The following is a 120,275-nucleotide window of genomic DNA, read 5'->3' on the forward strand; positions in this document are numbered from 1 at the left end:
AGGATAGATCATATGATAGGCTTTAAAACAAGTTTTCGGCCAGGTGCTGTGGCTCACGCCTGTAATCCCAGCACTGTGGGAGGCCAAGGCAGGTGGATCACCTGGGGCCAGGAGTTTGAGACCAGCCTGGCCAACATGGTGAAACCCCATCTCTACTAAAAATACAAATGTCAGCCAGGTGTGGTGGCAGGCATCTGTAATCCCAGCTACTCAGGAGGCTGAGGCAGGAACATCGCTTGAACCCAGGAGGTGGAGGTTGCAGTGAGCCGAGATCATGCCACTGCATGCACTCCAGCCTGGGCGAGTAAGACTACGTCTCAAAAAAAAAAAAAAACAAGTTTTCATAAACATAAAAAGATTGAAGTCATTCAAAGTATGCCCTTCAATCACAATAGAATTGAATTCAAAATCAGTAACAGAATCTTGAAAAATCCTTCACAATATCTGGAAATTAGATACCACATTTCTAAATAACTCAGGATCAAAGAAGAAATTGCATGTAAAATTAAAGAATATTTTGTACTGAATGAAAATGAAAAGACAACATATGAAAATTTATGGGATGCAGCTAAACAAAAAGTTGCCGCTTTAAACATGTATATTAAAAGTTGTATTCACTGTTCAGGAAGTTAATTATTACAAAGTGGAAAATGGTTTATTGTATGCACAAATTTTAGACTTTGTTGGTTTAATATTGGAATCTCCTCATCAAAAGTTTTTAAGTCTTTAAATACATAGCCATACATTATATATATATATATGCATGTATGTAAGTGCATATTGTAACATGCTTTATTTAGAAAAGATCTTGTAGATAATCACTACCATGTATTGAGGTTCTGATACAGTTTGAATGTATGTCCCTACCAAATCTCACATTGAATTTCAATTCCCAATGTTGGAGGTAGGGCCTGGTGGGAGGCCTTTGGATTATAGGGGTGGATCCCTCATGAATGGCTTGGGCCATCCCCTTGGTGATAAGCGAGCTCTAACTCTGAGTTCACACAAGATGTGGTCATTTAAAAGTGGGTGTCGCCTCCCCTCTTTCTTTCTTGCTCCTTCTCTGCCATGTGAAGTGCCTGCTCCACCTTCACCTTCCACCATGATTGGAAGCTTCTTCCGGCCTCCCCAGAAGCATATGCGGGTGCTGTACTTCCTATACAGCCTACAGAACCATGAGCCAATTAAACATCTTTTCTTATAAATTACCCAGTCTCAGGTATTTCTTTATAGTAATGCAAGAATTGGCTAACACAGGTTCTATCCACTTGTGGGACACTGGGCTAAGCACTTTATATATACAATTTCATGTAATATTCACAATCCTATAAAGTATTATTAAGAAAAAATAAGGTTTAGAAAGTCTATAACTTATCTGTATTAAAATGTCAAATACACAGCAGAGCTGGATTCAAACCCAGGTCTCTTGGAAGACAAAGCCAGTGCTCTTCTGTCCTAACCACCTCCCTTCCAGATATCAGAGATCTTGTCTTAATTCTCAAACCTCTACATATATGTTTTTCTTCAGCCATGAAGACTAAGATGAGAAATCGCCATTTCTTATCTTTGCAGACCTCTGTTATAGTCTTGCAAATCCCTGTACATTCTTGCTTTGCCAGTTTTTCATTTCTCAACATGCCTAGCCTTGGTTTACTTTTGGTTACTACAAAATGGATTGTTTGCCTGCCCTACAAAGTATTTGCTACATCATATATCTCCGCTTTTACTCCTTCTATTGAGATTTTTGTGTGTCATTTCTAGGTATCTAAATCAGTATGCCTGAATTTGATGTGAACCCCTGGCAGTCAGGTACTGTCTAAAATAGAGGTGCACGTTAGTTTGAAAAACAGTGGAGATATTCTGATTTGGTAGGGAAGACTGAGTGTAAATAGTTGTAACTAGCAATATTGATCAGGCACAAAAATATGGAACTGAGAAACATCCTGTTAATGTCAGTTGGGAAGATACAGTGATTTATGGAGTGCCTGGAAATCACAAGCTCATGTATGTGATAGCTTCCAAATGGCTAGTATATATATTTTAAAAAGATAAAACTTACCTTTGGTGAGAATGACTGCATATCAAATAGCTGAAACCATGGATTTTATTTTATTTTATTTTTTAGTAAGTGGAAATAGAGATGGCAACAAAACTTGCTTCATAATGTCTCCCCAGGCTAGTCCTCTTTGGCTAGAAAAATGGATTTTGGAAGGATTTTGGATATCTTCTCTCCAGGTCTCTTATCTTACAGATAAAATGGAAGCCCAGCGATAGAGTATTTTATTTACCCCTGAATTTTCTGCACCAAGCAACGTAGCTGGCTTGTAAGAGGTGCCCCAGGAAGTGTGTGGAGGATGACTTGTCAAAGAGTACCCAGTTGGGATCTAGAATGAAAAACCAAGTCTCGGATTTTTTAGGCTGGTGTTAGACCTTCACCCGAAGAGATACGCATGTCTGTTATGGAAATAAAATTATTTCTAGAACCCAGAAAAACCTTTAGCCAATGTGAATGCAGAAGGGAGAATTACTTCAGTACACAGAACAGGGACTCTGGGGATTTTCCACTTGAGTGTTCACGTGGGGTTTTAAATTCCTGAGAGAGCACAAGAGAAGCTGCCACCAACATGTGGCCCTTATTGAGACACAGAGGGTCTCCTTCGTCCTCCTTTTCTTGTGCCGGATGACCTAAAACGAGGTCTCTGAATAGCTCTTCTCTCCAGCCACTCGGGCCCCTGATTTTTCTCTGCCATTTCTTTTGAAAATAGTCACTTTCTAAGGGTGACGGTTCCTGAAATAGACACCCAGGAGGAGGCATGGAGCTGGGCGGCATCACATCCTCGGTTGCTGTCTCTCCTTCTCTTCGCTGCTCCAGTGTTCTTTCTTCCCACTGGCTCGGCTTGCTATTCCTGGCTACACCCAAGGCTGGACTAGTCTGCGTTTCTACGGCTTATCTCCACCTGAGTGTGTTCAGTTCCTCCCCTTTCTCACCTTTGAGTATCTGTCTCTGCATTCCCTGATCATCTTTCTTTGACATACCTGACCTCCAAAGGTCTCTCAGGTTATTTAAGGGTTGAGCCAAAATGCAAAGGGAGTTAGATGGCTGTTTGGGTGAAATCCCAGATGGTATGGGGTGAAAGGAAGGAATGTGGAGGAAGATGCTTCCTCACAGAATTCACTTATCAAGCCCAGTCTGAGGGTCCTGAGCAGCTACCCCGTGCTCTCACTGCCTCTGGGCTGCAGAGTGGGAGTTGGTCTGCACACAGGATACCTTGCCTGTGCCCACTGAAATTCCCTTGGCTGGTGTGTCTGGGTCACTCTTAGCTGAAGAAACAGCACCAGTGACTAGTGGGAACTCCATAAACTTTGCTTAATTGTGTTGTTCGCTCTTGAAAGTGGAGGACTCTGACAGTTTTGATGAGTGTACCACGACTGGCCAGTTTTCTGAGCCTTGTGGAAACAGCTGTGATTAGTTGTCAATAGAAATAATGTAGCAACGTTCATTTTTATCTAAATGAAAATAAAGAGCAGAAGTGGTGAGGAATAGAAAGGGCAAGATAGAAATGTGTTAATAGGAGCAAGGGAATGGAGACAGTTCTGGGCAGGAAAAGGAAGAGATCATTAGATGGGACAATTAGAGCAACGCCCAGTAGACTAAAATGCTTGAGATGAGGTGTATCAGCGGCAGAGAACACATAACAGAGCTGCGTTCCACGGGGACAAAAAGCCATCACTGTGCTCTTCATCGACAGCTCTCATCCGTACAGAAAACATCCCTGAATGCCAGTGTCTGTATGTAGAGTAGCAATGTTGGCAAACTCTGAAATATCTTTAGCTAAGTGCCTCCAAAGGTATAAGATGGGACACAAACACAAGGACAGCTTTTTCTATGCAAAAACGTGAAGTCACCAAAAAATGTGCCAGGAACGTGAGTGATCAGCACAAAACCATGGGACCATCCAGGATGATCTGAATGCAGGGGTTTGACTGTGGAGACTTTAACAGCACAAAGCCTTAGGTTCTGGGTGGCCTTAATGGCAGGCACCCATAACCCCTTTCTTGGGATTTTGGAGGAACCCAGTGATTTTGTGAAATCACTGGGCTAGAGGGTGAGGGGAGGGTGGGCGGAGGTGAGCAAGGATGAAACCATCATGTCTCCCCACCTCACCCCCACTGCACACCTTGGGTTACCCCTCAGAGCTCCCCACAGCAAATTCAGCTCATCCCCTCTGCAGCCTAACCTGACAGAGCAGGGATAAGAACAGAGTAAATCAAAACATGTGACCTTCTGAGCAGGTTCTGGGAAGCATATGCCCCGTCTTCTCCAACCACTCCAACAGGAAAAGGGCCGCTTGCTCACTGAAGGCTTCTGTGACCCGAACCATTAGCAGAAAAACAAAACACAAATGCCGTGGTGGGAGAGGCGTGGGCTTGAATCCCATCTACCCCAGTTACTGGTGGAGCAAATGTGAAGCCTCACACTTTCTCGGTCCTGGGTTTCCTCATTTATAAAATGCAATTAATCAATAATCCCATCTATCTCACAAATCAGACGATCAATGAAAAATCTGTCCAGCAAAGCACAGGAGTGCTGGAGGGGAGGGTCAGGGAGACAAGACAAGGTTTGCCTCTGGTTCTTTCTCCTGTGCGTCCCAGCACCATGGCGATTCACTCCCACCCTTTGCCCTGGGACCACCTGGCTGTGCAGGAACGAACCTCATTGAAGAGCCTTGACAGGGTTTCTATTTTTATTCCTCCCCAGATCCTTCTTCTCCAGGGCAACCACACACACAATGCCATTTTGCAATTTATTTTCATTTTGTGGAGGAGAGCCTTCTCTCCTCTTCCTGGCTCAGCTTCTATGGCTTGGCCCTATTAGTCTTGGATGGCCCGGGGCTGTTTTGGCCTCAGAGCTGGCATGGCCTTGTTATGCCAGCTGGGGAAGGACAACACACCTGTGAGTGTGCTCGGCTGGGTCTGGGAGGTGACTGGGCAAGGGTCCTAATTACTTGAGGGTGACACAGGCCTGCCAGCATGACTTCATCCATTTACTTTCGCCAGGCTCTCTGAGCTCCGCAGAGACATGCTGCGTGTTTGTGCAGCTGCCCAGCCCTGTGGGAACGGCCTCTCCTACCTGTGGATCACCCCTCCTGGCCTCCAGGTGGACATGTGTACTCAGACTGCGGCCACTCTCCCATATCTGCCTCACAGAACATTCACACGGCTGTCTTTCCTTCTTAATGTTTGTAATAGGTGTTGTTTTAAACAAACAAACAAAAAAACCCTGAAAAACAGATGGACTGTGGTTTCCAGACTTCACGTCTCCAAGAACAAGATAGAAACCAGGCCTCAGCCCATCTGACTCTGTGGGACCTGAGTCCACACTTCCCAAATTGGCAGAGTCCTCACCAGAGATGGAAATGGCGAGGCAGCCAACTAGGGGAGGGTCACAGCTTCCTGCCAGAAGCGTGCCTCCCGCCGCCACAACTGTCACTGAGGCGGGAGGACTTGAGGCGGAGGCTGACTAAACCTCATGTGCTGTCTCCTGCACAGAAGATGCTGAGCCGCCGTCTGGAATCAGCTCTTGGGCTTGTTTTTCCAGGGGTGGTGACAGGAAGTGCTGAGTCAGCCATGGTCTCTATCCCCATATCCTTTGGAACCCACACAGTGCTTTAGAATTGGGGGTTCAGTCGTCTGGGACTTGGGAACACGCTTTTCTCTGTGCAAAACGGTCCTGCTAAGGGCTGAATCTACAACCCAAGCCCCGTCACCTCCCTCGGAGGAAAAGGATGAAGTGTTCCCGGTGGGCCGGTCAGCTAAACGTGACACAGAGTAACGTGCCAACATAGAACTGGGGATGGAACCCAAGAGACCAAGCTCTGCTTCCTCATCACATCCAAACAAGAGATCTGGGTAGAAAGTAAGTCGTGTGACCACAAGAAAAAATATTTGGAGAAAACATAATGAATATTAGTCATGGACATTTTCATCATAAGTAGAACTGCTCAGAGTAGCACAGGGTTGCCAGGGGCCCAGCTCGTCTGGAATCACTTTGAGGAGCACTCTCCACGTGGGTGCATGAAGTCTGCAGGAGAGCATGTTCTTGGGCATGGGCCCCTGACCCAGGGGTCCCCAAAGTGTGTTCCATGGACTACTTGTGTTGGAAATCATTTTTATGAGGAAAGGTTCCATGGTCAAATAAGATTGAAAAATACTTCATTCTCCACTTACCGATTCACAATGTACATTAAAGACTCAGAACTTATGCTTAAGAAAAATTTTGACTTAAAATGTGTTAATGTTTTTAAACTCAGTTTAATCCTGTTTCTTAAACATTTGATGATGGAACGCTAATTTTGCAAAATACCTATGGAACACATTTTGGGGAAAGATGCTTATGAATGGGAGATGTTACAGGATGCCTCCAAGTTATAATATCTTCTCTTAAAGCTGGGAAGGTAGCAGGAATCATGAGCTCTGTTCATTGAAATGCATGAGTGATTCGCACGCTCAGGGCTGGGTTTGCAGGCCTCTCTTGCATATGAGAAATTTGATGTTACTAAAGCTGTAAGAAGAATTGTTACAGAGAAGGGAATCATTGCCTTTAAAAATTAACTTTCTCATATTGATGGTAGAACGTTTGGGACTACAAAATAATTTAATAGTGCTCTGAGACTACAAGGTTAATCCCATTCACCGGTTTTCTGTGAGGATCCGTTATGCTGGAACGGCCACCTGGAAGGTCTGGATGGAGATATGATTTTAAACATCTGAGAGTCAAGGACCTTGTCTTGGATTGTTCCCCACAGTAACACAACTTGGGTATCCACTAGGCACTTGGTTCTGCATTTACTGAATGGAATCCATAGGGCTCAGTTTTACATACAGTCTTGGAATATAATGTGTAGTCCTTAGTCCGGGTCATTGCTGACTTATTTTTCACATTCAGGGTTTTCGGTGTACAAAAATTTATGACTTGAGGTTTGGAAAAGCTTAGTCAAAGCCCTGACTCCTCTGTAGTGTCCCCCCAGGCGCCTCAGTCCTGGACTCACTTGCAAAGATTTCCTACTCAACTCTTCACACGGTTTTCTTGTAGACACTGATCCTGCCAGCACAGGTCTCAGCATTCTTGCTTCACCTGTTGTTATTCTTTTGATAATTCATCATGTGACCACTTTCTATCCAATTGTTCCGGGTTTTTTTCTCTTGGCCACATTTTGCTACGTTCATAGTCACCTGCAGCCCAGGATGGACCTCCAGACCAGCTTCAAAACTCTGATAAAACATTCTGCCTCCTGGTAATTACACTTGAAAATGGTTCCCAGTTTAGTCTTAGAATTCATGAAGTCTGTTCCAGGGCAGGAAATGTAGACTAACCCTTCTTTTTCCTCCCTCAACCCACTAACCTATTTAATGCCTGCTATAGATTTGCTTTCAAAGGAGAACCAGGTGAAAGGGGAATGCAGAAGACCACTGAGTTCTGTGGGTGTTTCCATTTCTCATTCTTGAAAAATTTACCAAGTAAGAAAACATTCCTCTAGAACCATCCCTGCTGACCCTTCTGGGACACTTCTGGGGTTTGAAAGCAAATCAATGATGCCCGAGGTCAGAGAAGTTCTAGCTTCAAAGGAAAAATGTTCTGCGTCTGTGCATTCGCTGGCTAGTGTTGCCTCTCTGGTTACTTCTGAGTGATTCTTACATACAGAAAGAGACAGAGGATGCCCAGCAGTTACTCCTCCAAGTCACCCCCACACATGATTGTAATTACGGTATAATCACCAGCTGTCTCTGGGGAATGAGTGCTTGACTGTGGCTTTTTCATTACAGCCTCTTCCTTGAGGATAGGTACCACTGGATGGCACAGTGATTTGAAGTAACTCAAGTAACTCAGTAAAAGCCATTTCACTCAATCTGCATTTACACGATGTTAAAAAAAAGAAGCGATAACTCCATTAACCATTTTGTCTACACAATGTCAATTATTTGGCTGGTTTTCTTCCTCCTGAAATTTCTAACTGGTCCACGCAGTGGAGACGCAATCATAAACTGCAGGGGTTGGTCTGCACTTTACGTGAGAATTGTCCCTGCATTCATTTCTTGGATGAAAGTTTTACAAAATGACGTTTGTCCAGTGTGCAGAAATGTCTCTAGGCATTGCTTTCCAAGGGCTAAGCTGGGATGGGTTTAGGTGGTGCTTAAAAGCAATCACCCAAAAGGAACTCTGCAGAAACCACAAAATAATTTGCAAGGCACATAGAAAAACAGTTGTTTCAAATGTGCCCTCGGCACTCATACACATTTGCACAGCTTGGGAAGTTTTGCCTCTTCCATGATGAACTCCATATGTCTCTGCTTGGCTTTCTTTTTTGCAGGGACCGCTTTGTTCCCTGGACCCATCCTCTCTTCCTTTGTTTGCCCTGCCTTCCACTGCAGATCACTCACGTGCACTGACTATCTGGATGGCACCTGGAAAAACAAACAAACCTGCCCAGAAATAACGCGGTAATGGTGAAGCAAGGGGAAGTGAGCCTCATGCTGGGCTAGGAGGGCACAGGGGGATTTCTCAGTTTCTGAAAGCCGGTGATGGATGTGTGGCTCTAAAACTCCTAATTTAGAAACAAACAGGAAATGTAACCCTGAGGTTCACACCTTCTTGTTAAAATCTTCTGTTCTGCTGCTACTTCCAATTTCAACATTGCCATGGGGGAGGAGAGTGTGAGCAAGATTTTAAAATAATTTTGTAATCGACCACCTGGCTTTCATAACAATATCTGGCCCTGGACTTTATGTTAGACTGTAGGCAACACTTTTAACCTGGGAGGTATCTACTTGGAAGGCAATTAAAATAGGTGTTAGCTGGAGCCGCCTGGAAATGAGTTCTGACTCACTTTTTGATGGCGGTCGTTGCAGTCGAGAAATATTTTGCAACACTGCTTCATTGGATCTGAGAGCCCGCTAGGTTTGATGCTGAAGAAGTGGTTTGGATATACACAGATTATAATAGCAACTACCTTAGAAAACTTTAATGCTTATTACATTCCAAACACATAGTCTGATACCATTTTTTAAAACCCAACTCATGTGGAAGTTACTATTATCATCTTTATTTAGCTGCAAGGAACCTAAGGCTTCCAACAATGGAGTAATCAGCCCCAGGTTATGCTGCTGCAAAGTTGCAGAGCAGCCACTTGACCCCAGGCGGAGTCCCACCCAAAGCGCAGTCACTTACTGCCTCTTGGGATGCATAGAAGGCAGGGTGGAGAACTAGGCCATCCCAGAAGCTCTTAATTTGGGATGGTGCGGTGTGGTGGGAGAGGCAGAGGGGAGCCCAGACACTGCGTTAATGGGCTTGGGGCACAGTTCTATTTGTTAAGGTAAAGACTGGGTGAACTATAGTGATTCTGAAAGGAGTTAGCCAGCTTGCTTTAGGCAGAGAGTAAGGGAAGGGCCCCCAGAGAGCCTCTGACCTATGTTTTGTGCAGATAAGGGAACTTGCACAGGGGGCTTACCTAAACATGCAGCCAACTAAGGGCCCACACGTGCACTGGGGGAATGGGATGGAGCCACCGGGAATTCATACATTATACAAATAGGAAACTCAGCCCTGTCAGCTTGTGTGTAAAAGCCCTTGTATTCAGCTGTGAAGGGGGCAACCAGGAACCTACTTTCAGGACCCTTCTCTTTGCTAAGAGCTTTCCTTTCACTGAATAAAGTCTATTCCCCTCACTCTTCAAGTGTCTGAATGCCTAATTTTTCCTGGTAGTGAGACAAGAACCTGGATCTAGCTGAGTTAAGGAGAAAAAGAATCCTGCATCAATTCTGATGAGGGTCTGAAGGGTTGTTGTGATTGGGGAAAAAAAAGTCTACAAAGTGCCCATAAAATAATGGCTATTACATGGATTTTTAAAATTCCATTTATGGAACTGCAGGTGCTGGAAATATTCAAGCCATTTTTCTGCCCTTTCACTCTTCTCCAAATCATTTCTAATCAAGATAGAAATTAGCTTTCATGTTATTTAGGGTTCAGTTTACTAAGTTCTTTTTTCCAGTGAGGGTAATGTTCTTTACATGTGAACATGGTAACTTCTACTAGGACAATTCCCTTCTGAATATTTGTGGGGGTTAATATTGAGTATTCATGGGGCAATCATGATTATGATTATAAAGATAATGATAATTTCCACTTATTATTATGTGCTAAGCTCTTTTATGTGCTTTTTCAATTAACTCTAAAATAATCCTGTGCGTATTATTTTCCCTATTTAACAGATTAGCCATGTTACCCACGGTCTCCAAGCAGCTGATGTCTAGCTTTTCTTGGTCACAGGTTACTGATGCATATGCTAAATCTGTGGATATCACGACATCGTCCCCCTTCTCTACTGTAGATAGCAGGGTGTTTTTGCCAGCATCCCCTAGCACAGCATCTGCTGCCCGCAGGAAGTTTTTGGACCTCTGGGTTCTCATCATGGGCTGTCAGTCTTGGTCTCTGGGTGTCCTTAGCTCCCTCTGCTCCATGTTCTCCATAAAACAGCTCCTGGAATGTCCCACATATTTCCTGCCTACTGCGACTGCTTGTCCAGGAACTCTCAAAAGCATGTCCACACATAGGAGGCAGGAAAAACCATCAGATACCACAGTACATGTCCTTAACTAGTTTCACTCCAAGGTCAGGCTTGTAAAAGTTAAATAATTTTGACCAGTAACTTGAAATTCAAGGCATTTTTATAGCAAAACATTCTATAGAGTAGAATCAAATATTTACGTACATTTAAAAAATAAAATAGTCTTTCGAGACTAGTCTTTCGAGAGTAGGCTGTATCCGCAGACACCAAGGATAGCCATGTGCTCACGTGCTCACTGAGAAGTTCTTGACTGTGATGTTTATTAACACACGTTTCCAGCAGTTGTGCAGGACTTAGCGTGAAGAATAAAGAGCATCTCTAAGCCCCGCCTAATAGGAGCTGCCAATGTCATAGGCAGCTTATGTTTTACAGGGAGCACCTAAATCAAGGCTAATCTACGGGCATGTGTATTAATTTGCTCTGCTACCGTAACAAAATACTGCAGACTGGGTGGCCTAAGCAACAGAAATTGATTTCCTTAGAGTTCTGGAGGCTGGAGGTCAAAGATGAGGGTGCTGGCAGGGCTGGTTTCCTCTGAGGCCCTCTGGCTTACAGACGGCCACCTCCTTCAGTGTCTGCACGTGGTCTTCCCCTCTGTGCCTGTATCCTGGTGTCTCTTCACGTGTCCAAGTTTCCTCTTTTTATGAGGACACCAGTCAGAATGGATCAGGGCCCAAACCAACAGCCACATTTTAACTTCATTTCCTCTTTAAAGGCCCTATCTCCAAGTATAGTCACATTCTGGGGTCCTGGGGGTTAGGAATCAAATCTACGAATTCTGGGGAAGACGATTCAGCCCTAATAGCATCTAAGACAGCTTCCCCATTCCTCAAGTGTGCTCTGAAGGAAGAGCAGGAGCCTGCTGGTCACACAGCAGGGTGAGGGTGAGGGTGAGGGTGAGGAGGGGGTTGCAGTGGAGAAGGGGCCGTTCCTGACAGCAGGAGCAGTGCCGTTGGGAGGCGCAAGACCATCATGTGTGGGAGGAAGCTCAAAACTCCACGTGCTCCTGGAGCCCATTGGCAGGGAGAGGTGGAAAGTGGCAGGAGGTGAAACAGGAGCCATGGTCAAGATCACACCCGGCAGGGCACTGAGCACCGAGCTGGGAGCCGAGAGTGCGTCCTGCGGACAGAGGCAGCAGAGGCCTTCAAGAAGACAGTGCTATGGTCAGACCTGCATGCTGGAAAGGTGATCCTGGAGACTTGGTGAAGCAGGTGTCGGAAAGAGCAAGGCTGGGGACAGGGAGACCTGTTAGAGAATGGACAGAAGTCCAAAAATGGATAAGGCTCAGTAGTTCAACTGAAACCATGGCCCTTCAGATCTAAAGTAGTCTCCTTCCAGAGTAAGCAATCCCCACTTCCTTCATGCACAAAGAGAATCATACTAGCGAATATTTCTTGCAAACTTAGTGTGGGCCAGGCCATGATCTAAGTCCTTTACCTATATGAACTTGTTTATTCTTCTCTGTGATTATTGCCTCATTTACAGATAAGAAAATCAAGGAACACGAGATTAAAGGGCCTCTCTAAGGTCATAAAACTAATGAGGGGAAAGCCAGGGCATAACTCAGGTAGTCTGACTCTATCCACAGGCAATCACTACGCCTGTGGACTGTCCCTGCTGAACAAACGAGAACCATCTTCCACATACCTGCTCAGCCAGAAGCTGTGACAATCTTTCCACATTGCCCATCTCCAGGAAATGCAGCTTCTTCCCAAGGAACCCTGAGGTTTTGCAATGGATGTCATTAGATAGACTGAGCAACCTAGTTGTAGTCCTCCTCCCACTCACATTCCATTTTCCCTGGAAAAAGCTCATCGTCAGTTGCTGTGTATTGGATGCCCTCAGTGTGCTGAGCTCTGGAGGTGAGGGGTAGATAAGCTGTTTGTTTTCTGTCTTAAGGAGCTCACAGTCTAGATGGGGGAGTGCATAGAGAGGCCAGCGACCCCTGCAGAGGGATGAGAAGCAAGTCTGGAATCCTCTGTAATAGAAAGCTGTATTCAGGGGAACCGTGTTTGGGGGTAAGAAAGGAAAGTCCTTTCTTTTTTGAAGGGATTTCCATCACATGCTTTCAAGACAGCATTACAGGGAGATCACGGTGAACGTGAGGGTGCAATCCTCATAGAACTCATTGCTGGGAAGATGTGGCCAGTGATGAGTTCCATGAGGATTGAACCCTCACACGGATGAGGCACATGGAAATGTCTCAGGAATATGCCCACACGACAGAGGATAGAGGACTTCATTCATTCATTCATTCATTCATTCATTCATTCATTCATTCCACAAGCATTATTGATGGCCTACCCTGTGCCTGGCAGTGTACTAAGCAGTGCATGAATATCAAATGGAACCATGCTCCAGGAATTCACTCCCATACCCCTGCAGTGGAGATGCCTGTTGTCACCAAATAGCAGAGAATTCTTCATCTGTGTCTGATCCTTAGTACCTGCTCAGAAGACAGAGACCTTTTAACAGAATTGGGTTTCCTTTTTCTCCCCACTCTGTCACTGAGTCTTCTTACCATAAGAAACAAATTCTCAAGCTGGCCACAGAGATTAGGGGTGGCACTAACATGCTGCCTTGTTACATTTGAACGGCATTGAGAGGCAAGCAAATCAATGGTGCCCTCCTCTGAAACAAAATCAACTTTAGAGACCTTAAGAGTTCATTGTTACAATGATTTACTTAGAATCTTCCATCATTACCATCATCACCCAAAGCCCTAATTGAGGGGTTAATTTCTGGGACTTTTATATTCATCATTGCCTGGAGAAAGTTTTCCTCTTCTATGTGTTTACAATCTGAGGGAGACGAAACTGAGGCAGATAGATGCCAAACGGAAATAGACACAACAAAATAGAAAACACAGGACAAATACAACTAGATGAGAGTAAATATTGCTTTTGTATACCCTTTGTATAGTATGTTGTATCACATTTTACAGACAGAATTTTTTTCCCCATAGACAGAGAGCCATCGTTGTATCCTAGACTCCTGGATTTGCAGAGATTCAAAGTCCCCGTGGAAGTGTGGTGTGACCGGGGATGTACCCCTGTGGAAAGGTTAGAACGTGTGAAGGCTTCCGGACCTTTGTTGAGGACTTATGAGAAGGTGGGAAGGGAGTAGGGAGGGCTGTCGGCCTCTCTTCCTCTGGAAGGATAGCCCCTTCTGAGGCAGCGGGCTGCAGCTGTCACTTTGCAAAGTCCCTTCAGTCCCCTGTCCTTCGAATTGGCAATTTCATGTGTACCTTTTGCAACGGAGACAGTTAACTGACCTCACTTCCCATGCTCTGCCTTGGTGGGAAGGGATGGTTAGGAACAACTGATTCACACATCCCCAGAGGGAAGGAGGTACAGAGAAAAGCTTGCCCCAGCCAACTATTCAGATGTCCACAAAGCAAAACATGCAGATATTTGGAAATAGCTAAATAATCAGTGGACTTGATCCAGTTTTAATTCTCATGCAACAAGTGCCTTTTGCACCAAGCACATCATGCTTATATTTAGTGTCAGGAAGACTTGGCCACAGCTAAGTCTTGGCTCTGTGTGTTTGCACGTGCATGCGTGTGCACGTGTATGGGTGTGTATGTGTGAGTGCATGAGTATGCATGTGAATATATGTGTGTATATGAGGCAGTATGAGTGGATATATGTGGGTTCGTGTGTATTATGTGAGAGTATATGTGAGCATGTGTGTTTGTGTAAGTATGTGAGTATGTGTATGTATGTGAATTTGTCGATATGGTGTAGGTATGTGTGAGTATGTGTGCCACTGCATGTGGGAATGTATGTGTATATGAGTTTATGTGTGAGTGGATGCCAGTGAGTGTATGTGAATGCACCAGTTTGTGAATGTGAGTGTAGGCATGTGTGAGAGTTTGTGTGTGTGTGTGTGTGTGTGTGTGTCCATGCATGCTCAAACATGTGCCTGCGTCTGAAGTCTCTTGCAGAACAGGAACCTTGATTCCAGCTGGTGACATGGGCAGCATTTCCTGAAATTGCTTCTGACTCACAAGCACTCTAAGACCAGCAAAAATCATACAAAACAATTAAAATATGCAGAAACTTGGGTTTGCTTTCCTTTGGTTAGTTTACATAAGGGAGTTGTTACTGGAGAAGAAATTTATCTGAAGGTTTCCGGAACACAGCAGAGGCACAGCCTCTGTCCTGACTTGGTGTGACCTCTGCCCCCTTCCTTGCTGGGCTGTATGGGGCCGTGTATGTCAGCTGCAGTCATAACCAATTTCACTCAGAGTTCCAGGTTGCAGAGCTATCTGCCTGACCTTATTGTGGTTTTCATGCCACAGCATGCGTGTCTAATGGAAACCACGCTGGGCTGGAAGTCAGGAGTGTTCCTGTGTTCTTGGGTAGATCAACTAAGCTGTCCAAGCCTTAGTGTACTCCTGGGTCAACTTGGGATCAGCAGCTTGGGCCTGCTTGCCTCAGGACTGATGAAGAAAGAAGAGAGGAGGGTAAGAGGACAATGAAAGAAGCACTAGCCCTAGTATTTGGTGTTTAGCTTTTGAACCTAACCAGTAAAGTCAAGGGGCTCTACAGGTCAGCTCCTATGGTCTCTGATGTCCGGTAGAAATTTCCTTCAGTTTCTATGGCTCCTTGCCCTGTAGTCACCTGTAAAGGGAGAGAGAAAGGGAGCATCCTCTCATTTATTCACTGTCCCCATTCATCAATTTAAAAATAACCCTTAATGTTCCACTCTCCCTAAGTAAAATCTGATTTTCCAAATCCCTGAACTTCTGTCTTTGCACATTTGCTCCTGCCCTAGCCTTCTGCTCTTCTGCAGGGACTAGCTTGTCTCACATACATCTGAGGCTGGCTGCCACCACCTGGCCTTGAGAAGCAAGCAGCAGCACCTCCCCCCAGGACCCAAGGACAGGAACATGTGGTCCTGACCCCAGCTGGATGCCCCTCGCGACTCCACCCCACAGTCTCAGAAGTTTTCTCATTGGAAGGGAGAGGGAGGCCTGGATCGCAGTCAGATCTGAGCAGAGAGGAATTCTTCTGTGAATGCCAATTCAGACTTTCTTTACCCAAAGGGCACACAATGTGAACATAGATAATCTCTTTGGAAGTTTAGATCAAATAAATAAGAGTCACGTATAAAAGCTGTTCTCTTGTGTCTGTGATGAGAGCCACAGAATTCCATTGTCACTTCGACGATTCTTTCTTTGTATCTTGACCATGGCCCTCCTGCCTTGGAAATCCTTTCACCTATAAATAAATATGCACGAGGCACCTCTTTGTGCCAGCTGGTAAGTTGAGTATTGCAGGATACGGGGCTGTCCTCATGGGGTTTCAGTGCAACATGAAGGAAAGATGTTAAACCAGAACTACAGTAAAACACAATGTGTTGCAAAAGGAGGTGTGCAGGTGGCTTTGAGTATAGAGCACAGGAATTTAAACTTCTCTAGGGTCAGCGAAACCACCCATGGAAAGATAACTTGAAGCTGAAATTTGTAAGGCTTGGGAGGTCAGCTCCAAGATGCATTCTCAGAAGAGTGCCTGGCACAGGAAACTCTCCTGAAATATTTGTTGCAGGAATAACAGAGGAGTCAACAAAAGGGGATGATTTTGTGGAGAATATTCCAGGCCAAGGAAATTTCACATCTGATGTTTATGTGGCCTGCTCAACTCAGCAAAAGCAGCCCTCATGGCTGCAGTAGAGAGATCAAGAGAGATCAAAGGGAGAACTCCTAGGAGACAAAGATGGAGAGGGAGGCAGAGACCAGACTGCAGAGGACTTCAAACTTCATTTTGCAGTTTGGGCTTATTCTGGGGTCATGAGGAGCAAATACAAGCTTTAACGCACTGTGATGCTCAGATAGGTGCTATACACATTAAACGGGGCCTTCTCAAACTGTGATGTGCGATTGAACCACTTCGGCATCTTGTTGAAACATGGACTCTTGATTCAGTAGTTGGGGCCTGGGAATCTGTACCAGTTCTGAGGAGGCCAATGCCACCGGTTTCAGGGACTACACTTTGAGCCAAAAAAGCACAAAATCTTGCAAAAATCCTGACTTTCTGGTCCCATAACAGTCCATATCTCCTCATCATCATGAATCTGTAAAGTTCTGTTGTTTGTTTTGGTACATAGGATAATTAATCCTCAGAACTGGAATAAGTCTTAAATTCAAGGCATTTAATCTAAGGAAATGGAGCCTCTGGCTGGGTAAACCACCGCCTATGTTGTCCCCATTTATTCATGGCAGCCATGGGTCTGGACCCCAGGTTTCCCTGAACATCAGCTCAGGATTCTTTCTGTTGTGTGAACCTACTTCCCTTTTCCACATGACCTTTCCTCCACTGTGTCTCATCAGGATATGGGTGGAGGCGGCTGTGCCTAGAAACAGGCGACTGGCCCATACTGGAGAGGATTCTGGACGCCATCCGAGTCCTGGAGGATTCACTGCAGTGCTCTGTGGCCTTGGAGCAAGGCCAGCTCAGAAAGTTTCCCAAGCCCAAATTAGCCACAGCCTGAGATCCACTCATGGTAACTATATTATGGTCTTTCTCTTTTCTGGGTTGTAATGAGTTCTGGTAGTTTGGCCACCGGATGGTGTCCTCTGGGTACCCAGAGTGATTAGTCAATTCTCCTAGTCGCCATGGTTGTCCCTAGGAAAATCCGCAGTCATGGGGAGCCACCTGTGTGGAACATGGTAGGGGACATGAAAGATTCCTCCACCTAAAAATATCACTTGCTTGCTTGTCATGTGGCCCACGGTTCCACCACTGGTTATTCACTCTTTCAGTTAGCACTGCCTCATCTTCTATGTCTTTTTAACAAAAATCTGAGAAGGTAAACTGTTAAGTCATCAACATCCATCAGTTCTTTCGCTGACCAGGGAAGGTGTCTTGGCTAAAGAAGGCCCCCGACGTGGGGGTGAGGAATAGAGAAAAGCAGGAAAAGGAGAAGCAGGAGACACCACAGACAGAACTCACTCCCTTCACTCCCTTGCCCGGGGCCAGCTCTGATTTTGACCTCCAGATGCTTCCTACTTTCTCTGGCTCCTAATCAAAGTTGGTGGTGATGTAAGGAACTGGAGTAACACCAGATTCCAGACTCTGGGTGGAGTTTACAGTAACGATATGAGTAATACCTGAAGCTTGCATGTGCCTCTCTGTCGCGCAGTCAGTAGGAATTGCTTAAAAATCAGGTGTGCCTCTTCTAGGGTGGGACAGGAATGAGCTTAATACACAAAGTATAGGATTTTTGAACAGGACAGAAATGAATGACACACTTTGGTAAAGAGACGCCCACCACAGGCCTTTGAAATGGTGCCCTGCTGCTGTCAAAACAGCATCTCACGTTGTCTTAACTGTATCTTAACAACTACCATGTCAGGAAGGAAGAAAAATATTCTCCTCACAGCATAAAGATCACTGAGAAACTTGTCAAAAATGCACATTTCTGAGCTCCAAACTGGGGATTCTCATGCATTGGGTTTGGGGTGTGGCCTTGGAATCTGAACCTTTTTATGGAGGGAGTGGGTGAGCCACATTTTGAAAAGCACTGATTCCTTCATAATAGAGTTTTGGTCTATGATAGGGTGGAAACTGAGACTTATTCCCGTCAGTGTCCTTCTCAGTGCTTAGCCTAGTGCTTTGCACATATTTTGTTCTTTACAAATGTTGGCAAAAGTTTAATGGTCAGGGAAATATTCACAGAAGTAGCATCTGAACAGGGTCTCTAAATGAGAAAAGGCCTGGGGTGGAAGGCATTCCAGAAGGAAGAAATATCAAAAGCAAAGGCATGGACGTGGGGTTCTTCCAGATAGGAGAGCCTTATTCTTTGATGGAGCACAGAGTCTGTAGCAGGAAGAAGGAAGAGATGTGATCACAAAAACACATTAAGATCATGCTGTGCAGTACCTTGAACATAGAGATTTGTGCAGTCCAGAAGCAATGGGGACATGCTGAATATCCATGGCTCTGTGTGTTGAGGGTACAAGGAAGGCTGGGATTAATTTACAAACTATGAAACCACCTTCTTAATGCCAGAGCAAAGCCATTTGGGAGGCGTTTGTGTAGGCTCCAAGCATCTCCAAAGCCTGGGCATTTCCTAGGTTGTAATTGGCAGCCAATGCCCAGGAGAATCTCTAATTCCGCACTCCCAGGTCTCCTTTGCCACCTGCATGGTACTGGGCTGGAAATTTTCATCTCCAGCCCATCTTCTTTAAAAGAGTTCATGGCTCCAGGCCTGCCCAAGCCCTCCACCCCACCTGGATGTACCATAAGCACCTTGACACTTACATGCCCCAGTGTAGACCGGTATTTTTCTCCAAACCTCTTCTATTCCTACCCTGGTTTGTGGTATCTGCCTACTCACCTAAATCAGAAACCGTCAGTTATGTTTCACTCACCTTTCACCCTCGTGCATCTGAACAAACAGCCTCAGGATTCTATTTCTCAGATTTGTCCCTTTCCTACCTCTAGGAGGTTTGTGACAGAAATTATAATGTTTGCTTTTCTTTTTCATATTTCCATGTACATGATTTCTCCCAATTTAGCCAGCTATAGTGTCTATATCCAAACTGGTGATAGGAAGGAAGTTCTATTATTATAACAGAAAAATGGAGAAAAAGGGATCAATATCCACAATTTAACTACCAAAATAGGATTGCTGAGTTCCTAATAAGATTAGTCTACAAAGAAATTTTTCCTTAAATTTGTTAAAATACCAATAACATATCAAGAGCCAGGTTGGCTTTATTGAGGTGTAATTGACAAACAAAATTGTGTATCTTTAAGGTATACAACTTCATGTTTATACACACACACACACACCCCGAAATGATCACAACAATCAAACTAACACATTCCTTAGCTTACAGTTAACTATTTTTTCTTTTCTTTTCTTTTTTTTTTTTTTTATGGTGAGAGCATGTAAGATGTACCCTCTTGGTAAAATCCCAAGTATATAATACAGTATTATTAACTACAGTCACTATGCTGTGCACTGAGTCTCCAGAACTTCTTCATCTTCAGTAAGCAAAACTTTGTACCCTTTGACCAACATCTCCCCATTTCCCCTCCTTCCAGCCCTGGCAACCACCGTTCTATTCTCTGTTTCTATGAGTTTGACTTTTTTAGATTTCACATGTACGTGAAGTCATGCGGGGTTTGTCTTTCTGTGCCTGGCTTGTTTCACTTAGGACAGTGTCCTCCCGGTTCTTCCATTCTTCCATGCTGTTGCCAATGGCAGGATCTCCTTCTTTTTAATGCTGGGTAAGAGCCCACCCCTGGGTGTACATGCAGAGAAAATGAGGATCTTAAGAGATAGCACCAGTCCCATGTTTGTTGCCTTATTTGCAATAGTCAAGATATGGAGACAACCTAAATCTCTGCCAACAAATGAACGGAAAAAGAAAGTTTGGTCTATAGAAGCATATTTAATTTACTGTAAGTCAAGTCTGGAGAGATTTCAGGATCCATATCCTAATGGAAGTCCTCAAACCCCGAGAGGAGAGAAGGCCCAACTCTGTGGTCCAGTGAGGAGTGAAATAGAAAGGGGGACTGTGACCCATGAGTCCTGCCTTCCTCCCACGGGGCTGAAGCCCAGAGGGTAGTGGTGCTAGAGCCACCCAGGGAGGCGCGCAAAGCACAGAGGGTTGGGGGAGCTGGGCAAGCCTCATCAGAACCCAGGGGTCAGCTGCATGGATGGCCGTGAGCTAGCAGGGGACAGCATGGCAGCATTGCTCCTGAGCCGTCCTCACTCCTGTGGGACATGGGGTGATCTGGGACCCCCTGCATGCCACGGGGGCACAGGGTCAGCAAAAATGGACCACGGCTGAAAGGGATCAGCCGTGGCCACAGGGCTTAAGGCAGGCTGGTCAAATGGAGAACTCTCTGAGCGGAATGGGTGATGGGCAGTGCAGCCGGTCACCATGAAAGGCAGCTGTGTGCCTTGGGACCAGAGAACCCACAGCTCAGAATCAGATCTGCCAGCACTGACCCAAAAGCACCATGAGGCCATGAGGCTTCCCGCACCGTCCCCACTCCCACATCCCTAAACACCTTCTTGGGAGATGCAAAGCCTTGAAGAGGAAACCTGGAGAGCTGCACCCTGGCCTGAAAGACCCAGTTACCCCAGGGAGCCTGCTGGAACCAGAGGAGACCAAAATGCCCTTCGTTATAACGTGGTGTTATTTAGCAATAATAGCAATAAAGAATTGATACATACTACAGCCTGAAAAACTTTGAAAACAGGAAGTCAAAGAAGCCAGTCACACATACAGAAAACACATTGTGTGAGTCCATTTATATGAAATGTCCAGAACAGGCAATTTATAGAGACAGGAAATAGACAAATGGCTGCCTTGGTATGGGGGAGGGGAAGGTGGAGGGAGTGGCTGCTATGGGTACAGGTTTCTTGTTTCAGGGATAAAAACGTTCTCAAATTGATGGTGGTGATGATTGCACAACTCTGAATATATGAAAAAACCATGGAGTTGTACGCCTTCCTCAATAGGTCAGTTGTATGATATGTAAATTATATCTCAATAAAACTGTTATTTAAAAAAAATGTCATTAATTGACAGTTTATATGTTTTCCCCATCCCCACTGCTTAGATGGGAGAGAACTTGTGAGGAAGATGAGATCAAGAATATCCGAACGTGTGGTATTTAATTTCTAATTCTGCAGCGATTGCTCCATGCTGACTCTCTTCAGTTTATTGTTTGGTTGGATAGTAAAGATGACTGGGAGAAACATCCTTTGAAATCATTTTGTTTGCATTAACACTGTTGCTGAGGATATCATTACTTTATACATATCCTCTCTGCGAGGTCTCTCAAGATAAATTTGTTTTGGCTTTAGGTTCAGCAATAGTTGTTCCTCTGAACAACTGGTTTACTTTTATCTTCTAAACATTGTGATGTGTGTGAAGGATTCTTCCCTGTTGGTGTTGACTGCTAGAGAGCCGAGAGCCAAATCTGTGATCCCTTCCTTGTCATTATGCAGACATACACAAATGCACACACACACACGCATACACACACATGTACGCACACAGACAGACATACATAAACACACAAACAACGTAATGTGCTAATCTCACTCCTGGCTCCACTTATGTCCCCACCCTTGTTTTCTCTTTGCCTTCTACTTCTAATTAAAAAAAAATATTGCGCTACCCCATACCTATTTACATAAAAATTCTTTCTTGGAACAAGCAGCACATTAATCCAGCCTCCAGAGCATCTCTTGAATGTGTACCCTCCCCTTTTTGCTAGAGCTTTCCTGCATCTTGCTTGGATTGTTGTCGACAGGCTCCCAAGTGTGCTTCCAGACCCTTGTCTTATGTCTCCATACATTCATCCTCCACATCTCTGCTAAAAAGATCTTTTAAAACTTGTCTCTGTTTGTATACCTTAGTGTCACTCCCTTGCTTTTAAAATGCATCTCCAGTTTCTTGGATGAGCACAAGGGCTTCTTCCTCACCCGGGCTGGCCTCTCTCTCCTCTACTAGTCCCTGGACGGCACCAAGCCCCTTGCTGCTCCTTGCCGCCTTCTCCTGGCTCTGGGACGTAGTTCCTCTCTGCGTGGATGTCTGCGTCCTCCTTGCTGTCGCTGATGCCCTACCTCTGTGCACCTGCTCCCGCTCTGTGCTCCCAGCATCCCATGGGATGGCTTCCACTTCACTGGGATTCCCGGGCCTGTCACCGCTGTAGCTGATGGCTCTTTAGGGCAGGAATGTTGCTCTATTCTTTTGTGTGTCACTGGTCCTTTGTGTGTTTGCTTTGTAGCAATGACTGTTGAATTATTTTGTATATGTTCAAGTTGGTGGCTTATAAATGATATTGCTTTTTCTTCCCCTTCCCTAAATTATAAATAATCTCCCCAGTGCTGAAATCAAACAAAGAATGAGACAGAAGATCAACATTGTTGCTGATAGCATTAGAGACTGCAGGATGGATGAGTGGCTTTACTCTAAGACCACATGTTGGCATGTATCAGGGACAGTATGGATTTACAGAATACCTCTATTTACCCAGAATCACTTCCTCACACTCCTCAAGGACAGAGATTTTCCTCCAGACTCAGCCTGCAAGGTGGGCCTTGGGTCTGACCCAGTGTGCTCAGCCCATGGAAGCTGGAGCCGGGTGGAACACAGCGGCTCTGTGGGCAGACAGGTGCTTAGAGAGAGAGAACCATGGATGCAGTTCTATTCTCAATTCAGCCATCAGGTCACTCCTCCACAAGGTTGGGAAAGAGATGAGCAGAAGTTACTCTTCTGAATACATTCAGAGGCAGGAGTTTCTATTCTATGGATGAGAGAGGGAGTATGTAAGTCAGGATCCTGTAAGAAAGAGAAAGCATTTCTTGCTGATGTGAACAGAAATGAATATTGGGATATACTGAGCATTACTGTTAATCCTGTTGGGTGGAAAATGGCATGATGGTTATGTTAAAAACAGTCCTTATCAGTTAGAAAGGCACATGCACACTGAGATATTTATGGGTGAAATAATATGACATCTTGTGCTTACTTTAAAGTATTTCAGCAAAAACAAAACAAACAAAAAGTGCCCAAAAACAAACAAACAAAAACAAAACAAAACAAAAAACAAGAAACCAAACCAAACCAAAGAAACAAAACAAGAAAAGAAACAAAAACAAGAAACCAAACAGGTGAGGAGAGGGACAAAAAACAGGTCAAACAATTGGCAAAATATGAATTGTGGAATGGGGTGACAGATACACAGGAGTTCATTATTCTGTTCCTTTTGATTTTCTGTATGTTTGGAATTTTCCATAATACAATTTTATATAAAGGGATTTGGGGCAGCTTAGGGAATCTCTGAGTTGTCAACAAAGCTGGGCTGGAAGGTAAGGCAGCAGGAATGACACCCCAAATCACCCACAGAACGAAAGGCATGACGGCCCCCCAGTGCTCACAGCAACCAAGCTGGCCAGAGTGAATGATAGACGCCACTCTAGATCTGCTACCAACTCCGTGTCCAGAAACCAGACATTATGGTCACCCCTGTCCTCCTACAGCCAGAATGGACTTGCTGCAGTCTCTCTCCTTTGGATGGCCAGCTTCTGGAACAAAGCCTTGAGCAGCTGTTTCTGACTGGCTGAGCCTGCGTTATGATGCCCTAGTTCCATGCCCTGGGCTGGGGACACAGCACCTGGCAGGCAGGAGGTGGGCTGTGCCTCAAAACAGTGAGAGATTCCACCAAGTTAGGAAGCGATTAAGATTTTAACAGAAGAGTAAATACCCACTGCAAGGAGAAAATATTTCTTCCAGCACTTTGAAGTGTGATAAAAAAAATTTTATTATGTTTTCATTGTAGCACCTACAGCTATTAACACTTGTACAGTTCTTTGCAGTTTGCAAATGTTTTCACATACATTCTCACCTAATTCTAAGAATATTATGTCTATAGTTTACAGGATGTTCCAAAATTTATACCTCACAACAACTTTATGAGTCAGAACTATTCCCACATTATAGACAAGAAAATTGTGGGGAAGAGAGGCAAAGTGACTCCCCAAAATTCCCAGAGCTTTTAAGAGGTGGCCTCAAAAGACAAACCCAGATCAGGCTGTGTCACGTCCCCGGGACATCACCAAACTCTTAGTAATGACTTGCAGTGAAATTGTTAGCATTTATTCTAACAATCAAGAACCAAAAATTCATAGATTTCTGTCTCCCTTTGATAATTTTTCTAGAGCTGCAAATTTATATCTTATACTCTCAGGCAATACAGATTACCCAATTCAAGTTAATTGTGGGTGAGGTGTTGGCTCCAATAGAAGGCCGGTGAGTTAATTGTAAAAAAATGTGAAGTATGGAATAGGTTTCCAGGCAATTAAGCCTGAAAAGTGAGTTGGTGATACAGGACACTGCTGAGCCCCAAATATTAAAGAAAATCAACCTAGATGATTGCCTGGGACTCACTACAGCCTCCCCAAAAAGTGTTTCTGCAAGGGCACCGGGAAAAGGGATGGAGATCTGCAAAGTGTCAGAGAGGAGTTGCCGCTCTGGATGCAAATAACTGGCCTCAGCACATTCCAAGGGAGAAAGTGGAAAAAAGGAAAAGTGTGACGCTATGTCAAAAGAAGGCATCGGCCCAGCAAGCTCTCCCCTGCTGCTTAATACAGGAAATATCTCCCAAACATCTCCACTAATCCTCCACCAATACAATGAGAAATGAGCACCTCTGGCAGCCAAGCAGTTATTAAGCTAGAACAAAAAAATATTCCGCCCATAGCAACAGAGCCAAAGATAACAGCAGGGAATAGCGAAGCTGCAGAGAAAGGGCAGATACAAAACATTCAATCTTGGGAGTCCCCCAAAGCAACTGACGTGTGAGTAAAAGAAAAGGCCTCATTTTGCCCAAGAAGCTCAGCGGTGGATTGTAAATGTCAGGACTCGGTGTTTAGCCATGGCCATGCTGAACTCAGCTGCATGAACTAGAGTCATAGGTTGTAGGAATGACAGGCAGTCTTGAAATTGGGCAGCACTTTGAGGCTTTTTGAGCTGGTCACTGGCCTGTTGATGAAACATACATACAAGGCAGGAGAATACCAAAACTGCATTCCACATTTGCGACACAGAGATTCTTGAACACTGTTCATGGGTAAAGACTTCAGGGGTAGAGGGAGATTTGCTTTCCAGTCAATATTTTTCCAAAATTCTTTCTTTCTTAGTAAAGTGCCCACTCTCCCAGTGTTTTTTCTAGTTCTCTGTCCACGCTGGGAGGGAGCTCTTCCTAGGCATACAATCTCTCAGCATTACCTTGTAGCTACTAATTGTCTTCATTCAAGAGGAGCAATTTCATCTGCCATTTAAGAAAGAGGTGGGTTCCTGCCTCAGGCTTTTGTAGGCAGCAGCAGAGGCAGCTGGTGAGAGGTGGAGCTGGGATCCAGACTGAGGGGAAAATGAACTCAAAAATTAACTTTCTATAACCTTTTACTATTTAAAAAATACTTATGTGTTCTTCGAACAAACTCGTTAGAGAGTAATAGAATTTCACTGTTTAAATGACTTTAGCGGTAATCCAACAGGTTTATTTTACAGAAGGGAAATTGAGGCTGGAAGTTTAACATTATTTCTTCAAGATGGGCCTAGACCCATTCTCCTGCCTCTGGGTCAGTGCTTCTTCCATTCACTGCCTCATCCTACCTAGACCCCGCCTTGATCTGGGAAATACGGACACCAGATGGTTTTTATGTTAGAATTCTTTTAGGAAGAAAGTAAAAAGATTCCTTATCTTGGCAAACTCTCCCAAATTTATGGCTTCATTGGCCCGTAGCAAAATTATCCAAGTTCCTTTAATTCATCCTTGCAAAGTTTTAGAATTTTTATTAATATTAATTTTTAAAAATTAACCCACTGTAGTTCTATATGGAAGTGAAATGTCGGCCGTTCACGTTAATTCCAAATCCACCCGCTTCTGTTCCTGTGTGAGCACTCTCCCTGATCACCCCTCTTTTCATCCTCCTCTGAGAGGAATTGTCCATAGGAAGACAAAACTGTAGGCTGGAAAATACAACGTCCTATTCATTGTTGGTTGATTGATATACCACAAATGACCCTTCAAACCCCCTGACTCCATCTACACTCTCCAAATGGAAACCGACCTGCTTTGGCCCCAACATGAAGATCCCACCGGGTCTTCCCTGCACAAACTGGAGAATGTAGGTTGTGGACCATGAGTAAATTACATATTCCCCTTCACCTCACTTTCCTCATCTGTAAAACAGGGGTTAAATAGTACCTCCTTTAAAGGTAATGAGGGGTAAGGGAAGATTTAATGGGACAATCCATTTGAAGGGTCTCAGAAGACTGGCACATAGTAAATGGTAGCTGTCATTATTCCTGCGACTACTGAACTCCAAAAAAAAAAAAAAAAAAAAGGAAAAAAATGGGAACATTAAATTCTTGCAAACAGCCTGGTCCATTCTTACCTTTAAGGACATTGACTTATCTCCAGATTTCAAATTGTTAGGGATAAGTCTATAAACTTTTAATCACTTGCTTTCCCTCAAACTCCAATTTCAACCTTGTGTGCATGGAAAGGGGCCAGCAAGTATGTTGAGAGTATTTCTCTCCCTTTACGTAAACCCTAGGAACGCTCCGATTTCTCCACTCATCTGGATCAATGTGTAGAAACATCTCTTTACCCTTAAGTCTAAGTTTAGCCAAGACTTCCATTAACATTTTTCAAGAGGAAGACACACACACACACACACACACACACACACACACACACACGAACCTGGAAAGAACTGAGCAAAAGTAGTTCAAGCTTCTTAGATTATACTCACCAATTATTGGTTGCCACCGCTCAGAAAGTACCCTGCCCTTACCTTGCAGTCCTTGACACGACCTGCTTAAATGGCAGTCAAAGTCTTATAACCCATGGCAGGCTTGGGCTGGCCCAGCTGCCGAGTGTGGTAGGAATTCTACCCCTCCCGGTGGACTCTTTCCCGAAGCCCTTTCTCCAGCTGGGGGCTGTCATCCGTCATCTCAGACCTGGCCTCCCGAGCCTCCCCTGTCCTGGTCCCTCAGGTGACTAGGACACGTTCTGACTGTCTCTGGGCTTTAGGCTAGCCTCTCCCTTTACCTCTCTCCTGGAGATTTCCATGGTTCCAGTTCTACCTTTGCTGTTGATTCTTTCTTCTCTGCCTGTTTTACTGCTGTGCAGTTTTATTTGGCAGAAGCATGTACATCAGCTGAAGTTAACACAGATTCTACCCTTCTCTACAGTTCCTAATCTTCAGCCATCGTCTTAACATGGCATTTGGGTCTGGCCTTTGTGACAGCCGCTTCTTTCTCTAGGGTTGCCTGTCTTACATCACCTCCTTTCAAACCTTGAGTTCCCATTAGGACCACCCATTGGGTTCTTGTTTCCTGTGACCTAATTTGTTGTGAGCTAATCTGCTGGGAGCTGATTTGCTTAACAGAAGTGATTGATACCTCATTTGTCCAATAACTGTTCAAGCCTTTCTTGCTTCTGTTTTTAGCACTACCCCCTTCCTCAAATTCCCTTTGTTGACTCATTCCTCTAGAGGCTTTAAGGATCTTCCAGAATTCTGACATCAGTTTAGCAGAATCAAACATATTATGCATATACTATATTTTCCACATATAGTAGATGGAAAAAGACACCATTTGCAAGTAAAGAATCACATTTCTTGCAGCTAGGACGCACTTGATTAGACAAGAGAGGTGATTTATTTACTTCTACGGTTGCTGAGGCAATGGATAGGAAATGTCACTGCCTCAGGCAATCCCAGTCAATTTTTGCTTCCAGTTGTAACCAGTTTGCTGAAAGAGAAGTAGGCCAGGCTTCCAATACTGTTCAGGTCATGACATATGTAGAAAGTTATAATTGTATTATGGCCAAAGAGATCCAGATATGTTCACTTCCGAGGCTCTGCCTTCTCCAGACCCCACACAGTTATCCTGAGAGCTGAGGCAATTACTATCTCAGCACATCCTCAACTCATCCTGCTCAGGCCCAGGGCTATGGAAGGACTGCATGAGGTTTCCAATAGAAGTAACTTAATTTTCTGTTTACACCACTGCCCTTCAAACCTTCTCTATGCAATCTCCTTTCTCCACGTCTGGAAGAAGTCCTGGCAGCTCCCTTTTCTTTCCCAGGTATGTTTGGGGATGATCTTATTTTCTATTTAGCTTAAATCAAAATGCAATCTCTTATCCATTTCAAAGCTTCTCCCCTTCCCAACAGTTCAATCCCAACTCAGAAACTTACAGCAGGGAAGACGATGGGCTGTCTTTTGCTCCTTGCCCCTGCCCCCACCTTCCTGCTGTGACCTCCTGGTTGGAGGCCAGGTAGTGAGTGCCAAGGGTTTACTTAGCCATTGCCCTCAATATTTGGGGTTGCTTATGTCTGTGTAGCAGACATCCCAGTGCTGGCTCTCTCTCGCCTGGGGCAGTAGCGCACCCCATTCAGCCTTTCTGCCAGGGTTGCCTCATTTGACCCAAGCTTTGTTATCTTCTGTGCTTACCCCTCAGCCAAAGGGAAAGCTTAGTCATGCTGCTTCACTGGTGGTGGAAATGCCAGTGGGTCCCTCATCCTTCTCACTCCTTGCCTTTCCATCGCAGGCAGCAGGTCTTTCGACTTCTGCCCATGAAGGGAGGTCCCAGTCTTTGAATCTAGAAACACAGGACAAGCTCTTCAAAGGTCACTCCAGGCCCCTGATAGCCATGGGGCTGTGTGTTCCCTGTGCTCAAAGCCCTTCAGCTGACTGAAGGCAATCTCATACATGTATCAGGATCAAGAGGAGAAACTGGGATTATATGAAGTCAGATCACTCACAAGGTTCAGTACTTGTTTGTCTATTTAATTTTTAAGAATTAAAACCAAGCTCTTATTTAAACTATCAACAATACTTATTGGCAGCTGCAATTAATATTCATGGGAGCCTATTATTGAAGACACGGTTCCGTTGCTTCCGACATCACTGCCCAAGTCTGTTTGGAATCTGGAGCAGCACTCCTGGAGATGTTTCAGCCATCCTGGAGTTCAGAGACTCTCCTCACACAAAACTTTTCCCAGAGTCCAGGCTCGGCCTTTTACTACGATTTGTGCCCTGGATTCTGCAGCCTGTCTTATAACACATCATCAGAGTCCCTCAAGATTCTCAAATGATTACATTTCAAATGAGAGAACTTTAATGCCTTCCAGGAAAATGTAGATGTTTTTCTTAGACATACTCAGCAAATCCCATGCAATATATTGAATGATCTGCATGAAAATGTTTGGGCGGACATTTCCTCAGAGGGCAGGCTGCCACATTCCTTTCCCATGAGCACAGCTTTCTAGGTGGCACAGAGAGGTAATGCCCAGTCTTCTGTCTCCTGAGGCTGAGTTTCCTCCCATTGACACCCATAGCTGCTGGGAGCATGTAGAATGGGCACCCAAGATCTCTGAGGCAGAACTGGTGCCAGCGGCCAGGACATTGGAAGAATTACACTTTTACCTTCTCCCTGGATCTCCTGCACTGTGACTGTTTTGAAAATGTTACAGAGCTGGCTGCCCACTATATACAGAGGTGGTAAAAAACAAAGTAAGAAAATAAAAACAACAGAAACCTTTAAAATCACAAACAAAAAATCCAATCACCACCCATTACCCAGATCTGGGGGCAAATTCCTTCACCAGATTTTGTACTGTGAGTGATGTTAGAGCAGAATGTTCTACCAGAGGCTATTAAAAGCTTTGAGAATATCATAGAAATGGAATCATGCAGTATATATCCTCTGAAGACCAGCTTCTTTCATTCAGCATGTCTTTGAGATTCATTTGAATTGTTGTGTGTATCAATACAGCTTGTTCCGTCCTATAGCTGGGTAATATTTCATGGTATCAATGTGTTACAGTCTGTTTTTTCATTTACGTGTTGAAGGACGTTAGGGTTAATTGCAGTTTTTGGCAATTCTGAATACGGCTGCTGTAAACGTTATGTATAAGTATTTGTGTTCACAAATTTTTACTTTTTTTTGTGAAATATTTCTCAACCTTAGCACCATTGATATTTTGGGCAGGATAATTATTTGTTGGCAGGGCTGTGGGATTTGTCCTGTGCATTGTGGAATGTTTAGCAACAACATTAGATGCTTCCCATTTGTGACAAAGAAAAATATTTCCGGACATAGCCCTGGGAGACAAAATTACTTCCTGTTGCAATTCACTCCTCTCAGGTAGGTACCCAGGAGTGGAATTGCTGCTGAGTCACATGATAAGTATATGTTTGATTTTATAAGAAATTTCCAAACTATTTTCCAGAGTGTCTGAACCATTTTGCCTTCCCATCAGCATTGTTGCTCCACATTCTTGTCAGCACTTGGTATTCTCACAATTCTAATAGTTGTGCAGTGATTTCTCATTGTGCTTTTAACTGCATTTCCCTAATGGCTAATGACATTGAACTTCTTTTCGAATGCTTATTTGCCAGCTTTATATCCTCTGGAAAAACGTCTATTCAAATACTTTGCCATTTTTGATTAGATTGTTGATTTTCTTATTGTTGAAGCTTTTTACATATTCTGGATACAAGCCTTTCTTGCATACATGATTTGGAAATATTTTGTCCCAGTGTATAACTTGTCTTTTTAATTTCTTAAGATTGTTTTATGCAGAACAAAGTTTGTGTGTGTGTGTGTGCGCACTCGCATCCATGTGTGTGTGTTTTCTAAGATAACCAGTTTTAGGTTCACATGCATAAAAGGTAATTTTGGACAGGAGATTGGGGTGCAGGATGAATCTCCTCAAAAAGGGAAGCTAACTGAGTCTCCCCTTCAACAATCCAGAGATGCAGAATGTGTCCAGTCTCTCCCCTCCCCATATAGAAGGAAAATATGCACATCAGTGCACACCAATGGTCTGAAAACCCCCAGGAGCCCATGCAGGTGGGAAGTGAGGGGGATAGCGCCTCATCAGTTGGGGAAAGGGAAAAATGAACCTCACAGAAGTCATAATAGGGTAGAAGTAGCAAGGCTGCAGTTTTCCATGAGTATGAGGGCAGGGCAGGCCGGTGGACTGTAGGGCAAGAGGGACTTCGACACTCAAGTGGTAAAAGATGTAATTGTTCTCATAGTGGCGTTGCCCTTTATCATCAAATGTCAGCAAACAGAGCAGGTTGATCTGTCTCCTTCACGACTGTAGTTTCCATCTTGACCTCAGTGGCCCAGGGGCATAATGGCCAGAACGCTCATGAGAGGGCAGACCTTGATGGTCATGGCCTCAGTGACTGGGGACATCATGAGGCTTGGGGTCACAGCATCCCCCATGTCCAGGACCTTCATGAAAAATCTCCACTTTCCCCACTTATGCCACCACCAGTACTTTCATGAAAGAGATGCTTATTGGTGATGATGCCCACTAACTCTAATAATGATCCCACCAGAATTTCTTCATCCATTTAGGGGTCCCACTCCACAGAGACTTCCTCTGGCCCCTCAGAGTGAAGGAGGTAGTAGAGGCTCATTTTCTTTTTGGCCACCACAGTCTTTACAGTATGAACCAGGAATTGGTTCTTGACTCTCCCCCTCAATATTAGGCCACCCTGCATGGGGTCACCTGGGCTATCCCAGAAGGGGTCGTCTTTTGCTGGAGGGATTAGGGGACCCAGAAGATGTGGACCAACTGTCCATCAGGGTCTCCAGAACCTCCGTGGAAACCAGGCGTAGGTCGCCAGTGCCAGGGGGAAAATGTCTTTGGACCTCCCAGGGCCTCCTGATAGGAAACAACGGACTTTTAACCAGGACCTCAGAGGTTAGGTGGCAAGAGCAATCGGTCATCTTATCTGAATAGTCTGGTTGTTTTAGCAGTTATTTTGAGGGTTGACTGTTTGGGCTACCCATGATGAAAGTAAGGCTCTCCTGGACATTGATGCCTCCTTCTTCAGAGCTCAATAAGCCCTTCCAAGTACCTATGCTTCCCAGAAGATTGGCCAAAACAGGAGGCAACTTAGAACTATCTGCCCCATCAGGCCACCTGATTCCTCAGGCTCCAGGGTCTTAACATATGGGTCTTATTCATGGAAACTCCTCATCTAGGAGGATGAGCTCTTAGGCGTTAGGATCAGTTCATGAGGACTAGCCTTGTCCAGGAAGAGTTTCTGAAAAATTCCTTCCTCCCACCTCAGCTTATATGTTTCACTCCTGGCTGTTGCTTCCTGAAGTGACAAGAGGTGATAAGAGCAGACCCAGGGACTAGGGGCACATTCAGGGCACGTTTACCTTCATGTTATCATGATTCAGACACTGGCCCATTTCAAATGCAGGTTGGTCTGACAGTGTCTCTCAGTCCTTGATCTTATTCACATTTCTATGTTCGGTTCCATGCACTTCAGTATATAAATATTGTCTCAGTTTGTTCCTGCCATGTCACAGTTGCCTTCTTCCAGTTTTTATTAATCCATTGGCAAGGATCTTCAGGATTCTCTACTGGCTTTGCATCCAGAGCCCCTGACACCAAAGAAGCTGTACCCAAGAGCTCTGAGACTTCAACAGGTAGTACTGGGGTTAACAATCTTTGTCTGCAGCCTCAGAAGGAGGTGCTTGTCCTGGGAAAGAAATTTTGGCTGTGCTTGGTTCTGTGCATGCTTTTCCTTCAATGGGGCTTGACTTGGCAACTGGGAACTTCTTAATTTTGAATTTGCAGATTCATTCTTCTGCTTAAGTCTGCTGTTGAGGCTCTCTATTACACTTTTCATCTCATTCATTGTATTACTGAGCTCCAGAATTTCTGTTTAGTTGTTTTCTATTCTTTCTCTTTGTTGAAGTTTTCATTTTGTTCATGCATTTTTTTTTTTCTGATTTTGTTGAGTTGTCTATCTGTGTTCTCTTTTAGCTTGCTGAATTTCTTTGAAACTATTATCTTAAATTCTTTGTCAGGCAGTTTGTAGATTTCTATTTCTTTAGAGTTTGTAACTGGAAAATTATTGTATTCCTTTCATGTTATTATATTCTCTTGATTTTTGTGTTCCTTGTAGTCTTGCATCTGTCTGTGCATTTGAAGGAGCAGTCACTTGTCCTAGACATTATAGACTGGCTTTTGTGGGAAAAGACATTCATCTGTGGGTGGGTGTGAAGGCACCAGCTGTGTGAAGCGTGGCAGTTCTGGTTCAGGGGGTGGGTATAGGGTCACCTCCTGCTTTGAGAGGTGCGATAGCATAGACTCTGGTCAGCTTCATCAGCTAAGGTTGGTGTCAGTGAGGCCAAGGCTGTAGGTATTTATAGTGGTGGTGAGGGCTGCTTGGGTACTCAATCATGAAGGGTGCTGTGGTCCTCCTATTCTCCTTCCCCCCACTAGAGGGAAGTCATGGCTGAGGGGATATCTCTTGGTTCCAAGGTCAGGGCATGTGTGCAGTGGTGCTGGGGTGGGGGGGTGGATTCAGCCCTGGGAACATGGGGTAGGGATCAGTGGCACCTCATTCCCTGGAGGGGAGCAGTTATGTGGACTCTGGGCAAATGCATCAGCTGGTTTCACTGTCAGCAAAGAATGCAGAGATCCTTGGTGGCAAAAGCTGTGGGTGTGGGCTGGGCATGGTGGCTCATGCCTGTAATCCCAGCACTTTGGGAGGCTGAGGTGGACAGATCATGAGGTCAGGAGTTTGAGACCAGCCTGGCCAACATAGTGAAATTCCGTCTCTACTAAAAAAAGAATACAAAAATTAGCCAGGCATGGTGATGTGAGCCTGTAGTCCCAGCTACTCGGGAGGCTGAGGCAGGAGGATCACTTGAACCTGGGAGGCAAAGGTTGCAGTGAGCTGAGATTGCATCACTGTACTCCAGCCTGGTGACAAAGCAAGACTCCATCTAGAAAAAAAGAAAAAAACTGTGGGTGTCCACAGTGGTGGTGAGGGTTCTGGGGAAGGCTGCTGGGCACCTCTTGCTCTTCTTTTGCCTCATGGGGAAGGTCATGACTGAAGGAATCTCTTTTGGTTCCGAGCTGTGTTGAACTGGGGGATATGACACAAGTAAAATTTTTCTATGCTTTTTGATGTGGCCATGCTCAGTTTTTGTTTTTTGTTTTTAAATGGAGTCTTGCACTGTCACCAGGGCTGCCATGATCTCAGCTTACTGCAACCTCTGCCTCCCAGGTTCAAGCGATTCTCCTGCCTCAGCCTCTCGAGTAGCTGGGACTACAGGTACCTGCCACCACATTCCAGCTAATTTTTGTATTTTCAGTAGAGATAGGGTTTTACCAGGTTGGCCAGGCTGGTCTCAAACTCCTGATCTCATGATTCGCCTGCCTTGGCCTCCCGAAGTAGTGGGATTACAGGCGTGAGCCACTGCGCCTGGCCCATGCTCAGTTTTTGTACTTCACTGGTTTGCTGTGGCTTTTTGTTGTTATATTCCAGGACTCTCTTAGAGATATTTTAGTGAGTAGGTTGTTGTTTAATCATCGTTTTTATGGGGGCATGAGAGTTGGGACCTTCTACTCTGCCATGTTTCTGACATCATTTTTAGATGTCCTCTTTTGACCCACAAATTACTTGGAAGTCATTTTTACATTTCCAAGTATTTGGAGGTTTTCCTGTTGTCCTTGTATTGCTGATTTCTAGTTAGTTCCATTATGATGTGAGAATATTCTTTGTATGATTTCAGTTCTTTCAAATTTGTTATTTTAAATTTACAATCCATAATAGTGCCTGTCCTGGTGAGTGTTTTATAGGCACTTGAAAATGAATATTCTGCTGTTGCCGGGTGAGTGTTCTATAAATACCAATTAGATTCGGTAGGTTGACTGTGTTTTTCTATTCTTATCTGCTCAATTTATATATCACTGAGAGAGCAGTGCTTATTTTCCTTAACAAGGAACTTACTTCTGCTTCTGCCACCTGCCTGGGATCATTAGCAGTATTGTACTATTTCAATCCAGTATCTCAGTTGAGATGGTTTGAAGCTAAGATCTAATTCCTCCGAAGCCTGTATACTTCTGTTTAGTCGTACTTCTAAGGTTGTGGTGCACCAGTTATTCACTCCTTTTCAACCTCCAGTTTCTTTCTTCTTACACTAATGAGATTGTCAATAGATATTTTGACTGTTTAGACTCAGGAATGGGAAATACTCATAAGGCAAGAGTGCCCACTAGGTAGATCTCACGTTGATTGATCTGTTCTCCCCTGTATAGTGACTGGTAATCCTTCAGCATAATTTTTAGCTCTCCCAGTACCTTCAAGCATACGCTTTTACTTGTTTTTGCTTTCAATTTTCTAGTTGGCCTCAACTAAAGGATTGATCTGTATTATTAAGTCAGGGATCACTATAAGCAAAAATATTGTTTTTAGAATTAAAATAAAATCAGCAAGATCCCATCTCTCCCTTAAAAAAAGAATAATCTCTTGTGGGATACAGAAAAAAGAAACAACATGAAGACTGTTATGATAAAGTTATGAAGAGGATACTATGTGAGCACATATAAAAGAGATTTATCCAGTTTAGGGTATAAAGTCTACATAGAAAGGTATGAGGTATGGCTTTGAAGGACAAAGGAGATTATCTTGATGAATATAGCAAAGAATGTCTGTGAAATGGAGTAGCATGTGCAAGCACATATGGGCAAGAGGAAGCGTGATAGGTTCAGAAACACAGATAGTTTATCCATTTTATTAATTAATTGAGTTAATTAATTGATTCAGTCAGCCAGTTACAATTGAACATCTAGTATGTCAGATAATGTTGGAGATATGAAAATGAATGAAAACAGACAAGAAAGACCAAGATGTACTACTAGGGAATGGATTTACCCTCCTTCCTAGAACAACTAATAAACTGGACAAAATATATAAAGCAATATTTTTTCAGATATTGGAACTATGGCAGCATAGGATAATGATGTCCGAGATAGGGGGAAAAAGGTGAGCTCTATGTTTTCCCCAGATTATTTTTTGAAAAGTTTCTAGACTGTAATGAAGGGAGAAAGGGTGACCCAAGCAAGCCCAGTAACACCCTGATTTAAGAAGAAGAAATTGAGAGTCCGAGGAAACCGCTATGGCTAGAGTTCATGGGATAGAGCACTAAAGAGGAGATAGCTGCTGAGAGCTGACACAGAGAAAGAGATCTGCAGGGATATTCAGTGGTTCTCTCAAGTATTCAGCTGAGAGCTACTCAGCACCTGCATGTGACAAATGTTCTGGTTACTGGGGAAAGCACCACCTGAAAGGAGCAGGGAAACAAAACCTAAGGCACACAGAGAGTGGGGAATAGATCGTGTTCCCACTAACAGAGAAGAAAACTTCATATTATAATTCAAAGGCATAAAAGCACTCAGAACAGTTTTGCTTATTGCCTCACCGGTGTGAAAGAATTGGCCCTAGACTAAAGGCTTGTCTGGTCCTGTGTAATAAAGCTTAAAAGAAATTTTAAGAGGAAAAACTGTCTTCAAGTAACCTATGTCACAAAACAATGCTTCTACTTAAAAAAGTAGAAAATGAGGAGCAAATTTAACTTAAAGTATAAGCAATGAAATAAGGATCAGAGTAGAAATAAAGGAAATATAAAAGAGAAAAACAATAAGAAACTCAGTAAGACAAAGATTTCCTTTTTTGAATAGATCAGTAAAACAGAGAAGACACAAATTAACAGTATCAGGAATGAGAGGGAGTGACATCACCACAGCTTTTATAGATATTGAAAGTATAAAAGGAATTTTTATAAACCACTTGATGCAAATCAATTTGAAAACTTAGATAAAATGGACAAATTACCTTAAAAACAAACTACAAAAGCCCACTCAATAATAAATAGATAACATAAATATTGCCACATCTATTGATGAAATTTAATTTGCAGTTAAAATCCTTTCCAAAATCAAGACACATATGGTTCCTGTGTTGATTTCCATCATATATTAAAGGAAGAAATAATAATTTTGCAAAAACCCATCTAGAAAATTGAAGAGAAAAAACTTTCCAACTCAGTGTGTGAGCCCAAAGACTTTAAAAGAAAAATACTAACCAATATACTTCAAGAATAGAAATTCAAAATACCCTAAAATATTTTTACAAATCAAATTTAAAAATAAATGAAAATATTAATATATTATTACCAAATACTGTTTATATTAGGGTTGCAATATTGGGTTAACATTAAAAAATGAAACAATAAAATTTGCCTTATTAATAAGCAGAAAAAGCTGTATAATCATCTTACTATATGCAGAAAATCACATGAAAAATCTAACATCTATTCCTGGTAAAAATTTCCAGCAAATTAAGAATAGAAGGGAACTTCCTCAACCTGAAAACAGATACCTACAAAAAACCTACAACGAATGTAATTCTTACTGTTGAAAGACTGTATGCTTTCCCCCTAAGATCAGCAATAAAGAATGTCTAATCATACTGTACAGTACTGTACTGAAGGTTCTAGCCAATGCAATAAAACAAACAAAAAGAATTAAAAGGCATTTGGATTTGAAAGGCAGAAGTCAAACTGCCTTAACTCACAGATGACATAATTATATATGTAGAAAATCTTAGATATATGAAGAAAGTGAATAAGCTACAAAATGCTGCTAAAATGAATAAATTAGTTAAGCAAGATTGTGAAATCCAAGATCAGTATATAAAATTAATTATATACCCATATGCTAGCAATAGTCATTGACATTAAATACTGCATTGTGATATTGGGACTTTCCTGGTCTCCAGCCTGATATATGTACATATTTTTTTCTTTCTTCTTTTATCCCCACATCATGTAATGAAAGATATATTGACTTTATATTAGAATGTTTGAATATTGCTAACTTTACATCCTAGTATTTAAGTATTGTTAACTTTATATTATTAAGTTATTAATGTTAGCAAAGTGACATCATTATTTAAGTTATGGAATATTGAGAAGAATAAGCATCACCCCAAAATCTTGCATCTTCTTCTGGGGAAAAGGTTAATGTATTTTCATTTGTATGCAGAATACTTGTATCATGTTAGGTGAATACTTGACATGTTATTGACGTATGTTATTGACATCAGGCCTTCAACTGATGTCATTGTTATTGTATCTACCCCAAATTTATATGTTGAAGACCTAACCCCTAATATGATGGCATTAGGAAATGAGGCCTTTGAGATTAACTGGGCTTAGATAATGTCATGAGGGTGGATCCCCCATGATGAGATTATTGCCTTTATAGAAGGGGAAGAGATACCAGAGTTTTCTCTCTCTGCCACGTGAGGATACAGCAAGAAGGAAGCTGGCTGTTGGCAAGCTAGAAAGAGGGCCCTCACCAGAGTGGGACAGTGCTGGCCTTCTGATCTCAGACTTCCCAGCCTCTAGAGCTGTGAGAAATAAATGTCTCTTTCTTAGTCCACCCAGCCTATGTTTTTTTTGTTATAGCAGCCTGAGCTTACCAAGACACCTGAATAGAACAAAAGACTGACCTCCCATAAGCAAGAATGAATTCTATCAGCAGACAGCCTTTGGACTAGAACCAGACATTGGTTCTCGCCTGGGTCTCTAGCCTACCAGCTCACTCTGCAGATCTTAGACTTGCCAGCCTCCATAATTGCATGAACCAATTTCTCAAAATAAATGTCTCACTCTGTCTCTCTCTCTCTCTGTCAACATCCTATTGGTTTTGGTTCTCTGGAGAACTTTCACTAATGCAGTCACTTTTGAAAACAGTTTGGTGGTTTCTTAAAAAGTTAAACATCTACTCATCACCTGAGCTAGCCATTCCATTTACCTCAGGGAAATAAAGTAAATGTCCACACAAGGACTGTCCATAGATACTTATAGCATCTTGATTTCTAATAGCCCCAAATGGGAAACACCCCAGATATTTATTAATGGGTAAATTGATAAATTGTGGCATATCCATACAGTGGAGCAGTGCTCAGCAATAAAGGGGAAGAACCGTCGATACACACAACAGCATGGAGAATCTCAAGTAATTATACTGGCTGAAAGAAGCCAGGAAAAACAGTGCTCGTGGCCTGATTTATTTTATACGCAATTCTAGAAAATGCAAACTATCTATAGGGTCAGAAGCAGATCAGTTGTTGCCTGGATACGGGAGGAGGGACAGAGGTTACAAAAGAGCATGAGGAAACTTGGAAGTGGTGGATGTGCCTATTATCTCGACTGTGGCAATGCTTTCAAATATGTCAAAGCCCATCCATTTGTACACTTAAATCTGTGCAGTTTATTGTATGTCAATTATACTCAGAAAAGCTGGAAGTGCCCCCAAACAACAATGAAAACAAATCAGACACAGGCCATACCTTCATGGTGTTCACTGTTTAGTGGGATCATTGCTAACATTTACAGAGAGCGTCCTATGTGCCAGGGAGAACACTGCACAGCTCATTTCTTTTAACACATGGGGAGTATTATTATCTCCTTATTGTAGAGGAGGAAAGTGAAGTTAGTGCGTTTAGGCAACTTGCCTTAACTCGCTAACTTCATCTTTCTAACCAGAGATGTGAGTCTCTGACTGCATAGCCATTCTCATATAAAGGTTAGTGTAGGGGGAGAGCAAAGTATGAGGAGGGACAGGAGGGTAAATGAGACTCAGGATGGAAGCCGAGACCTGCATGCCAAGCTCAGGGCCAGATCATCATCTTGCAAGTCCATGGCTTTGTCAAGGGCTACCATCCATCAGTCAGATAAGACAGACTTAGCAAAAGTGAATCAAAAGAAAGGAAGGACAAAAGGATGGAGACAAGAAAAGGATGAAAGAAAGGACAGAGGAAGTGAAAGGAGAAAAGGAAAAGCTAGTCTTATCTTCAGGGACTTTACATAGTAATTTAAGCACAAGACAGCATAATTCTGGCTGCAGGGGACAAGTGGGTAGAGATAGAACAGTCTCAAGGCTCAAGGCCTGGAGGGATGAGGCTGACTGGGTAAGGTTGGTTTGCTGAGCCTTGTCCTCATATATACCTTCTACTTAGCCATTCATCCTCTCCATTTTCCACATGTTCAGGAGAGTGGGGAAAATTCACTCTGATGATGTACTGAGTCAGGAATGGCCTGTAATTCTGAGAGATGATGGGCAGAGTGGGAGTGGGGAAGGGGAAATCAGTCAATGTTCCATGGAGTTTCCCTGGAAATGCTGAATGATACCTTGGGAAGAAAACCTTGTGGCCCTTGTGGTCGTAACACAATGACACACAGATGAGGGATGCTCACCCACAATGGGTAATTCCACAGACCTCAGGCAGAATGACTCACACGGGGGCCAAACAGAGAAAATATCTCCATTATAGTATTTTATGATGGTTACACATTACAAATGTATTTAACTAACTGTAAATGTCATACGATGGCTCCCAAAAGGAATTCTTTGCTTTTAGAAAAATGAATATACTTTTCTGTTTTTCTGAAGAGGTCAAAAGGTAGAATCTGAGTAATCAACTTAAGACAGAATGCTATGGCTTGAATGTGTCCCCCAAAATTCATCTCTTGAAGCCCTGATTGCCAATGTGATGGTATATGGAGAGGGGCCTTTGAGAGGTAATGGGTCATGAGGAAGGGCCCTTATGATGGGACTAGTGCCCTGTAAAGAAGAGACAGCAGATGACTTACTCTCTCCACCATGTAGGGCAAAGAGAGAAGGTGGCCACACGCAAGCCAGGAAGCTCGCCCTCACCAGGAGCCAAATCTGTGCAATCTTGGACTTCCAGTCTCTAGGACTGTGGGAAATAAATGCCGGTTGTTCAAGCCACCCAGTCTGTGGTATTTTATTATGGCAGCCTGAGCTGACTAAGAAACGGAACTACTGCAATTAATTCTTGGAAGAGTGAAAATGGAATAATCTCCAAACATCACAGCCCAACTAAGCTACAGAGAAGACAAAGTGACAAAGGGAGATAAGTGCTCTAGCTGTGACTCTCCAGCTAACGTAACATGTGATTTTAGGCCAGGCTTCCCTTTTCTGGCTCTTACTGTATTCAGCTATAATATAAGTGGTTGGACTTAACTGCCTTGAGCCCCTCTAGTTCCTTCAGACTTCCCTTCTGTTTATTGTTGGGGGAGTTGTTATGAACTATACCTTTACCTAGCCTAAAAGGGCGAATTATATTTGTCCAAAGAGACTGAACAATTAAACTTTGAAAAAAACTTATTTTTCTGATTGATCCATAATTATACATATTTAGGGGGTACACAGTGATGTTTTGATACATACAATATATAGTATGACCAGATCAAGGTATTTAGCACATCCATTATCTCAAATATTTATCATTTCTTTGTGTTGGAAACATTTAATATCCTCCTTCTAGATATTTAAAACTATATATTATTGTTAACTATAATCATCCTACAGTAGGATAGAACACTATAACTTACTTCTCCTATCTAGCTGTAACTTTGTATCCTGTAACAAATATCTTCCTATCCTTATTCCCCTACTTTTCCCAGCCTCTACTATCCTCTGTTCTACTTTTGACACGAAAGTAAGTTCTTTCTTGAAAGTATGTTCTTTCTAAGAAATGTTGTGAGATTAACATTTTCTTGGCTTCCACGTATGAGTGAGAGCATGTGGTGCTTAATTTTGTTCCTGGCTTAATTTCACTTAACATAATGTCCTCTAATTCCATCCACGTTGTGTGAATGACAGGATTTCCTTCTTTTTTTATGGCTGAATAGTATTCCACTGTATATTTCACATATTCTTTATTCATTAATCTGTTGTTGGATACCTAGGTTGCTTCCACGTTTTGGCTATTGTGAACACTGCTGCAATAAACATGGGGGTGCAAATGTCTCTTCAAAATACTGATTTCTTTTCCTTTGGCTAGATTCCCAGTAATGGGATTGCTGGAGTATCTGGTAGTTCTATTTGTAGTTTTTGAGGAACTTCCATATTGTTCTCCACAGGGGCTGTTCTAGTTTACATTTCCATCAGTAATGTATGAGTTCCCTTTTCTCCATATTCTCACCAGCATTTGTTATTTTTTGTCTTTTTGATAATAGCCATCCTAACTGGGGTGAGATGTTACCTCATTGTGGTTTTGGCTTGCATTTCCCTGATGATTAGGGATGTTGAACATTTTTTCATATATTTATTGGCCATCTGTATGTCATCTTTTGAGAAATGTTTGTTCAGATCATTTGTCCATTTTACAATCACATTGTTTTTTGCTGTTGAGGTGTTTGAGTTCCTTGTACATTCTGGATATTAATGCCCTGCTGGATAAATAGTTTGCAAATCTGTAGGTTGGTCTTTTCACTTTGTTGATTGTTTCCTTTGTTATGTAGAAGCTTTATAGCTTTATATAAACACATGTCTTTATTTTTTTGGTTTTGTTGCCTGTGCTTTTGATATCTTATTTGTAAAACTTTTTCTCAGGCCAATGTTTTGAAGTATTTCCCCTATGTTTTCTTCTAGTAATTTTTTAGTTTTGGATCTTACATTTGGGTCTTTAATCCATTTTGAGTTGGTTTTTGTATAGAGGGACAGGTGGGAGTCCAGTTTCAGTCTTCTGCACGTGGATGTCCAGTTTTCCCAGCACCATTGACTGAAGAGATTCTCCTTTCCCAGCGAGTGTTCTTGGCACCACTGCCAAAAATTAGCTGACTGTAGGATATGTGGATTAATTTCTGGGTTCTCTATTCTGTTCCATTGGTCTATGTGCCTATTTTTATCCCAGTACCATGCTGTTTTAGATTCTCTATTTCTAAACAGTTCTCATTTATCTGCAAGCTATGCAATTTCTTAATTTCAATAACAAATTTTCCTAAACTTGGGGCTGACTGCAAGAGGTTTCTGGGGCTTTGGCACAATCATGAGTGGTTAATTGTTAAGTGCCTGGGGGCAGGTTTGGTTGCCAGACAGCCAGTTTTAAGTTTTTAAAGAACTGAAACGTTAGGGCTGGTTCAGCAGCACCTGTATCTCTCTCGTCATTTAGCGCTGCTTGTGGTGAGCTTGTGCCAGCAACAGGTGTTCAGGCTCAACTGTCATCGCAGGTAGGTGGGCAAGACCAATTAGGCAGTGCAGAATCATTAGTGTGTGTAATTATTCCAGCTTCCCTATGAAAGGCTGGCCGTGGGAGAGATAGATGGACAGTAGAGGGGTCTGGCTGTCTGGGTGGGTGGAGGAAGGTGGGAGTGTTTCACGGAATTTCACAGTCCCCTTGGCAAACATAACTTGAGCCATTAGACTGATCTCATCCATCTTGATGTTATTTCCCTCAGCAAGCAATAACCTCAGCTTTCCATGGCCTGTGGTTTCTGTGAGTCGGGAATGAATTCCCTCACTCTGAGTGAAGGTGTCCAACTGGAAACAGAAAAAGAAGAAGTATTTAGCCCATAAAGGCTTTTTGTCATCAGGGAGTGGCCAGAATTTGGAGGAGTCCCATGGATAAAGGTCACTTTGGACACCAGTATAAGCTGGAGGGGCGATGAATCAGTCAGTCAGGCATTCTTATAACCAACACTTATTAAGCATCTGCTGTGTACCAGGCCCTATACTAACTGTTTCATATACTGGAGATGCACAACGGTGGTTCTTGTGTTCCAGGAATTTATATATTAACAAGAAGGATGAAAGCAGAAACTATTAGACTTAATAACATGGATTGCAGGTATTCAACCACCTTGGCTTATTTAAAGAAAACGGCAATTTCTTAAGAGTCAGCCATGTGCTGTGACTTAAATATCAACATGCTTTGGGCATCCAGAGGAAAAAGTGACCAATTTAAATGTTAAGAGAGTTGTGAAAAAGGGTTTACTAAGGAGATGACATTTAACTTTGGCCTTGAAGAGATAATAAGATTTTGAAAATATTTTAAGAAGTGAGTTGAAAAGGAAGGACATTGCATGTATCCCATGAACAGTTATGGAGCATCTCCTCGGTGCAGCATGGCATAATATGCTTGAGAGACAATGTTCGGCCTATATAACTGATAGTCTCTGTCTTCTGGGAATTTACATTCCAAAGAGGGAGGTAGACCCTACGGAATAAATATCCAATTAATCATTTGACTGCAGTTCTGAGAGGTGCTACAAAGAAGCAAAGTCTGCTGTGAGAGAAAATAACTGGGGGCCTGACTTGGTCCGTGTGGCCCGGATAAACCTTAGGTGGATTCTCCAGGATAAGGAGGAATTAACCAGAATAAGATACTAGTCGTAGACAGCATTCCGAACAGAGAAGTTAGCATTTGCAAAGGCCCACCGTAGGCCAAGGAGGCAGCATTTTACCTCTTTGGGATTTTAAGATTCTGAAGAGTATGTTTCTCTCTGATACAATCACATTTCTAGGGCTCTGCCTCTCCCTAAATATACCCTAGGAGACCTGGATTCTAGATGCAGCCAAATCACTAAGTAGGTGATAAGCAAAGATATTTAAGCTAGGAGTCACTAATCATAAAATGACTGAAATAGATCATTCCCACAGCAGCTTATAATGTTGTAGATCTAAAATGGTTTTATAAACAGATGCCTGAGGAAGGATAGCTCCAAGTGCCTAGGCTGGGGCTTGCATTTTATGAAATTCCTATGTTCAGATAAAAATTTTAAGTGGAATTTCTTTTTGTTTCCTAGCTTGACTCAGCAATAGGAAACATTTTCAAGAATGCTTATGGTCATAAACTTTGCTTTGGTCTGGTGATGTTAGTAGTGCTCCTATGTTCTGCTCCATCATTCCTTCCCTTCACCTGCAATCTAATGGTCATCTTAGTTTATTCTTAGACCTCCCAGATGTTCACCACTGCCCCCCTCCAAAAGACCTCCAGAAAAACTTGCTCATTAGAAAAAAACTGAGTTGTTAGACTTACTGCAATATGAAAGAACACCATCTTTTTTTTTTTAAGATGGAGTCTTGCTCTGCATCTCAGGTTGGAGTGCAGTGGTGTGATCTCAGCTTACTGCAACCTCTGCCTTCTGGGTTCAAGCGATTCTCCTGCCTCAGCCTCCTGAGTAGCTGGGATTACAGGCGCCTGCCACCACACCCAGCTAATATTTGTATTTTAAGTAGAGATGGGGTTTCACCATGTTGGTCAGTCTGGTCTCAAACTCCTGACCGCATGATTTTCCCCACCTTGGCCTCCCAAAGTGCTGGGATTATAGGCATGGGCCACTGTGCCCAGTCTGGAAGAATGCCATCTTGACAGAGTGTTGGCAGTATCTCTAAAAGGATAAGTATGTTACAGGGTTTTAGAACTTGGACAGGGGGACGTTAAAATCATGTCCTGAAAGGTAGAGAACGAGTTGAGATTGGGTAGAGTTGATGACATGTTAGCTTTGGGTTAATGAGACCAGTGAGGAGAGATCTTGAGGTATGTCTTACTGAATGAGCTCTTAGTCTTGTTAAGTAAGCTATTTTATTGGTTCGCCATCTTATCTTTCAGGAACAAATATTTTCTGGAGCAAGTCACTACGATTTGTTTTGTCCAGACACAGTCTTGTTTATTGATAAAGAGGAGCATTTATTTAGTCCCAGAACTGTTTAGCATAAGTGTGAGAAAACATGTTGGTTTCATTTCTCACAGGCCAGTCAGCTAAAGGGGACACACGTCTGGTAGAAGGAAAATTATTTAATAAAATGAAAACTGAATAAAAATGAAAGTAAAGTAAAGTAATTAAGGCTGTTGGTTTTTTCCAATCGTTCTAAGATTTTCAGCCTCCTTTTTGGATTCTTGCTGATTCTCCTTAGGCCTTACGCCCAGGAAGCCCTAGGGGAAATGGGCTGAAAACTGTTGGGAGCTCTTACCTGAGTGAGTACCAGAGTCACCCACAGTTGTGGGGCACAGGCACTTTGCAAGTGTCTCCCCTCCCAGACACGTGTGGATCACCTCCGCAGGGCTCAGCATGCTGGTGGAGGAGCTCCCAATGGGCTCCCGATGGAGAAACAGTGCCCAGAGTCTGCTAGCTGAGGTCAAAATGGAGACAGGGCCGGGAGCAGTGGCTCATGCCTGGAGTCCCAGTACTTTGGGCAGCCACTGCTGGAGGATCACTTGTTGCCCAGGATTACCCGGCAATATAGCAAGACCCTGTCTCCACTAAATAAAAACAAAAACCTGAGTGAGACTGGTCTGGGTTGCTGGAGAGGTGAATGGATTTGGGAGGGAAATAAGAGGCTGGACAGCTGGTGCAGCCCGAAAGTCTCTGTGCCTCTTTCACAGATTCTTTGCTTCTTGTAAACCAAAAATAAAATTCTAATCTCCCACCCCCAACCATCTGAATGCCCTCTTTAGCCAGGGCACCCTAAGATTTAACCTGAAAGACTGGTTGAGGCTGTGACGGGAAGTGAGGTTTGGAAACGCCTCATTAAACCTCTCTAGCATTAAAGCGGACCTTCAGTCTGGCAAGCAACATGTATAATCTGTTCTCTCTGAAGCCTGCTACCTGGAGGCTTCATCTACATGACAAAACTGTGGTCTCTATAACCTCTTATCAAAACCCAGACATTCCTTTCTATTGATTCCAGCTCTTTGGATAAACTCTTTCAACTAATTGCCAATCAGAGAAATTTTAAATCTACCTATAACCTGGAAGCCCGCACCCCCACCTTCAAGTTGTCCTACCTTTCTGGACCAAACCAATGTAAGTCTTAAATGTATTTTATTGATGTCTCATGTCTCCCCAAAATGTATAAAATCAAGCTGCACCCCACTCGCATTGGGCACATGTTGTCAGGATCTCCTGATGGCTGTGTCACGGGTCATGACCATTTATATTTGGCTCAGAATAAATCTCTTCAAATATTTTACAGAGTCTGACACTTGTCATCCACACTCTTCTTCATGTCTAGCCACTTGCAGTCTTCAGTGAAGGACTGGATGCCATCACCTTAAAAATGAGGTGGTCGGCCGAGTGTGGTGGCTCACGCCTGTAATCTCAACACTTTGGGAGGCTGAGGCGGGCTGGTCACCTGAAGTTGGGAGTTCAAGACCAGCCTGACCAACATGGAGAAACCCCATTTCTACTAAAAATACAAAATTAGCCAGACATGGAGGTGCATGCTTGTAATCCCAGCTACTTGGGAGGCTTAGGCAGGAGAATCACCTGAACCCAGGAGGCGGAGGTTGCGGTGAGCCGAGATCATGCTATTGCACTCCAGCCTGGGAAACAAGAGTGAAACTCGGTCTCAAAAAAAATAAAAAATAAAAAATAAATAAAAAATAATGAGGTGGTCACCCTCCATGGATAATAGAAATGAGTCTGCAGGTTACAAGACCGTTGTACTCCACAGTCATGCTCTGACTATAAGATCTTCAACTAAAAACAAAATTCCATGGATTGATTGGTTCACTCATTTATTTAACAAATACTTTGCACACCCAAAGCAGCTAGCTGTATACCAGGCTCTGGGAACTTACAGTGAGTAGCACCAGCCGTCCTGCCTCAGGAGGCCTGGTCTAGGGGCTGCGCATAAGGACAAGGACAATGTGGCTTGAGAAGTTTGTTGAAAAGAAGCACGGAGGTCAGAACTCATGGGAACAGCATTTGACACAGACATGGGGCTAATGGGACCAGGGGTGGGAAGAAGCCATATCAGACTATTTATTTCAGAAAAAGTTGGACTTCAGTTTTGAAATCTAACAAGTTCACTGGCATCCTTGTGACAATTGTCTCACTTCTGAATCCAAATTCTTAGCTAAGGCATAAATAGCCTTAGCCTGGGCTTGTCACCAGATGAAGTCCAATACCTTCACCTCCAGTATTTTCTAAGGAAAATATGTCCTTATGTCTCTCTCGGGGGAATCTCCTTCAGGACAGACGTGTTCTAGAGCTGTCCCTGTGGGTGGCACCCAGGTTTTCACAGTGCAAGTAACGCACCCTCGGGAGATTCAGGATGGGTGAGAGGCACACAGTGTTTTCGTAAAGCAGAAGTTGGCTGGGGGAAGAAAAGAGTTCGGAAATGTGAACTACAGAAGCAGGTATATTATGAGGCAGAAGGAATACACATCTAAGTTGAGAATCTGAACATTAATTCCCTTAAAACAGTCAATGCTTGGCTAGTCCCTAGAAAAATGTTCATGGACCCCTATTTAAAGAATATTCATTTTAAAAGAACTCTCATTTGCAAACTTAGCTGGGAAGCACTCCATTCATTCCTTATTTAGAATGCAGGAGTCATCCCTCTTCCAAGTTTAAGGACCTGCCTTCTCTCCTTTTAAAAGAACATACATGTTTAGCCCAAAGAGTGGGCTGGGGTAAAGATGCCAAAGCCCACAGGCTGAATTCCCATTTCTCTCCTCCCACCCTGCGCAGCTTCCCTCACCTGAACTGTGGAGACTTCTAAAGCAGGGGCACCACTCTGCCTCAGGTCAGTCCTTTGGGGAAATTGGTAAGGTTAATTGAGCCTCAGGCTGTTTCCATGACAGCACAACAAATGGTGTGGTTCATAGAATCACAGTTTTGCTACAGCTGAAAGAATTTCAACCTGTCCAACACTTATTTTATAGGTATAGAAACTGAAGCCAGAGACATGGGTGACTGATGTTCCCCACATGTCGCAGCTTGTCATTGGCAGAACTGGGGCTGCGAGACAAGGCTCCTGATTTTCAAAACTGGGGCTGCACCTGCAGAAATGAGTTATTTGACACACAGGGAAAGAACAAATGGGTGGACTGACTGTATTGTTCACTTTTCACCTAACTGCCCCGCTGTTCTTTAGAGAAGCTTGTGATTTCTTCATCTGGGAAACCAGATGACCATGTACATCTCAGGGATTTTCAGAGGAACTGCAGCTGCAGATGACTGAATAACTCTCCTAAGAGTCAGTTTTTCACAACCTTGATCGCCCCTCAAGTGGCCTCAGAGTCCCCAGGATTTCTACTGGACTAGAGCTGGACAAGAGTCTGAAATGCTTCTAATTATTCCAAATTACAGATGCTTCAAAATGAAAACCCTGAGCAAAATCAGCTGCTTCTCTGGAGCTTTTTCATTTAATTTGGACTTAACTGCTCATTCCCCAGTTTGTACCTGCTGTAAATTCCAGAGGATCAGAGCAGGCCAGCCATGACCAATTCCCAATTAAAGACCCCCATCAGCTGCACCTGACTCAGACGTAAAACAGCCCTCCATGATTCTGGGAGAGGCCAATACCTGTTGTCTCAGTCTGCTTATGCTGCTATAGCAAAATACCTTAGACTGGGCAATTTGTAGGTAACATACATTTATTGCTGACAGTTCTGGAGGCGGGAAAGCCCAAGATCAAGGAGCTGGCAGGTTCGGTGTCTGCTTTCATCTCTGCTTCCAAGATGGCACCTTGTTGCTGTGTCCTCACGTGGCCACAAGCAAAAGAGTAAAAGGACTTAGACAGTTTTCCTAGCCCTTTCTTTTTTTGTTTTTTAATTTTTATTTTACTTTAAGTTCCAGCCCATTCATAAGGTCACTAATCCCATTCACAAGGGATCCACCCTCAGGATTTAATCAACTCCTAAAGGCCCCACTCTTAATACTATCACATTGGTGTTCAGGTTTCAGCATGAATTCTGGAGAGGACACGTGCATTCAGACCACAGCCTCTTGTTGAGTGGGACTTCACAATTGGAGAAAAACACATCCCCCTTGCTTGGACATCATCGACTTCCCATTCCTCTGCCTGAAAGGATCCTGAGATGTGCCTACAGACATCAGCATGATGGCTCATCTGAAACAGCCTCCGTGGAGCGTGCAGATGAATCAAATCTAAAGAGCGAGGAAAAAACAGAAATGAGTAATTGGTGAATTTAGGAAGAATGGAGAGTTCATCAGGGTAATCAGAAACAGTTTTAACATCAAAATTAGCAATCTCGTTTCCTGAATCCATGGGTAATGATGTCTCATCATTTTAGAAATGCCTATAATAAATCCTTTAAAAATAAATTCCAGTAACTTTGAAGAAAAATAAGAACCCAAATGAATATGACAATTATCTAGAGTTTAAAAATATTAGGATGAGAAGCAATTTTTAGAAATCATCTGTAAAATGCAGATAATACACATACCAGTTAGAATTTTGGTGAAGATGAAATGTTAGAATGAATGTAACTCACTTAGCCAGAGCCTTGCATATACTATTATTATTTCAGCAAATATGATCTGATCACTTTATGGGCCAAGGAAAGATGTGAGGTCTGGAGAGATTGACTTGTCTGTGGTCAGAAAGCTGCCACTGAACAACCCAAGATTAACATCCTTTAGGGTGATGCCCAGTATGGAATCCTTTCTGCTTTGCACAGTTCCAACACCCAGCAAGTTTACATCAACATATTTTAACTCAACCCCAAAACTCTAGAAAATGCTAAGGAAGATGAGACTTTCTCAAAGACGCCTGGCACATTTCAGTCACTACACATTGTTTAAAGTTGCTGGAGGAATCATGGAAGACTTTGTTTCCACCAGAGCCTTGGGCATTCACATTGGCGAGGGGGCTGCTCAGGAGGGCCTTTGGGAAGGAGAATTGGGAAGAAGGTGGTTAAGGCTTATATGGTAGGTGATGCCGTTCGAAAAGGACGTGATGAAGCCTTCTCTTTTACCCCAAATTTCCAGAAAACTCACCTACAGTGGATATTTACTTTGGCCTCCCTCAGAATCACTGGAGTGTGCTTCATATCAGAATTCTGAGGAGCCGATTAGGGAGAGAATGTGAGTTGGCAAAGCATGGGGTTGGCTGGCCAGGTTTGTCCTACCAGAATCTCCACAAGGGGCTCTTTAATGGAGAGAAGCAGAGGTAGACCATGCAACTCATGCACCTATTAAAACTTTCCTAATAACATATAAGTCCTCTAACTTTTTTTTTAGCTTGGAAAAAAAGCTTTTAAATACATTTTTACTAAGATATTCTATTAAATTCAATCTTTTAAATATGGGTATATCTTTCCCCCTCATATTCATCGGATTTGGCTATTTTTTTATAGCTTTAGATCCTTTCTATTCAAGTTTATGTTTAGCTGCTATTTAAATTTTTTTTTATTCTTGTTTTTCCCTCCTCCCATCCTCCCCGGTACTGTTGTGGATTTTAAAGAACACACTTTGGGGAGGATTGGAAGAAAAGGCTGAGGCTAGAGCTTGCTCAGTCATACTTACCTAATCACAGCCGTTCATCCTTCACAGCATTCCATTCCCTTGTGTGTGTGTGTGTCTGTGTGTGTGTATGTGTGTCTATCTATACATGAAGGCTGAGATATGTCAACTTTTGAAAAAAAGATGGGTAAATTGCATGTATTTACAATTTTGCATTGTGTTTCTTTGTTTTCTAGATGTCAGCTGAGGCCTCTCTGCCTCTCTTGAGATTAGGCAAAATTAGCAAGAATTTCCCACCACTATTGCCAATGGATTTCTGAAGTTCCACTAATATTTCTTTGAATTCATGGGGAGGGGGCAGAGTGAAGCTGTGTTCTTAAGGCCTCTTCTGTGTCCTGGGCTACTTCTTTCCTGCTTGTCACTTTGGCTCCATTTATATCCCATAAAACGCTTATCCATTGTAGAAATTAAAGAAACCAAAATACTCTCACATAAAAAATTAAGGTGAACAGCGAAGACATTTCTACAGCTTTTAGGAGGAGGGAAAAGGGGTATTAAAATGGATGTATGACATAGAAACACAAACAGCCGCACATAGAAGAGTAGGCCTTACCATTCTTCAAATGTGCTTTGGCCACACTGTCGCCAGAACATTCCACTGGTCTTCCTGCCCTGGTACAAACCCTTACTATTTCCTTGGCTCTTCTCTTATCCTTCCTTTTAAAAACAAATGCTGAAAATGTCTCATTTCACGCAGAGCCCCCTCTCCTTTCTCCGGTGTGTTAGCTCTTAGCGAAGGAGCCTTACAAATGTTCTTGCCCAAAATCTCTAACCAAGGGGAATTCTAGGCTGCCCCTGTGAAGGTAGCTGCCTTTTGACTAATATTATTTTTGTGTTTACTTCATGTTTAGTCCACATACTGGCTATTTTGTATAGCTTTAGATGAAAACTATATACTATATATCTATAAAATAGCAGAAAGCATTCGGATTGCGAGTGCTTTTGGATTCAGCATTGTTCCTCTGATTATCTGGTAGGTGTTGTTAACATACTGTCTGTTTTCTCTCTCTAAACCCCCACAGGAAACAGGGTAGGCCTCTTGGGGTGTCTGGCAAACTGGGAAGTGGCAGGATTCAGGTCCACAGAAGTAGAAATGAGGGTTTCCCCACAGGTGATCAAGAAAGGCAAAAGCCCAGTGGCTCATCTGAGCCAATAGCTCTTGCAGAGCACCAGGGATTATGCTGGGGAACCAAGGTTAGTTGAGAAATTCAAAGATCAGGAATAGTGTTTAAAAAGAAACAAAAAAGTGTGCCTGCGTGTGTGTGCGCACGCGTGTGTGTGTGTGTGTGTGTGTTGGGGAAGGGGCTTGGAGGCAAAGCCGAGGATTAGAGGCCAGGCAGAGCTAGAATAGCCTGGAAGGACATAGGAACATCTACAACTTGCCGTTTTAGACAACATGCAAGCAGAGGGCTGCTCCATCCCTCACAGGGACGTACAGGTACTCCTGGGCACCCTTTTGTCCATAGGAAGCCACGGCTCCTGTTCGAGTTTCCTGTTGTCAGGATTCACTGGCATTGTGTTCCTTTCTCAGCATCAGTCACACCTTTATGATTGTTGTTGTTGGGGCAATATTAAATGTTTGGAGACTCCCAAGGGACTTTTACGGGGAGCAAGTTGTATTTTGAAATCTAAGGAGTATACTCTGACTTGAAGACTAGTTGTAAAGGCAGTTTTATACCAGCAGATGTGTCTTGTGATGCCGAATCATTCATCACTATAAAATTTGTAAATTACAGAACTCATTTATTAGTTTCTAGCTGAACCCTTATATTCAGGCATTTCTTAAAAGATTCTCTTGCCTTTGTATTTTAATTAAAGAGTTTCTACATTTTGTTTTTGAAATATTTGTTTTTCTGATTATAAAGGTAACATATGTTCATCTGCATTCAAATAATATAAAAATAGATAACTTAAAAAGTTGAAATTCCTCTATAGTCCTATATCTCTAGAGATGGTTGTAAGCAGTTGGGCATACTTATGTAACTATATCGAAATTTATATTTTATATGTCAATATATTTATATTTATTTAGCAATGTAACTTTATATAAATATGCTCATATAAATATAAATATATTGTCTAAATATATCTATATTAATGTAAATATATATCTATCTTTATAAATCAATCAGTTCTACATGAATTTCTAAACTCAATGATATATATTAGATATCTTCACATTGATGCTGATAGATCTACCTTATTTCATTAGTAGTTGAATATTCCATTGTGTGATAATTTTAACATAAATTAACCATGATTTTATATGCAGTCCATTCTTATTGAATATTTGTATTATATTCAATCCTGCACTAAATATATTTTCACCCATTCATTACGAATTCATGAAGTATTTCCATAGAGAAAATGGAATTGCCAGGTTAACAAGTATACATCTTTAAATTTTTATTTTATTTTATTTATTTGTTTTTTATTTTTGAGACAGGATCTCACTCTGCTGCCTAAGCTGGAGTGCAGTGGCACAATCATGGCTCACTGCAGCCTCAGCCCCCTGGGCTCAAGCAATCCTCCTGCCTCAGCCTCCTAACTAGCTGGGATTTCAGGTGTGCACCACCACACCTGGCTAATTTGTTTATTTTGTGGAGAGCCAGTGTTTTGCTCTGTTGCTCAGGCTGGTCTCAAACTCCTCAGCCCAAGTAATCCTCTCGCCCCAGCCTCCCAAAATGTTGAGATTACAGGCATGAGCCACTGATCCTGGCCCTAAAATTTAAATATGTACTACAAAACTGCTCTACACCAGTGTTACGCCAGTTGATACTCTCATGAAATGATTGTTTCTTCACCTCTGACCAATATGGACTGTTTTTCAACCTTGTAATTGTTTGCCATTGATATCCAAAATGTGGAATGTTTTAAAATTCTTTTTTATTATAATGAAAATAAATATTTTTCATATATTTACCAGTAATTTGTACTTTTATTCTATTAATTTCTTGTTTATGTACTTTGCTTGTGTTTCTACTGGAGTTTCTGTTATTTTTGTATGTATTTGTAAGACTTTTTTCATTATTGTACATATTCGCCCATTCAATCATTTAACAAACATGGAGATTCCATTATAATCCAGATATTGTGGTGATTTCTGGGTATTCAGTGGTGAATAAAATACTCGTTGTCCCTGGCTGTATGTAGGAAGGGACCGACTTAAGGCAAATAAACAAATACATATCTTATTATAAAGTGTGATTTATTCATTCGTTCAATGAATTATCGAATGTCTGCTAAGTGGCGGCATGGCAGAGCACAGGAGCAGTTCTCACCACTGAGTAGTTTACAGTACAATTGTTATGAATTCTACATGATGATTTGAGAGTATTTATTAGGAAGATTGCACCAACTCTGATAATCCAAGAAGGCATCTCTGATAAAATTGTATTTGAGCTGAGAAATGGATGAGAGGCCTCAGGGAGGAAAGAGAGGATGTGAAAAGACCCGTGCCAGAAAGGAGCACAGATACAGCTAAAGAGTAGGAGGAAGGCCAGCAGAGCTGTAGCACAGAAATTAAAGAAGAGAATGACTAAAGGGAAGATTGATCTGTGAATTGGGGCTCGAGCAGGCAGGCCCTCCGGGGCTGTGATAACATTTTAAGAAACACAAGTTGAAAAAACCGCAAATGTCCTAATATTTATGACAAAAACCACAAGTCTGCACACACATTTTGTATTCATATATATGCATATAGATGCATCTGCAGAGCCTGGGATTGGGTGGGCTTGTCAAGGGAGACTTAACTCTTACCTTCTTTTTATTTTTTAAATTTTATTTTAAATTAAATACAGTGTAAACATATAATTGAAAATACATCATTTTAAGGGGAAAATTTTCCATAAGGTTTTAAAAAGGCACCAATCACAGACAATTGAAGGGGCTCCAGATGGGCTTTACGTAGGAGGCTGCATTTTTGCAAGGACTCGAAAGCAAAAATGGGTAGGGGCCAGTCGCGAGCGAGTGTGTGGGGATGGAGATGTCAGGACATTGTCGGGATATGGTGGGTAAGCCAGGATTTAGATGCATGAAGGGATATGGCTGGAGAGGATATGGCTGGAGAGGCAGCTTGAGGAGACCTTGGATTCAAGTTGTTTTTAGTGTATTCCATGAACAAAGAAGAGTTTATTGAAGACTTTTGACCAAGACAGTGACATTGTCATAGTTATGATTTGTGAATTCCAACCTGGCACAGGCATCTGAGATGATGTAAAAAGAAGCAAAACTCTAAATGGGAGAACTAGTGAAAGGTGAATGTAGCAATTTGGCTCAGATTTCCTGATGTCTTGTTCTCCACAGTACCAGTAAAAATAAGAAAGCAAGAGAGACATTTGCAAATGGAGTTTGACAGTGAAGCAAATTTGGAAATAATAATTTTTTTTCTTTATGGAGTAATAAAACAGCCCCTTTGTACCTCGTATATTGATAAGTCCACAGAGCCTGACTGTACCAATCAGCTGATAGAATTTTTCTTAGTCCATTTGGGCTGCTATGACTAAATACCTTATACTGAGTAATTTATATACAATGGATATTTGTTTCTCACAGTTCTAGAGGGTGGGAAGTCTCAGATCAAGGCACTGGCAGATACTTTGTGTATGGTGAGGCCTTATTGTCTGCTTCCAGGATGGTGCCTTCTTGCTGTGTCCTCACGTGGTGGAAGTTGAACAGCAGAAGGGGTGAGCTCACTCCCTCAAGCCCTTTTATAAGGGTACTAATTTTGCTCACGGGGCAGAGCCCCCATGGCCTAATTGAAGTGGTGTCATTGTCTGGGGTAAATACCCAAGATTTGTTGTGTCATGGCCACAGAAAACCGGATGCGGACACACCAGAGTGAGGTTAAGAGTTCAAGTTCAATGCACAAAAGAAAGAGAAGAGCTCTCTGTGGCAGAGGGGGCCCGGAGAAAATGCGTTGCCAGTTCTGCAGTGAGATGCAGAAGGTTTTATAGATGGGCTTGAGGAGGCGGTGTCTGATTTACATGGGACACGAAAGATTGGTTGGACCAGGTGTGCCATTTACATAGTGTGTGAAAACCTGGCCACCCCACTCTAATCTTTTATTATGCCGATGGGTTCTCTACCAGGCCAGTGCCATGTTGCATACTTCTTTACTGTCTGGTGGCAAAGAAAAGGGAAGATGGAGCCTCCATGTTGAACCTACTTGGCTTCCAGGTAGCCCTTTTCTATTGGCACAGTTGTCAGCATCCACCTGTGCAAGCTTCCAGCTTGCTTATCTATGTCTGCAGCTCAATTTTTCAGGCTGCTCTTTGCTAGAAGAGAAATGATTCGGAGGCTGCTTTTTGTTAAAGGGGAAACCTTGCTGAGGATGCATTTGCCCTCACTATCTGGGTAAATAATGTATTTATTGTATCATAATCACCCCCTACACGACCCAACTTTTATGACCATCACTTTGGGATTTAAGTTTCAACATATGAATTTTGAAGGACACATACATTCAAACCATGTCAGAATTGTAAAACCAAGATAATGTGGCCTCAAGTATGGGCCACATTTTAAAATCGCATGTATGTTATATCCACAAGGTCCAGCAGCATTATAGGAAGAAGCAAAGGAATCAAACTACTACATTATTGAAAGCAAGAGGTAGCATTTCATATGCTTAGAGGTTCACCTTAAAACCAAAGCATCATACATAAAGGCATCTGGTTATGCGAGGTGAGGCTGAAGTTCGATTTCACCAGGTCTGCTTCTGGGGCCGTCCATCCACATGAACAGGGTGCCAAAAACCCCAAAAGAAGGCGAGTGAAAAACAACTGGGCAGAGCCTTATCTCCAATCAGTTGTGAAGATGAGACCAAAGAGATCGTTTTCTCTGGATGCCTCTCTACCCTTCCGTAAGATTTAGGTCATCAAAGCCTTAGAGCTCCTTGTAGTGTCTGCTAAGAAATCCTTTGTGTGTGTGTGTGTGTGTGTGTGTGTGTGTGCACCAATGTTAAGAAATACTTATGCGAAAATTGTATAAGGTAGGTCCGTGAGAGATTGTATATCAGTCATTGAATATTTTAAATAGAGGGAATTTAAAGCAGGGAATAGGCTCACAGGGGCTGGATGAGCTGAGAAACCAAATAGGTGTCAAGGAGGTAACCCAGAGATTACAGCAGCAGGAAACCACTATCACTTATGGGGCTGGAGGTAGAAAGAAAAAGGATGGCGCTCTTAGATCCAGAGAAGAGTCACCTCAAAGAAGCTGAAACCACTGCAAACCAGGAGCCAGGGAGGAAACACAGCCTGTGTCAGAGATTCCAGCCAAGGCAGAGAGGAAGGAGGAAGGATACCACCTCCTTCTCTCCTCCTGCCCTCCAGTCTCCTGCCAGTGTCCTCATGGCTGGACCGTCAGAGCCCAGCTGACAAGGGAGTTTGGGAAATATAGGCTGCAGGAGTTGGCCGTGTAATACAGTGAAGATGGGGAACAGGGAAGAAAGGTGAGCTGGCAAACAGCCCCAGTACTGACATGGTATCATTATTTCATCTTGTTTAGCACAGTTTCACTAATTTGAGTTTTCCGTAGATTATTACTCTATCATTTCCTTCATTGTCGGGCTCTTCCTTTCTTTGCTTTTTTTTCCTTCTACTTCTATTCATTTCATAATTTCTTAGCTAATGAGGAAGCAAAATCCTAGTTGTCTGGGATACAGGCTTATTTCTCCGTTTCTAGAGAGAACCACTTTGTGTTAAAGTAGAGAATGGATTAGAGGTAGAAAGGGTGAGAGTGTCCGCTCCATGGAGCCTGCGCTCACCCACTAACTAGGTGTATATTGTATCAGGAAGTGAATGTAGACAATGAACCAGGGCAGGTTAGGAAGGAAAACGGATTACGTAGAGGTGACTCACTAAAAGTTGTTAAGATGAGACTGGCCTTCCCATTGGCTGCTCCTTCTCTAAGTATCAGGTGTCCTGTGCTCTTCTCTACTCTACAGCCTCCTCCACAATCCCACAACAGAAACTCCGTTACCAAACACGCAAGCAAACAGATACAAGCAGTGTCTATGCCTTGAGCAAAGACTACAATCTTTTTATACTGTCCTGTGGGTCTAGTTGAGTAGTCCTCTTCCAGAGGTACTTGCATTTAAAATTTTATCACAAGTTATGCAGTGAAATACCTCTCAAAGCATATCAGCTGCTGGTCTGCTATTCTGCAGGGCAGGCCCTGGTTCTGAAGGAGGTTCTGGGAGGACAGAGTGAGAGGGAGGCTAGGGTGGACTATTGGGGAGCCGAGAGTCAGACAGCCAGGAGAGCTGTGCCGGGTGCTCAGAACACCACATTTGTCATGGTTAATGTTAGGTGTCAACTTGACTGGATTAAGGGGATGCCCAGATAGCTGGTAAAGCATGACTTCTGGTGTGTCTGTGAATGTGATTCCAGTAGAGATGGGCATTTGAATCAGTGGACCAAGTAAGGAAGATCTGTCCCCAACCATTGTGGGTGGGCATCATCCAATCAGCTGAGGGTCCGGATAAAACCGGTGGAGGCAGAAGCCAAATCTTCACTGTCTCTGTCTTGTGAAGCTGGGACACCCTCTTCTTCTCCTATCTTTGGACATCAGAACTCCAGTTCTCTAGCCTCTGGATTCCAGAATTGCGTTAGCAGCCATTTGTGTCCTCAGGCCTTCAACCTGAGAGTAACACCATTGACTACCCTGGTTCTGAGGCCTTGGACTTGAACTCAACCATGCTACAGGACTCCCTGGTTCTTCAGCATGCAGACAGCCTACGGTAGGACTTCTCAGCCTCTATAATCATAAAAGCCAGTCCCCTGATAAATCTTCTATTTATTATCTATCTATCTATCTATCTATCTATCTATCTATCTATCTATCTACCTACTTACCTACCTATCTATCTGATCTATCTGTCTGTCTATCTAATCTATGTATCCTATTGGCACCCTACTCTCTCTGGCCTCTTGGATTATAAGTCACATGTCTTAAGAACTGAAATTCTTGGTGGAGTAGATTTTCTGCATTGGATAAGAAAATGAGGTTAGTAAAGCCCCTTAATGAGATTTACCAGATGCGGTTAGAGGGAGAGTGGTTAGAAACCATACCACTGAAAGCTGCCCAGCTAGCTGAGTCTATCCTGCGGAATCAGGGTGGGCTCAGTGCCAAGGAAGGCAGAGGGAAAGAAGTAAAAGAGACTAAGTGATAAGGTTATATAAATAAAAATAGAAGGGAAAACATTGCCTTATCCAAAAAGAACACACTTACATTTTGATTTTATGTAATATACCTCCTGATCCACAAAGAGAATTCCCTAACCTCCCAATGCTATGTGATACCAGGCAAGACTAATCCCTGAGCCCTGGTCAGAACAGCACTCAGAAAAACATCTGTATGGATTTGCTGGCTTTCCTTAACGGAGGGCCAGCTCAACCCCTTCAGGGCCTTGTGAAGCTAAATTGCTATCAGGCTGTGCGGGGAAATGAAAGAAGGTTCTTCCTCTATTACAAATGGGCTCTGTTCTTCCAGACTAGGGCTGCAGAGTATTGGCTGAGGATAACAGCAGGTTAGGAGTGAGGACTTGGGTACAGAAGATCTTAAACTGGACTCTGCCCTAGAGAGAGAATCCATGAAGAACCAAGGACTTGTCCCACTCTTGGATGCCCCCACAGGAAAATGGCCCGAGCAGTTCTTTTTGCAGACAGTGGATACGCGGGGAGGAGTCAGTGAGGCCAACCCTGTTGTCTTGGTCACAGTTGGGTCAAGAAACAAATTTCGCTCAACAGGGACAACAAGGAAGTAATGATAGACCAATCAAATTATCTCTTGGGAAGTGAGAATGTGTGATGTGCCTGAAGAGGAGGGCCCATCAGGCTTAGACTCTGCTGGAAAAAGGACATCAATGGGTCTTTTTTCCAGCTCCTCGTGCAGCTCCTCCTGGCTTGTCTCCAGCATGGGAAGACTGAATCCTAGTGTGCTGTCCAGATGCTCTGAGGCTTTCTCAGCTGCTCCAGTTCCCCGTGTAGCTGGACAATGACCCTCGGCCCCAGAGCTAATCTGGGCATGAAGTGTTCCTGTGATTCCAAGTCCACTAGTAGGATTTTAAAACATTTTCCACTGGAAGATGATGATTAGCCACTGTCGCTTCTCATGATCACCCTCCCTCCTCCGTGCATATATCCCTAGCTTCTTAATGATCTATAAAGCTTCTAAAATGCCATCTTAGCTTAAACATCTTAAACCTTTTCGGAAATCTAATGACTACAAGGGACTACAGCAGAGTCTCTGTGGAACATTTGAGGTCATCCTCTCCAATCAGTGGCATTTTTCAGAGGACCTGCACCTTCCTGACATGGACCCCCAAAGCTATAGGTACCTGGCCCTGAGTGAGAGGCGGAGCAAGTTTCTCCCTGAGCCTTACATCACCCACCCCCACCCCACCATGGCAGTGAGCAGGAGGGTGTGACAATCTGAGGGCCTAGGTGGTTATCATCTTGACCTAAGTTTCCCTTGATATGACTTAGCTACACGGGCTTTGGAAAAAAATGAAAACAAAAACAAGGCAACCTGGTGAGAAAGCCTGAGACGGGATTGCTTCTCGGCCTTTTGGATAAGTCAGGTGGAGAAAGCCTGTAATGGGAACTGGAACAAGTCACTCTGGGGACTTGTCTGGTGAGGTTCGTCGCTGGCTCCTGTGCGGGTGGACCCTGGAGCTCTGCTCCCTGCCTGCTTAATCCTACTTCCATCACTGAGGAAAACAAACATTTTGGCCATATTTACACAGCATTTGAATCACATTTGAAGTAATAATTCCAGGTCATATGACTAGAAGACTAGTGATAGCAAAGAAACAAGCACAACCAGTAGATTATGGGTGTGGCCATGCAACGGGCTCCTGAAGGTCATTTCATTCACCCCCAAGTCTCTACCTGTCCTAAGATTTCCAGAAAGAGGGAAGGACTGGAAGGAAGCACATTATTTTTAAGTGTCAATTTTTTAAACGGAGAATCTAATTTTCTGGAAGCATTATTGGTTAGACTTTAAAGGAAGGATTTATGTTCCTATGAATTGTGTAGAAAGGAATTTTAATAACAGAGAGGCAGTGTGAGGCAACATGGGCTGAGATCGTAATTCAGGGACGAAAAGGCTTTCCAGGAGGGATTAGCAGGCACTGCAAACTCTCTCTGTCACAAGAAAGCACTTCTATGTGCTGGAGTTCTGCAGTGAATACAGTTACAGGCATTTATTCACACAGTTAATAAATAACCCATTGCTTGCCCTTGCATCAGTAATAACCAAGATCTGAATGCTAGGAATCCATACCTTGCTGGGTGCAATTTGATTATGTGGAGCAGGGTTTCTCCACTTCAGCCTCAGCACTAGTCATATTTTGAGCTGGGTCATCCATTGTTGGGGTGGGAGCAGGGGTGTTGTCTTGTGCACTATCCAATGGTTAGCAGCGTCCCTGGTCACTCTCTAATACCACTGGTACCCCTGCTCTACAGTTGTGAAAACCGAAATGTTTCCCAACATTGCCAAATGTCCCCTCAGGGACAAGTCCCTCTCCTCCCCCCATGTTGAGAACTACTCATGTAGAGGAATGACATCTTTTTCTCCAATGTTCCCCAACAAGTAAGTTAGCTCTTTGGGGAGTTGCAGAGGGGCAGACGACGTCATTCCCAATAATGCTGATCCCCAGCAGGCTAATGGGAGTGGGACGTGCTAACCACGTGCCTGCCTGAGTTAATGATTCCAGTCTGGACAGGAGGAGTGGAAGGTCACTATGGCAGCAGTCAGTTTCACTCCCATCGCAAGCACCTGGGTTTCCCATGAACAGTCCTGATCAAGTGCTGAGTGGGCCAGATCCTGCTGAGGCTGAGGAAATATGAATTCTGGATTCAAAACATTAAAACAACTCATTGGCAACAGGCAGTGGCTAGAACAGAGATGAATAATGACACCACCTCCCTAGAAGAACCCTCTTATTTTTGCAGGAAAGAAAGCTCCGTGTGCCGAAGCAGAAGAATGGAGAAATGTCCACATTTAAAAATGTTCCCCAAACATGTGACATTACCCCCAAGGGCTCTGAACAGAGGCATAGAACATCAAAAACAGACAAACAAATACCTCTTGGCTCTATACAGTGGATGCTTGCTCTACATTTGAAAAAAAAATGTTTCTGTGGTCAGCAACATCTGAGTGCTGTTGGATGAGGTAACCCTGGGGTTGCCATGGAGACACATTTCCTAGTGGTGCCTGCATCATGAAGCTGCATGAAGTTGCTTCTCATCTGCAGCTGAACGCCTCGATATTGAGGGAAAAGAGTCATTTGCAAACCAAGACATACCACAAAGAGAACAAAGCTGTTGCAACAGGGGAACTCCCCAAGCCCTTTCCATCAACAGATCTCAGAGATCAATGTGGACTCAAGGAGACTGATGTGGGGACAGCAGTAGTTTCTGAGTATGCAGCAAAGGTGAGACAGAGGCAGAGTAGAATAGAATATGCGTGAAACAGACATGCGAGTCTCCACCAAGCTAGCAGCCCACATCCAAAGAGGCATCTGCTTTGAGCACCCCTTTTTTGAAGTAGAAGCTGGCCCCTATGGTCTGTCTTGCATTTTGGATTCACAAAAGAGGAAACATTTCTATGGCCACAAATAGACTAGAAAAACACTTTTAAAATCCACATCCTTGTCAACACTTAATATTTTCCATTTTCTTAAATCATAGCCATCCCAGTAGGTATAAAGAGGAATCTCAGGCAGGGCGTGGTGGCTCACGCCTGTAATCCCAGCACTTTGGGAGGCCGAGGCAGGAGGATCATGAGGTCAAGAGATTGAGAACATCCTGGCCAACATGGTGAAACTCTGTCTCTACTAAAAATACAAAAAATTAGCTGGGTGTGGTGGCATGCACCTGTAGTCCCAGTTACTTGGGATGCTGAGGCAGGAGAATTGCTTGAACCTGGGAGGCAGGGGTTGCAGTGAGCCGAGATCATGCCACTGCACTCCAGCCTGGCGACAGACCAAGACTCTATCTCAAAAAAAAAAAAAAAAAAAGAAGAAGAAGAAGAAGAAGAAGAAGAATCTCATTGTGGCTTTTATTTGCATTTTTCTAATGGCCATGAAGTTGAACATTTTTATATGTTTATCACCATTTATACATTTTCTTTGAGGAAATGTCTACACATTCTTTAATTGGGTAGTTTCTTTTTATGTTGTTGAGTTAGGAGTTCTTTATATATTCCTGAATATTAGACACTTACCAGATATATGATTTCCAAATATTTCCTCTCATCCCACAGGTTGTCTTTCATTTTCTTAATAATGTCCTTTAATGCACAAAAGTTTTACATTTTGATGAAATCCAATTTACTTTTTTTTCATTTGTTGCTTGTGTTTTGTTGGCATATCTAAGAATCCATTGCCAAATCCGAGGTCATGAAAATTTACCCCTATATTTTCTTTTAAGGGGTTCATGGTTTTTTACTCTTTAAAAAAATTCAACTTTTATTTTAGATACAGGGGGTGCATGTGCAGGTTTGTTACATGGGTACATTGTACTGCATTCACGGGGTCTGAATTCTGCTAAGGTACATTTCATAAGCGGTCAGGCCGTGGTGCCTAACTCACACATATGCAAGTGGTGACAGGACACTGCGGCATGGGTGTTTCTCACAAGGAGCAATGTTGAGGGGGTCCAAGACAGGTGCATGAACGTTTCTAGAAGAAACTCAGGACACTGCCAGGCCCAGTGGCTTTCTCTCCAAGGATGAACTCACACCCAGGGAAGACTGGAATCAGCCTTCAACAAGTGGTGCCTTATGGTTGATGTGTCTGTTTCCAATAAGCCAAGTTTTACCGTCTGTCAGTGGGCTGACTGCAAAGTTATAAACGTTGATCTCATCAAAAAGAAACATGAGTGGTTGACACATCACGTTGTATCTGTGTCGTTCTGTGCTCTGGCAGCTAGACGAGCCCTCACTTACAGCAGCGGAGGTGACATAAAAGCAGAGTAATCGGATTTTAATTATAATGGGGATTTCTCCACCCCGTGGGGCTCTGGAGGGCAGGACTATTGTGACTTCTGGTTTCCAGGGAAATTTATTTTCCTGCGCCACTGGTGAGATGCACCTCGTAAATGCCTCCCAAAGAAATACTGCAGAATAGATGCTTTCTGGCTCTTAATAACCAGAGTGAGAACTGATAAAATATTTGAAAGCAATGATGACTGAAGATATACATAGACTCTAAAAATAACATTTTTAAGCTCTCAAGACTTTACCAAATCAAAGGATTTGTCTGCAAATACGATGGCTTCGGTCTCCACTCTATGGTATGTCTAGTTGCTAGAAGAGGCAGAGAAGGAAGAGCTCATCTGAAGAACAACTCCTCCCCTGAATGCCCCCTACATTTGAGCCTCTGCCTAACTTTGCTTCCTGGCAAGATATACTTCCATCCCTGGTCTCCCTGTTGCTTTCAAGATTTTATCCCAACCAATGTTCTAGCCAGGGATGCAAGGGAGAGAATCTCCCATCTCTGATGCAGGGAACAGAACTGTCCACAACCTAAGGGGACAGAACCACTCATCACCTGGTGCAGGAGACAGGACTGTCCGTCATCTGAAACAGGGATGGAATCACCCATCACATGAAATGCAACACAATCTTCCATCACTAGATGCAGAGGACAGAACCACCTATCAATCACCTGATGCAGGGGACGGAATCACCAATCACGTGATGCAGAGGACAGACCCATCCACCACCTGATGCAGGGACAAGGCCATTCAAAACCTGAGGATACAGAGAATTACCCTTAAACCTCTGCCTGGATGGGGAAATCCTTAGGACCTGAGGCCGCTCCGGGGACCTATCTTCTCTCTGTGTCTGCTTCTCTCTTTTCATCTGCTCCTTCTCTGCTCTCTGCCAGCTGACCTCCTCACCCTCAGCTCCGATATAGCCAATTTGAACAGGGTTTTGATGCCCTGTCTGTCACTGAACCTCAATGCGCCCTTCACCTTCACCTCTGCTGCTCATGCCTGCATCTCCCAGATTCCTTTTCCCGGCTTACCATTCTCCCAGCTCACCTTTTCAGGACAGGCCATAGTAGGTCTTTGGAAGCCTGTAGACTGGCTACCACAGGTCCTTTGACTGTTGATCAATGGTGGTGGCACTGCAGAAACAGGAGGAACAGGAGGAAACAGGCAGAGCTGCAGGTGGAGCAGGTTCTTTTGGGAAGGCTGTGCCCTTACAAGTGGAGGCCAACCTCTTAGAAGGCCATTGGAGACTATCCAAGTTCTTAAAGACAACACTCCATCTCCTCCATAACTGTGTTCCAACTTACTTTCCCAACCTTCCACTAGCCCAGAGGAAGCATTCGCTGGTCCTTGCAAACCCCTAGGCTATCTTGCCTCTGCGGATTTTCTCTCCATGTATGGGAAATCTGTCACATGTCCCAGCCCTAGCCATCTTTCAAGCCCCTTCCTTTCTGTAAAGCTTTCTCTGATTCTGACTTACTGGAAAAACAACAACAACAACAACAACAACAAAACGCTATACCTATACATCTTTCTCATTCCTCTGAGGTCTCTTTGCATGTGACATTGCATCTCTTCCCGCCAAAAGGTAGACTCTGTTTCTCTATGCTTTGAATCTTGGGCTTGACCATGTGGCTTGTTTTGGCCAATGGACATTAGCAAAGGGGACACAGGCAGGAGCTTAGAAGTGTGTGCTCAGGGCTTGCTCTCTCTCTTGCTGATAGAAATCTTCTTTCATGAGAGGAAACTAGACCAGACTTCTGGAGGATAAGAGGCCGTATACAGAGAGGTCACATCTTTCCCAGTCATCCTAGACGTGTGAATGAGACCATGCTCGATCTTCCAGCCCTACTGAGCCAAACCTGAGCAGAACTGCCCAGCCCATTGCAGAACTGTGAGAAGTAATAAGTAGGTGTTGCTTTAAGCCACTAAATCTTGGAGTGGTCTGTTATGTGGCAAAAACAAACTGATGTGTGCCATTCCTCCCCAGTCCCCATGCTGGAATCTCTCTCCCTTCTGGAACCCCACAGTATTCATCAGTATCTTTCATTAAGTACCTGTCACCTTCTACATTTTCTCATGGTCATTTGTGGAAATACTTAGCATGTATGGGAGAATAAACTTGAGGGCCGAGTGCATTCTCAATTCATTTTTGTATTTTTTGCAAGCTCCAGTCTCACAGCATCTGATTGACCCCTGACACGAAGCAAGCCCCGCAACGTATATGCAGGAATGAGAAGCAATGTGGAACAGTGATTGAGAACACCAGTGTTGGAATTTCTGAGTTAAAACCCCAGTTCTGCTACTTACTAACTGTGTCTTCTTGGGCAAATTATTAAACCATTTTATTTCGCCACAGTTTCCTCATCTCTAAAAAGGGCATAATACTGCAACCTACATCGTGGAATTACTATGAGGATTACTTGAGTTGATGTAAGTTGTTTGTTAAATATGAATAAATGAGAGCCACCTAGTGCTGCCTTTGGCCCACCCAGCATGACGAGGCCACACCGTGGTCCTCTCGGTTCTGTACAGCCACCAAATGTCATCTTGTCTCTCATCTACTGAGTGACAGGATCTACTGGCAACCCAATGAACTGATAATCCAGCATGAAGAGAGATGGACGGACTCTCCCCAGGCTCTTCTCCCTCTAAGGAGCAGAGGGGTATTTATTTAAAAGGCAGCCTTCAGGAGTAGGTGGTAAATGCAGGCCTTTCAAGCCATTAGGACAAGCTGCAGGTGTCTGCTCTATCTTGCATGACTTCAGTGATACTGGGAAGATTATGGTACCTCTCTCTGTCTCCATTCCTTCCTCTGTAAAATAGGGGTAACAATATCTACTTCACAGGACTGGCATGGGGCATAAGTGTGCACGGCTCAATGAAGAACAGCCTTTACTACTCGTTTTCCTCCCCTCTTATCTCAGACACTTGCATATCCACTGCAATGGTCCTGGCTATGTGGTCTTGCCTGAAGGAGACATTAATTAATGCTGGACATCTGCCAAAGACCCCATTATAAATTCACCTAAATTTAGGACAGTCTGGAAATACCTTAATCTCCTGTGACCTTATTTTTGACTTCCGCCTCCCTATATGATGGCCATTTTCACAGCTGTAAAACAGGGCTGTGGCACTTGACCATGTCTCCTCCATCCTGGACTTGCCATGAGCTGCAGACCTGCAGTGAATGTCAATCAGAACATGAAAGAGAGTGGTATTGGAGAACACGGCTGCAGCAGACTCGATCTAACCTTCTAAACATCTTTCCGAACTCTTCATTGCTACGGCTACCACTGCGGTCAAAGCTCCTATCATGTCTTATCCAAACAACTACCACTGATTCCATCTCACTCTAAGATACCTTTGGAAAGCAGAGCCTACAACAAGGGTTTCTGAGCTGGTTGCTTACTGAGGAGCAGCTCCAGGAATCAGAAGTGAGGGGCAGGCAGAGTGGGAAAGGAGGGACAGACAATACTGGGTGTGTAAGTGAGGTCACTGGTTGGGTTCCTAGGGCTTACCTGGGACCTTCTGAGCCTTCACCGTCCCTGCACCTTGCTGAGGGTTGCTCCTGGAAGCATGAATTCCCCTGCACTTCCAGATTGTGCCTATACATGGGCCAACAGAGCTCATGTGATTGGAAGCCCTGGGGAAGAAAGCATTTGAGGCTGGGGTTGTTAGTGTGAGGTGGGGTGAAGCAAATGTGGAAGTTTCCCCCATGGCTGCAGCTGGACTCAAAGGTGAGACTGAGTGGACATGGGCCAGGGCATTGCTCGTCCCTTGCTTTTCTCTGCCCTGGAGCTACGGTGACTGTTTTTTCAAAATGTAAAATGTATCTGTCACATATGCTTTCTCAACTGTCGGGATCCAATTCTAACATGGCCTGGGAGACCCTGACCCACGCTTTGCCCAGCTCTGCCCACCACTCCTGCCTTTTCTCCTCCCACCACTACCTCACTGTCTGCAACTGGGCCATGCTGCTGCTCATCATTTCAACAAAAGTGCTGTTTCTACACCGACCACAGGGCCTCTGCACATGCAACGTCCTCTTTCACTAGCGAAGCCCTGTTTGTTCTTCACTTTTCAGCTCAGGCATCACTTCTACAGAGGAGCCTTTCTAACTCCATCTCTAGGATGGGCCAGGATCCCTTGTAAGCCTCTTTCAGAATCTTCCTTTACACACAAGGAGCTGGTGTCAGCAGCTCCTCCCCTTACCTGGGGTGAAGGGAGGGGAACGGTAGCGGCGACAACAACTCATTTCTCACTGCACACCTCCGGGATCTTTGGCCACTTACACTATGTTCTTGCGTTGCCAACTAAAAATATTAGGTGATTAAAAATTAATCAAACTAATAAGACAAGGCCAAAATTGTTCATGGTTATCTGAGCTTTCTGGTGGCTGTACGCATGAAAGACCCTCCTTCTAGATTGCTGCCTTTTCCAGGTTTCCTCCTCTTCTCCTGTGTCCTCTCATTGCACAGCTGGCATCTCCCTTTCTGTGGCACCTGTGCTATTCTCTTCCTGAGACTGGCTGGGTCCAGGAGAACATACCTTCCTTGTTCTTTGAGTGCATGTCACCCTTTGTCCAAGCCTTGGGGTCTATCACTCCTTAAGGGCTTGCGGGAGAGAGCCTGCAGTAAGTAGTGTTGGGAGGAGACAACTTGCAGGAACCTCTCAAGGAAGCAGATGGAGATGTTTCAGCCACCTGGTTTAATCAGATCACAAAACTTCAGCAATAAATGTGACTTTAAAGCTCTCTGGCAACTATGACCAAAAGAAAGAAAGAAAGAAAGAAAGAAGGAAAGAAAGAAAGAAAGAAAGAAAGAAAGAAAGAAAGAAAGAAAGAAAGAAAGAAAGGAAGGAAGGAAGGAAGGAAGGAAGGAAGAAAGGAAGAAAGGAAGAAAGGAAAGAAGGAAAGAAGGAAAGAAGGAAAGAAGGAAGGAAAGAAAGAAAGAGAAAGAAAGAAAGAAAGGAAGGAAGGAAGGAAGGAAAGAAAGAAAGAGAAAGAAAGAAAGAAAGGAAGGAAGAAAGGAAGGAAGGAAGGAAGGAAGAAAGGAAGAAAGGAAGAAAGAAAGAAAGGAAAGAAGGAAAGAAGGAAGGAAGGAAGGAAGGAAAGAAAGAAAGAGAAAGAAAGAAAGGAGGAAGGAAGGAAGGAAGGAGGAAGGAAGGAAGGAGGGAAGGAGGGAAGGAGGGAAGGAAGGAAGAAGGAAGGAAGGAAGGAAGGAGGAAGGAAGGAAGGAGGAAGGAAGGAAGGAGGAAGGAAGGAAGGAAGGAGGGAAGGAGGGAAGGAAGGAAGGAAGAAGGAAGGAAGGAAGGAGGAAGGAAGGAAGGAAGAAGGAAGGAAGGAAGGAAGGAAGGAGGAAGGAAGGAAGGAAGGAGGAAGGAAGGAAGGAAGGAGGAAGGAAGGAAGGAAGGAGGAAGGAAGGAAGGAAGGAGGAAGGAAGGAAGGAAGGAAGGAAGAAGGAAGGAAGGAAGGAGGAAGGAAGGAAGGAGGAAGGAAGGAAGGAGGGAAGGAAGGGAGGAGGGAAGGAGGGAAGGAGGGAAGGAGGGAAGGAGGGAAGGAGGGAAGGAAGGAGGGAAGGAGGGAAGGAGGGAAGGAGGGAAGGAAGGAAGGAAGGAAGGAGGGAAGGAGGGAAGGAAGGAAGGAGGGAAGGAGGGAAGGAAGGAGGGAAGGAGGGAAGGAAGGAAGGAGGGAAGGAGGGAAGGAAGGAAGGAAGGAGGGAAGGAGGGAAGGAGGGAAGGAGGGAAGGAAGGAAGGAAGGAAGAAGGAAGGAAGGAGGGAAGGAGGGAAGGAAGGAAGGAAGGAGGGAAGGAAGGAAGGAAGGAAGGAGGAAAGGAAGGAAGGAAGGAAGAAGGAAGGAAGGAGGGAAGGAAGGAAGGAAGGAAGGAAGGAAGGAAGGAAGGGCTTCAGGGGAAGTTTTCTGATTTGGAGAAATTACACCCCGGAGTACCTGTTTCGTAGGTTTGGGAGAAGTTGCCAATTTTGAACCTTTCTTTCAAAAGAATCAGCCTGTCCCCCCGAGTCACTTGTTTTTTTTCTTCATTACTCATTCCTGGTTGTAAGCTTTTCCCCCTGGAGACACCTGACTCGTTTCTTTGTCTCCCTCATTCTCTTCTGCCTTGGTGCACCCCCTTATTTCCCTCTTCCATTGCCTTCCTCTGTGTTCCTCCTCCTTTTCTTCTCTCCATTCTCTTTCCTCCCCACCTTCCTTAATGCTCTCCTCTGTCTTTATCTCCAAACCCTTCTCACACACCTCCCACAGGCTTCCTATTCCAGGGGCTTCTGACAATTTGAAAGTCTTGAGAGAACAAAAGAGAACTCAGCTGTCACTAAATATTCCTCCCCGCCTCCCCTCAGTCCCTTTCCCCAAGGGCTTTGGAATAGTTCAGGCCCCAGCTTTCTCCCTTTCTGTAAATGAGCCTCTGCCACATTTTCCTTATAAATAAGAGCCATTCAGAGCAGTTTTCTCTTGAGCTGCTTGGGGGACAGGAAGTGTCCATCCCATCTGCATCCCCCAGCCCACCATGCTGTGCTGTCAGACACCTTCCAGTCACTACACCTGAGGCCCAAAGGCAACCTACGGTTCCTGCCCAGCAAGCCCAGGGTGAATGTGGCATCTCCCACTGCCCTTGCACCCAGCTTCAGCAGCCCTGCCCACCAAGAGCACATGGCTCATGGAGCCTCTGCCAGGGAAATCTGCCTCAGGCTTGGTCAGTGTTTTAGGCAGAGGAGTCACTCCTGAATGCAGTTTAAATGTCTTTGGCAGCAACAGAACATGAAGGTCTTTTAAAGCAAGTCGTCCTCTATCTGTCAGAACAGGGGAGCCAGTTAAGATTTTATTACAGTTTATCTCCAGAGGTGGGGGTGGTGAGGGAGAGCTCAGGAGTTATTTTCCATGTGTGAGATAGACTGTCCTGAGGCTTGCTAAGTTTATAGATCACCAGTTGCCAGAGTTCCTTTTGCTTTTTACCCTGGAGGGGAAAAATAAAAAAATAAAACATCCACTTACAGATCAATTGCATTGTCTGCTGCTCAACAATATATGGGCCTAGAGCAGGAGGCTGTGAGCCAGGCCTCATTACTAAAGATCCCTGCAAAAATGGGTGCAACCAGACAGTCTCTCCCTCCAAACTCCTGACCCAGGATTGCTGTCCATGCAGCTGGAACAATGAGCACTTGTGGGGGTCCTCCCCACATCAGTCTAGGGCCAAAGGATATCAGCTAGGGCCCCGAAAGCAATACAAGGTCTTATACCACTTTTTTATTTTTCTTGCTTGGCTTTCTTTGAAATTTACATCCCAGAAGAATGTCCTGGAACTTGTATAGATAAGGGAGTTCCTTGGGAGAGATGGAAAGGGGAGGAAGAGGAAATGGGAAGAGATTGGCGTGGGTGCAAGGAGGAGGAGGCAATGATCATTTAAAGGAACCATGGAGGATGGAAGTGGGGTGGTGTGCAGAGCTGTGGTGGAGCTCAGCCTCGGAGCTGGGCTCGCCAGGTTTGGACAGGCCCTGGGCTGCAAGCAGGGGATCCCGTACATTTGAGGTCCAGACTTTCAATCCACAGAAGTGTGTGTGTATCGCCCCACTTGATCCCAGCTTGCTTTCCTTCATTCTTTTATTCATTCATCTGAAAGTCCTTATGAGCATTTGCTTTGTGCCTGTTACTGGGGACATGGCAGAGTACAAGACAGGCACGTTTCTTCTCTTGGAGATTTTGACTTGGCATCAGCCTGTTTGCCTCTGTGAGGAAAGACAGTCGGAGCACCCATGAGTCGTTCTACTCTCAGAATCCAGCTCTGCCCATGGTCTGATGAAGGCTGAGCCCCAGAGCTGCCATGTGAGAGGCTGCTTGTCCACAGGCACAACTCCTGCAGGGCACAGCGGAAAGCAAGGAGGCACGCTGCTGGAGAAGGCCGAGCGGCAGTCACCGCCACCCTGCCAAAACCTGCCCTAACATGGAAAAGACCCGGGCAGCCAGCGGCCTCCTGAATTAGGTTGTTTGCCAAAGCAATGCATGTAGCCCGGAGAGAAGCAGGCTGGGACTGCAGGGCATGCTACAGCTATCTTCAAAGATCTGAAGGAGGTCACAGAGCGGGCACGGTGGAGGTATGTATCGCGGCTCCAGAGGACACAGTTTGCAATGCTTGCTGGAGGTTACAGAAAAAGGAATTTGGGCTTAATCTAAGAAAAAATTATATAAAACATAGTAATGAGCTCCCTGTTCTTGGTGACAGACAAGCAGTGTGTGCACCAGCCTGCTAGTGATGGCACAGAAGGGGTGGCTGCACTGCATGAAGCTGGCCCTGCACGGTATCCCACGCTCCTCCCAATCTGAATACTTTATGATTCTGTAAAACACTGAGAAACTTTATTTTTAAAGCCACAAACCACTTATTTTTAATTGGGGTGTTCCTTTCCCATATTGTTATTATATTTTGTGGAGTGGGAAAAAAATGTTTCCAAGGCCCTTCCTTTTTTGCTGCCTCACAGAAGCCAGACCTGGGCACCTTTTCACATGAGTATTTTACCCTAGAAACTCTAGGCAAACAGGGCCCAGTGCCTTATACACTGGAAAATTACACAGCTCTGAGATCCTGAAAAGTGCATAGTGTTATCTCCAGTTTATTGTTCATTCTTAGAAGGTACTCTGACGATTACTTTCCTGTCTTGGTTTGAAGAGGCAGGAATTAAATGCCAGTGAGTGTGTGTAACAAGAACTGTATAACGCTGCCCTTTGGGAAGGGTGCGTGGATCAAAGGGGAAGCTAAAATTACTCAGATCATGTAGGGCTGCACTTTGAGGTTCTCTGGAGCAAGGCTTGTGATGCCTGGGACAGCAGTGCTGGCAACAGCAGGCCTGGTGCCCTGAAGCCCCTGCTTCCTGCCTGTTTCTCTGGAAGTCTGCTGAGCTTCATGGCCACTCTAGAGCACAGCCTTGGAGCCCTGTCCGCACACATGGGTGTGCTGCCTGTCTTGGGTTAGCCACGGCCCATGAAGCTATCTCTGATTCCTGGGCAGCCAGAGGTGGGGGGGCACGGCAGGGTGGGAAACCTCCCAGTCACCAACAGTGACCTTGGTGAGGCGCTGGGGGTGAGTCAGATCCTCCTCACAGACTACACACGGCTGCCACCTCCTGGAACTTGCCATAACCCAGGCAACTCAGATCCTGGGCCTTCACTTGTGATGGCAGGGACAAGGGCACTGCAAAGGAGGGAGGCGGGGGCAACAGCTGGGTGTTACCTGCCTTCTACTCTGGAAACCCAAAGCTGGAGGCTGCTGCAGCTCTGGGCACCCTGCGGGCTTCTGCCAGCCCCGCCTGGCTTCCCTCCTAGAATACAGTGGAATCCTCATGGGTTTATAAAACCAAGCCTGATTTCAGGAAAGGGGGTGTCCTTTGGGTCACCTTTGATTTATCCTGCCCTCCTCATCCACATCATGCCCCATGTTGGTAAAACCATGGCATATTTTACAAGAAGCCCTTTCTCTCTCTCTGAGCCGAGGTGCTGTTACAAGCTGTTCAGAGGCCCCCGTGCCCTAGTATCTCTGACATAGGCAGTTGCTGTGGCAAAAGAGAGGCACCAAACAAAGCCATTGGCCCTCTCTGAAGACTCTTGGTGACTCTAGAGCCAGAAGTAAACAGTGGGATGGACAGATCATCTCCTCCAACTCCTGTCTTCAAAATGCACCCGTGTTTTAATGGCTCCCCAGGGAAGGAGATCCAGTCACCGGTTAACATTCTGCGATGGTGTCTGATAGCGCGCACTAGCTCCAGAATGTTCCTATCCCTCTTGGGCTTTCTTTGTGTGTCTTCATCACTCCGACACTGGTGGTCCTTCAGGCCCTGTTTGCTGCAACCCTGACTGGAGCCTTCACATTTAAGTTCCTAATGAAATCTTCTCTTTGACTTTTGCTCATTTATAACACTTTGTGCTAGCTCTTGGGGTCCCAGAGAAATCAGTTTCTAGACCAAATGCCAAGTGCCATCCCCCAGATATGCAGGTGAGGGTTGTCACTAAAATGCCAAGTGACCTGTTGGCAAGCGGACAGCTGAGGGTGGCCTTGCTGGCTGGGCTAGGCCAAATGGGCTCTGGCAGTTCAATGTGTTTCATTTCTCTGCTGTTTGACCTGGTTCACATTTGGCTGGGGAGATTGCGCCCAGGCAGTGGGCCCAACTCAGCTGTGTCCTCTGGCCTCTGCACAAGATCTTTATCATGAAGCTAGGCGAGGGCTGTATAATCCTTTCTGTAACTTCAGGGTAATGGTCAAGGTAGGAAGGAGCTCTGGCTGACCTGTCTGGAAGAACAGGTTGAGGTTTATAAGGTGGATTTCAGTAGCTGTGGGGGGTTAATGGGTAGGGAAAGGAGAGGGGCTGGCCGATGATGGCCTGGCTGTAGCACTGAAGCCCAAAGACCCAAGGTATACAGAGGTCAAAGCTTCAGGTTGGGCAGGAAATTTGTGCAGGCCAGCATGGAGAGCCTTCTTAAGTCTTGAGGATGGTACATTCCCCAAGGGCAGTGGCCACATCGTAAATGTATTTTCACTCCCTTACAAAACTCAGCACAGTACTTTCACATAGTATACAGACGATGGTCAAGAGCACTGAGTTCCAAGGCCTGCTCTAGGATTTAGCCTTGTGACTAGGGTGAGTTAATTAAATTATCTTCTCTGTGCCTCAGTGGGCTCATCTGTTAAATGGAGATAATAATAGTACTTGCCTTACACGACTGTTACAAGGATTAAATGAGAGGATAAGCAATTACAGCAGTGTCTGGCAAATTTGCTAATCTTCCTAGGCACACAGCGGGTATTGATTGAGTGAATGGCTAGAATTCAGATGGAATTATATTGTAGGAGGACTAAATTCCTAGTTTGAGGCTCTTTATCTCCAGTGCTTAATTTTATCCTGGTATTTGTCACCTATTTTATATGCTAGAGAGTTTTATAATTACTTAAATCATGCCACCAAGACAGCCTGGAAGAAACTAGCACATGTATTGAAATCCCTTCCACCTCAAGGCTGCTTGCTGGGGACAGCCATGCACTGCCGCCATGCTCTCCACACACGTTTAAGCTCAGGGGCTGAAATGTGCAATTCTTTGCTGCTGATGGAGCTACAGCTGCCCGGACAGAGCTAGGTTACACTGTTCAGCCCCATGCTGCAGCTGGTTCCTCTCATGACCAGAGGCCAACATGTATCCCATGGTTTGTTAGGGTCAGGGCAGCCACCTGGGGCCACACACCAGAATGCTGCTCACTTATCTCCTTGGGGATTTGTATTTACCCCTTGGCCTTGCTGGCTCTCTGCTCCGGCCACCTGAGAAAGCTGGCACAAGACAACAGGAAATTGGAAGCTATGTCACAGGTCAGGTGTCCAGGGAAGGGTCTGAAGGTGACCACCCTGGGTGTCATGTGGAGGGAAGGGAGGACACCCTGGCAGGAAAGCCTGGACTCAGCTTGGGCTGTAGCCAACCCCTCTCTCTTCAAAGCACCCACCATAAAAGCTGTAACAGAGCAGAATGGCTGGGCCTCTCTCACCCCTTCCTTTCCCGCACTTGTGCACCGGCCTCATGACTCCCTTGCCAAGTCCCTTGGCTTCCCTCCGCAGTCTGTGGAATCTGAGCAGGATGATCCCTGGCCCAGCTGTTAGGAATCATTTTGAGGATGAAAACAATTAAGCTGGGCAAGAAGCCCACCACCGAATCCTGTCCCCGTTTTTGCACCCTTGCCTTTTGTTCTCCTTCACCCCTTTCCGGGTCACCTTTTCTATCTATCCATGAACCTGCTGAGAACATTCACTGACAGTGTGCTGGCTCTGGAGGCACCCGCCCAACCCTGTGGATTTGGAGATCCTGGGGTGTGGGAGGAAGGGGTAACTGGATTCTGGAAGCATCTCCCCCCACAAGAGGCTGGGCCAGATTCAGCCAAAGTGCCGGCCATCTGTGTAACATTGCTAAGCAGTGTCCTTTCCTGCACTTGTCCTCCCTGCCCTCTGGGCATCAGAACTCTTGGTGCTGAAGTAACAGATGTGCACACTGAGGCATGGCTAAGGAAGGCTGTGAGCCGTTTGTCCATCCACCCCAGGCAGCCCTTCAGGCTCTACAGGCCAGGGAGCTCACTGCTGCATCTGAAGAAGTTCCTCAGATATTTTGAACCCTCCCTGCAAGGGCAGGACTAGCTGAAGGAAGTGCTAGACAGGGCCCTGGGGCTCTGGACTCTAGCCTGCGAGCCAGGCAAGGGGATGACGGCAGCATCTTTGGTCTCTGGTGCTCTACATGGCTCCTGAACTCCTCTGGACAGTGTGTGTGTCCCCTGCCCCCCAGGCCACAGTGTTCTTCCCGCTGCTGTGTCCTGATATCTAGGACCATGCCTGGCACACAGTAGGCTCTCAGCAAGTTTGTCTCACTAAGGCTGGCGATGCCCACTTTCTGCAGCACAGCCAGCTCCTTTCTTCACTTTAAGGCATTGCTAGTCCTTCTTCACCTGGGTTGTTTGCCTTAAGTATCAAAGTCCTAAGCTAAAGAAATGAAATGCGAAGGTGGCTGATTTCAGGCATCGACAAGGGAGAAGGTCTGTCTGGGGAAGGAGGCGACAATGGGAGCTTCCGGAAGACAGAGAATGCCTGTGAGGCTCAGCTCCCCACCTATCCCTAGAACTTCCTCATTATCTCTGTGGCCCCAGGAAAGGGACCCAGAGGCTGGCTCATGCCCAGTGTGAAAGCTGGCAGCAGGAATGCAGGAGGAGCTGGGAAAAGCAGCCTGAAGTGCATTTCTCAGTGCATTTCTCAGTGTATCACCTTACTCTGATCCACCCTGTTGGTGAGGGCGGCTGCCCCGCCCACCTTCACAGCTGCCGGGGTGTGGCTGGGGAGGGGAGCCTGGGCTGTGAGAACAGATGATTTCAATTTAAGCAGCATTTGGGGAGAGTCCTGTTCCACTTGCTCATTTTTCTTAGCACTCCCCCCACCCCTGCCCCGAAACTTGATTCAATCAGTGGTGGATGGGAAAGGCCCGTTTCCATGACAACCCTACCGTGAGAAAGAAAAATCAGCCAGAGAGCAGGCTAGAGTTTTATCTGGAAGAGGGCACTTGGGTGGGTTTAGAAATGGAGGTCCAGCAAACAGTGAGACGGGCTCTCATCCCACGGTGGGACCTCAGACCCTGGAGAAGGCACGGAACATGGGGTACCATCAAGGATGTTTATGCTCAGAGAGACACACCTGCTCGTTGCCTGGTTTCCATTAAACCTGCCTGATCTCTCTGGGCTCCAGGCCTACTGCTTGGGTTTATTTTCATGGCTGATGTAACCCAACCAGACTGATGAGTCTGGATCTTTCCCTTTTTCGTACAGTGCTTCCTGTTTAGTTGAGCGTGTTCAATATTTCTGTGCACATTCATTTCCCATCTGATGTTTCCAAAGAGGACTGTGGTCTCAATTTCATCTTCCAAGGTGAATGCTCTGGAGCCCAAGGACCCAGATGTGTTGATAGAAAGCATGGTGTGGACGTTGTTCACAAAGGTTCAATCCAAAGGGAGGGGATCTTTGGGAAAGATTAAGGGTTTCGGTTCAACCTCTATACCCTTTTAGAGTTGTGGAAGTTGAGTTTCTAAGGAGAAATTATTGGCTGGACTTGGTGTCCTAGCCTGTGTCCAGAATGAGATGTTCAGCAAAGGTGTTTCTAGGAGGCACGTTGCTTTGAAAATGTCCATGTCTGGGCTTGAGGACTCAGGATACATCAACCCCTATCATTCTCTGAGGTTCTCAGTCTGCTGGTTTCCTTGGAGATCCATATGCCAGCCTAGCTCTGAGCCTGGCAGAACTCATGGCCTTGGGTTTGGAAAACTCCCCAAATGTAATCTCCTCCAAGGGTTTTGCCCTTTACTCTGAACTCCGTGGGGCCTTTTAAAGTAGATTGAATCCATATGTTTCTGATTCATTTACACTTAACTCATCAGAACGTTCCCTTTTTTTAAATGAGTGATTTGTTGTCTTAAGATGTCTTTGCAATCTTATTTATAAGAGCTTCTTTCCCCTTTAGAAACAAGATACCATGTCTTGTCAAGGGATGCGTTAGGGGGTGGCTGTGGTAGACACCTTCTAGTTTCAGGTCTGAGTCTCGTTTTGGTTCCTAAGAGGAAATGCACTATTTTTGCACAGCTGCTTGGTTTGAGTGTTAAAAGATTTTGTTTTTGCTCTGAGCATGGGTTTGAGAGCAGATATTTATACTCCTTCTCTTTGGTGGAAACTCAGTAAATGCTGCTTCTGAGTAGCAAAGTAACCTTGGGAAAATTACTTAATCCTTGTGGTCCTCCAGTCTTTCCTCTGTAAACTGGGGATGAAAATACCCCCTACATCACATGGCTGTCATGGTAATAACGTATTTCAAGATGTTATAAAAACATGAGTCATAGAATTAGCTGGGGTTCCTCTAAACAAGCCCATGCATTGCTCTGGCCTTTCCTTCATATGTCATCCCTTGGGTCCACTTTATTCCAATTAATACATCAAGACTCAGCCCAAACATCACATATTCTAAGACCTTCCTTATATATCAGTCTTGATCCCCCAAGAACAGTCCATCAGTCTCTCCTCTGTGTCCGTGCAACATCTTACCCATGTCTCCATCCTCCGACTCATCACTTGTTAGCCATCTGTTTATATAGCCCTATTTTCCCTTTATAAAACTGAGATCTCCTTGAGGGCAGGAAAATTATATTCATCTTGGTATTTCCAAAGACCTGGACAGAGTCTGGCTCATGGAGGGGCTCGATAATAGCTGAAATTAAGAAAAAGAGACAGCAAAGGGAATACAAGGCTATAAATTCTTTTGGGATTCAGGATAAATCCAGTTAACTCCACCTGGATTTGTAAGAAGTGAGGCTAAGGAGAAAGTAATTAGTAAGATTTCTCCTTTTTTCTGTAAGAACTGTTAATGCCAATTAGAGGGCAGCTTCCAAAAACCACCAGTAGCAGCAGCATACTTCTTCACTAACTATATCAGATCCTTTAGTCACGCCCAAGATTTTGAGACAAAACTAGAGATATCCAACCCATAGGGTCATATGTAATAATAAATATCAAAGTCCTACAGTAGAATTCCAAGCTATTTCCTTCTTTAAGGTATATCATATGTAATGGGAAAGAGGAAAGTCGTTTCCTATTTTATGAAGGATTTTATTGTCAACACTGGTCCTCTCTCTCAATCCATAACCTATGAGCATAGCCTTGGAGAAATAAAAAATAGGTCCATATAAATTCAACATTCAGAGTCATTGAATGTTAGATATGTAAAAAGCAAAGTGTGACTGCTAGTCACTGTAGGTCTTGGGGCAACAAAGAAGCATTGAAAAGATCCCTGCCTTTGAGTACTGGTTGTAGATAAAGATGCACAGCCAACTGTAGGGCAAAGAAGATTTTGATAATTGCTAAAACAAAGGAACAAAGCATGGGTACAGAGGACGGAAAAAGTACCTATGACCAGTTTGATCTTGGAAGGCTTCATGGGGGAAAGGTGGTAACATTTGACCTGAACTTTCAAATACAGCTAGAATTTGACAGATGGTAACAGAGAGAGCTTCCAGACAAAAAGAATAACCGCCTGAACATAGTTCATAAGGTGGACATGTGCAGAGCATATTTTATGAACATCAAACAGACCAGGCTGGAGTGTATAGTTACTGGAAGGAACAATGAGAAATTAGGACAGAAAGATAGGCTTAAGCTTGAAGTTAAGGACTTAAGACTATATGCAATGGGGACCACTATTTTTTTATGATGGAATGACTTTATCAGAACTGTGGTATAGAAAGATAATCCATGCCACAATCTAATAATAATAGTCATCCTTTATTGAATACCTGCTATATTCAAGCAACCATTCTAACAGATTTACATGAATTAATTCCTTTCATTGTCATTTCAATCTATGAGGTAGATTATATCTCATTTTACAGATGAGTAAAATGAGGCACAGATAGGCTGGGTGACCTTCCTGAGTCCAAACTGCCAGAAATAAAATTTTTGGCGCAGACCCCATGCCCTTAACACTTAACACTCATAGCAAAGAAGCAGAAAGTAGGCAATTAGAAGCTATTTCAGTATCTAGTAACAAGTTCTGAGGGCTGAATGGAAACAGTGGTTTAGAAATAGAAAGAAAGCAGGTATGAATGACACAGTAGAGGCACTGCCCCCAATTTGCTCTGGAGTGGAGGATAGTGGAGGAGAGCAGAGTCAGAGAAGACTTTGTGGCTTGGGATTTGAACCACAAAAGGCAAAGTAAATTTCAATGGGAAGGTGAAGAGTTCAGTTTTGAACATGTGGAACATAACACACATGTGAAACTATCTTGCAAGACGTTGGAAGTGTGGGCTGCAGAAAGTTTGCAGCTACAGATGTTGAAACATTGTGGGAATCACTGAAGCCAGAGTAGGTCAGGCCATCAGGAGCAGCACAATCTCTTTGATTCCTTGTAACATAAACTCTCACTCATTTTTCTTTTTCTAGTTACTTAAGGTATAAAATTCAGTTGTTGATTTGAGATCTTTCTTTTTTTAAATGTAAATACTTATGGCTACACATTTTTTTTCTTTGCACTGCTTTCATGGCATCCTATAAGTTTTGGTATGTTGTATTTTCATTTTCATTTATCTCAAGGTATTTTCTAATTTCCCTTGTGATTTCGTCTTTAACACATAGGTTGTTTAAGAGTGTGTGTTAAATTTCCACATATTTGTAACTTTCCAGTTTTCCTTCTACTGTTGATTTCTAGTTTTATCTTATTGTGGTTAAAAAAGATACTTTGTGTGACTTCAATAATTTTAAATTTGTTAAGACTTGTTTTGTGGACTAGCACATCCTGAAGAATGTTCCAGGTAACACTTGAGAAAATATGTATCCTGCTGGTGTTGAGTGAAGTGTCCTCTATATGCACGCTAGTTATAATTGGTTTGTAGTTGTTCAAGTTCTCTATTTCCTTATTGATCTTCTGTCTGGTTGTCTTATCAATTTTTGAAAGTAGGGTATTGAAATCTTCTACTACTATTGTAGGCCTGTGTACTTCTCCCTTCAAGTCTGTCAATGTTTGCTTCATATGTTTTGGAACTCTGATATCTGGTGCATACATGTTTATATTTGCTGTATCTTCTTGGTAAATTAACCCTTTGATCAATATATCATAACCTTCTTTGTCTCTTGTAAAGGTTCTAATAGTATGTTGTCTGGTTTTAGTATAGCCACTCTTAACTGTTTTTTGCTGATATTTGCATAGAATACCTTTTACAATCCATTTTCTTTCAACCTATGTGTGTCTTTAGATCTAAAGTGAGTGTCTTATAGGCAGCATATAATTGGATTATGCTTTTTAAAAAATACATTCTAGCAACCTGTGCCTTTTGTTTGGGAAATTTAAGCCATTTGCTTTGAAAGTAATTAGTAATAGGGAAGAACTTTCTTATTCCATTTTGTTATTTTTCTGTAAGTAAGTCTTATAGCTTTTTTGTTCCTTATTTCCTCCATTCATTCTTTGGGTTTAGTTGATTTTCTTGTAGTGACAAGTTTTGGTTTCTTTCTATTTTCCTTTTGTGTATATTCTATACATATTTTCTTGGGGTTACATGGGGATTACAGATAGTATCCTAAAATTATAACATTCTATTGTGAATTGATACAAAATTAACTTCAATTGTATATAAAAACTATACTTCTTTGAAACTACTCCCAATACTTTATGTTATTGAGGTCACAAATTATATATAGTGTACACATTAACATAGGTTTATAGTTATTTGTATGCATTTGTTTTTTAAATCCTACAGAAAATAAAAAGTGGAGTTATAAATCAGAATTACAATGCCAGACTTTACATTTGTCCATATCTTTACTTTTACCAGAGATCTTCATATCTTCTTTGAGTTACTTTATAGCAACCTTTCTATTTGTTTTTTTTTGTTTTGTTTTTTGTTTTTTTTTTTTGAGACGGAGTCTCGCTCTGTCGCCCGGGCTGGAGTGCAGTGGCCGGATCTCAGCTCACTGCAAGCTCCGCCTCCCGAGTTTACGCCATTCTCCTGCCTCAGCCTCCCGAATAGCTGGGACTACAGGCGCCCGCCACCTCGCCCGGCTAGTTTTTTGTATTTTTTTTAGTAGAGACGGGGTTTCACCGTGTTAGCCAGGATGGTCTCGATCTCCTGACCTCATGATCCGCCCGCCTCGGCCTCCCAGAGTGCTGGCATTACAGGCTTGAGCCACCGCTGGCCGCAACCTTTCTATTTGACCTGAAGGACTCACGTTAGCATTTCTTGTAGGGCAGAACTAGAAGTAATGCATTTTCTCAGTTTTTGTTTTGTCTTTATTTCTCCCTCATTTTTGAAGGACAGTTTTGCTAGATACAGTTGTTTGTATGTGTGTGTGTTTGTTTTATTTTGGGATTTTAAATATTGTCCAACTGCCTTCTGGTCTCTAAGGTTCCTGATAAGAAACTAATCTTACTGAGGATCTACCGTATATAGTAACTTTTCTCTTGATCTTTCAAGATTTTGTTTTAGCCTTTCAGCAGTTTGTCTTCAATGTGTCTCAGCATGGGTGCTTTTGGTTTTATCCTACTTGAAATTCATTGAGATTCTCGAATTTGTAGATTCATGTCTTTCCTCAAATTTGGGAAGCTTTCAGCCATTACTTCTTCATGTAAGCTCTCTTACCCTTTCTCTCTTCTCTTTCTGGGACTTCCACAGGCATATATTGATCCTCTTGATAGTATCTCTAAATCCCTTAGGCTCTGTTCACTTCTCTTTATTCTCTTTTCTTTCTGCTCCTCAGACTTGATAATTTCAAATGTCCTATCTTCATGTTTACTGATAGTTTCTTCTACCTGTTCAAGTCTGCTATTGAAACCTTCTAATTCATTTTTCAATTCAGTTTTTATATTTTTCAGCTCCATCATTTCTGTTTGGCTTATTTTATAATTTCTATCTTTTTGTTGATACATTTCTTTTGTTCATACATTGTTTTTCTGATTTTCTTTCTTTCTTTCTTTCTTTTTTTGAGACAGGGTCTGATTCTGTTGCCCATGCTGGGATGCAGTGGCAGGATCATGGCTCACTGAAGCCTTGATTTTCTAGGCTCAAGCAATCCTGCCACTTCAGCCTCCTGAGTAGCTGGAACTACAGACACATGCAACCATGCAGAGCTATTTTTTTTTAACAGAGACAGGGGTGTCACCATATTGTCCAGGCTGAGCTCAAGTGATCCTCCTACCACAGCCTCCCAAAGTGCTGGGATTACAGGCATAAGCCACTGGGCCCAGCCTCCCTTCATTCTTTATCTATGTTTTTCTTTAGCTCTTTGAGCATATTTAAGATCGTTGTTTTAAATTCTTTGTCTTATGTCTGATCCTGTGTTTCCTCAGGGACAGTTTCTGTCTTTTTATTTTATTTCTTTGAATGGGCTATGTTTTCTGATTTTTTGTGTACCTTGTGATGTTTTGTTGAAAATTGAGTGCTTGAAAAAAACAGAACAAAACAAAACAAAACCATAAACTTCTCTCAGTCTTCACAGGCTGGCTTTGTGCCAGGGCCATCCTCATCTAATTAGCCAGGTATGTTCTGAGCCTTTGGATCTGTCTGAGGAGAAAGGTTAAAGTCGTCTCAGGTCTTTTCTGAGCATGCATCTTGCCCAGATGTGCATGGCATTTCTATCACCCCATATACACAGCTGCTTATACATGTCTTAATTCCACAGAGTCTTACCTCAGTTTCTCCTCAGGGACTTAAATGGTCTATTCTACGTTTCCATCTGTCAGCCCAGGTATCTACAAGTCTTAGTCTCTCTGCAGCTTCCCAGATAGTGCTGCTACTTCTCACTGCCTCAGCTCTGAGTTAGGTGCAAGAGACCAATCTTCAGGAAGCCCCCAGGTAAGTTAGGACATTGTGAATAAGGTCCACTCTGCTCCCTCCAATTCAAGTGATGGGATTGAGAACTGCCATCTCCTTCAGACCAAGATGGTGGCATGTCAGAGAAAGGAGGGGAAGGGTGAGTAAAAATGCCACAAAATTTTCTACCATTTTAAATTTTACTTATTTTTGATTGGGCATTTTCTTGACTGCTGTAGACCTTTGACTGTTTTTCATAGCTCATATTAGAATACTTTATCCTGTTTTTGGTTTTTTGTTTGTTTGTTTGGTTTTTGTTGTTGTTGTTGTTGTGTCTCTGTGAGGGAACAAGGCTTGATACTCCCCAGTGTGCCATTTTGCTAATGTCACTCTCCATTACCATTTTTATGACTCCTTCTGGCTGCTGGATACCCTTGACAGACCAAAATGAAGGCAGACAGGAGAGTAAAAAACTATGTCTCTTTTCATGTGCCATAACAGATGAATTTTTCCTATGAACAGTATCTATGCTACTCAGGAATGACAAGCTATAAAGAATGAGCATATATAAACAGAGGCCTTGGAAAGCCCCAACTCTTTAAATCTTAACCACTATTCCAAAACATCAAACAACCCTATCCTTTTATAACCCTAATATGAACTTTGATTTTGCCATGGTTGAGGTGATTTTGCCATGGTTGGTCCCAAAGCATATCTTGTTCTGGATAGGCAGCTGTGAAAATACTGACCTTCTTAGCTTGGGTTCCCCTGAAAGCAAAGTCGTTTATCTGGGAGGTGATTCTAAGTTGCAGAAATGAGGGATGAGAGAATGAGAAACAGAAGAAGAGGAGGCCAACATAAGAAGGTTGCACTGATGCTGCTGCCATGCACATTGAGAGCTCAATTTTGCTGATTTTCCTGAGAAGCATACAGAATCATCAACCCCCAGGAATTGCCCACAGAACAGATGGGAAGCCAGAGTATTTATTGACTGTCAAGGGTGTCCCTTGGGGAAATTAACTCCTTCTCTGATTTTCCTCGGAGCTGCATATGTACCTGGGTCTGTCTCTGAGGTATTATACTGCAGGTGGGACAGTAGTGGAGTCTGCTGGTCAAGGGTGTGTGGTACTCCGTGGCTAAAGCGGTACTCCATGGCAACTGGGGATGCTGATGTGTGTTGGGAGGAGTCAAGATGTCCACAGAATGGCAGTCATGTGACAGCCTCATAAGTATAGATGAGGTGCTCTACCAAACAGAACTCAACAGTGTAAATGTAGAATCTCATCTTTTCTTTTTCTCCTGTTTCCCTTCTCTCTTTTTTCCTTGTCAAATTTCATCTATTTATTAAGAATATTAGTGCCATAATAATATAGAACTGAATTCCATGCTTTTCCAAGTCACTGCAGTTACACAAGTTGGCCCCCCACCACCTTGTTTTCTTAGTTTCTCGGTGACTATTAACCAGAGACATGTATTTCAATCCCAGAGAGCAGTCCTTAGCACATTCTTGGCTTTTCAGGGTAACTTTCTATATGTGGAGGAAGCAAGAACTCAGGGTTTTCCAAAAAGCTGTGGGTTCGAGTGGTTAATCTGCAGTGGTTTGCATTAGCTTACGTGTGGGAAATGCAACACAAAGGAGGTGCCCAGCAACCCTGCACATAACGTGCAACCACTCATTCCGACTCTTTTCCCTGAGGATTTCTTTTGGCTGAACAGCAAGCTCTCTGGGCTCTGCAACTAGAGAACATCTCTAACATAACATAAACGTTGGGCAGCTGCTGGGAGCTGGAGAGGGCTCGGTCTGAACAGCTGTGTGAGGTTTGACCTTGGGGAAAACAACACCAAATCCCACTACCATAGGCTGGTTTCCATTTGGACTTAGTGCAAATGAGGCATAATAACAATTAAACAGATATACTTGGAAGGGAAGGAAATTAAAAAGGCATTTTATGTGGGGTAAGGAGAGTGGGTAAAGAGAAGAAATTTCATGGATGATAGCTGAGAGAAGCTTTTTTGGAACTGACAGAGGTAAAAACTATTACGGGTTGTTAGCTTTATGAGAGTAGGAACTTTCACTTTTACTTTATGTGATTCTGTACTGTTTAAGTACATTTGTTTATTACAAACATGCCCAATTTTCTAACTCATCCCCTTAGAACACAGAGAGACCCACCAATTATAGAAGTGTAGACATGAGAAAGGAGAGGGGTTGAGGGGTGAAGCTGTGTTTTAAGGTAGCCGCAGACACTGATTAGACAGTTTGGGATGCTTCTTTGACTTGGATACTCAGTGGTAAACATCTTGGCTAAAAGATGTCCTGGGAAAGATTATATGAGGACTTGGGGCTTTAAATCTTGGGAGAAGACTTTTGTAAGATCACTTTAAATTCCCTAGGAATTGCTTACAGCACTATCATAAAAGGAACAAAAAAATCCATGTGAAAATATTAATCATAGGAGGCTGGAAAGGCAAAGACATTTGTGGCTGTGGACAATTTCAAATAAATTTTGTTGCCTTCCTTAAGCAATGCCAGCTGTGGGCCTGCTTTTTCAAACCAAGATGAACTGTAAGAGAAGAAAGGGGAGGAAAGGTCCGTCCCCCATAAAGACTGCAAGTGTGTCTGAATTAAGGCAGCTAAATTCTATTATTTTCATGTTCCTCAAATCACTATTGTAGGGTGGGGTTCATAAAGACATAATAAATGTTTGTTCAACTAAATATTTAAATGACCTAAAGTCTATGTGGATTAAGAAAATTAAAATTATGTTCAATTTTCCTATTGAATTTGAATCCTGAGACTTTACTAAGCTTAAAAACCATTGTGTTTTTAAGTGGCTTCTTAAACAAGTTTACCCAAAGGCTTGAGTCATTTGATGAATGTGTTTGCTTTATGGCATAGCTTAGCATGAGCTTTGCTGTCAGATGTGAGTTCTGGCTCCACCATTTACTAGTAATTTGACTGTGGGAAAATGGTTTGGCCTATTTAAAAGCTAAGTTTCTTCAGTTATAAAGTGAGTTTAATAACGGTACCTAATGTATGGAAGTTTGGTGATTAAGTGAGATAATACTTACAGAGTACCTACCTCAGCATTTTTCAGAGACAAAGCACTCAATGTTAATTGTAGTTGGTCACCAACATCTTCCTCCTCTTCTCCCTTATTATCTAGAAGAGGGGTGGGTAAACTGGGGACCCACTGCTAGGTTTTGTAAATAAGTTTTATCGGAACAGCGTCATGTCCATTTGTTTATGTACTTTCTATAGTGGCTTTCATTCTAGAGGGCAGAGTTGAGTACTTGTGATAGAGACCATGTGACCAGCAAAGCCTAAAATATTTACTCTTTGGCCCTTTACAGAAAAAATTTGCTGATCCCTATTCTAGAAGGAAGAAAATCTAGGGATGTGTTTGTACTTTTCCTGAGCTTAAATTACCAGGAACTCATAGCTTTGATTAGAAGAAACTAGACGAAGAGTTTGAATAAACCCTTAAGGCATGGAACATTACGTTTTCTTCATAGATTTTAAAAATATGCTTAGAGGCAGAGATGATCACATGCTAAGAAAGACATGGGGGAATCTTTAAACCTAAACATTCCACCTTAAGAAAAAGAACAGTTAGAATCTTTTGGCTTAATAGAAAAGCCACAGAAGCAAGCAGAGAAATCCTAATGAGTTAGAGGACAATCATTTCCAAAGATTTTGAGTGTGTCTTAAGTTATTTTATTGAAATAAAAATTTATTTTTTCTGAGTTCAGAGGCATAATCTGGAGGTCAGAGAGCACTTATAGCCAGGAAATGTTTGCACATAATAACAGATATGCTATTTGTTCCCAGGAATTTTTTTTCTTTAAACCTCAGAGTCAACACAGTCAAATACAAAGCAAGTGGAATTTCTGCTCTGTAATTCTAAAATTGTCTTTTTAGACTCATAGCAGAGAAAATAATCCGAAAAAAGCCACTTGGAAGAAAGAGTGACTAAAGTTGATGACAACAGATTGGAAAGATAATTAAAAAGCATCAAAAAACCACAACACTTTCAAGATTAGAAAAAACCTGCTCTGGGCAGATGAGCTGGAGAGGGTAAGAAAAGGAGAGGACCTGCCTAAGGAGAAAGGTTGGTATGGCTCAACACGAGGCCAGGGGAACCATAAGGACAAGGTTAGTGATAACATTAGAAGTTGGCTGGCCTCAGGCCACAAGTGCCACCCTACACGGGGGCTTGGCGAGCCACACAAGAGTTGAGTTATAGGGTCCCATCACCCTTTCATGAACACATGACATGTGTCTCTTGGCCTATGGGACTATGTTAGATGATCTTGTCCAGAAGGAATGATAGACGGCCCTCGGTGCCCTTAAACTTAGCTCATCTCTTTTCAAACTACCGCATATAATTCTCACGTTAAGGGCTAAGGGTGTGTGTGCATAAACAGAGAGTGGGACCTGGGCTACTGCAGGGTTGAAGTAAGGTAGAAATAACAGTTCCCAGCCTCCATCCTGGGGCTGGAAGACAGTGCAGGGTTGATGTTAGCTGTGTATATCCCCCAAACCAAGACTGGTGGGATCCACCCTGTGGAACATAGTAATGGTTAAGAGGCTGTTAAGAAATTGATATGCAGAAGGTCCCAAGCATTTCTCATTTGTCCTAAGCTTGTCCTAAGGTGTATAATAGTGATCATGTAAAGCACTGGAAACACTGCTTGCAGGGCAATTGCTCAATGCATGATTGCTAGTTGGTTTTTTTCAGGAAAACAGAACAAATATGTTAGATCTAGATATATACAAGGGGGGATTTACCATGGGAATTGGCTCACACAATTCTGAAGGCTGAGGAGTCCCATGACAGGCTTGTCTGTAGGCTGGAGAACCAGAGAAGCTGGTGGTATGATTCAATCTGAGTCCAAAGGTCAGAGAACCCTGGTGGGGGATGAAAAGAGGAGGTGCTTATATAATTCCTAGAGTTCAAAGGCTCAAGAACTTGGAGTTCTGATATTCAAGGGCAGAGAAAGTGGATGTACCAGCCCCAAAAGAGAGGGAAAACGCACCCTTCCTCTACCATGTTGTTGTCCTCAGTGGATTGGATGATACCTACCCAATACTGGTGAAGGCAGATTTTACTTGCTCCGTCTATTGACTCAAATGCTAATCTCTTCCAGAGACACCCTCACAGACACACTCAGAAATAATGTTTCACCAGCTATCTGGGCATCCCTTAGCTCAGTCAGGCTGACAAATAAATTAACAAACACATTGCTATTATTTTTATGGTTGAAACCAAACTGAAAACTTTGGTTTTTGCTGTTTAGCAAAGAAATTCTATTTGTTTTTTAAAAACAAACAAGCAAAAAGCACCTAACCTGAGAAGTCAGCACAGCCTTCAGATCCTCACCCCTAGAAAGCTCTTGTCTTGGCTGCTCCCTCCTCCTCGCGAGAAATTCCTTATGCAGTACGTGCAGGAACTGCCTGCGTGGGATGATCTGTGAGCTACATGTGGACTACCCCAATCTGCTTTTTGTTCCTAATTCCTGAATGAGCAACTGAAAATTCCCCATGTGATCACTCCCTCTACCAGCTCCGGCTTTCCCAGAAACGCTAGGCTTGCTGTTTTGTACATTTGCAGGATAAAAGAAATGTAAACATTTAAATAATAATGTATTTTTAAAGGCATAATGGGGTTAGTTAGGTAAAACAACCCATCTCACATCATCTGCAGAAGAAATCTAATAAGTTTTGGGGTTCATTGGGGAACCAGAGAATATTCCATTTTATGAGAGGATTAAGTTTTTATTGAATTACGTCTTTATTCAAGGCTCTTTGGTTCATCTACTAAAATAGGGAGTTTAAACTCAGTGATCTTTGGACTAGTAAAATGAAAATCATGATAAGAATCTTTTCATAAATCAGTTCTTTCTTTTGTTTCTTTTTTTTGAGACAGAGTCTTGCTCTGTCACTCAGGCTGGAGTACAGTGGTGTGATCTCGGCTCACTGCAACCTCCTCCCCCTGGGTTCAAGCAATTCTCCTGCCTCAGCCTCCTGAGTGGCTGGGATTACAGGTGTGCACCACCACGCCCAGTTAATTTTTGTATTTTTTTTAGTAGAGTCGGGGTTTCATCATGTTGGTCAGGCTGGTCTCAAACTGCTGACCTTGTGATCTGCCCGCCTCGGCCTCCCAAAGTGCTGGGACTACAGGTGCCTGCCACCACACCCAGCTATATATATATATATATATATATATATATATATATATATATATATATTTGTGTGTGTATATATATATACACAAAATTTGTATTTTTAGTAGAGATGGGGTTTCACTGTGTTAGCCAGGATGGTCTCGATCTCCTGACCTCGTGATCTGCCCGCTTCAGCCTCCCAAAGTGCTAGAATTACAGGCGTGAGCCACCGCGCCCGGTCTATGAATCAGTTCTTTCAACAAAGACTCTACTGGGGCTGAGGGCTGCCAGATATTGGGTGTCCCTGGAGATGAAGCCAGTTGTGTCTATTGGCCTCTTCTCCAAATAGCCAAAGCAAGTGTGCTCAGTGTCCTGGAGTGACCCAAGGGCAGTGGAATGAATAGTAAAAAATGTCTCAGGAAAACTGAGTTCTAGTTATGGTTTTTCCATTAATAGTTGAGGCTCCCAAGCTTCTCTGGGCTTCAATTTTATCATCTGTAAAAATAAAGGCATAAGACTATTGGTGATTTCGAAATACTGATCTCATGTCAGGCTAGTGACTTAAAATCCCTCCAGGAGAGGTTGTTAAAGGTACACATTTCTTAGCACAAATCTGGAAACAACCCAAGTGCCCATGAGTAGGGGAGTGGTTAAAATAAGTCATGGTATACCCAACCATAATTGCCCTTTGAAAACTATGAATTAGATCTGCATGTGCTGATATAGAAAGATCTCTAAGGAATATCGACTGAAAAAAGTAAAGTACAGAGCAATATATATGGCAAAATTCCTCTTGTGTAATGGAAAATGTGCGTGTGTGTGTGTATGTGTGTGTAACTGAAAATGAATATATATTCATATATAAATGCACATATATATATGGCACAAACTTGCTTTCAGTTATTGTTTATGTGGGCATATACATGAAACTGTTAAGAGTGTTTATCTTAATAAAGTCTAACAGCTGTATGGGCAGGGTAGTATTTAAGGTATTGCTAATAACAATAGTAATGTTAATAGCTAAGGGCTGATTCACCCCACCTATTTCTGATGTCTTCTTTTTTTGTACCCGTCAACATTTATCTACTAATGGGTTATAACAAGAAGGGGACTTTGTACTGTGGGGATAATACTGAATGGGCAGTAAGTGGATCTGAGTTTAAATCGTATTCTAGTTGAACATTCTTCTGCAAGTAACTTAACTTCCCTGGATCTCAATGTCCTCATCTTTTAAATGCGGTAATAGAACTGGCAATAAAACGTGGTGGTTCTATTTTAATTTGCAGGTAGTGTTTATAAGTAATCTGGGGAGACACACAGGAACACATACACACACTCAAATACAGAAAAAATGAGTAAAGAGCATTGCTAACTCTCAACAAATACTTTAAAGTTCTTTCTTAACACTATGGGCTATGGAGGAGAAATAACCTTTATCCTTGGGGAATTTTATGATCTTGTAAGGGAGACAAAACAAATTTGTGTGAACCAACTAGAGAACAATATAAAGCCACATATGACAACCTTGGATTAACCTTATTCTTACGGAGCTCCCTTTAAAATATGACTCACCTGAAACTCAAGAAAACCAGACTCAGCAATAAATGTAAAACCCAAGTCCCTCGGTCACATTTGCACTGAAATGTAAAATAAAGGGTTAGACAGGTACAATTTCCTTTGTAGTGATAAGATCCTCTGATTCTATTATATAATCTCCAAAAGCAGGTCCAAATTGAATACTTTTTTTCTCCTGAAACTAGATTCCTCTCTGTTTAGTACAGTCCCCATTTCCAATTTAGGGCTTTGCCAACCCCGTATAACTTCTTTGCACAAAATTCCCCAACATAAGGTCAAGGAGAAGGCCTTACATTATGTCAGCCCCATTATCTGAGCTCGAGAGCCTCCCTTGGCTCCACCCTGTCTGGGCAATGCAGTGGGATTGGACTGGGGGTGGCCAGGTGGCTGTCTGGCCAGCCTGGTCACAAAGACCCCAGTGAGTGTGAGATGAGCACATGACAGGGGCTCTGGGCAGGTCAGACTTGACGCCTAACTTGACCCCACTGACAGTCAGAGTTTGATAAAGACATGATTGAGTTGGAGATTTCTTTCTGACAGTTTAATGGATAGCTATAATTAGGGGCCCGCTCTGAGGGTGTGGAAACACATAGACCCCATTGTAGGGAGGCTAAATGCTACAAAGGTCAAGGCCAAAATATGGTATGAAAGAAACTCAACGTTTTCCAACATGCAGGAGAAGTGAGTCAGTAGTGAAACGCGTTTAACGAGCATGATCAAGCATACCCAGTTCTTTTTGGTTCTTGAGCCTAATGGTTGTCATCAGTGGTGGCTCTCAGAAGCAGAGTTTCAGTCCTTGTGGCTCCAGAGACTAGCACTCTGAAGGTGGAGCTGACGGGATAAACTTCCCACCTGATCTCAGAAAGCAACTGACTTTCTTTTCTTCTGGAACCATCTCCCTGACTAAAAATAATAATGACAACCACAATAACTGAGACATACACATCGAATTTTAATGTTAAATTTGAACAGTATTTGTCAGTTTGTTTATACTTCTTTGTCAAAATAATGATTAATGAAAGTGGCTTTCAGCCCTAGATAGTTTCTGGGACTTCTTAAAAGCCTTTTTCTTAGAATAAAGGAGTCATGATGTGCCAGCCATAATAAGATCCAACTAACAATGATCAAAAAAAAAAAAAAATACAGTGAGTAATGGCAATAATGTTCTCATTAAAGGAAAACAGTTCACAACTTAGACAGAAACAGAGGGAATTAGTGAAACTCCATCCACCGAGGGCTCATAGGCTGCCCTTGGAAATACTCTTACCTGGTCACAGTACTAGTGAATTCATTTCCTGGTTAAGTTGGTAAGGTAGGCATCTTGAAAGACATTCATTAATCGAAGAATCAGATAATCCCAGGGCTGAAAAAGGATTTTGGAGGCCCTAGAGTGCCAAGAGGCTGACCCACCTCTGCCATATGGATTCTGATGAACAGAAGCTCTGACTCCTTTACACTGCCTATCCCAATCTGGGTAGCTGTGAGTATTAACAAACTTGTCCTGATACAGTAGTCTCCCTTATCTGCAGTTTCACTTTCTACAGTTTTAGTTACCTGTGGTTAACCGCAGTCCAGAAATAGTAAATGGCAAATCTCAGAAATACACATAAGTTTTAAATTGCCTGCCCTCCTGAATGGCATGATAAAAATCTCATGCAGTCCTACTCCATCTCACCCAGGACATGAATCATCCTATTGTCTGGCGTATCCATGCTGTCTGTGCTACTCACCCATGAGTCACATAGGAGCCGTCTTGGTTATCAGATTGACTGTCATTTGTTTTGCAGTGCTTGTGTTCAAGTGACCCTTATTTTACTTAACAGTGACTCCAAAGAACAAAAGTGGTGATGCTGGCCATTTGAACACGCCTAAAAGAAGCTGGGAAGTGCTTCTGTTAAGTGAAAAGGTGAGAGCTCTTGACTTAATAAGGAAAGAATAAAAATTACAATATTAAAGTTGCTGAGATCTACAGTGAGAATGAATTTTTTACCGGTGAAATTGTGAAGAAAAAAAAATTCATGTAGTTTTGCTGTTGCACCTCAAACTTTATTATAGGTATGTATATATAGGAAAAAAACATAGTTGGGATTGGTACTATCCTAGGTTTCAGGCATCCATTGGGTGTCTTGGAACATATTCCCTGTGGATAAGTGGGGACTACTGTATTGAGCTAAACTCTGTTTTTTTTCCTACCTCCCACTGATTGGTTCCATTCTATCAATTGGGGTCATATAGAACAGGGCTAAGTCCCTGTTATATATGTAACTAGGACTGGTTATGTAATTTGCAGGGCCCAGTGCAAAATGAGAATGTGGGGCCCATGTTAAAAACTACTAAGAATTTCAAGATGGCAACAGAGCATTAAGCCAAGGGTGGAACCCTTCTAACTGCAGAGCTCTGTGTGGCTTTACAGGTAAGCACACCCAGAAAGTTGGCTGTATAGGGATCAGTGTTAATAGAAGGAAACTTTATTTTTCCTCCACTTTGTGTTATAACTTTTTTCAATTCCTTCTTCCTTCCTGCAGATCCCATGGAATATTCTGGTCTTTTGCAGATATTAAAAGCCCAGTTCAATATTTTATTAAACTCCAAGCTCTCAATCACTACCTTTGCCCTGGCTGGGGCTGGGAAACTTGCAGAGACTTGCCTCTTCTCTTTGTCCTCCTGGCTGGTCTACTTCCCACTCTTCATGTTGCTGTTGGCTCCTTCAGGGCTAGCCAGGGGTAGAAGGAGAAGGGCAGTGGATGGGAAAGGTCTTCCTTATTTGGCAGGCCCAGGTAGGTGCTCTCTGAGTTGAGCACCCAAGTGCTCCTCCTTTCTTTCATGGGTATGTCTCTGGGTTCTTCTAAGCTCCTCCTTTGCAGACTTCCAACTGCAGTTTTCTGGTGCAGGGATGTCTCCTTTGGCTAGAAATTAATGACATTCTCCCAGCCCATGGCTGGTGGTTCACTGCAGTCTCCTTCTGCTGGGGTCATCCACCCTGCACTCCCTAATTCCTGTGGTCCTCTTGGATAGAATTTTCAATCTGCCTCATGCTGGTTTCTTCCTCAGGTTCGCATGTGGACCTTAGGAAATGTGTTTTTGCCCTGCCATTCGCATAGCTCCCTTCAGTCTGCCAGCACAGCTTCTACTCCCTGCCCACAGCCAGAGACTCCCTCCTTCAGATTTTCTTCCAAGTAAGTGTGACTCAGATACTAGTTCCAGAATCTGCCCCAATTCCAAGGAATATATGGCAAGCCTGTTAGAGATTATTTGAAACTCATCTCAGTTGGCCTGAATAGTGGAGGATTAGGAGGGCATTTCAGCATACAACTTTCTTTTCTTTTCTTTTCTTTTTTTTTCAGGCAGAATTTTGCTCTGTTGCCCAAGCTGGAGTGCAATGGTGCAAGCAAGGCTCAGTGCAGCTTCAATCTTCTAGACTCAAGCAGTCTTCCCATCTCAGATCCTGAGTAGCTAGGACCAAAGGCATGTACTACCACACCTGGCTGATTTTTTTTTTTTTTTTTTTTTTGAGAAATGGGGTCTCACTTTGTTGCCCAGGCTACAACTTTCTTTCTGAAGAAAGCTTACCATTTGTTGCTCCTCCCTAATGGATATTTAGTCTTTTCTTATATCATCTGGAGATGAGTGATAGATCAGTGCAAGCGGAACAAATTATTGGTGTTGCCCCTTTCTCTAAATTTGAAGGTAGTCGGCACTTATTGTGCTTAGTGTTAGGGCTTTAGCAGACAGTGAGACAATAAAGAGAAGTCCCACTTGAACATCCTGTTACACAAGTAATGGACTAAGAAACATTTGAGGATAACTACAGCTATGGATTCAATGTTTGTGTCCACCACAAATTCCTGTGTTGAATTCCTAACTTCCAATGTGGCTATGTTTGGAGATAGGGCCTTTATGCAGGTAATTAAGGTTAAATTAGGCCATAAGGGTAGGGACCTGATCTGGTAGAATTTGCACCCTTATTCTTAATTCCCTTTCTCTCTCATGTGCCCTTCTCTCTCCACCATGTGAGGACACAGTGAGAAGGAGGATATCTGCAAGCTAGGAAGAGGGCCCTCAACAGAACTAAACTGGCTGGCACCTGGATCTTGGACTTCCCAACCTTTAGAATTGTGAGAAAGTAAATGTGTGTTGTTAAAGCCAGTCTGTCTATGGCATTTTGTTAGTCAGCCCGGGTTGAGTAAGATGACTACTCTGCACTTTGGTGAGTGTTGCCTTTCTAAATGTGAGCACCTGCCATTCCTTTAATCTTCCCCAGCAGACCAAAATCTCTTTGCTCACCTCTCTGGACAGGCTCTCATTTGTTACATATTGGAGTCACATTTTTCAAAGGAATTGTTCTCTGTGGAGAACAATGAGCATAAGAGAAAATTGTGTTAAGTCACTTCACTCTTGAAAACCCATTTGGTTGTTCTTAAAATGTAAATATAAAATATGAGATTAGTAGGATAAAGAAGGGTTGGATGCACAAACACATAACGAGGATTACTCTCTTGTAAACACAATTTAGATGGTTGTCTTTCTCTTTTGCCGAGGTTGCATGGTAGCATTTGGGTAACGTAAATGCACTTTTGATTCAATGTGACTGTATTTAACTTCAAGGATGGTGCCCGGATCTAAACATGCTATCCCAGGGTGGTCTCCTGAGCAAAAGGAAGAGGACTCTCAACCCCAGGACCCAGAAGCTATAGTTCTCTGAATGAGACTGAAAGTGCAGCGATGCTGGTGGCCTAAATCCATCCTGCTGTCTCATTTGGTATCTCATTTTCTCTATTTTATCCTTACTGTATGCTTTTAAAATGCAGGTACAGAACTCATACTTATATTTTTAATTGTCTTTCTTTCGGATTCTGCCCTTTGATGTATTAAAATATATTTATCAATTTTAAAGTATCTCCTCACATGATGCTTATTAATTGCAAAGGGAAAGACAGTTAACTTTACAGAGGGGAAACCTGACAGCCTTCCCCACAAGCAAATGACCAGCGTAAGACACAGGGGCATCATGTGCCTCTGGATACCATGCACTGAGAAGGACATAACACCACTGTGCGTATTGCTAAAAAGGCACAACCTCCATCGAACCTTGAGAAAACACCAGACACACACCCAGATGGTGGAACATTCTATAAAATAAAATTATATCAATGTCATTAAAGACAAGAAAGACTGAGGACCTAGCTCACAGATTGGAGGAGATTAAGAAGACATACTGATTAAATGCAATGCGGATAAGAAAAAGGCCACTGGTGGGAAAATTGGTGAAATTCAAATAAGGTTTGTAGTTTAGCTAAGAGTATTGTATAAATGATAATTCCCTGGTTTTAATAGTTTTACTAAGGTTTTATAAGATGTGAATGTAAGAGAAAGCTAGGAAAGGTTTTTGCAATTTTTCTTTGAGTCTATCGTCATTACTTTAAACTAGAAGTTTACAAATTGTATTTATTGGGTCTCTCCTCTATGCTATTCTCTGTGCTGCGAGGACAGCAGTAAACAAGACACAAGCTCTGCTCACAGAGGCTCACAGTAGAGTTTGCAGAAGCCCAAGCAGTCATGCACTACTTGTTATGGTGGGTGCATGCACACAGTGCCGCAAAGAGCAAACAGCTGAGTGTGAAAGAAAGTGTGCCACAAATCTGAATGAGAAATAGCCGTTGGCTGGAGAAAACTGGAAGTGACATGGAAACTGAATCCCAAAGATGGATTACAGCTATCCAAATAGACAAATGGCATGTGGAAGAGAGATAGGGGAAGCTGTTCAGGCACAGGGGCAAATTGTGCAAAGGGAGAGCCTGTTGGGGAACTGTAGGAATAGATGTGCGTGCCTCCTCAGTGTGCTGGAGGGCAGGAAGGGTGCGTTTGAAGTCTGTGAGCCTGAACGGGAGCAGGATGCAGGGGCCAGCCCAGGAAGGTCTCCCGAAGGCCTGCTGAAGGCCTGCAAAAGAGCTGGGAACGTGAAGTCATTAAAGGATTCCAAACAGAGATTTGAAATGAGATTTATGATGTAGTGCATGCACTCTGGTCACTGAGTAGCTAATTGACGAGAGCTAGCAGTCAACGGTTCGTCTCTGATTCCAGTCACAGTCCGTGTGGCCAGACAAGGATATTGAGGTCATCCAGATGAGAGGACAGTGGCCTGAGTGGGTGTAGAAATCAGTAAATGCCTCAGTGTCTTTGTGAATTTCACCTCTCTCCTAAGGAGAAAGGAATCAATGTGAATACCTACCATGAGCTGAGTTCTACACTGGACATTTCACTCTCGTCATTCCTTGATGTGCCTATCAAAGCCTGATGTTAGAGTGATAGTCATCTTCATTTTAATTGTAGGTAATTGAGGCTCTATAAGGTTCAGTGGTTGAATCCACTCCCTGTATCACAGAGGGGTGAAGGACAGAGCTGAGATTCAAGTCCAGGTCTGCATGGCTCCAGAGCTCATCCTCTGTTTACTGTAAAATATCACATATAATCTAATATTATACCCATCAGCCTCATGTCATTGGCCAGTTATCATGTGTAAGGTTTACAACTGAGAGAAAATAGTCTCCAGTGGCTCCTGTTTAGGTCAGACAGACTGTAGGCACACACTGAGCAGGAATCTGCCTGCCTGATCCAGCGCTGGGCCTGCACAGTCCCCGTGGCGAGTTCTCACCACAGCAGGCAGAGTTCTGCCCCGTACCCTCCCCGACCCCTCTGTACCCCAGGCTGGCAGGTGAGTGGAGGTGTGAAAGTTTGCTCCGTGCCCTTCACATAGTGTTCCAGTTAGGGATTTATTGAATGATCTTAAGTTATTTCTCATTCAGATTTGTGGCACACTTACTTTCTTTCACACTCAGCTGTGTTTCATGTTCAACTTAGATCCAGGTTCAAACTATTTCACAAGATGGTTTTAGATTATAAACTAAAGAGGCCGAAAAGGCAGGAACATTCAAAACAAATTAGGCCTCAAATTATACAATTTCATAACTAAGTCTGCAAATGTAATCTTGTGTTGCCTCTCCTCTCTGCTCGGGGCCACCGTGATATCTTCCTGGTGTTTTCAAGTGAGGTTCTGGATATTTATTCTGAAGACCATTCGCTCCGACTTCTTATGTCTTACCTCCCTTTGCCCACAAAGAAACCTCTTTCCCCCGGTCACGTAATGTTCCCTCTAAGACTATATCACTTTCCACACCTTTCCATTGCCAACACTTCCAGAGGTCTGTCACATTCTCTCTTCACAGATGTGCCCAACATGGTTCCTACCCCTCCACCTTCCACCCACTTCTAGAAAGAAATACACTTCTCACAGAACACTTCAAGTCCAGGCTTAGGGAAGCCACTTAGCTCCCAGAACCCATGGTAGATACAGTTGCAGGTAATCTGGGTTCTAACGAGCACAGCACAAATTCTTACCAACTTAGTCTTCATGAGCAGATGGGACGCAGTCCTCCTCCTAGCCGAATTGTTAGCAAAAAAATAATAGCAAAGCCTTTGCTTGGGGTCTTTTGGGACCAAACCACTTAATAGAATATCCCAGAGAACATTTTAATCCTTATAATTGAGGTATTTATCATCTAGAAATAGAGCCATTTCTATGTTGCCAGGTACCTTAGGCTATTTGAGCAAGACCTCAATGCTGGGGTGATTGCTATGAATGCTAAGCCAGTCACCTGGGTGAATAGCAAAATAAGATTTTAAACAATAGTCTGGGCAGGTTCTATGCAAAGGAGAAATTTGGCTTAACCCAAAAGAATAGATTTTTAATGGTGGAAACTATGGGTAGCATATTAGCAGCAGGTGAAAAATGTTGTGCGGGAGGCTTCTGCCTTCCAAGCATTCCTGTTTGTCTGCCTGTGATCCAGACCTTCAGAATTTGCTCTCATGTCCAGGTAGTTCGGTGCTGGTGGGAATATCTCAAGTAATGTTTAATATTTAGTAGTGAATAATTTACGCGTAGTTTTCTCAAACTTCCTTTGCTCCTTTGTTTATTCATTCATATAATCAGAAAATTATATGAACCAGAGATTCAAATATGAGATTATTACTTTTAAAGAGTTTACACTGTGTCAGAGAGAAAGACATTTTAGTGGGAAACAGCATACGATTAGTAAGCGCTATTGTTGAGTTATGTAAAAGGCCCCGTGGAACACAGAGATAAGAACCAGTTCTGCTTGAGGATCGTGGAACGCTCTGTGGAGGAGATTGTGTTTAAAGTTGCAGCTGGACACCTTCATTAAGAGGTGAGGTGAGAGGGGTGGCATGGGAGGAGGACATTTCAGGCAGGGGTGGGGTGACCTACCATCCTAGTTTGCTTGGGCCTGAGGGAATTCCTGGGGATCCAAGACTTTCACTGCTAAAACCAAAACAGTTCCCAAACAAACTCAGATGGTCAATCGCCTTAGAGAGGGGGAAATTTATGCTCAGCATGAGAATGGTTTGGCCCTTCCCATTTCTACAATAATGGTCTGTTCTATGTAGGTCAACGTCTCTTTTCTCTTTAGATACCTTTTTTTCTTGCCTAGCAAAAGTTTTACTTATTATGGGTTATTTACAGTAAGAGCTTTAAGATCCACTTTCTATAACACGTCACACCTCATTTGCTCTCCTAAACCAATGCAATGCCTCAATGAGTCCTCAAGCAGAAATGAAGAACTGAGATCTGTTCTTACCTCTTGCTTTTAGCTCCCCTTCTCTCTTTCTTGTGCCTCTTTCTTCTTTCTGCCGACTTCCTTCTCCTTCCCAGTCTCTGTCTCCTTCTCTTTCTTCAGCACCAAGTACCTTCTCTGTTTCTGAGGAAGCAGCAGAGGAGCCTATGTGATCCAGAAAACTTGTTCTTGGGTTCTGGAAGCAGAGATGCAGGAATGGACCAATAAGGCACTAAACAAACCCATTTAGAATCTCAAGAAAGAAATATCTAACAGCATAATCATAACAACAACAATTTGATTTCTTCAGAAGCACTCCAATAGCTTCACTGGCATTAGCTAATTTTGTGCAGTGAGGAGGTGCAATTCCCTCTAGCCTGGCAGATTCTGTTTGGTTATAGTATTTATAGTGGCTCCTTTTCAGAATCTGATTCTCTGCCCCTTTCTCCTAATGAATCTCCATGTTGGTGGAAATACATTTATATCTTCCCTCCTTTAAAAACGGAATATGAGACTAGAGACAGACGGTATCCTACCCCCAATCCTCCAGGTTCACATATGTAACATATCTCTGTATTGTGTATTCAGAGGCGCTTTCCCATCTCTATACCTAACAACCACATGAACAAGTAGAACTCTGGGTTCACAAGGAATAGAACCACACAGAAGTTTAAAAGCTTAAAGCAGAAGTGGGGGTCAACAGAAAAGCCTGCAGGTCCTTGAAAGTGGGGTTGTGAGCGCTGGGCCCATCAAGATGCCCTCAGCACACTGCACACCCAAAGGAAGAGCTCACTCTGTGTGTTGACTTCCTGACTGATGCATGTGCAGTGAGAAAGAATCAAACCAAAGACCAAGGAGTCTTTTATATATATACTTTTTAAAAAAATTATACTTTAAGTTCTAGGGTACATGTGCACAATGTGCAGGTTTGTTACATATGTATACATGTGCCATATTGGTTTCCTGCACCCATTAACTCGTCATTTACATTAGGTATTTCTCCTAATGCTATCCCTCCTCCAGCTCCCCAGCCCCTGACAGGCCCTGGCGTGTGATGTTCCCCACCCTGTGTCCAGGTGTTCTCATTGTTCAATTCCCACCTATGAGTGAGAACATGCGGTGTTTGGTTTTCTGTCCTTGTGATAGTTTGTTCAGAATGACGGTTTCCAACTTCATTCATGTCCCTACAAACGACATGAACTCATCCTTTTTTATGGCTGCATAGAATTCCATGGTGTATATGTGCCACATTTTCTTAATCCAGTCTATCATTGATGGACATTTGGGTTGGTTCCAAGTCTTTGCTATTGTGAATAGTGCCACAATAAACATACGTGTGCATGTGTCTTTATAGTAGCATGATTTATAATCCTTTGGGTATATACCCAGTAATGGGATTGCTGGGTCAAATGGTATTTCTAGTTCTAGATCCCTGAGGAATCGCCACACTGTCTTCCACAATGGTTGAACCAGTTTACAGTCCCACCAACAGTGTAAAAGCATCCCTATTTCTCCACATCCTCCCCATCATCTGTTGTTTCCTGACTTTTTAATGATCACCATTCTAACTGGTGTGAGATGGTATCTCATTGTGGTTTTGATTTGCATTTCTCTGATGACCAGTTATGATGAGCATTTTTTCATGTGTCTGTTGGCTGCATAAATGTCTTCTCTTGAGAAGCGTCTGTTCATACCCTTTGCCCACTTTTTGATGGGGTTGTTTGATTTTTTTTCTTGTAAATTTGTTTAAGTTCTTTGTAGATTCTGGATATTAGCCCTTTGTCAGATGGGTAGATTGCAAAAATTTTCTCCCATTCTGTAGGTTGCCTGTTCACTCTGATGGTAGTTTCTTTTGCTATGCAGAGGCTCTTTAGTTTAGTTAGATCCCATTTGTCAATTTTGGCTTTTGTTGCCATTGCTTTTGGTGTTTTAGTAATGAAATCCTTGTCTATGCCTATGTCCTGAATGGTATTGCCTAGGTTTTCTTCTAGGGTTTTTATGGTTTTAGGTCTAATATTTAAGTCTTTAGTCCATCTTGAATTAATTTTTGCATAAGGTGTAAGGAAGGGATCCAGTTTCAGCTTTCTACTATGGTTAGCCAGTTTTCCCAGCACCATTTATTAAATACGGAATCCTTTCCCCATTTCTTGTTTTTGTCAGGTTTGTCAAAGATCAGATGGCTGTAGATGTGTGGTGTTATTTCTGAGGCCTCTGTTCTGTTCCATTGGTCTATATCTCTGTTTTGGTACCAGTACCATGCTATTTTGGTTATCGTAGCCTTGGAGTATAGTTTGAAGTCAGGTAGCGTGATGCCTCCAGCTTTATTCTTTTCGCTTAGGATTGTCTTGGCAATGCGGGCTCTTTTTTGGTTCCATATGAACTTTAGTTTTTTCCAATTCTGTGAAGAAACTCATTGGTAGCTTGATGGGGTAGTCTAAAAATCACCTTGGGCAGTATGGCTATTTTCATGATATTGACTCTTCCTATCCATGAGCATGGAATGTTCTTCCATTTGTTTGTGTCCTCTTTTATTTCGTTGAGCAGTGGTTTGTAGTTCTCCTTGAAGAGGTCCTTCACATCCCTTGTAAGTTGTATTCCTAGGTATTTTATTCTCTTTGCAGCAATTGTGAATGGGAATTCATTCATGATTTGGCTTTCTGTCTGTTATTGGTGTATAAGAATGCTTGCGATTTTTGCACATTGATTTTGCATCCTGAGACTTTGCTGAAGTTGCTTATCAGCTTAAGGAGATTTTGGCCTGAGATGATGGGGTTTTCTAAATATACAATCGTGACATCTGCAAACAGAGGCAATTTGACTTCTTCTTTTCTTAATTGAATATCCTTTCTTTCTCTTGCCTGATCGCCCTGGCCAGAACTTCCAACACTATGTTGAACAGGAGTGGTGAGAGAGGGCATCCCTGTCTCATGCCAGTTTTCAAAGGGAATGCTTCCAGTTTTTGCCCATTCACTATGATATTGGCTGTGGGTCTGTCATAAATAGCTCTTATTTTGAGATACGTTCCATCAATACCTGGTTTATTGAGAATTTTTAGCATGAAGGGCTGTTGAATTTTGTTGAAGGCCTTTTCTGCATCTATTGAGATAATCATGTAGTTTTTGTCTACCAAAGACCAAGGATTCTAATTCTCCAACAAACAAAAATACAAACTGGGAGAATGTTGTCAGTGGCACTTCCTGCCCTACACTACCCGTTTTTATAATTATTTCCCATGACCCCAGTGTCCTATTGACTCTTCTTAATCCCCAATAGCCCAAAGCTGTGGTGCCCAAACAAAGCTTCTGTTTTCCAGGAAACAGCTGATATTCCCATTGTCGTATTCCTTATTTTTATTCTGTAAGATTGGGAGAGAGAATACAAGTAGGTAAAAGTTACAGGTTCTAGCATCAGACCTGTCCTCCACTCCTGGCTGTTGCTTACTACCTGTGTGACTTGGGCAAATCACTTCTTATCTCGGAGCCCTTTCCTTTATCTGTAGAATGAAGATAGCACAGATTACCTCAAAAGATTGCTGTGCAGTTTAGCTGGAATAAGACTGGAGACATGGGGGTCTTCAGGGACTCAGGCTGACTGAGCAGCCCCGTAACCACTTTTTTGAAGGTTACTGGTTGACTAAGCCAAAAGGAAAAGAGAGCTCTGAAGGATGTCTCATTAGCACTTTAAAGTGAATGGCAGGTTTGCTCATGTCTGATTGGCTAGAACTGGTCACATGGTATCTATCACTCAACCAGGAAGAGTTTGGGAAGTACAATTCTCACAGGTGCCAGGAAGGCACAAAGCTGGGAATATTTAGCAATTAGTACAGCATACAAAGTACCTAGCACCATGACTGGCATGTTCTTTGTGCCACTCCATGCCAGCTGTATTTTAGTTCAGATCTGTTATCTATAAAATGTTGTACATGTATTGTTTAATATATTCAAAAGTGTTAATTGCTGGTAATTGATATATTACATCCTCCCTTTCAGAAGTTCCTACAGCTTAATAGAAAATTCCTGGAGTGACTCAGCTCTCAGTTAGTAACTCAGTGAGTGGAAATATTTGGAGGATTTCCTGAAGGAGGTAGAATTTGAACTGGATTTGGATGTTTGCATAGCATCTCAGTAACAAGCTATCAAGTAGGACTTCTGACCCATGGCACGGAGTGCCTGAGTTCTTTGCTTTGCACATGCAATTTATTTATTTATGATTTGCCCATTTCTTTATTCATTTAGTTATTCATTAAATGTTTACCAAACGTTTATATGTGCCAGGCACTGGAGATATTAGCATGGAAGAAGGCAAAGATGTTTCTCTTTGTGAAGCTTGCATTTTAGTAGGAGAAGACACTAAACCAAAAAAAAAAAAAAAAAAAAAAAAAAAAAAAAGTAAATATAGTAATAGTATAGTAGGTGGTGAAATGGTTACCAGTGAATGAAGCAGAGTAGGGAGTAGACATGCCAGGGTTACAGAGAGTGGGAGGGTGTTGCTATTTTGTTGGGGGTGGTCAGAAAAGCAATTGAAGGGGCAGGCTCTTTGCAAATCTAAGAGGGGAGCATTCAGACAGAGGGACCAGCAAGGGCCACTGCTCTGAGGAGAGAGTCTTCTGGACCTATTTGGGGAAAGAGTGAAATGGTGGAAAGAACAGAAACTAGGAGCTGGGTCATTATCAGAGTTTTAATCTTGGCTCCGTTGTTGATTTGCTGCTGTACTTGGAGCTAGCAATAAATAAATTGGTTGCGAGGATCCACTGGGAGCTAGGCTGCCTGGGTTTGAATCCCAGCTCTGCCCTTTACTAACTGGGTAAGTGGGGTGAGTTACTTCTCTCTCCAAGTTTCAACTCCTCCATCTGTACATGGGGTGGGGATCCTCACACTTCATGCAGTCTTCGGGAGAATTGAGTGAATCCACACAGAGCATTGAAACCAGGCCTTGACGTGCTGTGAGCCATCTCTGATGTTAGCTATTGCTATTAGAGCAAGTTATTTCCCCTCTTTGGGATTTAATATCATCGTCCAGCGATTGTGAGCTTTGGAGACATGGTCTCTTTAGCTTCTCTCAGGAAGTCTGAGGCTAATTTATATGTTATTCTGTGGACCATTTGCTTGTCATTTGCTCTCTCCTCAGGAACTGTGTTTTTTCACAGTCCTCATGCTGGATTTAGCTTCTTTCCAGTGAAGCCGAGCATGGGGTACTTCATTTGTCTTTGCTAGACTTCCACTTCTCTCTGCCTCATTGGTGGGCTTTATTCCTTCCTGGAACTTTGCACATCACTTCAGTACATTTTGTTGATTAAAAACATTCTCTCCACAAACTTCAATACACTGGCAAAGGATCTCTGTAGCTGAAACTTTAAAACATGAAACTGCAGGCTGCTTTCTGTTTGGAGACTGAGCATCTGGGAAAGATGCCATTTGAACTGAGGGTGCACCAAGTCATAGACACTCTTGGATGGCCCTTCCTGCAACATAGTCACAAATGCCAACAAGCATCTTACTGCTCTAGCCACGTGCTGTGGTTGCTAATCATATAAAGTAGTACATTTGAGAACCCATCCTATCCTTGGTCTGAACGTTTGTGTCCCCCCAAAATTTACACATTGAAATCCTAAACACCAAGGTGATGATATTAGGAGGTTGAGCCTTTGGGAGGTGATTTGGTCTTGAGGGTAGAGCCCACATGAATGGGATGAGTGCCCTTATAAAAGGGGCGTAAGGGAGCTTGTTTATCTTTTCTGACATGTGAGGTTACAGTGAGAAGATAGGATCTATGAGGAAACGGGCTATCATTTGACATTGAACCTTGGTCTCCAGATTGTGAGAAAGGTTTTTTTTTTTTTTTTTTCTTATCAGCCACTTGATATGGTATTCTGTTGTGGCAGCTCAGACACAGTCCTGTGTCTTTAGAACTCAGGTACATGGTACGCTCCATCAATGCTCATGACCATTTGGTACTCACGCTGGAGTGTGGGGGTTCAGAATGAACAACTGAGACCAGCCGTGCAGCATCTGTCCTCTTTCTGTGAACAGTGCCATTCTGTATGTGACATGGACTCTTAGCTTTAGACCCTACAGATCACGGTGCCGTGTCTTTCACAGAATGAGTGTGCTCAGTACTAGTGATACTAAGCTGGGCGATAAACCCTGCTAGGCCCCAGAGAGGGCGGCCTGCATGGAGTGGAGAGTGTGTGGCCCAGGTGAAGCAGCCCAGACAGAAGTGCCAGCACCACCATCCCCGAATTGGGTGACCTCAGCCATGCACCTGAGCTCTGGGCCTCATCTTTCCCATCTATACCATGTGGGCATGTAGCTTTGTTTTGACAAATAAATGACAATATATGCTTTCAGAAACTGGCGGCTAGTAATCTTATGTAAAGAATGTGTGTATTTATCTTGCCAAATAAATATATGGTTGCTCTTCAATTTCAGATCATGACAAGTCGATATCATAATGAATTTGGTGTATTTCTTGGTCAGGGAAGAAGGAGAGAGAAAAAACCCAGTGCCTAGTGATGACGCCAAGTCAAGGTAAAACCTGGCCAAGGGTGGACCTGGCTCCAGTGTCTCTTCCAGTTCTCCTTCACCCTGGGGATTACTCATTCATCTCTATGAATGCAGATTTATGGACCTATAAATGAATGTATGTGTTAGGGCCACCATTGCTTGTTGTAACTCCACAAAGCATGTTGATCACAAAACCCATAGAGGGCCATGGAGGCCCAGCCTGCAACCCAGCCCATCTGCTCCCTGCATCCTCATCCACTGCCTTCCTTACCACCACCCACCCACATGCCAGCACTGCCGCGCTGCCTCTGCTCCGGCCGTCGCCTGGCCTACACTGCCTTTTCCTCATCTTTCCCAAGGCGACGCCTAACACCTAAAACTGCCTAGAACCACCAGGAAGGCTTCGCTGGCCCAGCCCTGCCAGCCCGGCTTCCCCAGGCGGGGGGAAGTCCTTCTTCTGGGGGCTGCTGTGTGCACCTCTGTGCCGCCACGTCTCTCCTCACACGGTGACTTTCTGATGATGCGCCTGCCTCCCCTTTCCATTCACCAGGACAGGGCTTTGTCTTTTCATTCCTGAATCCAAAGCTCACCTGCCACCAGAGAGTGTGTGAATTTCCGCTGAGCACACGGAAGGCCTAGGAAGCTGGGGGGGAGGAAGAGTGAATGACTTCCTTCAAGGCCTCCGGGCAAAGCAGCAGAGCAGCGGGAATCGGAGCCGGAGGAGGCTGGCTCCTCACCCAGAGCCCTCCCTTGAGTCAGGTGGCTCTTCTCTCCCATACCCCGCGTCCGGCGCTTGGCTTTGCTCCCCGGAGTGGGTGGCACCGCGTGGCCGCCACAGGCACAGCATCGCCTCTAGGTATCACCCTCCGCACCCAGGGACATCCCCATCCCGGTGTTCACAGCTTTGCCTTTCTTGATGGCTAAAGCAACAGCGCCACCTTCCGGCCTCAAGGCCACGGGTGTGGCCAGACCTGGGAGCCCTTGGGCGCCCTCTTGTGGAATTTCAGAAGTTGGGCTGCAGAAATGACTCCGTTATCCCCAACTGACCACGAGGACCGCTGGGCACTTCCACCTCTGAGGTTTGAGTGGTTCAGTGGGCCTGTGCAGGGAAACCCAGCCTAGAAAGCAAGTCTTTACAGCTACCTTGGCGTAGAAGACCAGGCATGTGAGGTCATAAGTTGTCAGGCACAGGTGACATATCATGATTCTTGGAGACAAAATGTCCAGAAAGCTCCTCTAGGCAGCAAATAAAGAAGTTGTGGAAAGGAACCGTGGAGAAAAGAGAGGTGAAGGGAAAAGAAAGGGAATGTTATTCTGACCCACATGCCTCACTGCTAGGGTTGAAGTCACTAAAAAGGCCATTTAGGAAGAGCAGGCTGGAGTTGACAGCCTTTCCCCAGGAGTCCCCTGGTGTTTCCAGGTCCCCCAGTTTGAAGCACTCAGGAACACACTCAGCCCCTGAATCTTCACTCAGCTCCGTGGTGTTACTGGCAATCGTTGGATGTCCCTGGCTGGGGCTCAGCCTCGGCTCCTGTGTCAGCCACATAAGAATCTCAGCATCTTGGGAACGTGAGCTCAACTTGAAATACACTTCCCTGAAAGGATTACTTTGTTTTGGGACAAGGCTCATATCAATCTGTCCTGCCAAGAGATTACTGCTGTTAAACTGTTGGTTTTCATTGCTGTCAAACATAATCTTACAAGGAGAGAGAGGGGCAATCACTCTCAATGCCCAGCTACAAGACGACTTTTGACTGGGCAGGACTTTTCCTGGCACTCTCTGGAGAATAAAAAAGGAATATGTAGAATGACTGTTGTGTGATTAATGTTTACACCCACAGTGCGGCTGAGCCATTCCTAGGGGTGCACTGAGTGGGACCCCTCCACCAGCAATGACCCTGCTGGCATTTCGCAGGTGCCTGGGGAGAAGGCCCATTGAAGACCTGGGGCTGAAAGGGCAGCTCAGCTTTGCACATATGCTTGGATTTCTTCTCTGTTCCAAGGCAGACAGTCCTCAGGGTTCGGCCCAACACAGTAAGGATGGGAAGAATAAAGAAACAATGTTCCAACAGTATTTCTGCAGCTCTAAGCTTCTAAAGGGATGCTGGACCAACTAGCATAGATGCTTCCTTTTCTGTAATGCCTCGAAAAACACTTGGGAGTGTGAAGGAGTGAAATTTTATGCTATTGGCCTTGTTCTCGTTTGCTTTTATAAAATTATTCTAATGCAAAACCTACAGAAAATTGGTAACTCAGAATCTCGCCAGATGAACTGTTACATCGGACTATGCTCTAGGAAGAAGTATTAGAAATCAAAGATATTAACTTTCCAAGTGTTCATTTCCATCTGAGTCCCTCTCTGGGACTCAGTTTCCTACTCTGTACAATTGGGAAGGTGACCTACTTTCAAGGACCTTTATAGTTCAAATACTCTTCGGTTCTGTGAAAACAAGCCTTATATCATCCTGTGGTGGGCTGCATGTCACATTATCACACAGAGTGGTCCTTGATTTACAGAAAAATATTCATTTGCTCATTCATTCACCTATCCACTCATTCAACAAATAGTGAGCACCTACGATATTCCTCACATTGCTGAAGGCAGAGCTGTAGGGTGAGCTGTGAATAAAGCAAGGTGTTGGCCCTCATGGGGCTTGCATTCTTATGGGAACCACACACAATGAAAGATTTAAACATATATAGTGTAACCTGAAGTGATGTAAGCCAGGCACAGAAAGACAAACACTGCATGGTCTCACTTAAATGTGAACTCTAAAGAGCTGGATTCACAGAACCACCGAGTAAAACGGTGGCTGACAGGCTGAAGGGTTGGAGGATTGGGGAGATGCTGGTCAAAGGACACAAAATTTCAGTTCGACAGGAGGAATAAGTTCAAGAGACCTATTGTACAACATGGTGATTACAGTTAACAATATATTGTATATTTGAAAATTGCTCAGAGAGATTTTAAGTGTTCTCACCACAAAAAATGATGTGAGATAAAACATATGTTAAATAACTTGATTTAGCCATTCCATAATGTATACATATATCAAAATGTCATGTTGTACCCAATAAATCTATACAGTTTTGTCAATTAAAACAATTAAATGTAGCGTAATGTAATATAGTATAACAACAGAAAATAAATCAATAGTAAGTGCTATGAAGAAAAATCAGCAGGATAGGCATTACAGGATAAGGAATGCTATTTTTTAGACAGGGTGGTCAGGAAAGCCTGAGAAGGTGGCATTTGTGTAGAGACACTGGAGTAGGGGAGTGAACCATGCCAGGTAGAGGAAAGAGCAAATGAGAGGCTTCACATTCAGGCATGTGCTTGGTGTGTAAGGACACTGGGAGACGGGGGAACGAGGCTGTATTCTTGGATGTGGTCTTAGGTTTTGATTCTAAGATGCCTTCAGAGTTTAAGAGCATTCTCAAGAGTCAGTGTTGTGTGCAAGGCTCATTGCTAGGCTCTGGGAGTACCCAAAGATAAAACACAGTCTGTGCTAGAGGACACTCCTAAGGGACACGCACTCATCTACACAAGAGAAGGTACTGATGGTGGAAGGAGGTGTGTGCCAAGAATCCAATGCATGGCGCAGATACTGGTTCTGAAGGAGCTCCAGAAATGGGGACTCAGGCACTCAGAGATGCCTGGGCGAGCAGGGGGAGTTTAATGTGGACCTTGAGCAAAGGACCAGGCAAAATGAGAGAGGCAGACTGTTTAGGCAAGGAAAGAGCGAGCAGAGGGAGTCGGCAGGGGTGGGCATGGCCTAATTGGCAATGGCTTGGTTGGAACAAAAGCATCTCACAGAAAAGCCATGGGAAATAAGGGGTGTGAAGAGGCTAATCAAGAAGGAAGGAAGTGGCCTGATTCCTCAAGGCTGGATAAGAAGGTGCTCCTCTGAATTCAAATGAGATTTCATGATCAACTTGGTTAGGACTTTGATGCTATTACTCTAGGAAAGGGTTAATGGTTTCCCCTTGAGGTCTCATTCTCTAAGCGCTGAAAGGGCTGTTTACCTCACAGGCCACTAGGCCCCACCTGCCCCAGAGGCCCAGTTAAGGAAGGATGGCTTCCAGCGCTGCCTCCAGGGTGGAGCCTTCTCATGTGAATGGCTGCTGTCTGCACTCTGCCAAAGCCCTCCAGGTGCTCAAGGGCCCTGTGACCAGGAATCACCTTTCTGAAAACCAACTGGACTGGCCCAGAAGTAAGCCCATCTCCATCCCAGCCTCTGTCTTCCTGTCCCTACTCCTGAGCATGAAGATGTGCAAGACCCTAACTTACTGGAGCACGGCTTGGAGCCTGGGGCATCAGACCCTGTGTCCACTGAGAACTGTGGATGTGGAATATGCCCAGGGCTGCATTCTGAGCTGTGCCTGCCAGCCACACACTGGTGCCCGACTGCTGCACCATCTATGAGATAATGTCTCTCCATTTTGGGATTGTGACATAGTTACATCAGACCTCAATGGCCAGTGCTTGCATTCCAGGCCTGAGATCAGTGTGACAGCAGAGAAACCTGAGCTGCGAGGGACATTCTCAGGCTCAAAAATCACAAACCCGACAGGGAAAGGAATTTGATCAGAAAACGACACCATTTAGGTTATTTTAATGCCTGGATTTGAGCTGCCCTTTAAGCAGAGCCCCTTCTGTCGCAGGACTTTATTACCAAGTGACCCCAGCAGATGACTTTCACTTGTTTTTAACTGTAGAACAAGGTCATGTTTGGTTCAGGCACACTACATGGAGTGGACTTTGGGTGACAGGGTAAGCCCTGGCTCAGGCCTGTTTTTCCATGCACACAGCATGCAGGTTGACAAGGCAGAAGCCAGGTTCTGAGGCTTTGTAGCAAACGACCTCCTCTGGGTGCAGAGAGAACTTCTTTCACTCTTGCACGTACAGCTCCTAAAACTTCTACCTTTACTGAGGCACTGTACTGTTGAATGCCACCTAGGCATTCTTTGATCATCTGAAACTTGCAACTAAGAGATGGGAAGAGACAACTGTTAACCACTTAGAGGTGACCATTAGTGCATCAAACAGTCAATCAATTTATGAATCAAGAAACATTTGTATATCTATTTACGAAGCATTTTTGATGTGCAGGAGAGAGTACAAACCAACATACAACATAGTCTTCATTCTTAAAAAGTACCTAATAAAGGTATGGAAAACAAGATTTGTACTCAGAGAACTCTAAGACAAATGGTCAAATATTCAAATGGCCTGGCACTAGTGGTAATTCCAGTGGACAAACAGCATGAGAAAAGGCTGGGAGACAGTAATAAATATGTGCCCACTGCAGTGAGTTACCCAATCAAGCCATTTTCTCTCCTTAAGATGGCAGATTAGAAGACCCCCTTCCCCAGAAGAGTGGGAGCGTCTGCCTTCAGGCCGTCAGTGATATTAAATAAGAGTGCTTGGTTTATAAATTTTAAAAACGTAAGGTTTGACATTCTGCCGAAAGCAACGGAGGGCAGCGTGGTTTAACAGCAAAAGGACTGAACAGAGTGCCAGGAGCCCTTAGCTCTAGACTTACTGAACAGAAAGACCTTGGGTGAACTTTTCATTGAAGCACTGAAGGCTTTAGGTTCACACCTGTATACAAAGGATAGTCCTGGTGTAGGGCAGCAGAAATGCCACTGAGCTAGAAGTTGGAAGACCCAGGTCCTGGCTTTGCTAATAATAATGACATTTATCATGCACTGTGTGCTAGAGGTTGTTCTTAAATATATTAGCTCATTTAGCTCCCTTGCCCACCCAATCTCTGTGAGGAAAGCACTACTCTTATGAGCATTTAATGGACAAGAAAAACTAAGTCACAGAAGTGTGAAATAACTTTCCTAAGGACACAGAGCTAACTACTGGCAGAGCTGGGATTCTACCTGGTTGGTTGTCAGCATAGCCCATGTTCTTAATCCCTGTGCTGCTGCCTCCCAATAAACTGGGTGAGTGATCTTGGGCAGAAGAACAAATTCTCTGCATTTCAGTTTCCTCTTCAGCAAAATGAGGACATGAGTATTAATAACTTGCCAAATTACCTTAAACAGTGATTGTCAAGATCTAAATAAGACATTGGAAATGAAATACTTTGTGATATAAAAAGTCCTATACATGTGTGAAGTCTGTTCCTCAGAGCAATGATGAAAAGATGAAATGAGATGGCTGATGGGAAACGCTGTGGGACATGAACATAAGAGTGTGACTTGGATGATCAGTGCCACCACCATCCTGGGAAAGGCTAACTGGTGGTGAGCAGGCTCTTGGACTCCATGAAAATTTAAGGATGCAGCTTCTTTTACATATCTCTATAGTATCTTTAGTCAACTTGATTTTGGCAGGTTTAAAGAGGAAAAATGAAGGATAGGAAGTTTTTATCCTAGAAGCCTAGAGAAAGTCAAGTATATTCCTTTCAAGAAGAGAATCCCAAGGTTTCTTTCCTTTCTTCCTTCCTTAAATTGAGACCCAAATGAGGTGAAAGAAATCTCTACTGAGATGAGATTCATTTTTAGGAGAAACATGGAGACCATCATCGTTGTTCCGGAATCTGGCCATGCACTAAGAGACAGCTTCCGCTCCCTATCTGATATTACCAAGCTGGACAGCGACTTTTCTATGATCCAGTTCAACTTCTTTGTACGGAAGAAACTGAGGTCCAGGGAAGTGAAGAGATTGGTCCGAGATCACTAGAACCCATGACTACCAGGCAGTTCTTCTGAGGCCAGGCAAATGTGTGTTCCTCCCCATTTCACTGCCTTTCTTTTGGGTGGGTTTCGGGTGAGGGAAATTTTTATGAGAACCCACATCATAATCCTGTGACAATTCCAAAGAACAAAATGATTAAAAAAAAAAAATCTCTTCTCTGAAATGGCTCCATCTCTGCCTTCCTATTGCCTGAAGAGTTAGACACAATCTGGCTGAGTCTCAAAGATACTCTGAATCACCTTTTTCTTGTGGTAAGAAGGTGCTTCCAGAAGGCTGATTTTTCCCTTTTCATGCCTTCCCTTTTCACGTACTGGGGGCACAGACTCTCTCCTACTGACAGGAAGAGAATTAGCCTCCTTTGGTGTTACTGCTCCTTCCCACTTTAGCTCAGCATTATACACACAAAACGGGTGGGTGTGGAGCCCTTTCACCAGGGACTGGGTTGCAGAGTCTGTTAGTGGAAAAAAAACAACACCCTTTCTGAGCCCAGAATTCATCAGATTTTTTTCCTGTGGCGATACGGAGGCCCCTTCACCCTGGCAACCAAGAGGCTACAGCTGGATATGTGCTTATGAGATGGGTCATAGTTAAGAGCTGCCAGCCTGGGGTCTGTTTCTGGGACATTTCCACCTTAGATTAGACAGGCATTGGAGTCAGGAGCTAGCTGGTTACTGTAGCAACAGGCCTTCAAAGCTTCACATTTCAGATGGGAGCTGCTATGCTATGAAACTTGCTCAGGACATCCTTTTTCTCAGTTTGAGGTTAAGTACTCCCCCACCCCCCACCCCCAGTATATTTTCACAGCAGAGAGGAGGTCTGGAGGAGACAAGAGCCTAAGGCTTCACCCTTGCTCACTTGGAACTAGGCATTCTTGCTGTCATCTGGTTTAGTCAAGGGGGTTGTGAGGGGTGTGGGCTCCACTGTGAGTGTAGAAAAGATAGAAAATTGCCAGATGGGGATGAGGATTCCAAGCCTATCGGGAGGAAAGAAATATGTTACTCACTGCCACAAGAAGGTTGCCAACTTCATTTATGGCTCAGCAACCACTTGCAGGCAAAATCTGTTACATGCCTGTCACTAGGCTATGCACCCGAGGATGGAGGCACTAGATGAGGCTTACGAGATAGAGTAGATAAGGAGAAAATTGTCTGCCATGGTATATGCTGGAAAAACTCTGGGAAACAAGACAATCTGCCTCCAAGGGATTAACAGTCCAGTAGGGAAGACAGACCAACAGGCAAACGCTAAGGGCAGGTTAGAAAGAAGCTTGACTAGTGTAGGTGCTTCAAAATGAAGACAGCTGTTTACGTCTCAATCAAGTTGTGTGGGTCCAGCCAATTTAAGATAAGCTTTGTTTAATTACATTTTATGTTTGAAAAGGAAACTTCATTACATTGCCTATCAGTGCAGGTGAGTAAAAAGGCACATGGAACTATATGAACAGATGCCATCAACAGGTTTTTGCTTTTACTTACCATCTTTCCCATTTCAGCATTAATTACTCAGTATTTTCTCATCAGTTTCAGAAACTTTCTCATGGATAAACCTGTAGAGGGATTTGGGGAGAGGAAGCTTTATCAGGATCTCTGGGGGCTATTTTATATTTTCCAATGTCTGAACTGTTTTTACAACAGATTTTCCACAGAAAGTTCAAGGGACTAAACTTTCTGAGTCTCAGAAGCTGGGACTTAAAACCAGGGGAAGAGATGTGAATGGCTAAACTTTCTAGTTGTGTGAATAGTTTGCAACATATAAAGAATTGGTCAAAATGTTGATTCTTAGGGTCGGTGGTTATTCTGACTTCACAGAAGAGAATATTTGGCCAACTTCCCTCACACAATATCAATTGTGGAATCAAGTACAGGGAATATGATGCATTTAAGGCTCACATATGGCCTTAAGTTGGTGTCCATATTGATTAAACTATCAAAAAGACAATTAGATTAGTGGGGTAGCCAAGTCACCTACAAAGACTGATGAGCTGATATAGAAAAAAAAAAAAAAAGGAATAAAGAAAAAGCAATTTTGAAGTTCTGTGAGAACAGGAGAAATGACAGATATAAGAGTTTTTTGAGAAAGTTTCTTCTCTGTTGCTATTTAGTTTTGTTTTTAACAAAGGAGTTTCAGAAATGAACATAGAGATGTAATTGGGTGAGGCTGCCTGCTAGATGAAGAAAATTTCTATCACTTGGGAAAAATCCACAGAAATCCTAATCCTATTAAAAACTTAAGTCATTCCACCCCAAGAGTACTCTTTCTTCCATGTCCAAAACCATACGTGGAGCTTGCTTGTGTTTCAATACAAGCTCTTGCCTCAGTCCTCTCCAGATTTCGAATAGGAGGTATATAACCCTGCTCTTCAGCAGAAAGACTGCAGCTATTCCTGCTGCATCCACATATGCATGCTTACTTCCCTTTGATCTGTGGCGATGAGCTCTGGCGCTGCAAATGTCATATGCCATCCACAAACCCACATGGATGCAGGGTACACACCTGAACAGGGGGTAGCCTCTGATGAAAACATTTGAGCAACAGATTTCTTTGTCTCATCCAAATAGATTCACTGAAAAGGAAACTTTTTGGGTCCCCACCCACATGCAAGATGTACAAAACTGTCTGGGGCAGGTCTGGTACAAATTAGCCAGTGCCCTCCACTGAAATAAGTGGTTAATCTCAAAGAGGTTTACAGTGGTTTCTCCACGTATCTTCACCCTTCAAGCCTTACCTGCAAGCATTTCCATAAAAGTCACCAGCACACTATCTTTGGGATGTGGAAGGTCGGGAGAAAGGAATAAACGAAATGAAAGGAACAGTATCAAGATCCAGACTTATTCACAAATTTTGCCTCTTAAATAAACAATCTTTAATTAAGTAAACTTTAATATTTATTTTGTACCTATCATGCACTAGGTATATACATATAGTTGGGGGGCATAAGGACATAATAGGACTAAAAAAGATAAAAGTTATGTTTGTTGCCCTTCAAGAATTATAATCTCTTACTGAGGACTTCATATACATGCACATTTACTAGAGAGGCAGTGTAAATAACTAAAAAGAAAGTGGGGAGAGTTTTGGCTGGTGCAATAAGACAGTGCTTCTTGAAAAGGGAACTTGAATTGGTCCTTATGGGCAGAGGTAGCCTACCTGCCCAGCCGGAGGAGAGCAGGTAATCTACCACGTGGAAGGAAGGGCATGAACAAAAAAAATGAAAGCAGGAAGGAACATGGTGGTTTGGGCAGAATAAAAAATCCCTAGATTTTTGTGGAACTTTCTCATCTAACCTCCTGCCTAAATCATCTATAATACATTCTGTCCCCAAGAAAATGTTCTATTGCCAACCAAGCCCATATGATTCTCCTAGAGATGCACAAGTCCTTAATGAAAGCTGCCCTTGCTATTCTTGAATAAGCCACTTGCATTTATAGATAACAGAGGGTCAACTTTATAAAGTGGCAAGGAACTGGCCTGCCGTCAGCTCACTGAATTTGGATTCTATGCAAGCTGCATGTGTAAAGGAGGTAAACTCCAAAAGTGTTTTTCCTTCCTTAATAAGGTCTATTCTCCTTAGTGTCAAGGCATGAAAAGCAGGTATTTCATATCAACATTCATGGTTAATCTTTTTGATAGTTTCAGGAGTAGAATGATTCTTCACCCAGGGGTGCGGGCAAAAGGGCTGATTACCTATGCTCACAAGTCACCACATCCAGTTGAACACAGTATAAACAAATCATTGCTTTTGTTGATATCTGAGTCCTTTTGTCTGCAATCAGGGACTTCTGTGTTTATCGAGCTAGGTCTTTACTCTCATGGGTTAATCAAAGTTTCTGGAAGTAATCACAGTCAACTCTGCTTGTAACAGGGTGCAGCATGGAACATAAGGTGGGAAAAAAGACAAAAGTGTGGATGACTCATACATTATTCACAAACTTACCTTCTTAATCACTACAACATTTTAATATTAAAATTAGCTTATACTTCCTAAACAAACACTGGTGACAAAGGGATGGGGTTAAAAGGAGCAGATAATGTCACTTCAAGAAATGTTTTCTAAGTTTGGATCTTGATACTGTTACCTTCGTTTTGTTTTTTTAATTCTTCCCTCCTAACCTTCTGCATCCCAGAGATGGTGCGGTGGTGGCTTTCATGGACGCGCTTGCAGGTAAGGCTTAGAGAGTAAAGACAGGTGGAGAAACCAGGTTTTGTCAAGCTGGTGAAGAGACATCAGAGCCAGGAGTAATTCTCTGCAGCCTGTCACATGCTTGTTTCTGCCTCCAAGAAAGCAGAGTTAAAATGGACTTTCAGACCAGAGACAGGTGAGGATGACAGGGAGGCAGTGCAAAGGCTCCACAAGTCTGAAAATAGCATCGTGTGTCTGCCAAGGTGACTGTGGGTGCCCAAATTTCCCCTACCACTTCACGGTGGCCTTGGCTTTACAGACTGTTGCCACCAAGTCACAGAAGGAAAAAGATTCTGATGATTTTCACTTGTTTCATGCTTGATAATTAAAACATTCTTCTGGATTTCCTTTTTTTTTTTTTTTCTCTTAAACCAGTCAATGTTGTCTTTGTGTAACATGAAATATCAGGCAAGTCTTAGGATGTGGACATCATGTTTGGGGCAATGTCTCCCTCACCGCCTCTCTCATCCTTTATACCATAAAAGAGTGATGGCAATAGGCTAGCTGAAATTCACCCTCTGATGGTTTCATTTTCTTGTCTACAAAGGCAGGTGAGCCCTGCGATTTCTGGCACTTCCAGTGGAAAGGAGGCAGAGGGGCCAAGTTATGGCAAAGTGCGCCCAGTTAGGCCTTCAACTACAAAAGTATCATGGTTTCCCTTCCTCCCCAGTTACCATTCTTTCCCTGGTTCCCATTCCCTTCCACATCCAGCAGCGTGGGCTAACCTTCCTCTCCTCATCTTGGGAAAACACATCTTGCTCCGGTGCAAAGTTAGATTGGACAAACAGCCGGTGTGGAGGGAGCTGTGGGAGGTATGGTTTGCCAGGACAGCTTGGCTGAATGGGTTCCTGCAACAAGGCATCTCCAAATGCTCCCTACCCCTCAAACAGCAGAGGAGGGTGATAATCATGCTCTCGACATTTTTAGAGCATAGCACTTACACTTTTACTAGGCCTTACTCCGGACGTATTGAATCAAAATTTGCATTTTAAACTGATCCTACGTGAATCACACAAACATTAAAATTTGGTAAGCAGTATTCTAACTCACTAGACCTCAGGTCCACAAACTATGCTTCATGAGACAAATCTGGTCAGCTGACTATTTTTGTAAATCAAGTTTTACTGGAACACAGCCACACTTGTTTATGACTTGTCTACGACTGTTTTTATACTACAATGGAAAAGCTGAGTAGTTACAATGGAGACCACACTGCTGCAAAACCTAACATGTAGTCTCCAGACCTTTACAGAGAAAGTTTGCTGGCTCCTATACTAGACTGTAGACTCCTTGAAAGTGAGAACCTGGTCTTGTTCTGCTTTGTAAGGCAGACGGCAGTTTAGTATAGTGGCTATACATGTAGGCTCAGAGGCAGACTGACATGATTTGTATCTAGGCTCTATCACTCCCTTGCAAATGACTGTGGGTAAGACATAACCACTCTGTGCCTCATGTTCCCCATTTATAAAATGGGGATATATTAGATTGGTGTAAAAGTAATTGCATTAAAATGGCAAAACTGCAATGACTTTTGCATCAACCCACTACATCAGAACCTACCTTTAAAGGTTGATTTGTGGGTTAAATAAGTGAACATATGTAAACTCTAAGTAATGCTCTCAGAAAACGTTAACTATTAGCTGGTACCAGGCATTTTGAGAGTAGACAGAGGATTTGCTGAATGTTGGTAGAATGACCCATCCCTAGAGCAGACACTGTCTATTAACACCCATTCTCTGCTTCTTTCTTGCTACCATCAATTATTTCTGTAGATATCTGACCTTCACGGAAGATGACCTCATCTCTGGGGGCAAATACTATTGAAAGCCAATCACAATGCCATTCTCAGTGTCAGTGGATTGGCATGAGGTGGGTAGTTCTAGCCAATGAGTCATTTAAGAGTTTTTTTTTTTTTTTCTTTGATTTGGGGTCTCACTCTGTCACTTAGGCAAGAATGCAATGGTGTGATCATAGCTAACTGCAGCCTCAAATTCCTGGGCTCAAGTGATCCTCCTGCCTCAGCCTCCCTAGCAGATGGAACCACAGGTGAGAGCCACCATGCCCCACTCATTTTTTATATTTTTTGTAGAGACAGGGTCTTGATGTGTTCCAGGCTGGTCTTCAACTCCTGCCCTCAAACAATCCCCCTACCTTGGCCTCCCAAAGTGTTGAGATTGTAGGTGTGAGCCACTGTGCCCGGCCTAGAAGAGGATTCTTGAAGGACTTCTGGGAAGTGGTTCCTTCATTCCTTAGAAGAAAACACAGAAGAGATGCTCCTGTTCTTTTATGAATGTTATCTCTGGGAGTGATGCCTGAAACTACAGCACCAGGAAGGCAGGCAGTTTGAGAACAGAGCTGACCTAATTAATGGCAAGGAAGAAAGATGGAAAGAATTCAGGCCCCTTAAGAGGTCTCAGAGTTGCTGAATCACCAAACTCCTGGGCTTACCTACTCACATACTAATGTTATGAAAGAAAATAAATTTTCCTCATAATTTCATTCCTGTCCAGAGCATCCTGATTCATATAGCCAGGCACCATAGTTACACATA

General features: G+C 43.4%; 1 protein-coding gene and 1 long non-coding RNA gene across 7 annotated transcripts; one reads left to right on the top strand and one right to left on the bottom strand.

Moving 5' to 3' along the window:
• Nucleotides 1-49,187: 49,187 nt before the first annotated feature.
• LOC144334499 (uncharacterized) lies at nt 49,188-118,074 on the bottom strand. Of its 5 annotated transcripts, XR_013404435.1 has the most exons (6): nt 116,270-118,074; nt 115,020-115,090; nt 100,354-100,525; nt 92,429-92,605; nt 91,700-91,764; nt 87,655-90,622 (listed from the first exon to the last, which is right to left on the bottom strand). XR_013404435.1 is itself a non-coding variant. In XM_077964702.1 (4 exons), exons 2-4 carry the CDS (start codon nt 115,029-115,031, stop codon nt 49,505-49,507), a joined length of 399 nt encoding a protein of 132 aa, XP_077820828.1. In that variant the 5' UTR covers nt 115,032-115,090; nt 116,270-118,074; the 3' UTR covers nt 49,188-49,504. The 5 variants fall into 5 exon arrangements, 4 of the variants coding, with proteins under 4 accessions (XP_077820828.1, XP_077820829.1, XP_077820830.1 ...); XM_077964702.1 differs by lacking the exons at nt 87,655-90,622; nt 91,700-91,764; nt 92,429-92,605 and adding an exon at nt 49,188-49,719; XM_077964703.1 differs by lacking the exons at nt 91,700-91,764; nt 92,429-92,605 and adding an exon at nt 49,188-49,719 and having other exon boundaries at nt 88,752-88,871; nt 115,020-118,074.
• LOC106993535 (uncharacterized) lies at nt 71,155-96,598 on the top strand. 2 transcript variants are annotated; one of them, XR_013404436.1, is made up of 5 exons: nt 71,155-72,207; nt 93,526-93,608; nt 94,754-94,878; nt 95,047-95,817; nt 96,308-96,598. It is a non-coding gene; the product is annotated as an uncharacterized LOC106993535 (long non-coding RNA). The 2 variants fall into 2 exon arrangements; XR_003722851.2 differs by having other exon boundaries at nt 71,235-72,207; nt 95,047-96,598.
• Nucleotides 118,075-120,275: the final 2,201 nt, after the last annotated feature.

Source organism: Macaca mulatta, chromosome 14 (genome assembly GCF_049350105.2).
Source record: "Macaca mulatta isolate MMU2019108-1 chromosome 14, T2T-MMU8v2.0, whole genome shotgun sequence".
NCBI classification, from domain to species: domain Eukaryota; kingdom Metazoa; phylum Chordata; class Mammalia; order Primates; family Cercopithecidae; genus Macaca; species Macaca mulatta.

Bases quoted from the DNA above. Each gene is read 5' to 3' on its own strand.
- LOC144334499 (XM_077964702.1), bottom strand. The intron at 49,720-100,353 runs GTAAGAACAGAT...CTCGCTCTTTAG, and splicing joins AGGGGAGCTAAAAGCAAGAG to ATTTGATTCATCTGCACGCT.